Source organism: Corvus kubaryi, unplaced genomic scaffold, assembly GCF_017639235.1.
Source record: "Corvus kubaryi isolate FWS band 111438036 unplaced genomic scaffold, C.kubaryi_AGA036_p1.0 75, whole genome shotgun sequence".
Taxonomy (NCBI): Eukaryota; Metazoa; Chordata; class Aves; order Passeriformes; family Corvidae; genus Corvus; species Corvus kubaryi.
This window is the reverse complement of record NW_024582062.1, coordinates 807,828-950,425: the sequence shown is the minus strand read 5'-3', so window position 1 is coordinate 950,425 and position 142,598 is coordinate 807,828. Positions and strand designations below refer to the sequence as shown.

General features: G+C 41.7%; 7 protein-coding genes and 1 long non-coding RNA gene across 11 annotated transcripts in view; 1 reads left to right on the top strand and 7 right to left on the bottom strand.

The window, feature by feature from the left end:
- PRDM2 (PR/SET domain 2) overlaps positions 1-14,792 on the bottom strand; it is a 66,272-nt gene extending 51,480 nt beyond the window's left edge. The window contains exons 1-4 of the mRNA XM_042051312.1: positions 14,719-14,792; positions 7,619-7,692; positions 1,039-1,156; positions 672-775 (exon numbers count right to left, since the gene is read on the bottom strand). Of these exons, the coding sequence (XP_041907246.1) occupies positions 672-775; positions 1,039-1,156; positions 7,619-7,627 (231 nt within the window). The 5' untranslated portion in view covers positions 7,628-7,692; positions 14,719-14,792. The remainder of the gene's footprint in view (positions 1-671; positions 776-1,038; positions 1,157-7,618; positions 7,693-14,718) is intronic.
- Positions 14,793-23,747: 8,955 nt separating this feature from the next.
- PDPN (podoplanin) lies at positions 23,748-37,844 on the bottom strand. Of its 3 annotated transcripts, none has more exons than XM_042051393.1 (6): positions 37,496-37,844; positions 26,749-26,834; positions 26,218-26,311; positions 25,945-25,980; positions 25,479-25,580; positions 23,748-24,903 (listed from the first exon to the last, which is right to left on the bottom strand). In XM_042051393.1, exons 1-6 carry the CDS (start codon positions 37,563-37,565, stop codon positions 24,887-24,889), a joined length of 405 nt encoding a protein of 134 aa, XP_041907327.1. In that variant the 5' UTR covers positions 37,566-37,844; the 3' UTR covers positions 23,748-24,886. The 3 variants fall into 3 exon arrangements, with proteins under 3 accessions (XP_041907327.1, XP_041907326.1, XP_041907328.1); XM_042051392.1 differs by having other exon boundaries at positions 25,469-25,580; positions 37,496-37,842; XM_042051394.1 differs by having other exon boundaries at positions 25,475-25,580; positions 37,496-37,840.
- A 17,113-nt stretch (positions 37,845-54,957) lies between these two features.
- On the top strand, positions 54,958-69,850 carry LRRC38 (leucine rich repeat containing 38). Its single transcript, XM_042051391.1, has 2 exons — positions 54,958-55,751; positions 67,665-69,850. Exons 1-2 carry the CDS (start codon positions 55,001-55,003, stop codon positions 67,916-67,918), a joined length of 1,005 nt encoding a protein of 334 aa, XP_041907325.1. The 5' UTR covers positions 54,958-55,000; the 3' UTR covers positions 67,919-69,850.
- Positions 61,231-81,895, bottom strand: LOC121675726. Its single transcript, XR_006020202.1, has 2 exons — positions 81,776-81,895; positions 61,231-67,977 (listed from the first exon to the last, which is right to left on the bottom strand). It is a non-coding gene; the product is annotated as an uncharacterized LOC121675726 (long non-coding RNA).
- A 16,389-nt stretch (positions 81,896-98,284) lies between these two features.
- On the bottom strand, positions 98,285-103,224 carry LOC121675716 (arylacetamide deacetylase-like 4). The gene is made up of 4 exons (XM_042051378.1): positions 103,039-103,224; positions 100,677-100,893; positions 100,235-100,298; positions 98,285-99,455 (listed from the first exon to the last, which is right to left on the bottom strand). Exons 1-4 carry the CDS (start codon positions 103,213-103,215, stop codon positions 98,681-98,683), a joined length of 1,233 nt encoding a protein of 410 aa, XP_041907312.1. The 5' UTR covers positions 103,216-103,224; the 3' UTR covers positions 98,285-98,680.
- A 1,362-nt stretch (positions 103,225-104,586) lies between these two features.
- LOC121675714 (arylacetamide deacetylase-like 3) lies at positions 104,587-111,292 on the bottom strand. Of its 2 annotated transcripts, XM_042051377.1 has the most exons (5): positions 111,228-111,292; positions 111,014-111,092; positions 110,427-110,643; positions 106,576-106,639; positions 104,587-106,243 (listed from the first exon to the last, which is right to left on the bottom strand). In XM_042051377.1, exons 2-5 carry the CDS (start codon positions 111,032-111,034, stop codon positions 105,469-105,471), a joined length of 1,077 nt encoding a protein of 358 aa, XP_041907311.1. In that variant the 5' UTR covers positions 111,035-111,092; positions 111,228-111,292; the 3' UTR covers positions 104,587-105,468. The 2 variants fall into 2 exon arrangements, with proteins under 2 accessions (XP_041907311.1, XP_041907310.1); XM_042051376.1 differs by having other exon boundaries at positions 111,014-111,277.
- A 16,881-nt stretch (positions 111,293-128,173) lies between these two features.
- On the bottom strand, positions 128,174-135,578 carry LOC121675717 (arylacetamide deacetylase-like 4). Its single transcript, XM_042051379.1, has 4 exons — positions 135,298-135,578; positions 132,680-132,896; positions 131,687-131,750; positions 128,174-130,592 (listed from the first exon to the last, which is right to left on the bottom strand). Exons 1-4 carry the CDS (start codon positions 135,451-135,453, stop codon positions 129,818-129,820), a joined length of 1,212 nt encoding a protein of 403 aa, XP_041907313.1. The 5' UTR covers positions 135,454-135,578; the 3' UTR covers positions 128,174-129,817.
- A 4,240-nt stretch (positions 135,579-139,818) lies between these two features.
- The window catches only part of LOC121675685 (arylacetamide deacetylase-like 4), an 8,286-nt gene continuing 5,506 nt past the window's right edge, over positions 139,819-142,598 (bottom strand). Inside the window, exons 3-4 of the mRNA XM_042051319.1 lie at positions 141,575-141,638; positions 139,819-140,868 (exon numbers count right to left, since the gene is read on the bottom strand). Coding sequence (XP_041907253.1) covers positions 140,097-140,868; positions 141,575-141,638 — 836 coding nt within the window. The 3' untranslated portion in view covers positions 139,819-140,096. The remainder of the gene's footprint in view (positions 140,869-141,574; positions 141,639-142,598) is intronic.

Sequence of the window (142,598 nt, the reverse complement as noted above, 5' to 3'; positions counted from 1 at the left end):
CCTCGACTATTCACTTTGATAAAACCATGTGCTGTGTTTGTCTTCAGAAAGACTGAAGAAGTCTTTGGAAGTGGTGATGAACTGCCTTAAGGACACTGTAGATGGGATTCAGCTCCAGATTATGACATTTACACTTTGGAATCTACATAATATCCAAGGTCTCCTGACTACCAGTGGAGCTTCCAGAGCAGTTCAGCTGCCCAGACAACACTTGCTTCAAGGCAAGCCCAGCACAAGAAATACTGCAACACTTGAGAACTCTTAAAAAACTCCAAAAGCTGGTTTTCAAAGAGCAAAATGAGGAGTGATGTGGCTTCCTTAAGAGATTCCATATCCTCCTAATTTCATAAGCAGTTGACAGCACTCAGTTGCACTCAGGATTCAAGCCAACAAACCAAAGATCAGCAAAAAATTCTTAAGGACAGGTGTGATCCACACACAGCATATAAAAAATACAGCAATTTCAAACAATGCCAATAGTTTATAAAGCTTTGTAATTCAGAATGGTTGCTCCATCCAAATGTCTATAAATAACTGTTAGTAATGGCAGTAATAGATAGCAACTACCTTATATCAAGTCTATTTCTAAAATATCTGGAAAAAGTAAAAGCTAAAAACAAAATATTGACCTGGTGACAGGCCCATTTTTCCATTTACAGGCTGTTTCTTACCTCCCACATGTACACATTGCTCTTAACTTGAGATCTTTTTTTCTTGTCACCAACGAATGGTCCAAACTTCTTGCCTTTCAAAATTGACTTTGTTGCCCAGACACCTGAGGAGATATGTATCAGGAGTTAAAACTAACCTAAGTTATTTCAGGCAAATCTTCTACTCACAATTCGTATTTCTTAAGATTGTTACATGTGTCTCTCGGACTGGGGAGCTGTCCACTCTTCCCAAGAGGAATTATTTCAGACAAATACACCAGACATCATCTCTACCCAGCACAGGAGGGATCCATGCTTTCACAGCAACTCCAATTTATGTGAGCTACTGTAAAAATCTTCATTCTCTTTTCACAGCTGTAGCACTCACCAAGCCGAGTCTTGTCAACAGCAGATGGGAAGAGCCTCACGTCCTCAGGAAGGCCCCTAAGCACGTGCTCAGGAACATCATCCAAGGTCTCCACAGCAACAGGAGAGTCAGCTGTGTTCTACAAGTCAAAAAGCCAACCACCATTAACAGGCAAAAACAACTACACAGCAGGTGATCAACCCACACGAGCTTCAAAACCTTCTGACTTGCATCAAAGTAAAATTTCCAAACTGAGGATAATTCCACATATATTCATTAGCAATCATTTATTTCCCTTTTTCAAAGGATGACTTACAGGCATAGTCAGCCTAATCAGTCCCCCAAAATCGAACTAAAATAGTTTCTCATCTTGCCTTAAGTGACCAAGTACCCCTTGTGAGAAAGACTAAAAGGTACCTTCAGGAGAAAACCAGACCCAAAGTTCCAACAAGTGCATACAATTGAAAAACCCGGAAAGTTATTTGCTCTGCTGTTCAAAGTGAGAGTGTTGCAGTAAATTAACTACTCCAACGCAGACACTAGCACTTGCACTTGGGATACACCATCTATTCTACCACAGTGTAGCAGGATGCTCTGCCTGGAGTGGGGTAAGACAATGCCCTATTTGCAAAGCTATCAGTGATGAATGGAGGGGGGTGGAGTCATGCTGCTTTTGGTGTTTAATAATGCTAAAACCAGGCAGACTCATCAATCCCAAAATTAAACATCCTGAGGGTTAGGAGAAGATGTCGCAGAGCTGATAAAGTACCCGAGAAAGGAACAAACAAGTGATACTACTGATAACCTGCCTAAAGCCGCTGAGCTGGCACAGCTGCCTGGGGACACCTGACTGACAGTCCAGCACTTCATCCTAGAAAAGCCCAGGCCCGCTTCTGAACAGGGTCTTCTGACACACCCCTTCTTGCAGTGTGTGTGGAGATTCCTCCCTGGAGTGGTGACGCCCCCCGAAGGCATCTTTAAAGCTCATCCAGTGCCACCCCCTGCCATGGGCAGGGACACCTTCCGCTACCCCAGGGTGCTCCAAGCCCCGTCTAACCTGACCTTGGACACTGCCAGGGATGGGGCAACCACAGCTTCTCTGGGCACCCTGTGCCAGGGCCTCCCCACCCACACAGTCAAGGATTCCCTCCTGATAGCCAGTCTAAACCTACTCTCTGTCGGCGTGAAGCCATTCCCCCTTGTCTTGTCCCTACAGTTCTTGGTGATTAAAGTATGTGCATGTCAAGTTTACTGCTCTGCAACAAAGAGTATAAGCTAAAAGCAGCTTTTAAAGAGAACAAAGGGATTTAAATAGTTATTTCAGTATCATAAATGTTAGTCACATTTCCTACATCAAGCAACAGCTCAGAACTTTAGCCAGCAGCTTATAATTAATATAAGAAGTTTTAAGATATTTTTATATTAAAGTTTGATAGGCAATATAAAACTAATAAATTATTTACTGCCCAGTAAGTGATTAGTTCCATTTTAAGGAGCCTCCAAGGTTCAATCTTATTTTTATAGTACTGTTCATACTGTTACTACTCACACTTGTCATAAAACAACCTGCTCCCTATTACCTACTTACAATTAACAAAACACTATTTCTGATAGAAATTACCAAAATTTCAAAGTTACAAGAATGCAAAGTTTCCTATAAAATGTGTCTACATTCTGAAAGAACTGTGCTTGGTGAGAACTAAGCCTTTATTGAACCACATATCCTAAAAAAACTCCCTGCCCTCTAACATGGAGCTCTAATCATTCTGGTCAGGAACAAACACTGGTGGTAATGGCAGGAACAACTCTAATATTAAGGATGTTATAGTTGAGCTCTGAAACCATTTTTAGGAGAGGTTAAACCGAGAAATTTGTCCAAATAAACTCCGATTTTTTGGAAATTATTCTGGCTTCTACCTATAAAGCAGAGATACAATAGTAGTTTTCATATACTGACTAATACTCAGAGTATTTTCCAGTGAGTACTTTTGAAATATGCTGAATTTTGAATATACTGGAAATGTATTTTAAAATGCAGCTCAATATGCTATCAAATGGTTTTTATCTCTAAAGCAAAAGAGATAATGCTTCTCAGCCTTTGCTCCTCAGCACCCAGTCTTCGTCAGGGTGCTGCTATGGCAATGATTCACTACGTTCGAAAACCCAATTTGCTGAGTGGAGTTACAAGAACAAATCTGCCAGTTTTAACTGCAACAATGAGGAAAATGACAGAACTGGAGTGAGAGCAAGGTTATTCTAGTGCTGCCTTCATAAGCCTTAACAGCTGCACAGAGAGCTCCCGGAGAGCTATTTGTAGGGGAGAAAGACCCCCAAATTGGAAACTATGGAAGGGAGAGAATGCCAGAAATCCCTTCCCGTCCAAGAGTGAAGACACCAAGGAGAAATACTTATTCATTAGTTAGAATAGCTGAAGTCTATTCAAAGCAGAGCAAAGCTTTATTTTGCTCTTTCAACAACCCAAAAGGAAAAATACTGGTGAAAGCAGCCTGATTTTCAGACATCTGTTTGCCTTGAACTGATATGCATGAAGCCATGTCTCAGCTGAAAAAGAAACGTGCTCTTCTCAGCATATCAAAGAAACCTAAACATCTTTCCAGTACGTTACCCTAGGATTTCATCAGGGGAGAACCGAGCCTATTTTTCCCAGTGGTTTCTAACAAATTATATACAGACATAGAAGAGGGTGGCTGACAGCTCTCAGAATGGTGCACTTCCAGTTTGAAGCTAAAAGCAGGATGGTTTTTTTGGCTAGGTTTCATTTGGGGGTTTAGTTTCCTTGGAGAGTGTTGTTTTTGGTTTGGGGTTTTGATGAGCAGTTAAAAACCTCAACTGCTGATGAACAGTTAAAAATCTTAAGCCTGCAAATAATTTTTAACCTATCAAAGCTGAAAAGTGAGACTCAACTGATTCAGACAGAAGTGTACAGCACTGTGATATATCTTTGATTTTCCTGGTATATTTCTTAATAGTCACACCTCTTTTTAACCATAAATATCCCCAAACTGTTCTACCATTTAAGAAGTGTATTTGTATAGAGTAGTATACAACCACAACTTTACTGTGCACCTACCTGCATAAATCAGAGATTAGCAGGACATTCAGAGAACACTTAAGACCCATCCAACACTTGTCATATTAATGGATTTCATAAGTACTAGAAAACTGGATATGGCCTTTACACAACAATGCATTTCACACCTCAAATGAATGGTAATAAGTAATCAAATTCAAAACAGGAAAATAAACAATTTAGTTCAGTCAAATCAGTGCAATTTCTTTTTATTTGCAATTTAGATGTAGCTACTTGAAATTTTTTCCAGATCACAACTTGTCCCCAAGCAATGTCTGTCTACCAAAAAGAAATACTGTATTTCAATCACTTTTCTACCAAGACTTAACAATCACATTTAGATTTATTTTCCTGTTTATAAAATTCACCTCTTGATAAGGGTAGAGCACTTGTGCATGTCCTACAGCCAACTTTTGCATTTATCTGAAGCCTTAACACAGTACTTTTCACTCCCTCCAAGGCTGCAAGTTTGAATACAAAAACACCTAAAGCCTGTTTCACTTTCAAGCTTCTTACTCTGAAGTTAATCAGAAAATTACATTCTAGCATTTAAATCAGCTGGTATGAAGTGTCTTTAGAACAATGCCAAAGGATCCTATGAGGGCTGAAGTGGTGCCTTAACTGAAACTTTTCCTGTTTGCATCAAATCCAGAGTTCAGACACTCTGACAGTACCTTTTAACACATTAAGCAACTTTTTACACCACTTATGAACTAATTGCACTTATGAACCAACCACAGAATAGTCCATAATGTTACAAACAGGCAGAGTAGAAAAGGCACCTGCAACAAGTATTTAGAGGTGGTCAGAAATTGGAGCGAAAAGGAAAGAAACCATCCTGAACAGTGCAATGAATGACAGATAGCCAGTCGGTATCATATTAGGGTGGAAACAGCATTAGGAAAACCGGGAAGATAAAGGAAAGCATGCCACTGAAGAGGGAAGGAGGAGATGGCAGAGAAGTTAAAAGAGGTAGTTGAGGAAGAGTAGTTGTGCCAGCTAGCACAGGAAAGCAGAAAGGTCTCTCCTTGTCCAGGCACCTTACCTGGCTACCCCTCTTGGTGCCACAATTTCACACCATTTGTGTGCTTGAAAATTAAAGAGGTATTGGAAATATTTGAAATAATCATTGAAAAATTCAGAAGGAATGGGGGGAGGAAGTTTCAGTACAAGAGCAAGTGTCATTTGTTCCCGTACTCCTCAGCACGTTTTAAGTAACTGCTCATGCTGTTTTCCAGGTAGCAACCAAATTCCTTCTACTCTGTCTTAGTGCAGTCTGAAATGTAGTAAATGCTACCAATCAAACCCCATGTTTGCTTGGTGTTTTTAAAATAAATTATTCAGCTATTCTGACAAACTAATTTACATATTAGAGGAAGATCTCCTTTTAAAAGAGGACACATACTGCCTATCCTGAGACAGCAATCTTCCAAGAAACCCAAAACCATAAATTCCAACAACAGATGGGGTTTTTCTTAATCCTCCTTCTCCTTACAACAAGAAGGTCATATCAAAGTATTTATGAAAATGTTTTCCTTCACTACTTCAAGAGTTCTGTGGGATAAACCACAAAACTAACAGTCTTTTCACATAAACCGAATCAACACCAGAGCAGTTAGTTTCAGGGTCACCAAAGTCACACCAAAAGCAGAGACAAGCAGAATCAAAGAAATATGAGAACAAACCACTTGAAAGATGTTTGGCATCAGGCAAAAACATTTCTTATACAGACCTGGCACTACAACTTGTCAACAGTGAATGAAATGACAAGGGCACTGCAAGAAAAAACACCACAGGGTTGATGCTAAATACAAACTTAATACGAATGGCAGGCAAACAACTAAAAGCCGTATGGGCTCCATGTGCTTTGGAAGCCAAAGGTGAAAGCCAGAAACACCAAGGAGGACCCTAACCTGTTGTAAGAACTCCCAGAGGAAGGGTCATCTCACCCTTTAATTGTAAGATGACACACACCACAGCACAGCATAAATGAGATGATAGAGCAGTCATATATCCAGCACAGAAATCTGATTTAATTCTAGAAACAAATCAGCATGAAGGAACACAACAACAGACAGGCCATGACGGGACATGGACACACAAATGGGAACGAAACAGTCGATAACAATTACAGATTAGGATCTACAATTTTCAGAGTTTTAGTAGAATCCAAAGCTTATTGGAATGACTAATAAAGCAGGATTATTCCTCAAGCAGAGAGAGCCATAGGCTGCTGGCTTCATGCCACTGAGTGCATCAAAACAAATCATACAGGTGAAAAAATTTCAAGTCTCAACAAAAATTTTGAAGTAACAGTTAACCCTGCTCCCCAAAATAGACTATTAATGCTTAAAAGTGTGCTAATGCAAATGTCATTTCTATTTTATATATATAAATTATATTTGTCTATAGATATAAAACAAGTATATATTTTTACAATAAGTATTTCAACACTCTGATAGAGATTATATTTTGCTTTTTACCTTTTTAATATGTACAAACATATTGAAGAGTTTTTACTTTAAATCAGAGAAAAAAAGCAAGAGGAAACATCCCACCAACCCAATCCGTGCTGTAATTACTTATGCATATACTTCTATGACTTCACAGAAAACACACTTCAGCAAATGCTAACTGTATTCAGGCCTGCTGCTGATCAAATAAGGATAATAAAAGCACATGCTGGCTACAGGCACTGAAGTATACAAAGCATTTTATAAAACTCTGTATTGTGGTTGTTTCTGACTCACAAAGCTTCTGTTCATGGCTGACTTTTTCAGCAAAGTAAAAACGGCTTTCCTGCAGTGTGATACCCTATGATCACATGCCCATGCCAAAGGGGCTTGGTAAAACCAGCCAGAAAGAGAAGGACTTCTGAGAAAAATTTGAGGCAACACATACTTTTTCTATATCTCTAAGTAATACAGCTGTGTGACAGACAAACTGATGGACTACTTGGATAAACAAACGCAGAATAAAATGCTGATTAGAACAACACCCTCCAGTCAGGATACTCGTGACTCCATACAGCAAAGTGCTGCTCCACAAAGGAAACATGCTTTCCCAGTCTCTCCACTTGGTTCCAGGAGATTCCAGAAAAGTGTGAGATTTCCCAATCTATAAATTTGTGGCAGACTGTTTACTGCACATTTGAAAAAGGAAAGTGATTATAAAAAGATTTTTAAAAATGGAAGCCTTCAATTTTCACACCACTTTTATAAGGAACTGAATTATTACGTACAGCTTCAGGAGGAAATAGAATTTTCTGGAGAGGCGTTCTTAGAAGAGGTGCCAGGAGTAATAACTTATACACTGCTAAAGGGAATTCACAAAAACCTTGAATCCATGAAATAACAGACATCTCACAAGCATACACACTGTAGAATGGATGATTATGAAATCTAATGCAACTGAAGATTTTAAAGAACATTTTTTTAGTGGATGATTTACTTTTCTTATTAATAATTAACTGTTCTAAGTATTTTGATAAAGTCTTACATTTCTACTCACCTGATTCATTTTGAATTCCTGCTGTGTTCTGAAAAGATACACACAGCAAAGAAACTCCTTTGATTACATGAACCCTAAAAAGAAAAACAGACAATTGTAATATGTACCCGTGTACAAATTTACATTGAACTGAAAGTACACACAGAGCTGTAGTTTCTCTTTCTAAATCATCTGTAGAAAAGGAGCATTTTGCTTCAGAAAAAATCTGCTCCGAGCTACAGCTTTTTTATTACAGCTCAAATGTGTCTGAATAATCTCAAGATGGGTATCTAGCATTAATCTTTTTCCCACTTTAAACGATGATGTAACAGATGTGCTCAGGTAAGATTGTTCCATTTGTTTTTTATAGTAAGTTAGTTTGCTCAAGATTGAGTACTTTTAAGAACTTTAGAATTCAGATCTCTTTAGAATTTTATATCAAAGCATTATGGAAGGCCCTATGTGGTTTTCAAATTTAAAAAACGTACGTATTGAGTCTCTACTCTTCCATATTAGAAACAGGAAAATATTCCTTAAAATTGAGCTGTATTGAGGTATTTTATTACACTAATGCATTTTACATTCCTTTTTAATAGAAGCCTGAGATTTCAAAAGGTACCTGACAAAAATTCGTAGTTTGAGCAGGCATCAAATTTGGAAACTCACAACTTGAGGCAAAACTAATCAGAATGATGCCATATCTAAGGGTCAAGGACATCAACTCACTTCCTTTCTTTGTCAACACATACAAAACAGCCTTTTTTGCAAATTAGGCCAAAAGCACTTTTAGTCCCATGGTCATACAGAATTTTCAATAAATTAACGTCCCCATTTTTGGAAGTTAACTGGTCCCTCTTCACTTAAAGCACTTTATTCAAGTACTGCTATTTCTTCCCTGTCTTTAGTTGTCCTGCTGTAACAATGATCAACTGAACTTTTTTACTAAGTAATCTGCATAAGTACTAACATTTAATTTAAAATAAGTTCAAGTAAAAATCTACTCCAAATAAATGTCACATAATCCCTCACATCTTTGCACTGAAAGAATTCTTAATGCTGTGCAAAAGTGACAACACTGCCAAGCATCATTCAAATATTACACTGCTTAAGAAATCCATAAGAAAAGGAAAAATGTCCTTGGAAATGATATTTCTGTTGTATACAGCTCTTCCAGGATTAACTCCTTTTGTCCCGGTGTTTCCATACTACGTGAGCATTTAAACAAAGAGCTGCAACATCTGTATTTCAGTTCCAGTTTTGCAACTGATTCTGTGGGATTTAAAGTTTGCCAGCAGAGACCAGTTACGGGATAAGGAGCTCCATCTGAACAGCTTGTACACATCCAAAGAAAAGCCTTCCTTCTGGAATGCATTATTACTAACTTCCTAACTTATTTCAGTGTTGGAGTCAGTATAAACTTCTGTACTTGAGCTGAGGCCTGAACATCAGGGGAAAAACCCAGCACTCCTATTCATTGTTCATTGGGACAAAACCCACACAACATCGTTTTATAAATAAAATATTTTGTGCAGCAAGAGAGGCGTCAAATAATTTCCTAGTATGAAACCCAACTTATTTTTAGTATCAAATGTCTCATTTTTCTATACTGTTAGAATATTTTTATACAATTACTCACATAAAGTCAAGAAAAGCAAGAACCTTTTATGGACACAGGAGCACAGCCTGAGGAGCACCAGGCCATGGCACAAGTTTATGTTGTTATTATCTCCATCTGCCTATTTCTACCTTTTCTCCTCCCTCTCACAGAAGATCATAATTCCCTCAATACCACAGGCTTAGCTGTTTACATAATCACTTTTGATCACAAATCTGGAAAGAAATCTAGGAACCCAAGTGCAGGAATTGCCCATGTAACAGTGGTGAATGACAGTCCTCTGAAGCAGACACCTCATCTCCAACACTGCACACTTAGCCCAAAGCTCCAGATATACACAGACAATAAGGATTTAAAGGACTGTCTTACAGAAGCAAACATTGAACACCATCACTATCCACCACTAAATGTGTAGAATCTGAGACAAGTAAATATCAATAAAGTGACGGGCTGCAGAGTTAAAGGGAAGTTCTGTCAAGCTGAAAATTTCCTCTAAGCTGAACTTTCTTAGCCCAGTTATTAAATAAATCACTTTAAAAATGTGAAAAGCAGACAAAATCTTATTTTGTTTCATTTGAGCAGTAAAAATACACTTTTCTTCTTTTTCATATACTAATACAAAATTATTTTGCTTAGAATTAATAGTTAACAAAGAATTTTCAAAACAAAAATAATGATATTTTTACAAATTTTGTAAATATTTTATTCAACTTTTATACAACTGGTTGTATCCAAGCCTCTCAATGGTATTTTTTACAAGATGACAACAAATCTTAATATACTGATGTAGTTAAACATCCACACAAGACAGTTTAGGCAGATTCCTAACAGACTGTACTATTCTATATTCTTTCAACTACCAATTACCAGTGGAATCACTTGAGCATAAAACAGAATTAGGGGAGAAATTAAATTTGTAGTAAACCAAAAGGTTCAACAAGTATTTTTAAAGCTATTAATTTAAAATACACACTTCATATTAAAATTTTATACCTGCAGTTCTGCATTTTTTTCCTTCTTCCACATCACTTACTTTGTTAACAGTGAACTCAACTATGTGGAAAGCAAGATTAATTGTACTGTAAAATAAATAAAATTAATACTATACACAGTCTTGTGTACAGCCACTAGTTTTCTTTCTACCAAAATGAAACATTGTAAGAACGGAAGCATCTGTAACAGTAAACTTGGGGTTTAACTTTTGGTACACAAAGTTCAACAAACTCAAGAAATTATTAAGTGAATTCTACAACTGCTGCCCAAACATTAGTTCCCAGCACAATCACTGAGTACCAACAAGGTCTTTACTCTTGTCACTGCAAGCAGGAACAAGCTCTGGCTCCGTACACTAACGAATTCCCAGGTACACACAGTCAGGTCCTGTATGCAGGATTTCCCAGGAAAGCCCCGAAGAAAACCATGCTGCTCTGATGTGTCACCAGGGGAATCTGTCATCTATTAAAGGCACAATGATGGCCCCATTAAATCAGTTTTAAAGTTAGCAACTTTAAAGTCCACAACTGCATCAGTACTTTGAAAAAGTCACTCAGCAGCTCCATCAAATACAGGTAACAAGTATTTTCACCCAACCTTTCCTCCAAACTCAACAGCAATATAAACTATTAAAGACCTGAGTATTGTTAATAACATCTACCACAGTGAACTTCAGCCATTCACTGAAATCCCTAAGAATAATAAAGGTTCTATCCCAAAAGTGAAGCATGCACACCAGCAACCCAAATTTTCAAAATTAATTCTAAGAAAACATTGCCAAGTCATATTGATTTTAAACTACTACTTACTTCTATATCTCGTGAGTACAAAAATACTACACACTTACTCAAGACATTAAACCATCTGGGAAACAAGTAAGAGAAAAGATGCAGTAGATCATCTTATCTTAGAGCTTCAGAAAAACTTATTTTTCTGAAAGGCTCAGTTTTAGGCAACAAATTATATTTATTCAGGTAAGAATATACAAGACATTTGTATTTAAGGAAACACTGTGGTCTCTAAAACAAAATGCTTAAAGCAAAAAGTATTTTGACGTTATTTCTGAATCTGTGCTTCAGAATTTTAAATATTCCATTAGAAAACCTATAACTTCTTAGGAATAAAGTCTGCAAACAAAAGCAAGTAATTTTATTCAAAACCAGCACTGCAGATTATCCCTTTCCGACTCAATCAGACTGAAACAGACTAGTCAGCATTCCTAGATTTTACTAAGTAGACTATCTTCTGATTTTATAAGCTAGATTTATCATTGCTGTATGTGGGGGTTTTTTAAATCCCAGAATCAAAGAGCATTTTGAAAGAGAATGCTGCTTCCAATTCAGAGAAAAGAAAAACCAGGCATGAGAGTATCAATCCTATTTTGGAAGCTGAAAATGGGACATGCATTACGTCACTGCTCCAGTAAAAACATGTTCATTAGAGAACCAGGAACAACTTGAAAGTCTCCATGGCCTGTTTTCCTAATGACCGGGGTTCAGGCTGGGATATCACACAGCTCTTGGCTTTGTTTTAGTTTCTAGCTGCAGCACATGACCATTTTTTAAACATCAGGACATCTATATGTTTTCAATTCAATATTGAAATACTCTCATCCATGAATTTTCCATGCATTCGGTGAAACAAAGCTTGCCAATTTAAAAAAATAAAGTTTTTAAAGATTAAAATATGCATGTGACAGGGCACCCTGTTTCTATTGACAGGCACTTAAATGCAAAGACATTTTCAGCTACCCAAGGCTGCCTGAATAAGACCAGAGAAAAAAAGGGCAGACAATGATTTTCTAAACACTAAAATCTATTACCTATTGTCCAATAGGAAAAAAGGCTTTGCTTACTGCCACGTAGCCAAATAAGCTGTTATACCCCAGGAAGGTTTATTCAGGTAACCATGAAAATAAGCCAAGAAATTACCAACACAACACAAACCCCAAGTTTCTTAATCAAACATCAACTAGTCAAGAGAAGTCAACAGAAAATAACAAGTCTCTAACAAATGCAAATATGCAGAAACACCTTTCCAGTCTTCAGATATGAGTGCACTTTAATTTGACTCGCAAATGCAGTAAAACCCAATGAAAATTTTCTCAGGTAAGTACTCTGCTGATTTACTACTATGTGAAAAAGCCGATTTCAGTCATTTCCTTTTACAACACAGGACTCATCCTCCCACTTTTGACTACAGCATGTTTTATACAGAGGCAGAGAAGAAATATTTTTCAGCTTATTCTCAGTGGAGAAGAAATACATTGGTAAAAGAAATTATGTCATTTGGGGGGTTAAGTATCAAGATCATATCTGCCCTTTCCATGTTAACAAGTTCAACAGCAAAGATATTGCAGTACTTTAAACAGGTTTGCCTTGTCTAAACCACTCCGAACTTCTGTTTTCAACAGAGAGACATGCAGTAAGCACCATCTCCCTTTAACACACTTCATATTACTTATTTACCCCTAAGGATCAAGGCTTTTATGTGTAAAAGTGAAATGGGGATATCACTGCATTACAGGATGGACTTCCAGAGCCATTTCAGTTTTTACAGAAAAAGATGTTCTCCTTTACTTCCCGTCCATTCTCAAGAAAATTTTCAATAGTGAAAAATGGATGTGTTATACAAATGCACAGAAGTACTGGAACATTCTTCCCCACCTTCCATGCTGCGCTGGTAGAAAGCTGTTCTTTGGATTCCCATAAAACAAGCAACAACTCAGGAATCTCCAAACACCGTACTTATCATGGCATTTCTAGCAAAGATACTGTATTCAAAGTAATGATTTGCCCTTCAGTTAACATAACTAGGGTTTCACCGTAAGTGCCACATTTTTATGGTCTATGCCATGGACTGTGGAGGCACTGCTGTCCCAGAAAATCCTGGGACCCATATCTTTGAAAACCAACAGGTACCTCCACATGGTTCTCACTGCTGTCTCTGCAAGTCCAAAAGTGCTTTTGTTTCTTAAAAGTCACTCCCTCATCTATCAGTGATGCAGATCTCCATCTGAAGAGTGCCAATGCTCTCACTGATTCACCACCATGCTTTTCCACAGTTGGAAATCTCTCTCTACACCAAGGAAAGCAGCCCTGAATTCTTAACATGCTCATCATTTTTACTGAAATGTGGTAAGTGTCATAAGACAACAATATAGAATCATGGAATGCCTTGGGCTGGAAGAGACCTTAAAGCTCATCCAGCCCCACCCCCTGCCATGGGCAGGGATACCTTCCACTATCCCAGGTTGCTCCAAGCCACATCCAACCCACCTTGGACACTGCCAGGGCAGTCACAGCTTCTCTGGGCACCCTGTGCCAGGGCCTCCCCACCCTCATGGGGAAGAATTTCTTCCATGTATCTAACCTAAACTTCCCCTCTTTCAGTCTGAAACCATTACTTCTTGTCCTATCGCTACAGTTCCTGGTGAGGAACATAATAATTATATACCATGCTGCTGTACCTCTCCAGTTCCCCTAATCTATTTAGTATATTTGAATAAGCTGGAAAAGACTTTGCATCCAAATAACATGCTCAAAGTCCAGAGCACAGACTAGGAACAGCAAACTGGGGCAGCATCAGAAGCACAAGCAGCCCTGCTGTTCTCTAGAGCTGTCCACTGCTGCTCACTGAAATGTGAAATAAGAAGAGTAGTTCTCTTGCCACTGAATGATCATTTAACAGGTGCAGCTACACCACCTTATCTTCCCTCCTCAACAGCTGAAAACAACTTAAAGTTTTCTTTACTGCTTCGGAATGGAAATTCTACAGCTTCATATGAATTTGAAACCACTGGAAACTTCACTGAATACTTCAGCTACCTGCCCATGAGATGGTTATCAGCAATGCTCCACAGGCTGCTCCGGCTTCAAATAAAAAAATGCACTTAAGATACATCTCTTGAGCTGTTCTAAATGTCTTACATGAATTTTTTTCATCTCACCCCAAATGTTTTTCCCCCCACGCTACTACTGCACCACCATAAATTATTCTCCGACTTAGGAGAATAATTCATAGACGGACATTTGCAGTGAGGGAACCAATTCTGGAATTAATTTCTTCGAGCCCTGCTCACCCAGCTTGGCAGAAGGCGAGCCTTGGGGCCTGCGAAGTGCCAGAACTTCTGAAGACAGTTTGAAAGAGCAGAGTTCTCTCAGCATCGGGCTGGCAGCGGCCGGAGCCAGCCGACACTTCCGAGGCAGCGTTTTCAAGATAAAAAAATTGAAAAAGCCGCCCAGGGGATGGAGCATCATCTTCCAACCGGCCTCTCTCGCCATCCTCCGCCCTCGCTTCCCCTCCCCGAGGCGCTCCCGCGTCCCGCCGGGCACAGGTCCCGCACCTGCCGCCGCTACCCTCACGCCCCCGGCCGCCGCCTTCCCGCGGACCCCGGGGCGGTACCGCACCCGCAGCAGCCTCCGCGGGCCCCCTCCCTGCGCCGCCGGCTCTGCCCGGCGCCCGCTCGGCCCGTCCCGGCTGCGCCCGGCGGGTCCCGCCGCCCCCCGCTCACCCGGGCCCCGCTGGCGGCGTAGCAGCCTCAGCGCCGGCACCGTCCGGGCGCCATCTTGTCTCCAGCCTCGGAAGTGACGTTGGGGGGAGGCCGCGGGCAGGGCCCGCCGCGGGACCCCCGGAGCCCCTTCCTGCGTTTCATCGCCTTCGTCCTGCTCATCGCCTTCATCACCCTCATCCCGCTCATCGCCCCTATCCCCAACAGCCCCTTCCTGCCCTTCATCGCCCTCATCGTCCTCATCCCCAACAGCCCTTGCCTGCCCCGCATCATCTTCATCACCCTCATTCCCCTCATCCCCAACGGCCCCTTCCAGCCCTTCTTTGCCTTCATCCCCAACAGCCTCTTCCTCCCTTTCATTGCCTTGCAGCCCTTCATCACCTTCATCCCCAACAGCCCCTTTTGCCTTCATCCCCTACAATGGCTTCACCGCCAACATCTGCAACAGCCCCTTCATCGCCTTCGTTTCATTCATTCCCTTCACCCCTTTCCTTCCTTTCGTCACCTTCATCCCCTTACCCCTTTCACCCCCTTCATTGCCTTCATCCCCAACACTGCCTTCCCCCCATTCATCCCCTTCACTACCTTCATCCCTTTTCACCCCCTTCAGCCTCTTTACTCCCTTTATCCCCTCCACCCCCTCCATCCGCTGAGCCCCCCTCAGATCACACCACATGCCCCAGCCATCTCCATAACCCTCTCTGCCAGACAATCAACAGGTTCTCCAGGTTCTCTTTCCCATTGCTTTTTTTTTTAGTCTTTTTCATCTTTTGTAGTAAAGCCGCTCCGCAAGGTTCTCACCTGTGACTGAAAACAAACAAACAAACAAAGCCGATGAGGTGGCTGAGGGGAAATTATTTGGGTCCCTGAGGTGATGTGGGGACTGACCCTCACAGCCCTGAGGGGCCCAGGCTGTCTCTGGGTTGGGACCCATTTGTGCTGCTTATCAGTTGTACTGTTCCATCTAAACCAAGTTTTTCTCACTGCAATTTCTGAGCAAGTACCTGAGTGGAAAAAAACTTCCATAATCACCTCCTGGGAGATGTCTGTATTTGTACTGCAGGACATAACAGTGTCTCTGCCCTTATTTTCTCTCTCCCCTGAATGTTCTATGCATAATGCAGTAGAAGGTGTATTCCTCCCAGGCTAGGACTGGAATTGTTAAGAATTTGCCATTTTTCCAGAGGAAAATCCCCACCTAGGGGAATGGAAGACATTAATACAGTTACAGGTAAGAGTAAGTTCAGAAATGTTTTACATTTATTTGATTATTTACATCAATGAGTAACATTAAAACTGTCAGTAAGGCTGGACACAAAAAGTACTCATATAGCATCAGGACAGAGGAATCCTATTACATTCCATGAAGCTGGAAGGTTTCCTCAACAAGTAGCCAAGTAAATCACCTGTCTGTCCACTCTTATAAAAACGAAGTTTTTTAAGAACAATCCACCATATTTCCAAGACACATAGCTGCAAAAATAACCTTTCATACATCTGGAAGACACACACTGCCAGGGAATTTGAACACCTCTGCAGTGATGCTTAGCTTTGGCAAGCAACAGCAGACTGAAAAATAACAGGACACAGTGATTTTCCCACCTGGAATACTCAGGATGCATTTGTATTACACAATGTTGTGTAGGTACACCATAATCAGTTTTGAAACCTCTAATTTTAGTAGTAAGAAAAGCTCAAATATGTTTAAACTACTTTGACTTATTTGACTAATTCTAATTTAGCTGTATTAACATTTAATTTTATAATTAAGCTAGACTAGTTACACCTGTGTAAGTTTGGGGGTTATTTTAAGAAAACTCAAGGCTCCCATATAACATGTTAGAGCCCTTTATCTGTAACAGAAAAATTAAAAACATAGAACAAATTACATACCAAACTAGCTAGAATATGAACCTTTCTACCTTCAAGATTAAGTATAAGGTTTCCCAAAAGTAGAACAAATAACAGAAGTGATAACATTTCTCCACCTGTGTATACAAGTCATCCTTATTTTCCCCACATTTATACTGAGAATATCTACCATCTGGTGGTGTTCCAGGGGACCTGCACTTTCAATTTACACTTTCAGGTGGTCAGAGAAGCCTACAGATCTCGATTAAAGTTCTGAGCACTTAATTTTTTGTATTCTGAAAACATCGATATTACTGCTGTTGTGCTCTCTGAAATGATGAATAAGCTCTTCTGGTTACTTGGAGGTGTGTAAGCACACAGAAGAGACAAATACTAGCAAAAACGTTTTTGTAAATCTTGGGTGTCTGACTGAATATATTCAGGGTGACTGAAAAGGTGACTCATGGGTTAGAGAAAATCAATTTCTTGTGTGTGAAAATCTTAGTGAGCCGTGGCAGGAAAAAATATTTCTAGAAAAGATTTTTGTATGAGATGGTCTAAAGTAGCCTTGAAAGTAGGTGGACTCCAGTGATACCAGTATGGCCAGATCTTCTCTTGTTAAATGGGACAAGGTCTCTTTTATCATAACTTTCTGTGCTGTTCTGGTTTGTCCTTATAAACATAGAAGACAATGTGCTGCATGCTATGGCTCTGGGAAAGACTGAACTGCTCGGGTTACTGGTTATTAATAGCTCTGAATTTAAGCAATACTACAATATTTTTCTAGAAGTGTATTTTTGGAAAATAAAGAATCAACTGAACTGCTAAGCTATTTTGGGAAGTTGTGCTCAAAATGTACTGGAGAATGGGACTCTTAAGACTCAAGCATTAAATATTCCTGCTCCTTTCACTTCCTGCTGGTTTAGGTGAGCCCTTCTAACCTCAAGGTCCTTCACAGTCCTCATTTCTGCTTTCTACAGCCTGCATCAGTAGCAGGTTTTGTTACAGAAATCTAATTTTTCACAGCTTAAAGCAACTTCCAAGCTTTCACGACTCAGCTATCTCATGGTTTGGTTTTCACTCTTGTCTGTGTTGTCACTCAACTGTTACATTGTACAAAAATTCCTCACCTGCACAAGCGCTGCTTTTCCTACAGCTATGGAGTGCTCCCCTTTCAGGACCACTTCATGGAATTGATCATAGGTCATACCTAGTTAGTCTTAGATATTTGGGTTCTATATCCTGCTTTAGGGGGCTTTCCCACAATTCCCATTTGACCAACTTTAGCAAAAGGGTAACCAGGATATCTGATGGGGCAGGGGAAGGGTGTTAAGTCAGTTACATTGATTCATTCCCTCTTGATCACAGGTTGTGATCCCAAGAATTTTCCCCTTTTTTACACAAGAGATGACTCCTGTCCAAGACTGATCATTGCCCTCTCCAGAATGTGACAGCTGCTGAGATCTTCAGTCAAGCAGGTAAATTCTGTAGGATTTGATAGGATGGGTTGGATTGCACCTTAAGGATTACCTAGTTCTACCCCCCTGCCATGGGCAGGGACATCTTCCACTAGACCAGATTGCTCCAAGCCCCGTCCAACCTGGCCTTGAAAACACTTCCAGGGTTGGGGCAGTTGTACTAACACAGACTTAGTAGCCATTTCCTGAGTACTACTCACACTAACTGGCTACAATTCATCTGTATCAATTACACCAACAGCGGCACGGGGGTAAAGATAAAGTTCACTGAAATGTAAATTTGTCAATGACATTGGACAATCTCTCTACTCAAACTAGAGTAGTTGTTTTAGGACTGTCTCTATAAACTGATTCAAACACTACAGGATCGGGGGCAGAAAATTGATGACCATGAGTTTCTTAGCTGAATTAATCACTTAAACTTACTTAATCGAGAAATATTTATGTTGAGAGAATATGTTGGCAGTACTTCATGGAAGTAAAGCAGGTAAGAATTGTTTTCAACTCTTGATTTTGGTGCCTACTAATTGTATAGCGACAAGCTCAGAGGATAAAAATAGCACCAAGAATTAAGAAAGCATCTCGTTGTCTGCACTCCTGCTTCTTCCAACTTCCAGCAGCTGGATCAGCCAGAATGACTAAAGTGCCGTATAGATGGTACAAGCAAACTGTGAGTAACCAATATGTAGCTTTTGTTTTGTTGGAAGCATTTTAAAAATAAAACCAGGCTTGATGAGTAGGAGGCAATACATAATAATCTGAAGCTTTTCTGTTATGAACATGTTCATTTTTCCTGTAAAAATGCCATCAGTAATTCCCACCACTAGCTGGGGCTCAGGTACAGCTTACTGAGTGTGCAGTTATCATGCATCTGTATCAGTCTGCAGTGAGGAGTCTTTCTGCTTGTGCATTTCTTTACCCACTGGTTTTTGTCAGGTGTATGAAATCTGAAGTCATTCTTGTGGCTCTTGCTGACTTTTCTGCACGAAATGCAAGCATGGTTTACCTTCTCAATGATTCTGTTGCTACTTTCCCCTCAGTCAAGCATGCTTATTGTGTTAGTAAGTTAAGTATTAATCATGACAAAATGAGCTACAAGAATTCATTAGGAAAATTGTTTTCAAGGAGAAACTTCATAGTTATGAGTTAAACATTTCTTGACTTCAGCCTTTCCAGGTTTAAATGAACAGGTGGCAGGGTTTGCCTCCCTGTGAGAGGTGGTTAATAGTAATGTATGCTTTCATGATCTCATTAATATTTTGTCTATTACAAGGACACAGATCTTAATGCCAGGATTAGTTTCCTCAGGCTAAGTCCAGGTGTGGATCACAGAGAGAACTTCAAACAGCAACTTACACCAAATAAATTCTTTCACTACTTTATAACAGGCAGCCTTTGCTGCACTGTAAAAGTGAGCTGTGCTTTTTATATACAACTTGCCTTTTTAAGGGCTGGCTTTTAGGTCAAAATCTCTCCTACCACCTATATCTAAAGCTTTGTCTGAGTGATGAGAAGTGGAATTTTCTCAATTCGGTTTGTCTAAACAATTTGTATGGGTGTAGGCAGGAAAACAGCTCTGGCTGTCCTTATTTCTCAGTAAATTGCCTCAGTGCCTGATGTACAGAAAAGGACATTCCTTCAAGAAGGAAGTTAGAATGTACTACACAGTGCTCAGTTATTGCTGCTTATTCAACTCCTGTGGGGTTTATTCCTGTGGTGGATAGGAAATGAGGAAGAGCTGACATTCCTGTCTCTTTTCCCTTAAGCACACCTGCTGAACCTGCTAATTCCTTCCCTGTTTCCTGCATAGGATGAATCAAATGTCATGAGGCAAAATAACCACAGGACTCAAACGAATGTGTTATTTGAGGATAACATGGTTCATAAAGGCAGGAAATGGAGTTGCTTCCCAGCTCAAATGAGACATACATTACTGATTTCCTAAGACAAACATCAGTATGTTTAAAATTGACTTGTTAGAAAATGTTTGGTAATTCTGGAGGGAAGAAGGGAGTGTTTTAATAAGGATTTAGGTTCGCCCACTTCTAATCAATGACTTAACACAGTTGCTGGTCAGTATTTCCTTCACGCTATGACCAGTAATTGTAAGAAAATTTAGTTAAAGGGCTTGTGTAGTACAATGAAATCCATGTTCTTAGATAACTTCCAGTTCTGCACAGGAGAAAGAAGCCCCAGGGTTCTCTGAAGAGTAGGACAGATTCTTTCTACCATTTTCCCCTTCAAAACCCAGCTGCCACTGGACTTGTTCCATCAGTATCACTCTTACTGCTTTTCCTATTGGAAGATAAGGCTGTAACATTTTTAAGATTTTTTTTCCCCTGATGCAAGTTCATCTGAATATGTGGGTTAACATCTGAAGTAGCCCCGCAGGCTGGCAAGTCCATTGTTCGATTTTAGCTCAAGCTGGAAATGTGAATGAAAATTAAATTTTAGTGAAGACAAAGAGTTGCAGTTCTCTACTTTCCCTTCTGCTTCCATTTTCCTCTTTTTTTCTGGATGTCACTGTTTGGTTTTGGTTCTGAACTGTCAATAATCACTCATCCTTGCCAACTGCCTTCTGGAGACAGAACACAGCTTTGAAAATGCATGGAATGTACAGCACTCCTTGCCTGCTAAGACATTTGCCAGCTTAGCATTTACCGGAGTCTGCAAATCTGACTTCTCAAGCCTGGAAGAGCTGAACAAGCTCCATGATTGAATGGGGATCTTTGTATTGCAGCCCAACTGTTTGTTGCAGAGCAGGGGGAGCTGTGGGTTTGGTCTGATGCCTAAATCCACAAGGCCTGGACAAAGACACATGGCCAGTGTGATGCTCGGTTTATTTATCCATAAATACCTCCACGCTGCAGCTGTGAAAAGTGTACAAAGCATTAATTCAGCCTTCTCATTATGGCACCTGGTGTCAAGTTACAGATCCCCTGTTACCTTCTGCATCCGTCAGAAGTTGTCAAACAAAACCAAGTGCTGGGAATTTCAGTATGATTAATCCTTTAGCTTAAAAAAGCTGTCTGCAGAAGGATGGGTATGGCCAGTCTGATACTTCAGCTGGCGAAGTAGGTGAGTACCAATAGGTGTAACAATGTCTTCAGGCACAGTGCAGGCCAGATAAGACATAAGCTTTAGAGTGGTTCAGCAGCATCTACACTGCAGAACTTCAGCTGGTGGCAGAGGATTTAATTTTAGATTGCTCTTCATCAAAAGCAACCCAACCACACTTCTGACCTGAGTGGTCTTGGAGATTCAATAGGTTGCTTTTTTGCTCTGTATCCTTTGTTCCTAAGTTGTATTAAAGAATATTAAGGATGATGTTACCATAAAATATAATGGAACATCATTTTATTGGAACTAATACAAAGCTGTGACAGGACTAATGTTCTAATGTTTAAAGATTCCTGGGTTGGTGGCTTTTCTCTTATCTGTGTTACAACCTTTGGCAAGTCACTTCATCTGGTAGTACTTGGCATCCTCCTGTGAATGATGCATCAGTGCCTTTGAGTTTGAACTCTTTACAGAGGTGTTACTGTGCAGGGTGTCCTCACTTTTTAATAAAATAAGATGTGGTTAAATAGCAGCAATGGCATACTGCAGTAGTCCTAAAATAATAAGCCATTACTGCATGTTTTAATTGGTATTTAATTATAAATGAACACTTCTTAAATTTATAGGAGTAAGTCAATCTCCATAATTCTTCTGGTGCACACTTCATTATTGCTGGTTTTATTGAATTCAGTCTTCTGACATTTTCTGTTCTTACAGGAAAAACACGCCTTAAATGAGCTCTTGTAAGAATTGCTGTATTAATGGCCAGAACTATTATAAATATTGATGCATCGAGTCGCTGCTTTCATAGTTGCTACTGCTGTGTATCTTCCCCACAGACACAAATGCAAGGGGACAACTATGTTTATGATATTTTTTAGTGACATCTGGCATTCTCACAGGAAGCCTGGTGCCTGCTTGTCTGTTCGGAGGAGCCACATTCATGACTCAAAGCCAAGCTGCAAAAGGGAACATTATTGTTACTAACTCTAAAGGAATGAATATGATCAGGAGTGAGGGCTTTAACTTAAAAGCAAGTGTTGATTTATTGAGTGCTGTTCCCTGTGAATAAAAGTCAAGCTTGGCCAGCTGGGGAAAGTATGGAGCTGTTGTTTCCTCGTGTGTTCTCATGCATAGGAAGTCTCCTGACCTTGGGCCTTGGTTATACAAGCGTGTACCGATCACTCATTTCAGCTCACAGAAGGATTTGCCCTAGGACAATGTGTTGTTTGACTTCTCGCAAAGCAGAAAAGGTCCCATCTTCCACAGAAATTCTACCAAAAACCTGCATAGTTCAACACACCTTTGAGGTCCTGAACTAGTAATGGGAAGCTGGATAATGCACGGCAATGACAGCTCAGTCACAGAATACTGCAGTAGATTCATGTGAAATACAAACCTCTGTGTGTATTTTTAGTCTGCATTTCCAAAACATTTGTATAATGAAATTACAGATGAATTAAATTAAGGATTCAGTATCACATAGATACATAACAAATGTGCAAGATTTCCATGAATTTTCTGTAGTTTCTTGAGGTTTGCTTGAAGCTGACCAGAATGTTCTGCACTTGAGATTTCTAGGCAGCAAGGCGTATGAATCATCAGAATATTGAATGTATCAGTGGAGCAGCAGTTGCTGGATTTTCAAAATAGGAGATGTCTTCTGGTTCTTCAGAGTCCTTGCTTTCTTTAGCCATATACTGCGTATCCTGGACTCCAACTGCTAATTGGAAGGAAATTGTCTTCATGTTTTTGTAGGTTCAGATTTAGTGCAGCACAATATTTAGTACTGAGTCTCCAGTGCTGGAAGCCCCCTAAATGTTTCAGTGGAGCATGGGCAATTTGGTCAAGGGTTGATTTTTTTACCTAAGATTAAAAAAACTTGCTTTAAATTAGGGGGTAGACTATAAAGGCACAGTTAAGACTAGAAAAATTAAGTAGTTGTTACATGAAGTTAAAATGGCTTCTGGAGTAGGAACAAAGCACAGTGTCCTTGAGCAGAAGGCTGCCTGTTCAACTGTTCTGTCCCTGATCCAGGAAAACTCAGAACTGCCCAGAAGGTTTCTCTGCTATACATTTTTCAAATGGGGGGCTTGTTACTACTGGTGTCATAAGAAAGGTTTCTTCATTTTGGTATTTGCAAATTAGCGGTGACTGAGCTGATGCAGAAGAAACTGGTGACATCTGTGCTATTCCCTCCAACGGGTGAATAATTCATAATTCCATATGCCATGCATTTGAGCAGGCATCAGAGCACCTTATGGGGTAGTTCTCAGTACAGACAAGAAATCGTTAAATTGGAGCTAACAGAAATTAATGTTCTTTGGCTGTAAGAAGAAAAAACTGTAATTTTCCTGCTTTCATATGAATTTACACAAAGATAAAGCGTAAGCTTACTCCTTGGTCACAGACTGAGCATTTCATCGCATCTACTCCAGAACTAACTAAGGACTTCTGAATTAGTTTTCTCTCATATGTCTTGTTTTCAATTATAGTTTCACTTATCAGTGTCAAATGAGTTGGTTGTAGACATTGCACTGATAAGACACTGATAAGGAGCAAAATAAGTCAGGAAAATTGAAGAAAGTTTAAGACATTTTACTTTTTTTAAAAATAAAACCAAGAACAATTATTGTAAAATAATACAGTTTATATTATGATTTTTATTTCCGAAGCTTGTAGCGATATGATAGTTCAACACACATGAAAGAAACAGAAAAGCAAACACAGATAAGCTGACATTTAGCAAATGATGACCATATTGATTATCATGACTGAAGTGCCATAAAATTTAGGAAACCTGATGCACTGCAGCCACTTGACGTGCAAAGCCTTTGCCCTGAGCTCTGCACATTCAGGTCGTGCTGCACTAAATATGCCCCAGAAAAGCTGCAGGCTCCAAAGATGCATTATACCTCAGTGACACATTCTGACCTGGTGTTGCACATGTTGTCAAACAAATCTACTGTACAGTTAGAAAATGGGACAGGCATAAAGAAAAAAATGGTGTATGCTAATTAAAAAGCTTCTACACATCAGCTCTAAAGTGACCCATCAAAACTGGGTATTTTCCAAGCACCCCTTAATTCAGGATGTGTATTTCAATTCCTGCGTGTCTCCACAACAATGGAAGGCAGGAAATTCCTGATGCCATAGTCAGGCGAGCAAGCTTTCGCTTGGTAGGTCAGTTCCAGCCAGACCTACCATATTTTGCCACAAAATAACATTAAGTATCAAGAGCAGAAAATCTGTATCAGTAGTGGAAAGATTTTAGCTTAGAATACCCAGTATTTTCCTAATTTGTAAATAACTGGTTCTCTCTGAAGCTAATTCCTCCGTTTTGATACATCATGTGGTAGATGAACATGCCAGAAGCACTTAACCAGTCAAAAACACGGGGGTTTTTTTGTTTTAAAAGAATACATATCATGTAATGTGAAATAGTCTTTGGTAGCATTTAAAACCCAAGCATATAATACCTGCAAAATCACATTTCAGATGTACATCTCTTTGCTGCAGGGTTTTTTCTTACTGCAAAATCTTTTTCTTCTAGTAAACTTCTGGTTAGTAAAAAATCCTATGAAATGTTCCATACTCTGGGGAGGGGGGGGGGGGGGGGGGTGAGGGTGATCCTTAGAGTTGTGTGGTATCCCCATAGATCTGAAATTCTTTGACTATATTTTCCATGGATCATCTTCTCACACAAATATAGGAATAGTCTTTAGTTTGTGTAAAATAAGAAGCACTTGATTTTCTGGCATAGAATGGCATGGTTGCTTGTTTCAACTGTCTTTAGGGCCTGGAAAACAAAAAGTAGATATTCTATTGTTCATCATTACTTAAATGTAATGTTCTTTTTTCCTCCCTCTCTTTGTCTTTCCTAACACCTCTTTATTTCTTTTCTTAGTACCTATTTTGGTTTCTCCTGGTGCACAGTATCTGTTCAATTTTCTGGGGCTTTCTTATTCCTTCAGAGTTTGTAAAATCTGTTTAGAAGTGCGTGGCACCAAAAAATACGGTAGAGATCACTTCCCAATGTTCACATGTTATCCACTACTTCTGGAACTTAGTCCTGTAGTGCTTCCTAGTGAATTTTACCTCTGTGCACCAGAGTAATCCCAGCCCCAAGCACCTGATATTATAACAGCACATGCACACTATCTGGGAAATTCTTCTGAAGCACATGAGAGCATGCAGGCCCCACACCACACAGGCAGCTCTTGCTGGGTCTGTCTGAGGCCCTGTGTAACAGGAAAATAGCTTGTTTTATCAAAATAGGAACCTTAGAAATTTCCCAAGCGATTCCTGTGACCCTGCTCAGAAGAAGATGCTTGTCAAAAAACCCTGATGAGCAGTTTACTTACGAGTACCTGCCTGACATCTTCCTTGCAACAGCAATTATTATTCCTGCAAGGATTCCAACTGCAACAATGATTCCAATAATTATTCCAACCAGTGCAGTTGTTCCCAGACCACCTGAAAGAAGAAATTTGGAATGTTAGCATGTATCTCATGGAGACCATTGATAAGAGGCTACTGATAGACCTGATGCTGTTCTGCTGCATCCCACTCCTTGGGGAAATTTCTTACTATCTTGTGAATTCTGAAGTAGGTTTGGATGTTCAGCAGCCTGCAAACATGCCTTTGGCTGAAGGGCTCCGTATGGATGTTGGTATGGAGACAGCAATCAGGTGAACCAGGGAAGGCAGTTCAGGGAGCAGGCTGTGCCTCCTCCTGAACTTTTACTTAATGGCATGGGTACAGGAAGGGCTGCTGGAAGGGGAGTTGCCTGGCAGTTATGTTCCCCCTTGTCATGATAAGCAAATCTTCTGTTTAATACCTTCATCAGTTTTCTCTGGTTCCCCACTCCGTTCACCTGTAAAGCCAGAGAGACAATAATTACTCGCTCTGCTTTGTAACAGTGTTACATTCCAATTTGTAAGGCTATATCCAAGGAAAACTTTTATTGACTCTGTCACAATGGTTTGAAGTTGTTCTTTTGATAGGAAGTGAGCAAATGAAGTTTGAGAGAGTATTTGAGATTTCCAGATATTGTTTAGTAGATGGCAGTAGAACTTTGATATATGAAAACAGAAATGAAAGGGTTTTTTACCATCGACACTTTCTGTGTTAACTTCATAAGCAGTAGAATTTTCACTTTCCCCCTCCAGGACAAAGGCACTTTCCGTGGTCTTCAGGTGTCCAATCTGCAAGAGATTTGTTACATTGTGTAGTCTTGTGGGCAGTTACAAGAAGTGGGGGGAAAAGAGGGAAAAGAAAACCTGAGTACATTCAGTCTTCATGTATAAAGTAGCATTTAAATTTCTTAGTCTGTCAGGTGTGGATGCTTTTTTAGCTGTCACTGCTCAAGTTTGACATGTGTACAGCAACCAAAACAAACCAAGATAAGCTGATTTGTCTTCCCAGCTAGAGGCTTTCTACATCAGATCTCTTGGTAGGACTGCAAAAGGTGTAGGAGGCCGCAGAATTTTGCAGACCTGCCTTTTTTCATTGGTTTTTTAAAAGTAGTTTGTGAGTTTAGTTTCAGTGAAACTGCTTGGGAGATACTGAATTGGAAGAGGTGGGAGGTGGCAGGGAATAAGCAGGTAGCATAAAGGATCTTTTATTTAGCATATATACTCACCACTGTTGGAAATTCTTCAAATTCTGTGTCATTTCTGTCTCTGAAATCAATTGTTGCACTTTCTTCTCCTTCTAGAACTGAGCTTGCTAAATAAAATTTTAGAAAATGAGTCAGGATTTTACTTGGTAGTCACATGTTCTGGCTCCTCTGACAAATAAACTTTGTTAAACATGACCTCTGTGTAGTGTTCTCTCTCTCTGTCCCTGCCCACCTGGGAATGGGACATTTTTTTTTAATAAGTCTGAATTTTGTTATACTCTTGTCCAAAGCAGTAGGACAAAAAGCTTAAATACCCATCACTTAACTCTGGCACAACCTTGAAACATACTGGTTATTAACATTTTGTCCAAGAAATTATTTCCTTTTTTATTAAGAAAAGATTCCCCAAAGTGGATGTGATTATTCCAGATTTCAAGCTAAACATTAGCTTAAGTATTGGGATAGATTACTTCAAGCATCTTCCATTTTCTAAAATAATAAAAGCTTTCTCACATCTTTCAGCTCAGCCCCAGCTGCAACCTTTATTTTTAGAGCTGCCACCAATGCTTATGGGTGCAGCTATAGTTTGGAAATATTCCTACACAAAGTAGTCCTGAGGCTTTCCTAAAGTTGCAAACCTTAGTTGCCATCATTTGAATTTTTAGATAACAATGTAAGGCTTTTTTTTTTTTTTCTTTAATTCTAGACTCCTAGTTCATCTGTGCTCTTTGATAAAGTGGATCTTTAGATTTTTGCCCACACAGTGCTGTTAATTTACAAATACAGCAAGAATTCCTCAGTAGGGAAATGAGCTGGAACAAGGCAGAACAGGAGATATATGGCTGTGTGGAGATAACTGGCAGTACCAAGAATGTGCTGAAAACGTAAGTATTATTTAATTCAATTTCTTACTGATTCATAAACCTGTGACAGGCAGAGTGTGATGTTAATGTGGTGTGAGATCTCCTGGGAGTTTGTAATTCCTGGTGATTACAAAGCCAGGTGAGGCTGCTTGTCCTGCTGCTGCCTGGGGCATAAAGGTTCCGCTAATTCCAGAGACTAGTGCTGAAACTGAAGCAAAGAGCTGATAGTAGGTGTTGTTCTGAGCAAGTACTTAAGGCAAAAAAAGCACTAAAAACTTCTGAAAAAATCTTTCCTGGATTCAAGTTTTGCATGTAACTTCTATTTGTCAAAGCTATTTGCAGGAGTTCTTTTAAAAAATGAAAATTACTGTACCATTTGAATATCTTATGTATGAGAAATATTCACAACCTCTTTGTTTTATTAAATTGTAACACTGTTTCTACTAATTACACTTTTTATTTAGTGACCTAAAAACATTCTCATCTCCTCTGCATATGAAGTTAGGCAATTTCTAAATTGTTAGTTTGGTTCCAAATACTTTTTATGAAAAACTTTACTGCTTCTAAATGCACCCCACTTGTTTTATATATGATATAGAGACAAGTAAACAGCTTTTGTTCTGTGACTGAAATCAGAAAGGATGGGCATTTTGCTTGATATCAGTCAAAAATGAAAAAAAAGGATAGAATCTCTTTAGATCAGCTGTGCAGATATCATTTGGAAATTGTTTTTCTTTAGTCAGGAGTTCCATTTAACTTTTGTTCATTTTTACCTGCTCCTTTTAATGCAAAAATGTTATTTAAAATGAAAATGCCAATATTTAATTTTAAAATTGGTAAAAATATGTACTGGCAGCTTAAAGGAAATCTTTCATACAGAAGATGAATGATTTGGCATTGAGGAAAAAAAATCTGGTTTTGCTCTAAACTCTCATTTGAATTCTACTGGAAACTTGCAAATATTTTTCCTTTGTTCCCAAAACTGTTTTCTGAACCAAAATAGAAAATTTTTATCCATCCCCACCAATGTAAGACTGAGAGCTTTGTCCCTTTGCCAAGAGACCAAACACTGAACTAAACTTAGATTTCTAATTCCATGTTTACTGAAGTAAATAGAATTTTGTATTTCTGTATCCTTCTAAGCCTGAATACAGATACAGTTTCTATTTAGGAGCCAAAATGATCTACTCGTAGTACTTTAGGCAGTAGCAGATGAAGAAACTATATTCATGTTATGCCAACACGAGGCCAAATATAGTGACTAATTAAGCCAGTCAGTCTCCCAGAAATCACCTTATAATCCATGGAAAGACTAGAACAGGGTAAATCAGAGTTCCAAGTTAGATGGTAAAAGTAATGGTTTGGTCATTTTTGATTGAAATACTCCAGGTATTGTTGAAGTAGCATAAAGGGGCTGACTTTTTGTTGTATATTTAGACACTTTCTAAATGTTAGTGTGATTTAAGATATAGCACTACTTTATAATCCTTTTTTTTGCTTATAAAATAATATCTTAAAAATACAATATTGTGGTGTACAATCATGGCTATGTAAATGTTAAGGGTGAACAAAGAAATAGCAATAAAACTCAGCAGCACAAATGTGTATGAATCAGTTTACCTTGTAATCCCAGTCAGAACCGAAGAAACATCCCTTATTCACTAGTTGAAAATAAACACAGATGGAGAAAACCAATTACTAGAGGAAAATCCACCAGTAGAAGGTGAAATAAATTTTGTATGTTAACAACAAGCAGCTTATTGGGAGAAGCTGCTTATACTCCTGGCATGGCAGTGGCTTTTAGCCCTGAAAAGTTGCCTGATAGTGAAGGCAGGAAAGGAAAGTGTGTCACACAGCAAAGGTGTAAAGAATTAGTGAATGTCACAAAGAAAAATAAAATAAATATTCTTCTGTGTGTGATACTTGTTGCAGATCCTTAGCCAGGAGTGGCATGTAGAAAACCTATTTCAGTGCCTTTGCCCTCACAGTACCGTGCTTGACAAAAGGAGGTGGCCCAGATTAATCTTGCCTAATTTTAGGTTCTTAATAAAGGCACCTAAATAAAGTGTCTGCTTGCTCTTATCTTCTTTTATAGTCTGTAGGGAAAAATAAATACCTCTAGAAGATAATTCAGCACACCTGAGATTTGGGTCATCCTTGGTAGCACTGCCTTTTCTTAACTGCAAAGGGAAACTGGAATACATAGGCTCCCCTATGAACTGCCCAAAGCTCAGACTGACCTGATTTCTGTCAGTCTGAAGGTCTTGCCCGAGCCCTGTTCAAGCTGAGGTTCTGTATCTGATGCAGAATACTCCCTGGACTCTGTTTCCAGGTTCACTTTGGACAGACAGTGGAGGTGGCTGGGTGGCAGTTAAACAGACACTACCAAATTATTACCCAGAGAAAGACTGGGAGGCAATTTATTATCAGTGTTTCACATTTGTAGGAAGGAATACTGGATATTAGACAGCTCTTCATCAGAGAAAGTCATAATGAAGTTAAATATTGAAATTAAATTGGGAGACATTATTGGACTTTAAGCTTCTTTCGCTGTACCCAGTACAAGGCTCTGCACGACTGACATCAAAGGGAATATAAATGGGATTTAAGGGGTGTGTGCTTGTGTCATTTCTTGGTTTCATCTGATGTGGGCCAAATGTAGCAAAAGTCAGGGTTAAGTGGTGCTTCTGCATGTGTTCTTAATCTTATCTTAGAGGAGGCTGTAAATAAAAACATTGCCTCACTGTGCTGGGGCTGTCTCCAAGGAGCTTCCTCTGTTTGCAGCTATACGTTGCTGCAGATGTGAATTAATCATTGCATCCCGTCCTGCCAACGTTCCAGCTGGGAGCCTTTCAGTTCAAAGTCCCAGCTGCTCTCAGGCTGCAGCTTCTCACACCAGGACAAAATTCGATGTCTTTAAAAGTTTAATACCACTTTGAAAACCTCCCATGCTTAAGCATCCCATGACCCCCTTAGGGGAAGCTGAGCTCACTACTTCCATGCACAGAGTGACAGTTTACTAGAGAAACCTCTTAGGGCTGCTTTCAAAGCACAGTGGTTGTGTTGGAAAGGAGAGGGAGTTGTAAAACTGTTGTTCATTAGCATTTCTTTCAGGTATCTCCAAAACCAACAAAGATACTTCTGAAGATGAAAAATGTTGTAGGATGTTGTTTCTTTCCTCGCATAAACCTGAATAAACCCAAACACTAGTGGGTAAAGGGAGTTGTAAGCCTGTATTTTAGCTTAGTCCTTGAAATAGGAAGCCTGCAAAATAGAATGTTTCCATTTCTGATAAGAGACCAGGAGATAAAAATGGCAAACCTTACAGGATTCCCTCTAGCAAGAACTGCAATAATCCTTTGCTCATTGCCCTCTGCTTCTACTTGGGGAAAAAAAAAAGAAAAAAGAAAAAAAAAAAAAGAAAACCAGCTTCAGTTATTTATAACAGCTAAATATATTAGCTAGCAGAGAGTTTAGCAGGATGGGTCACTTGGGACATATCACTTTTCTGTTGGAGATGTAACTGAGCAAACATCTGGAGCTGACTGATGGTTTTCAGTATCTGCTTCCGGAATTGTTACAGACCAAGTGGTGTTGTTTGAAGGATTGTGTATGGATGTGTGTGTTGGCCATCCTGTTTTGACTGCATTTTATTCAGCATTTATGTCCTGATACAGGAATTCCCTTTCTGAGGAAGTATTCTTCACTCAGAGACCTTAATTTGATTGTGAGCAAACTTAGCCTTAGTCAGTATCTCATTATTGGAATTAGTTCGGTTGTAGTTCAGTGAAAACTTCTATTCATGGTGGTGGAGGTTTAACAAAAATGTGTGGTTTGCAAGGGATCTTCCTTTTAAATACAGCAGCTCTGTAAATTTCAGAAGCAATTTTGTCTGTTTTTTGGCTTCACCCTCAATTAAAGTGTATTCCAGAGTCATGTCCAAAACCTACAACATTAGCTTAATTTTGTCGGAAAATAGTTTTCCATTATTTTTACACTTTTGGATATTTTTTTAAAAGTATACAGGTGTCTCTTTTGTTGTGAAATTTTCAACACTGCCAAATCCAGTCCACAAATTTTTTTGTACTTTGAAAATGCAAGGGTTTGAAGAAAATAATACAGTGGATTCTGGGGTCTGAATTTTGCAATTTGAATCTTTGTACAGTTAAAATTTTCAGACTTTAGAAAAGCAGGGAAGTTTGTTAATGAGAACTGAAATTCTCATTTGTACCTCGGGCTCCTGCAAAATCATATCTGCAGTATCTAGAGAGCTCTGTGCCCTTGGCCCGTTTTGGGCCACAACACTGGCATTTTCTTTCTCTGCTAATTCTTTCTGGAAGCTGGAGTAATCTGTCATGCCATTAAAAATCCCCTGGCGTGTATTTAAGGGCCTAGACTGTTGTTCAGGAGAAAGTATGTACTGTCTAAATCCTGAAGTGCTTTCTGCAGTTTCTTTAGACAAAGAGTGACAGCTTTGCTTTATACAACAAAGGAAGCTGGATGACAGAATACCAGAAATTTTGGAAAGTATCTGCCAGTTGGAAAATGGTCGTGAAGCACAAGGAAGGATTTAGCTCAGCCTTATTTAGAGTATGACTGACATTGTTCAGGTATTCCATGTAGCTTGTGATGACAGTGCTTTGCTGATTTGTCAAAAACATTTCCTTTAGTCACCACACCCTGCTACAGATGGGTTTTATTGCTGGGCTGGCTTAGCCAAAGGAACAAAGCCAGAGTTTAAATCGACAGTGCCAAGTGGCAAAGAACCACTCGGCTGCTCCTCAAGTAAATCACATGTCTTCTGAACGTTACGATATTCTACTGACAGAAAATGTACTTTAACTGGGCAGCAACTGCTCTTAAGTGCTTGGTGTGTGTCATGACCCCCAGCCAGAGTCACGAAACAAAGCCAGGAGAGGAAAAGCTGGAAACTTCCTAAGCTTTGTCTTATGCATGGTAAAATCAGCCACAGAGCTGTGGGCATTAGGAAGGAAATTACAAACTCCATTACAGGATATTCCTTTAAAATATTCCTTGCAGAACTAGAGATGAGTATTCCGAATGTATGCTTTTAATAATGTTGCTGTGTCAACCTCTGCTTTCTTGTCTACTAAGTACACTTACCCCAGACTTGCTATCCCATGCATGTGGGATAAAATGACTTTTTAACTGAGATTTGCTGCCCCGTGACCCTGTTTCCCTGTTTGCAGTTTTACTAACAGTCTAATTGTTTCCTCTGAGCAGTGAGGGCTGGAAGAAAAAGGTTGGACTTGTGATCAAGGTGTAAATGTCTCTTGTATCTTGCTGTAAGTGGCAGAATCACAGAACCATCTTTCACTGCATGGCTGACTAGGAAGGAGAGTTGCAGCCAAGACAAGGAGAAAAGTACAAAACTTAGTGTAAGGGATCAGTAAATTGGACAGATGTGCAGTAGAAAGCAGACATCTGCATACAAGTACTGGGATAGGTAAATGCAACCGAAAGGAATTAAGAAACAACCTCTAATACAGTAATAAACTAATCTTTTCTCTAAATGACTTCCTTCCCTGAACTCTGAGACTACAGCCATGTGCCCTTTCACAGTTGCCTTGCTGTAGATTACTAACCCTTTGTATCTGCCAGCAGAACCCTTTGCAGGTTCCTCAACTCATTTGTTTGAAATACTCATGCCAGACACTGAGCTGGAAATTCTTAGGTGTTAATTCTGTTCACACAGTGATTTTTGGCTGCCTACTTTATGTTGCCATGCAGCAGGCAAGTTCCCTTCAAATGTGTTTAGTCTGACTTTTATATTCCACTGACAATAGGCTAGCTAATGTTTGGATGGGCTTCATAGTCATAAAACCATTGAAATATGGGTTTGGAGTTAAGTGTGTCCCCATTACAGATTTAGTAGTGTCTCAAGCTCTCCTAACAGAGTACATGCCTGGAAATGGTGATGGTGTCACAGCTGAATTGCGCCTTCACAAAGGATTATTCTGATGCAGTTTGTACTGGATGTTGTAGTGTTTGTAATCAACAACTACAAGGATGGAAAAAACATTAGGAAGTCATAAAGCAACATGAGAATGTGCTCAGCATCAGCTTCTATGTCCTTTGAGAGTTTTTGGACAAGCTTCTGAGATGGAGAGTTGGAAATCAATAGTACATTTGTCCCTTATTTTTCCTCATTTGTTTCTCTTTAGCACATCCTAGCATACCTATACTCCTAACCCCACATCTTTTTCTGAAATGCTGTTTAAAAAAATTGTACACTGCAGAGCTCTGAGCTTTGCTGTGGGATTAATCCCCATGGAGGGGATGGGCTGTGCACACACAAATCAGAGAGGCCCTTTGAGAAGATCTGGGAGGCTGCGAGTGGTAGGATCTGGCAGCGTTTGGGTTCCATCCTGTAGTCCCTGACCACATCCAGACAAAAAGCAAACAAACCAACAAAATAAACGTGCCACTGAGCCAGCCCATGTGCCCAAGCCGGCCCAGCAGCAGCAGCGGGCATTTCTGTGGTCCACGTGTGACTCACCTCAAGTGACACATGGAGAAACACCACACGGTCCTGTCAGAGCCTCACAGCCTGAAAACCTTCCTGCACTGCCTCATTATCTACCAAAATGCTCTCCAGGTTCTTTGCTGCTTTCTTTTTTTTGTTGTTGTTGCTTTTTTTTTTCAGATGATTTACAAGTCCGCAATCTGAGGTAAATGCATGAATTGAGTGGAAACTGATGAATTGCAGGAGCTGAGAATCTGGCCTCTCTGTTTCCAGTTTTAGTGTGCAGCCTGAGTTAATGAAAGGTCCTCTTGTAAGCCCTTAAATATCACTATTTTCTTTGTTTATGAAGTTACAGATTCAAAAACTAACTGTTGGGATACAGGTGTGCAAACCTCTCTGCTTGCCCAGCCAAGAAGAAAGTGAATTTTATTTGTTCTCTGCTGGTCTTCTGCAAAGACACTGCAAAACACAGTTACACTAACTTGCAGACCTACTAACTGAGATTCAGCAAGATGATTTTCTCCTTTCTGTGATAATTGTTTTGGGTATTGGACATGTAGAGTTATATTCATACCATGAAGAGGCATATATGGGACATGTGTAAGAGTACTCATCATTCTTCATGCAGGATGAAAGGTTGTGTGGTGTTTATTTAGTAGAAAACTGGTTCCCTTTTGAGTCAAATGTGACTGTTCCATCTGCTTGTAGATTTTTTTTACAACCAGCAGTTACAGAATCTGATTTTCAAAAGACTTTAGAGTTGTCTGATTTTATTGTTTAGTTTTGCCACTGAAATAGTGACAGAGTTTGGGTAAATCAGGACTCTTTTGAAACAATCTTTTCTCGTGATTTTGTCAATTCTCTTTATTATGGTTTTGAAAAACAGAAAACTTTTTTCTTTCATAGCTGACTGTAAACGTCAACTTCCTTTCTTAACATATAGACACTTTTTATCTGAATTATCCTGTCCGTTTTTTTACTTTCAGTCCAAACCGAATGTAATGTGACCTAGTATAAACCTGACTTGCATAAGGAGATATAATCTAATATTTGCCTCTAGGTAAGATCAGGCACATGGACAGTTGATACAGCTCAAGTGGCATGTGGTATCTTGTTAAACAATCATGTTAATTTTTGTTCATGTTATGTGACAGCCAACAGAGTAATCTCCTTCCGTTCAATGATACAGCACCATGGGAAAGGTTTGGAATCAAGAAATGCATTGCCTCTCCAAAGCACTGGTTTGTATGCTTGTTCAGGCCAACTTCCATCTCAACTCTTTTGGTCTGATTCTGTGTGTGAAGATTTGCCTAGGTTTTGACATGCTGAACAAGATCAGCAGGGCAAAAATGTATCTGCTAATCATACAAAAATAAAAATAAAACCAATAATAATAATAATAGTAGTAGTAATAATAATAATAATCCTTTCAAAAATTGGAAGTATGCTTCCTGATGGAAACAAAGCTGCTTTTCTTGATTTGGTCTCAATTCATAAACTGGAGTGCCCAACCATAAGAAAAGGGAAGCTGCAGGTTTCTTTATGGACTTTTCCAGGTTAAGAGGTATCAGAAGGAGACCTTTTTCCTCTAAAACCTTCAGGCCACACTGTGCTCCCCAGAGGTTTGGGTATCTGGATAAACCCACTCCACCAAGTGCTGTACAAGTCAAGCCTTCTCCCATCTCCCTGTCAGCCAGCAGAGATTGCTGAAGGTGGCATTGTCATTTCATGTCTGTTTTAACTTGTCATTGCTGATGGTTATCAGTAAACAGCAGCGATACACACTAAATACTCCAGACTGACTTATTTTATAACTGGAGTCCGTTTTCCTGATGTATCCTTTGGAAGTTGTCCTAAATGACTGGCTCCATGTGAAGAAAAAGTCATAAACCCTAAACAGACACAGAAAGCCTTAATATTGTAAACCACATTCTTGATGCAGCTCTGGAGTTCAGTGCAAACTGTACAGGTAAGAAAGCAGAGGTAGGATTTTGCAAGCAGGAAATCTATTTTTTATGGCTAGTAGGGTTTCAGCCTGATCATTGCTGGACTCCTCTCAGAGTTGAGAGCATATACACTTAAGAACTCCCCAAAAGCCTGAAGATGAAGTCTTTCTACCTGTAATTCTGGTATCTTAGATTGCTTAAGGTAATTCTATAAAATAATGATGGTTTTGCCTCATTTCTGATGTCTTTAAACTTTGGTACATTTAATATTGATGCTTTTTAAGGATAAGGTGGCTGGGTGAGCCTAGAAAACAACTTTTGTGATTTGCCTAGTATCTGTTGATTTTAGTTTTTCTGTGAAATTTTGAAGCATAACTCCAAACTTTCAGCCTCATATTCTGACATACAGAACACTGTTAGAAGTTTCAAGTCAATGTCCACGCATAGTGTATATCCACATAGCTGCATTCTTTCCAGCAGGATGATACTGATTGTTATCAGGCCAAAATCAGGTAGGTTTTTTTTTGTTTGGGTCCCCATATCTAAGCCTGATGAGTAGATCTATGCTTTGGAAGACCAGTGGGCTGAGTTTTAAGTCACTGTATTCAGAGCACTGGTACTTGAAACTGCTACGCTGCTACTTGGAACACATTCCATGGCAATGGCAGCTGTAAACCACATTGCCTCATGGCCAATTCATTCACCATGAGTCAAATACTGCTCAGAAAGACTGAGTTTCAAAGTGGCATTCCTGGAATCAAGTAATGGCCAGGGTAATTCTGATTTACTGTTAACAAATCAGACTCTCCTCCTTTAGCTGTAAAAGGACTTAAACTTCTATTTTACCTAAAAGTGTATATTGGATCTTTCTTATAAAATTAAAAATAAATAACTTTCCAGATTAAACTTTTTGGTACATAACACTTCTCAAATCTGTCTTTGGCAATAATTGCCCCTGGTTTAGTTTCCCTCATTGTCTATATTGCTTATGGCTAAGTTAGGCTTAGCAAAGCCTGGCATAAGGCTCAAATTGGGAGCGTCTGTAATGCCTCTAAGCACAGAAGTTAAACTCCTGACTGAAAAGATTTACAAGTTACTTTCATAGAGTTATACCCCTAAGTGTCAGTTAAACTAAATTATTGCTTGCAGAGTCCGCTGTGTGTGTTCCAGTGAGACTGAAGCCATTTCCAAGGGCTGTGGAGGGAGTGCCTTCCCTGCCTGCCCATATCCCTCTCCCTCCCTTACAGACACACAGAAAATTCTTTCCTAATACAGTCTAACTCAGCCCATCGAAAACTTTTACTGTGTTTCTTTCCAGATCACAGCTGTAGTAGATGCCCAGTTGCAGCTTAAGAATTTCAAAAGAAGTTTTACAAACAGGACAGAGTAGCTATGTAGCCTATGAGAGAGCACAGAAACTGTTAAATTACAGGAAATGACTGGAAATAATTGTAACCAAACTTTCTCCTTACCTTCTTGAGCAAGTGCTACAAAAGACACGCTCCCGAGGACGAAGATGAAGAATGGAACTTTAACAAACATCTTTGATCTGCTTACAGAGTCACTTTCCAATCCTGAAACCAGACGGATCCAAATTCTGATTAATTTTTTTAGAGGTAGTGGAGAATTGAGATGATAAAAAGAAATCACTGCAAAAAATACTTTGGTATTCCAAATATTCCTTTAGCTGCTCTAGTGAAAAGAGCAAAGTTTTCTCAGATGATAACTGAACAGTTAAAGAAAACTGAGTGGAGTCAGAATTATTTTCTTTAGCCAAGGGGTGGGAGCAGCCTAAGGTGGTCCTCAACGAGCAGCCAGGCCCGCCCTCCCCACGCTGTTTGGTCAGGACCAAAATTATGATCTCAGCTCAGGTTTAAAGTTACAGGAGCTGTTGTAGCTTTCAGAAGACTTTTATTTAGCAAAGGGGGAAAAGGAATTTAGGCAAAGCGAGTTGTTCCCTCCCTTCTGCAAACTGCCTTTAAAAAATCGTTAAGAAACAACACTAAGGACAGTTTTCTTGTTATTTCCAGCAGTGAACTGAAGGCTTTTTTATTTCAAAGTGAGCCCCCATTTTTACCTAAGCAAGTATGGTACTGAATGTGCATTTAGGGATACTGAAATAGTTCTAAGGACAGGCTATTTAATTCTTCAGTAAATACTGTCTGAATTTTCCTGTGTCTCTCAGCTTGTGTCCTCAAGTGACATCCTGGCTGTGCTCAACTGCTTCTCTCTGCCTACAGGCTCACTGGCCTTGGAGAGCTGATACCACCCTTCAGAGAGAGGATTTTTCCTTTTCAAGTGCAATATTAGGAGTGCAGCCCCTATGATGTTCAAGACTCAATACTTTTTCCTTGTCTGTGTTTCTGGGCACCAGCTTTGCAGAGCAGGAGTGTGAGGTTGGATACCACCATGTGTAAGAGACACTTCTGCTCACCAAGAATGGTTGTGAGACACGAACTGGGGCTGAGCAGGACTTGGGGAGCAATGGCTTATATCAATCCTTTTCTGAATCTTGCCTCATCTTGGGCAAGCGATAATCTACTGATTTACATCTATTTAAGAGTGTAGTGAGTTTTAACCAGGGCTCATGTATGAACTAAGTGTCCCAGTGACAGAGCTGAGTGAGGGAATGTGGAACCTTCTCCCTCAGCTTCTGCAGTGCCAGGACATCAGGCTCCAGCACAGCAGCAGCATAGATTTACTTCCTTTCTGCCCACAGTTGTAGAATAACCTCTGCCAGAGGAGCGGAGCAGACTTGTGGCAGAGGTTTTGTCTTTTTCTAAATATACACACACACACAACCCCCCCCACAACCAAACAAAAAAAGAAACCCCTAAACCAGGGCTGGATTGTTTTGCTCAGGGAATGTGAGTCAGAGCGGTCATTAAAGACCCCACAACACTTGGTGGTACAAAGGCCCAAAGCAAGTCTAAACATAAGCAGTGATGTAAAAAGGGCTGCAGATGGGTAATGCAGCACCTCCATAGGGATTTTCTTTCCTTCTGGAAGTGATAGGTGCCAAAGGAATTTGTTAGCTATCAATTATGGTGCTATAATTGTGTCCTTTGTGATGAAAAGGAATGTAGGATGAGAACAGTTGGTGCCAATGCAAAGAAACAACAGGCAGTGTTGGCTGATGGTCTTCAGGGAAACAGCAAAATAAATATTGCCATGTACTAACTTTCAGCATCTTAAAATCTGGGATTAATTATTTCTTCATAACTCTGCTTGAAATTTATTTAAAAGAATGTTTGTTTATTGGGGAAACGTTCCTCATAGGAAACTGAAGCTTGCTAGGGGTGTATGGCAGTTTTAATGGAACTTATTTTGAAAGATTGAAACAAATACTTTTTTACCTTATCAGGATGGAATGTTTGGAATTCCGTATGTATCTTCAGAACAAAAAATTAATGCAGTACAGTATGAAAGACAAACCGGAACAGACAGTGACTTTTAAATGTTAACAAATTCTCAACAGGAGCAAAAAGGGGTTTTTAGAATTTCATTCAATTTTCAAAAGTATTCAGAAGACCTTTTACTTCTATGATTATTCATATAAACAAATTTGTGTCATGTTTCGGAATAAGTCTTTCTAAAGGAGAAGCTTTTTGCTGAACTAAATAAATTCTCCCTTTAAACTGTGCTATATTCTGGGTATAGTGTTGAGGCACTTGAGCTTTCAGGAACTGGAGATATCCAGGTTCCAGTGGCTACTCCAACACTTTTTAACACTTTTATTATTCTTCCCAATATGGAATAGTTTCTTCTATACCAGCATATTTCTCCTGCTCAAGCCTGTTCCTGAAAGGAAAACTCCTTAGAGAAATTTTTTGAACTATGAAGAACTTAATAAAATCAGCTTCTGTCACGGTATCATGGTGTAACAAAGGGCAAGAAATGTGCCCACAGATGCAAAATAAGTTAGAGCAAAAGCTAGAAATGTTTTAGTAATTGTCATCTTGGGATGGAATTGTTCCTGAAGGACAGCAGGGGCAGGAACTCGCCTTCATGGGGACACCATGTTGCTGTGTAAGGAGATTAAGGCTGGGAGATACTGCTGAGCCCTCTGATTGAAAACATCAACAAAATTCTTTCAGAGGAGCCAATATACCCTTGGGAGAGGGGCTGGATCCAGGGAGATGAGGGAGCAGTTTTCCCTGAACTGTATCAAATTAGGGGGGTTTAATGAAACGGTGGTTCACTGGTTTGTAATTCTGTTAAGCCAATAGGTTCTGCGACCACAAAGGAGTTATTCACAGGTTCTGATTTAACAATTCATCTGCATTTAAAGTGGCACTTAGTCCTGTGCCTGTGTCAGAACAGGAGTGAGCACATAGCTGTGTGTCTGTGCTGCCTGACAGTGGATCTGCACACGTGCTCGAATGCTGTCATGAAATGTGTGTTAGGTCTACGCAGGGATGTTGTAACTTGGTCTGGGCGTGTTATGGCAATTCCCACAAATTGCCAGGATATGAGTGCATGGGTCACTCTTTCTTTTTTTTTTCCAGGCAGGTCTGTGTTTTTAATCCCCGTGGTTTAGGGGAGGAGGTGGAAAGGGTCTTGAGTACACACAGCACTTATGTTTTCATTTCATAATCCGTTCTTTCCGTCTCATTGTATCAGTGGTTTGCAGAGTCTTGTGAGAGGCTTAGACTGCCTCTGGTTCAGTGAGAGCAAGGAATGAACCAGAGCTGGGGGAGTAGAGAAGTGGTGACTGTATCCTGCAACGCGTTCTGCCTCACGGGCAAAGCTGTGTGGGAGGATGTTTTCCCCTGACTCAGTCAGTGTTGCTGTATGAACCCAGAGGTTGAACTCAATCAGAGATTTCCCCCATCATAAAAGGGCTTTGACTTCATGTAAATAACCCGTAAGATGGGAACATGATCATCCACACTCGGTTTAATGTCCACCACGTAGACCAAAGTTACACACAAGGATGAATTCTCTCTAAACACACACTAGGAAGGGCACACAAATGTCTCGTCTCTCTACAGAGGAATATCCCAGTTACTCCTCTACAGTCCCACAAATCTCACAAGCAGGCAGGGGTTGTAGCATGGGGACACATTTGAATGTCCTGGCTTCTGCATGACTTATTACAGAATTTTTCATGAATGTGCAGCTCCATGTGCTGCTAAAATTCTATTTCCGTGGAACCATCTCATCCATCATCACCAGACAAGTGAAATCCTAGCTTACAACATCTCCAATCCATAGAAAGTAAACTCATATTTTCCATTCCTACTCTTTCAGTAAAAATACTTGAAAAGTGTAAATTAAGCATTCCATTTGATGACATCCTTTACAAATGTGCTCTGTAACTCAAAAAAATACTGTCTCTTTCTGTAGCCAAATTTCCTGTTTCTGTACCCTGGGGGCAGCTGTGGGCCCTGCAATATTTGGTCAGAAGCATAAAAGCTGTTTTCTGCAATCTTTATTAATTTTCAAGCCATTTCCTGTTTTCCTTTTGCAGCCAAACCCACCCCTTTTGGCAGGTACTGAAATACAGAAACACCCAATTCAGTCTGAAGAAAAGCTCAATTACTTGAAAGAGGAGGACTCCCCAGATGATAGCTCCAATTTTTGTTATCTGCTTTCCATAAGGCAACTTTGCTTTCCTGTGAGGTGATCTTCCAGCAGGTTGTGCTGTGTGGGATTGCAGACGGCTTTTGCAGAACTACAGATCCTTGCCTTCAGGAATGGCTTTTACCTTCTCTTGTTCCCAAATTGTTAGACATCAAATCCTGTCACTGATTTGTGCAGTTCTTAAAGCTGTGTCAATTGGTCGTAGGTTTTGGGTTTGAGTCACTGTGGGTTTAGTTTCTGATTTCTGGAATGCAAGAGATGAGAACACCTAGTAGCCTCTAGCTGCTAAAATGGCAATCCTGACATTTTTCATTGGGCAGGTGTCAGGGAATGGGAGAACTGGAAGGTGCTGCTTTCACCCTGTCTGTGTTTCAGGCAGCCTTTCCTGACTGACAGGGAGACCACTTGTGAAGTCAGACTTGTTAATAAAAGAACAAAATGTAAAATGTGTCCTATAGGAAGGGATTGGCCTCAGTATTGACAAACTCAAATATGCGTATTGTGCAGCTTTTTTAAGATAAGCAGCTGTAAATCAAAGCCTGTTCCTTGACCATCTGTGCTCCTGACAGTATAATAAATGCACAGAGCTGTGAGCAGCCCAAGCTGTCAGATGTGGAGAAGACAGATTGTGAATGAGAAAATTGCAACAATGCTTGAGGTTGGAGTCCTTAAGCTAGAATAGTAATGATATTTGTCAGTCAGTTTTAGAGATGGGGCTGCATTTTCAGCTGATATAAATAAGTTTCACCAAAATCAATATATACCAGTGTTCACAAACCAGCCCTCCAATCTATGGGGCATAAAGGCAACCAAAAATATTTTAGGATCTGAGAAATGGGCAACACTGAGTCTGTGCCTCCAGGCTGTACAGGAGGCTGATGGAAAGAGAGAAATTCTGAGGCAGCTAGGTGCCATCCTAGCCAGGAAATATAGATGTATTGAATTGACTCTCAGAATAAATGTCTTTGAAGAGAAAGAAGCAAGTCTCCACACTTTAAATAGTTTCATTTGAGATTTATGGGCAGATGTTCTTCGTACAAGTTGCTGTTCTCCATGATGGCATTTTAGTCAGTCCTGAAAAGAACCAATTATGATGTGCTGGGAGAGGGAAAGGGCACAGAGGGCTGCACAGTAGTTTTATGTAGAGCAAGTTGATCTATGTAAAATGTCAAGATTTCTGTATGATATTTCAAAGTCTGTCATCTGATGTTGACGTTTCGAAGTTGAAAGCGGATTTTGCTCATATTTTAAGGTTTTTCATTAGAAGCAGATGAATTTGGGCTGTTTAACACAAAAACCTGAATTATATTTTTTATTTAAGGTAACACCATTGCCCACCTGAAGCAAAACACAGGTGTCAGGGGAGTAGGAGGCATTTGGTAGATAGTCTGCAGTGCCTTTCTTGAGAGGGTATGAGTGCTGGTTGTTTATAAGGACCGTGGAGCAGAGCTTTCAGCTGCTTCCTCAATGAGGCTCTCTCCAGGTACAGAGAAATTCTCAGGGGACACAGTTCTGGAAACATGAGTTTCATGGAGCTCAACAGGTTAAGAGCTGATTGTAGGGAGTGGACATGTTCCTCAGGACACCCCGGAGCTGGGATTTCTGTCAGTGAGTACTTTACCCAGAAAAAGTCTTCTCAAAGTCTGCCAGCAGCTGTCTCTACGTGACATACAATGGAGTGACTCAGAGTTAAATATGGAATGCCCACTCTTTACTACTTTTAAACCTGACACTGACCACCATGTATTTAACAAAAAATTATAAGGTTGATGCAGGTTTTCTTAGGTCAGGAGTGTTTTTTAACTAGAACAGTTATATAAGGAAAGCAACACAGCAATGGAGCCAGAAGGGAGAAAAACACACAGACTGTGTACTCCATCTCATTTATTGCAGAATGGTCCTATGAGTTTGCTAATATTTTCAGAGGCTTTCACTGCTTTGATAGTGAGCTTATACAGATAAAGCAAATGCCTGTCAGTATGAATTTACATGCCCTAATTTCTTTAAATACACATTGTCATAGTGTGCTGGAAATTCAGCAAGAGATGTTGAAATCCTGACAAGGGGACTGAGATCACACCTGCTGGGAATTTCAGCAGAACCTGGGACAGTCCCTGGACTATTTGAAGCCATGCCGTGTCCTAACAGCCAGCCAGGAGCTGTCTGGGCACCTTCAAGGTGTGGCAGGACTTGCCTGGCTTTACAGGGAGAGGGACTAAGGCACACACTGCATAAGGGCACAGCCAGTTCTTCATTAAATGACTAATTGTCTCTTTGAATGAACTCGTGAGTCCTTGAGAAGAAATGAAATGCACATGGATGAATAAATGACAAATACTACCGGCATGAAGTTCCATGAAAAAACTCCCATTTCAACTCTGATTTTAGGGAGGAATCACGTATAAAACAATGTGATTTCTTTCCCTTTCTGTGTACAAAGCATGTTCTCAAGAATAAGCAGCTTCCTGGAGGAAGTGCACAAATGAACAAAGGCTGGTGGAAAGAATAGTTGTGTTTCAAATGGCGGAGGGAAGGGAGAGACAGAAAAGCAGGTCCATGTGGGGATGAAGACGCAGGAATGTGGGGAAGGAGCAAATGCAGAGTGGTGTTTTCCAGTGGCCCTTCCTGACTGTAACTAGGATTTATCTGCAAACTGTAAGTGAATAAACAAAATTCCACAGTACCTGCGGCCACGAGAGGGAGTAAGATGTTCACAGGTCCTGGCTGGGATGAAATTCCCTCAGTGCAGGGCTGGATTCCACCGCTTCCCTAATCCCAGTGAGGAATTTGAGCCGAGAAATATGCTCCAGACAAGTAAGGTTTGAGCTGCAATTTTTTTGCCACATCTTCAAGCAGCAGCATTGTTTTCCACCCCAGCTACGTGTCCAGATGGGGATGGAAATGCATGGTTTGGTAAGAGAAACAAGGCAGAGTGATCTCAGCAGAGAAACCAGGAGCTGTCTCAAGCGACAGTCATTGTGACCCCAACTCACCTTCTGACTGGCAACCACATCAACAGGGAGCAGCAATCCGGGGAATTTTATTAAGGAGCAAAGCACACCACTGAAAATGAATCCGAGCATTGAAATCAGGGCAGAGATCATGGATGTTTCAGCAATTTTGCAAAGTCTGGATTCATTCACATATTATTGCACTGACGTGTCGCTGAATCATGTACTGCAATCTCTTAAAATGAAATTCTATACCAGTGAGTTTTACAAAGGATCTCAGCTGCCACTGCAAATGCTTTGTCTAGGAGAAATACTAGACTAAGAGCATGGCTTTACAAACATTTCTGCCAAATGTTTATAATATTGCACTGTTTTCCTGAAAAATAAAGCGAATAAGTGTCATAGCAAGGGGAACAAGAATAACAGAGGACACCAAAAAATTTAATGAATTTTCATCATGGTTAAAACAATGACCAGATTCAGAGTTTGATTTTTCTCTGGACTGCACTATAAGTCATTTATGTCTGGATAAAATGAAATGATGACTTGAGAATGGGTAGTGCCAGTCTGTGAGCAGAAAGTGGACCTCGAGGAATACGATTAAAAGGAGTTCACAAAGACAGACTTTATCTTTGCATCACTCAAACCACTGCCTGGGATCACTTTGTGTGACAGCAGCTTGTCAGTCCGGGGAGACAAGGCAAGGCAGTTTAAATGCAGGATTTTCCTATCTAAGGGGTAAGTTAATTCATGCTTTAAATTAGGGAATGAATGTTTTATGCTTTGCTCTGTATTTGCAAGATCTGTCTTGCATAAACTAATCCTGGGACACAAAGGAGAAGGAGATAGCTTCACTCTTGGAGGCCTGCTCAGCACTTTAATAGCCCCAAGCCATCTACACACGTCTTCAGATCAAGGCACTATTGTGTTGTTAAAAAATAAATATTTAAAAGCCAGGGCCTTTTAACATGGAAATGCTGAAAGCTTTTGCAGTGAATATCATTTAACTTTAAAGCTCCACCCTGTTGCTGCTTCGAGTTATTTCCATATGAAATGGTGGGGAAACTGAGGTGCTGAGCACTCTGGTGACTTTCCCAACCTTATACAGTAGATAGGAGTGGAAATAAGTATTGCAGATTCTCTCTTCAGTGCCAACACTGTCTCTATTCTGTAAATCAATTCATTAAATATAAGCAGTGAATTAAGAGGGTTTTTCTTTATTGGAATGTTAATAATATCTTGCTTTCACTGCAGGAAACTGAATTAGAGGACCGTGATTCATGGATTTGTAGGCGTAGGCAGCTGTACACCAAGTACAAAGGGTATTAACAATTTTAATCGCCTGCGAGCACTACAGATAATTCAGCATCTTTCATAGCAAACAAGATCACTCCTAAAATGAGGGACTTAGATCTAAATATCTTGTATAATGGCCCATAAGTCTGAGAGCAGTTTTACTCCTTCCCCTGTTTAACAAAGGGGAAACCGAGTCCCCCAGGTATTACACTCTAAGTGTAAGTTAAACTCTGGCTTTGAGTGGATTTTTTTACCTCAGAATGTGTATCCACGGAGTTTGATTTGTACTTCATTAATGTATAGAACATTTATGTTGCATAAAGCTATGTGCACATAAGTCTTCCCAAGAGCTGACCAGAAATTCTTAGCTCACTGGTGCCCCTGCCTCCTCCTGCTTTGGCCCCTGTCACTGCAGGGAATAATGATGTGCCACAGGACCAGAGAGGGCTTTGAAAAGGAACAATAAGGTGTCTGGTCTGAGTGATACCCGGTGCCACCTTATCGGTGACAATATTGCAGTAAACTGGATTTTCTGAAAAGTGACAAGTCTAAAAACAAACTAAAAATCATTAGGGCTTTCTTGAATATTTGCATTAACTAATCCTTTATTGGATGAATTTTTTTTAGCATCACAAGTGACTGATTCATCTTACTCAAAAACCGGACATTAAACACTTCTTATTGGGACAATTTTTAACTCTGTTCCTCTGACCATCCCATGGAATAGCATGTAATACCTGATGGGGATAGTAGCCAGAGGAAAGTTGCTCTTCTGGATAATAGGTGACTTCTTATGTCATTTTGGTGAAAGGAAAGGTCCTACCTTTAGGGACCCAAGAATAACAATACAACTAAAAGTAATTTTTAATTTTATTTTTTTACTGAATGTATTTTGTTAGACATTTTTGGTTTTTCTATTTTTAGTCTGCAGCCATTCCACAATCCCTAAAAACATCTTTTTGCTTGTAGCACTGCCTGAGAAAATGGAGAGTGCATTCCACATGTTACCACGTGGACGATATTTTTACCATATTCCTTTTTTGTGCCATTAACTTCCTGAAAAATTTACAAGAGCCTGAAGCAAACTTACTTTTTCTTCTATGTTCCCTTCAAATTTGAGATTTAAGAGACTTCACTTATTCCTTTCTTGTGAGATGGATTTTTTTTTGATGCTACTAAAGAAAAAAAGAAAATTATGTAGGACCATCTCAGGTTGTGATGCCTGAGAACAACAATGCACAGTGCCCATCAACTTCACTAACATTCCCCAGGGAGGAAATTCTGTCTTTTGCCTTCTTTTGGTGATACTCAGCTTTAGTATCTTTGAAATGAGGCAGACCCCAGAATGGTAGGAGACAGTATAAGCAGACATATGAAGGAGTTTATCCAGACATTAACTACAGCCATAAAACAGGCACAGGGCACTGTGGGACAGCTCCTGGGTGCTAAGGCACCTCTACCTCCCCATACCAAGGGTCCTGCTGAAGTTCCAGTATTTAAACTACTATGTGTCACTGTAGTACCACCACACAGGCTGAAAAATCCTCTGTCAGAGCACCTCGCACCACTCCAAGTGGGACTACAATAACATTCAGGAGGTTATTTTTATATCACCAAGTACCAGAGAAGTCCCCCCAGTCTGTTGCCAGTGAGGTGAGTGGTTTCTGAGGCAATTATGAAAGCTACTCATGGTAATAATTAGCATTAGTTACCAACATGTTTGTGAAAAGCAGCTCCAGAGGCAGCATGGTGGGGCTCCACACAGCTCCTTCAGGCATTGCTGCTCTCGCTGATGAGATTCCACCTGACATCTCACCCAGCTTATTAACAGGGCGAGTGAGATGTCAGAAGGCATCAAGTCAAAGTCTGCTGCATTCCCCGAGGGACACTCAACTTCTGCACAGCCAGAGAAACTTTTAAGAGGATAGAAAGATCTTTTTAGAGTGAAGATAAGTGAACAACCAGGATCATCTGCCGTGAACAGGACTGTGGATGCCTCAGTTATATATATGGTAACTATAACGAGTTTTTGTCATCTTGAAGACCTTTTTTTTGCATACAGTAAAGTGCAGGGGGCGTTTTCAACATTTACTTTATACTTCAAAGGTAGAAACAAGTCCTTTGCACCAGGGGATTTCATCCCATTGGTTCAAGGATCTCTGTCATCGTTTCCTTTGGGCTTGTTCTTCATGTAGTATAAAAGAACATGGGAGTTCTTGACTTTAGAGTGGGAATTTGATTTATTTCATGTAGGATTAAAAAGGATGACAGATCTGCCCACAGAAAGAGCTCTGAAGTTCAAGTGCAAGGGCCCATGGCCACATACACACAAATACACGTTTGCACACTCTCATCCTGTCACTTTACTTCCATTTGAATAGGGTGCCAAATCTCGTGTTCCTCATCTTGCCTCAAGTCCTAATCTACTGTTGGTTGTCCCTTTGTATTCCTGAGTGATCTATGGTTCCAGTGCAAAGATGGATGCATTTTTGTGCAGCAATTATTTTGCAGAAATCCAGTTGTCCAGAATTAACCTGTAAAGTATGGAGATGTGCACTTTTGGGAATGGTGCACATAATTTAATGAGTGTGAGATGCACTTTAAAGGGCAGTTTTCAATCCTATTTCGAAAGTAGTCTGATCTTTTAAGAACTTAATTATATTTTTCATTAAGTATTTTTATGGTAAAGAGCATCAGAGAAGGGTGAAATTATTATTTCCATTATTTCTGCCTCTCAGCTGATGCTTGGAATTCTCACTGACACAAACATGCTTTCTCTGTATTTAAATCCATGGAGTTTAGGCAGCACCAATCAATAAGGGAGAAGGGAAGGAAGTACTAATGACTGTCTTGGGCTTATTTTCTCTGCATTACAAAAAAGATTTAGAAGATCCAGCCTGTTTTTCAACTCCTGTTATGAATGGCTTATACCACATATAAGTTAAATAAATACAGCCACAGCAGACATTTCACAGAATGTCTTTGTGAAATTCCCTTATTAAAGCAGACTGAGGAGTCACTAAAAGACCTTGACCTCCAATTAAATCCATGCCTTTGTAAATAGGACTTTTCTTGCTGGGTGTATGTTTGGTGTTAATTTGCATAAAATCCTCTCAAGTGCACCATCCACTTTGGTCTAAAATTTAGCCCATCAATGTTACAGTGTTAATTAAAAAAATAATTTGAGCTCCTTTTTGGTTTGTTTTGCAGTTCTTTTAGTTGTTGAGGGGTTTGTTTGGGGGTTTTTTGGGTTTTGCAGTTTTTTACAGTCTCTGGTGTATCATACAGACCTCATGATCTGGAGCGGCTTTATACTCAGACAATGTTCATGTGGCATTTTTATAAACATTATTTGTCAACTGCTTTAATTGCTGTAAATCCATTTGCTGTTCCTTAGAACAGAGCGAACTCCCCTAGAAAGGTTTTCTAGGTGGCACAGAAGACAAATTAAAACTACACACTTCCTCCTGAAAGAATACAAACTTGGTTTGCAGACGTTTCAAAATAATTTCTGTTCTTCCTTCCTAACAGCAAAGGAGAACTTGCCTCCTTTCCACTGGGACTTTCTCCTTTGTGATGCTCTGCCCTATGCTCAGCTTCTGAGTGCTCTGGTGGGTGTTCAGCAGTTGTTCCCTCCAGAAGGGCTGGAGAGAAGGATCAGGAGGAAGGCAATTCCCGAGGGTTATGAGTTTCTTGTCTTTTGAAGCAAATAGACCATGTTTATGATGGCAATCATGGGTTAAATATCCAGTCTATTAAACTTTGCATCAGAGCTGGGTTAAGTTTTGTGGTGTCTTGAGGTGTTGAGAATTTGCTCAAACTTCCTTCTCTCTTCAGCTTCACTGCTTGAAAAAGGTGCAGGTTGAAACAAGTTTCAGATATGAACATTGTGTTCAGCTCCAGCTGCTGCTTTAAAGCCACTGACTTTCATAAATTTTCCTCAACAAATCCTGTGTTGGATTTCTTATGTAAATTTTATTATAGACATTCCTGAGCTTTTAGAAAATCTTGGATCTCTGATGTCCATGAGGTTTTTCAGATCTTGACAGACCCACTGGTAAATCTGACCAAATGAATATGACCTCAGAGGTCTTTTCCAACCTAGATTATTCTGTGATTCTGTGATTTGAGAGGAATCCTGATGTCACCTTTCCTTTCATTACATACATCAGTAGCGTTGGGTAAATGTGAGCATATCTCTGTCAGCATCTTCGGAGGACTTTTAGTTGCCTTTAATTTGCTTAAAGCTCTGGTAATTGTGGACCAGTGCATGAACTATACAGAGGGCAAGCAGCTGGATACAAACTCATTTCTGAGGGAAAAAGGAAATATAATTCACACTCTTCCATCTCTCGTGACTGCATTTAGTGACTGTAAATGCTCTGCGATAAGGGAGTGACCACGTCTGTGTGAGCCACGCTGTCTGGGGCAGATGATGGAAGTCTTTTGATCGGTTTAGGCTGGTCTCATTTGGCTGCTGAACTGCAGTGTCTAAAGTTTTCAGATTCAATCATTGCTGCTGCTATGTTGATTAATTTTGATGCAATTTCCCTCCCAGTGGCACAGCAACAGCAGCAGGAGCAGAGAAGGACTGGGCAGGTGTAACACAAAGCTTCAGCTCACAGTTTCTATCATCTCATAAATTTTAAGACTTTTGCTTTTTTGGTTCTTTTTATATGTAAGATCAGAGGGGAAACAGCCCAGAGTTACTCCTAGGCTGCATTCATAAAACTGCCCAGTCAGAGCAGGCGAAATTTTTTCTCAAAATTAAAAAAAAACAACATTAAAGACAAAATGGCAAAGACATGAATAAAAATGGGATTTCTGTTCAGAGATGCTGCTTAGCAATTGGTTTCAGAGCTTGCTGAATTGATTAACAATGCTGTTGGTCACTCAGGCTCAAGCAGTGGTGCCCAGGACACCTTGTGATGTCTGATAATGAGGAAAACCCTTTGTCATCATTCTGTGCACCTGGTACTGCAGCCTGGCCATGACATGTGCCTTAACTCAATGAAGCATAAGCCTGGAATAATAACTTCCTTCATGGAAAAATATGCTCAATTAGCTGCTCAAAAATGTGCATGAGGATGGACAGTTTTCAGTCTGAGTCTCTTGTAAGGAAGGATTTACTGGCTGAGAACCGAATCCTTCACGTGTGTCTGCACGGTCATTGCTCTTTCTTTTCAACTCCTTTACTCGAATTATTTGGGGAAGTTTTGAGAACTTTTAAGGGGAGTGCTGGAAGTTTCCAAGGGAAAGATGGAAACTCTGTCAGAAGCAAATGTTTCTCCTCTTAGTTTCTTACTGCTTGACATGATACAGTACTGTATCACTGCGAGCACACTCAGGATCCAGGACCAGTGTGGCTTGTCACTGCCTTTTATTTTCAAGGTTTCCCCTGGTAATATCCTGAATAAAAGATTAAAAAATGGAAATCCATATCATTGTTTTTAGTCCAAAGCCTGCCTACTGTTGTGCTTATCCAACTTCTGCTACTGGGAGGTGTGGAGAGAAATTGGTTTTCCTTCTTTGTTCTCCACAGAAGGATTTGAAACAAAATCCTCTACAGTTAGAACTGGAACTGGAATTGTTACCCTGATTTACCAGCATGTTGTTCAAACCCATCCTGTCCTATTAGGGGAGCCTGGAAGGCAGAATCACAGATAAATCAGCTGACAGCCAAAATTCAATCAATGTGGGATCCCACCTGTGTGGAAGAAGAATATTTGGGTTTTTTGTTGGATATCAATTTCTAATTGGGAAGTTTGTGCTTTTTCAAACCTGTATGAACTTAAATCTAGTACTGGAAGTACAAAAAAAAAAGGTGGAATAGCTGTGGGCCTTTGCTTGGGAGTACTGAAGAAGCGCAGATTATAAAAAACCTTTATTTCTGAGACTACTCACTGGAGCAATTTTGACTTTTACCACAGTGTCAGTTGAAGCACATAAGAGCACCACCTGATCTTTGTATTTTATTTTCTTATACAGTCTGATTGGGGTTTCTTTAATAGAAAGAGGAAGAAGGGAACCTGACAGGCAAACTGTAGAAATATGGTAAAACTTGCTAACAGTTCACCAGAAGAGAGCAGAGCAGCTGTGGCTGCCCAGTGTCCGAGGGCACAAGAGGGTGCTGTGTACTCAGCACATCACAGCCAAACCCCCAGGTTACTGTCACTGACTGATGCAAATACACGATTTTAAAAAGTAAAGCTTTAATATTTTTTAGATAGAAAGCTTTGCCTTCTTCCTGCCAGCCAAAACTGCACAAAATGTTTGGCAAGTGAATGAAGCTTCAAAAAGATTCAAGAGAATTTCTGTGCTGTGAGGGAAACAGCTGAGAAACAGAAATAAACAGAAGCTAAAAAAGACAAAATTAGACAGGAAATGTTACACAGAGAAAGATGGGTCAGGAAGAAAGTCTGTGACATCAAAGACAGCATAGAAAGGCATCAGCCCATGGCAGGCACTGCAGCTGGGCTTGTGCAGCAGAAGATCAGAGCTGTCACACGTCGGCAGAGAAATTCTGTTTCCCTGGGTGCTGTGGGAGCAGGGCTGATGCTTTACAAACCTATGGGATACCTATCCCAAAATATCCAGAGCCTGATAGTAATCCCTCATCTCCTGCCAACCCCTTCACAAAGATCTCAGCCGGGAGAGCTCCACATGCTCTGTGCAGACATTGCCAACTGCAAACGAGTGTGCAGAATACGCTGTGAGGGCGTGGCTGCGTACAGGGGTAGCAGGTAAGGGATACAGGTGAGCAGCTGAGCAAAAGGAAGGTCTATTCTGTACAGAAAGGAGTGGTAGTTTTAGCAAGGGCTGGTGGAATTCTTAGGGAAGCTGAGTCCTCTTCCTACCCCTGCCACTAACATGTTCTTGGAACTTTCACAAATTATGCCTTATTGTCTGTAGTCTCCCATCTGTGAAGGCTGAGGCATCTTGGAAATGAAAATGTCACATCCTGATTCTGTGCACTTGATAGAAAAAGGGGAGTCTGCAGAGGAGGAACCACAGAGACCCTTAAATCCTGTGAACAAATACCTGCTCTTAATAGAAAGCTGAATCTCTCAGTATAAAATTACATTGCTAAAGATACCAAATCAGTTCTATTTTCCTGTGTTAGAAACATCTTTATCTCTGACCTAAAGCCTTAGTTAAGTTAGGGGCAGAAAACCAGTAGATTGCAGCAGGAGCAATTGTTTGTAGGATACAGCCTTAAGAGTTTAAAAAGCATCAGTTCTGCATGAGAAATACCAGTTGCAGTTACTTGTTGATGCCAGTTCAATGAATCCTGACCACAAGAGTTATTTTGCATGTTTGGGTTTTTCTAATTGGAGGTAGCCTGTCAACTGCCACTTCCTCTGTAATTTAAAGGTAAATATTTTAAATAATCACCTCAGGAATTTATTTGGGCTTTGCCCTGGTGATTTATAGAGGCAGCTGGGCCCATTTCTTTCTGGGTGGTGTTTTCAAAGTAATTTAAGACATGAAAGGCACCTGGAGCAGGATGTGACTTTATGGGAGAGGTCTAGAGGCTGTCTCAAGGTGGTTTAGCTAAAAGACCTATGAATTAGAAACAAGGTGTGTTGCAAAATGTGAGAGAGGTGCTCAAAGGTATAAACTTTGGCATGTTCATTTCCCAAGAGCAGTGCAGAGAAATGCTGAGGTTGGAAGGGACTTCTGGATATCAGCTCGTCCAGTCCCCTGCTCAAGCAGCATCAGAGCAAGTTTGCCCAGTGCTGTCCCCAGTTGGGTTTTGTGGTGATATTCAACCTTTCTGGGAAGCCTGGCCACCGTCAGAGTAAGAGAAGTGTTTCCTTGTGTTCAGATGGTTTTCAATCTGTGCCCATCTCATCTTTTTCTGTCAGTGGTGCTATTGAGAAGAGTGTGGCTCCCTCTTTGTTCCCTCCCAGCAGTTCAGTGTTTCTAGGTATGTACTAAAGGGGAGGTGAGTGACACTACTTTCACTGTTTGAGTTCAGGCACAGGCATCTTGGAAGAAAGGCTGTCTTAGAAGGAAATTTTTGTCCCCTGTTCTGGATGAAAGATACTCTGAATTCAGTTATGAAATACGACCTTAAATCAAGATTTCTGGCCTCTCTCTGATCTAAGAATGAGCTTGCCAAAGGTGTTTGTGCTCTTCTCATCAGGATACACACACTCAAATACCATCTGTCTCTAGAAAAATCTTCCATCACAGCCCATTGGTGTGACCCCAGTTCTCCAGTCCCATTGTCTGCTTACACACCCGGCACAAAGAGGGAGGGATGGAGTTAAAAGTTAAGTGTGTAGCTGGCTGAGGACTTGCCTTTGCAGGTGTGGGTTTGAGGATGTCAGGAAAACACAGATGCCTTGTTGCAAAATAATTTCTGCTGTCCCACAGGAGACAGGCAGGTTGACTGTCAAATATTTCAACCCCCTTAAAATGAAGAAAACCGGTTCAGTTTTAACCAGCTAAAGATTTGATCCACATTTTGCACTTTTATGTGGCCCAACAGACATTACTGGTGCTGTAGTAGAAAGTAGGTTTTAGGGTCATTAAAACAGGAAGGAAAAGCCCCTCATTTTGGAGACTATATTCCTTGTTGCTGCTGTAGGTTATTCTTCTTGGTTAAAAGATACTGAGTCATATTTAGACAGTGTGAACAAGCTTGCTCTAACAGCTGAAGAATCCAGAAACAGCACAAAGCAGCGTTCCTTCTCTTTGGGCTCCCTGCTTCTCCTCCCTGTTTTACAAATAAAAGGGAAAACTGTCCTTAGCAGGCATGCAGGACACTGCTTGACACTCGCTTGCATTTCCATAGCTGTTGGTCACCTTGATGGAGGGTCCTGCTAAGAAACACACTAAGTGATCCCATCAGGGATTTTTACCTGAAGGGCTTTTTAAGCAGAAGCTGTTGCTGTCAGAGTCACAGGATCAGGTGTGATTTCCCCTTTGCTGGAATATACAGCAAATATTCAAACAGGCTCTGGGCTTTTTTTAGCTCACAAAAGCAAGGGAGTCCTTTGAAAGATCCTCCTTGTACCCAATCATCTCTTTCCTCACCCTGTACAGCATCATAATATTCTGACAGTGTAAATCCTCACATTTGCCTCCCTCCCTCTCTCCTCCCTCCCCCTCCAGACTGCTGCTATCGGATCTGTGATGATACGTGATCTCCTGGATACAATCACACACACACACACAAGTACCAGGCACTCCTGCTCAGCTGAGCAAAATGTCTTTCTCCTAGAAGTGGTGCTCATCACAGCCTTCAGATCCTTGACGATGTTGCCATGCTTTCCTTCCTGCCTCCTGCCTTTTGCTGGCTTTGCCTGCCTGCTTTTCCTGCCCGGGGGTCATCTTTGCCCTGCTGTCTGTAGCTGTATGGACTACCACACCATAGACTGCCGGGATCAAGGACTCCCAAGTGTTCCTAATCCCTTTCCATTGGATGTACGGAAACTTCTTATAGCTGATAACAACATTCAGGCGATACCAGCTGACTTCTTTATATTTTATGGAGATCTAGTCTATTTGGACTTCAGGAATAACTCCCTCACCTCTTTAGAAGAGGGCACTTTTAGCAGTTCTACCAAACTGGTGTATTTAGACTTAAGCTACAATAATTTAACACAGCTAGATGCTGGGATATTCAAATCAGCAGAGAAACTGATAAAATTGAGCCTTGGAAACAATAACCTGGTGGATGTGGATGAGGCTGCTTTTGAGAACCTGGACCAGCTCCAAGTGTTAGAATTGAATGACAATAATTTACAGAGCCTAAACGTGGCAGCCCTGGAAGCGCTGCCCTCCCTGCGGACCATCCGCTTGGAGGGCAACCCTTGGGTCTGTGACTGTGACTTTGCCAATCTTTTCAGCTGGATACAGGACAATGCATCCAAGCTCCAGAAAGGTAAAGCTCTGTGGCTCTCAGTGCAGTCTTTGTGTCTGTGTGTGGCTGGGAGGGCAGGAGGGTTCCTGCTCCCATTGTCTGTGTGCTGCCTGCAGTATGCTCAGGCTGTAATTGCATGCTTTCAACAAACAAGCCCATTAAATCCATGTTGGCTCCTTTTAGCAGCAGGTCCTCCTCCCAGTTAAGAAATAAAATTTAAAAATTAACCCCTAATAATTTTGATTTACAGACTAAACTTACATAGGCAATGAAAGAGCCTTTTCAAATTCATTCAGCCCAGAGCTGGTTCTCTTCCAGACTTCATTTTCTCTCTGGTAAATATGTTTTCTACAGTAAGCCCTTTCAGCAGCTAAATATTCTGTGCCAGCTCCTTAGGAAAACTGATTTTCCTCTCATTTTGCTGCTCAGTTATAAAGCTGCTATAAAGGAGTTAAAGCCCCATTTTGTGCAACTGTGATTTTCAGCCCATTCCTGGAAGTATTCTGTTGTGATGCGCTGTGTTTCAAACACTTCAGTATCTCGATTTTGGCTCTTTTCATTAAAATAGCGCTGCTTCCAACATGAGAAATAAATTGAAGTGGCTTTGGAACCCCCCAAAATGTAAGACATATAAGCCTGGTATTTGAGCCAGTAATTTTGAGAAAGGCACAGGGGGGCAAAATAAAAGTGTTAAGACTGCCATGTCTAGGGAATCCAGACTCTTGCTCCACATGTCCCACCAGACCCCAAAGCCTCTCTTAATCCAGCTTTAGCAGGAGATCATCTCACAGTTCATGTCTCCCAACAAGCACCAGGGCATAAAGTCCTGCCACTGAGCAGCACCAGCTGCTCCCAAAGGCAGATTGCTGGGAGCAGGGAAACTTTGGGAGGGCCCCAGAGGGGACACCTTCCACTGTCCCAGGGTGCTCCAAGCCCCATCCAACCTGGCCTTGGACACTTCCAGGGATGGGGCAGCCACAGCTTCTCTGGACACCCTGTGCCAGGGCCTCCCCACCCTCACAGGGAAGGATTTTTTCTTCATATCCAATCTAAACCTACTCCCTGTCAGTTTGAAGCTGTTCTCCTGTGTCCTGTCACTCTAGGTTCAGACTCTGCAGTCAGTTATTCATGTTCTTCCCATGCTTGTGACCTTGGGTAGCATCTTTCTAATACACTCATCTATGTTGCCCTGAACATTCTTAGCTGTAAGTGAGGTGTTTTAAGGAAGAAGTTATTTGAGGGAAAAGTGTTGGGTTTTTTCCTCTCTGTCTCAGTGAAATTTTGATCTTAATTCTTTCTAAACCAAACTGGGCCTATTATCCCACCTTTCCTGATGCCTTAGCTAAAGTTTGCTCAGTTTGAATCAAGTATTTGCCTGTTTCTAATGCTGAACATCAGTTCACACAGCAATTCACTTTCCCCAGGCTTTTACTGAACTTCCAGGTTGTTCCCCTTGATCCTGACTAAGTCTGTTCAGTCTGAGTCTGTCCTACCTCTTTCTCTGCTGCACCCTTGGTGTTTTAAAGTGTATCTAAACTCATGTCTGGAAATCTCAAGTGACTGAGCTTTCCCATAGCACTGCCAGAGTTTCCCAGTGTCTTCCAAGTTCAGAGATGCTTTCCCACAGAGTTTTCTCTCATCCATAGGTGTGTTTTGGCCAAATAGCTGAACAATTACTATCTTATCCAGATCTTCCAAACTTTAACTAAGACTTGATTTGGGAAGACAAAGAGGGAAGGAGCAAATATTCAAGTAGTTTATCTGATCAGAGCTGTCCTGCAAGGATTTGGATTTGTTCCCTGGAACGAATCCCCTGCTCTCTTTGCACCCAGCCATGCCAGTGAGAGATGTGCATGGATGCAGAAAAGCATCAGGGCTTCTTGTGAGATGCTGCCCCAAAAACAGTCACTGTCTCCTTTAATAAAGCACCAAAACATTCTTCACGAAGGTGAGTGCAAAACTAACCCCAAAAAGGAAAGACCGTCCCAATGACTTTTTGAAATACATGGCCACAGCTGCGTGCCTTGCAAAACAACTTTTGGAAAGTCAGAGTTAAACTATTAGAATTATGATTTGATTGCATTTTACGCCCAGTTTCCAGTTTTTAATGATGTCACAACATGATACCCATTAGGAACTGATTAAATTAGTGTTACTTGTCTGGTTATACTTATCGAAGGCCACGCTTCCCTAGCCTTTCCTGGGAAGAGTGGGAAGGGCAACTCACTAAACGCTGAGCATTCAGGCTCCCTGGCTCCTCCTGATAGTGCTGTAAGGCTGGAGACGAAGGATTCTTGCAGCAAACACACCAGGAAAAGTAGGGTAGCAGGCTTTCTGTCTGGAAATACAGGAGGAAAGATAGGGATGCATTTCCAGAGCCCAAGAAAAGATCTTGGCTGCTTCTGCTTTGGAATTCTGCAGCAGCTCAAGGGTTTGTGTTGCATGGCCTGTACACATGGCCAGGAGAAGGATGTTTGCAGACAGATTTAGGGTCTGGGCGTTCATTTAGATTCCTCACTTTGAATGACACCTAAAGTAGTTGAATGTTCCCATCTGAGGGAAGTTCCTCAGTAACTGAACCATTCACTAAGCCCAGCCACTGCTCCACCTCTCACTGCAGCACTGCAGGGAACTCGTCAGCCCAAGTTGCCCTTGGCTTTTGCAAAAGAAATACCAAGTGGATTTAAAAAGGGGAGTTTTGTCACTGTGAACTGAAATCTCAAGAATTGATCCTGAAGCTCTGTCCCTCTGTAATTAAGGTCTCTGGAGGACTCAGTGATCTAACAAAAGCCATACTTCAACTCATTAGTTTTGCAGGAGCCAGGTCCATTTTCCTCCTGGCATGATACCAGAAATAGCTTGTAAAGTTCTAACTTCTGCTGACCTGCCTGCCCAGCTGGCTGGAAAGGCTCTGCCTAGCTGAGCTGCTTCTGCTCATCCAATTGTCGCTTCACACAAACAGCTGGGATTTCAATAATTTTACAGATTTCAGCATTTATTCATCTCACCTAAATTTTAAGTAAAGGCTTAATTGGCTTTAGTTGAATACCCTTATCAGATGATACCCTCATCCTGGCAGATTTGCAGGCAGACATTAAAAAACTGCACTAAAAGTTTTGTGATTGAACCTAGCACTTTAAAACAGCAAACACTTTTTCTTACCATAAAGAGATATTAAAACCAGCATTTTCATCATACTGCAAAACAAAACTACAATTTTCCCCTCTGACTTGGTTAGTAATTGATTAAAAACAAATTAGTGAGAGTAGTGCAAAGTAGGCAAAGGAACTGTGAAGATCAGTGGGATGGTGGTAAGTGGAAAAAATAGAAGAGTTCTTTTTCCTGGAGAAGACAAAGTGTTTGCTGTGGGTCACAATGGTTAAGTACAACACTTGAAAGATTTTCTGTAGAAGGATGTTTGGTTATGTAGGCATTTGTTGCATCTGAATGGCACATGGTGGCAAATGATACATATTAAAGCCTTCCCATCAGGAGGAGTATGGCTATCAAGAATATGGGATTATCTTTTTGGAAATAGAAAAGTTGCTGTAAGATCTTTATCCCTACAAAGGGAGCTATGAAAACTTTCATGGAAGGTTTTACTCCATGGGGCCATGAAAACTCATAGAACAAATAAATACCTTGAAAGAACCAATGCCTAAGTTGGTCTACAAAAATACACTCAGCGATTTCTCGTATTGGCCAGGCTTCCTTCTGCTTTCAGAGCTTGTCGTTCCTCGCATTTATCTTGGCTAAAAATGCACTTTTCTTTCTTTGCCTCATCTCTTAACCTAGTTCTTTTAGTAATACTATTTGAAACTCAGTGCTCAGCCAGCCAAAGACTGTCACTGGTGCAAATGACTACAGAACAGATTCCATTTCAGTGTTTAAATACAAAGGGCTTTGATGGAATAATTTTTTGCTGAAACATCTTGTTTAAAATTAGTGCAAAAGACATTTCTTGAATCTCTCTGAGGTTCCCATCAGGATGAAGGGACTGGATTCAGATAAATGCCTGTAACAAAGCAATACAAGTAATCTCCAATGGCCACATTGAAGGGTTTTGTTGACATCCCTGTTGCTGATTTTTATTTTCTGTGCACATGCTTTGGGCAGCTGGGCCTGTGACCTTGTTTGCTAATGACTAATGCATTTTTAACATCACTTTTAATTAGAGCTTAAGTATTCCTTGGAGTGTGACTGTAGTGTCTCCTTTCTGTCATCTTGCCCTCGTTTTGCTTTTCACTTCTTTTCTTCCCTTTATCTTTGGGAAGTTGTATACAGTTTCTGGGATTATTTAAATTATTTGTTTCATTATTTAAGTTCCCCATTACCCATTGCAAGAATTAAAAATTTTGCTGCTCTCTACAAAAACAGTATTAGAAAGACTTTTAGCAAAGGTTTAGACTGAGCATTTTTATGGATAGCCTGTGTACATTTGTATTTCCAGGAAGATTTAAAAACTCATTCAGAAGTGGCCAGAGACAGAATTCTGAATAGATTTGGGCTGTGATAAATAAAATAGATATTCTGAATGTCTGAAATTGAAGTAGCCAAAGTTGAGGTGAGGATTGGTGCTCAGGGCTCATTTGGTCAACTGTTGCTCCTCTTTGGAAAGTTGTGGGCAGTGGCTACACATTTTTAAGATATTCCAAGAGGGTTTCAGTGTCAGTACTGACACAGATGCTGTTTAGCTACTTGAAATGCTTCTGTAGTTTTTAAGACCTCTTCAGTATGGATGGACAGGTAAATTCTGGAAAAGGGGCATATTTCCAGGTAAAGCCTCTCAGTGAAAAAGAGCAGGGCAGAAGGATGGCAGTGAGAGGAGGCAGGAAAAAAACCAAGAGCAGGTGACAGTGAGGCTGTAAGCAGGAAACTCAGACTGAATTCAGTCCTAAAAGAGAGATTCAGAAGTGAATCAGTGTAGTGAGAATCATAAAATATAATCATTTAGGTTGGAAAAGATCCCCAAGGTCATTGAGTCCAACCTGTGACCGATCCCCACCTTGTCCCCAGCCCAGAGCACTGAGTGCTATGTCCAGTCCTTCCTTGGACACCTCCAGGAATGGGGACTCCAACACCTCCCTGGGCATCTCCTTCCAGTGCCTGACCACTCTTTCCATGAAGAAATTCCTGCTGATGTCCAACCTGAGCCTCCCCTGCCACAGCTTGGGGCTGTTTACTCTTGTCCTGTCCCCTGGGAGCAGAGCTTGACCCCTCCCTTGGCTGCCCCCTCCTGTCAGGGAGGTGTGCAGAGCCAAAAGGTCCCCCCAGAGCCTCCTTTTCTCCAGTTGAGCCCCCCCTCGGCTCCCTCAGCTGCCCCTCACAGGAGTTGCCCTCTAAACCCTTCTAGACCCAGAAGAATGGAATGATTTTTCTAAGCCTGTTAAGAAATTTCATTCCATGAAGTAACCATCTCTTGCTTCTTGGCTCTTTCTGTGATCCCATTCCAAGCTGAGATCTATTGCATAACTTATTCTATAAATTAAACAATCTCTCCTTTCACTAGTCCAGGCCTTTACTGGATTTACAGAAAATATTAAATACTGTCTTTAAAACAAAGCATCATAATGACACGAGAGGACAGGTTTTGTTTAACATTTGAACCAACGGCCAGAGAAGAAACGGAGCGTTTTACAAGTCCTCTTGACTTATCAGTCTTTATTAGCACTTATTTGTTCATCTGCTGTGGAGAGAAGGCTCCTTAGCTTCATATACCAATATAGAACCTGAGCGAGCTGCAGCTAGAAAGGACAGGCTGTTCTGTCCATTGCAACCATCAGCTCTCCCCCAGTATCATGCACATGCTTCCACATCACCAGGACAGAACAGAAGATCTGAAGGAATTAAAAGCCCTAAGACATTTCACACATTCAGCAGCTTTTATCCCGCTCAAGCAGAAGCTCCTCACAGAAATTGTATTCCTTAACAAGCGCATCAAATCTGTTTCTATATATACATATATAAATATATAATTTGATCTCCCAGACATTTTCAGTAAAATGATCTGACTGCCACTGGCTTTTCACTCTGTTTCTTCCATCCTAAGGTTATTTGGAGTACTTCCATCTTTCACAGATTTAAAGATGTGAGGACAACATTTGCAGATGTGAATACCTGATGTTGAACTTTATATTTAGGCATTGAGACAAACTGCTAAGTACCCTCTGAAGTTGTTCTGCAAATCTTTAGGACACTTGGCCCTAAAAGTTTTATTTAAGGACCTAAATCTAGGCTTCAAGTTTTTTAAGCCTTACTGTTCTGATTGCTCGAGGCTATTTTCAGTGAAATCTCATCTCACTTCAGAGGCAGTGCCTCTCTCACTGCTTATTAATACATTTAATACATTTGTGACAGTGTTTAAGGAGACTAAGGCAAACCATAGCTGGGAGCAAAATACCACACAAGAAACAACATGCCACATTTAAACATTTCAAATCTGTGTCAACTACATTCACCAACATGAGGAAACAGCTAAATTCCACCCAAAAGGGCAAATACCAAATTTACTCTAAAAAAAGGCCTATTGTAGTGCTCTTACATGTACTGTATCCATAGTAATGAACATGTGTGCATGTAGCCCATTTAAACATTTATGGTTTCAGATATTTCTGTGGATGTATTTCCTATACATCCTAGTGCACGTTCCAGTGTGTGTTTGCATTATCTCATCCTGCTGCCTATTGCTGAACAGTAGGAAACTACTTCTCCTGGTACCTGCTTTTTGTGAACTCCAAAAGACCCCAACAGAATTGAGGCTTCTTTTTCTTCTTTTTGTTTTTCTCCTGTTTTCTTGTTTTGTTTTGTTTTGTAATTCAGCATCCAAAATTATAGATCTCTGTCTGCTAACAGACAGACCATAACATTGAAGTGATAATGAATTCCAGAAGTTCTCCAATAAGAGGTGTATTTAGCAGAGGGATTAGAAATAAGCAGAGACAGAAAGGCACAAGGAGTCCTTCAAAACAAAGTCAAGTGGACCTGGGGAAAGTGATGCCTCTTGATGCTTGTCTTTAGCTAGGGGAGTATAAACCAAAGCTCACAGAGCAGTAGGGCATCAGTCAATACATCCAGGGAAAACCCACTGCACAGCCAGGAGCAGGCAATGTCAGTGCACTCAGTGGTTTAAAAATTCCTCATCACAAGAACCTGTGAGAAATGTGGTTGGATTATGGCTACAAAGTCCCAGCAGGGTTCAGATGAAACAGGGCCTCTGGGCTTTTGTGGGGTTTTTGAGATGGTGAGATCCATCCAGTTATAACTTTGGGGCATTACAGCATTGTTGGTCTGTTTTCAGTAATTTACAAGGAAATTATTCATTATTTGCATGCAGACTGTTTTTGGGCTGCTTCCATTTTTAGGAGGTTCAGTTTTACAGGATTTAAAGGATTTCAGCCTGGGCATAGTCCTGTACAGAAACAAACTCAGAGTGGTTTTTAGGATCTAGCAGCCCAATTGCCTGTGATTTATTGGAAGGGTTTAAGTGCTGTACTTGGTGGAGTTGTACTCCTCTAATATAAGGCGTTCAAAGTCATATTGTTCTGAAACCTATTTGAGAATTTAATTCTTTTTAAAAACCCACCTTCCCTTTTAGCATTGTGGTTCTGGAATTCCAACATTTTCACACTTCCCATGTTACTTAGACAATCTCTTCCTCAGGGTATAGACCTGTATTTTCATCCTTTTTTTTTTCCAGTGTTGAGACAAGCCCGTGTAGAATCCAGCACCTGTCCCTTGCCTGGCACTTCAAAGCAATCAGTACCAGTGCAATACATCTGCTCCTTCTGATGACATAGCAGAAGGATACAGGGTGTGTGACATTGTCCTTTGGACAGCTGGAGTCATTACAGATAATGGGATGGCCCTGACCAAAATAACCCAAGCTGTGTATTTATAGCACACTCCCACTTGTTATTTCATTTACAATTTTGTTTGGTATGAAGAAGCAACTCCTTGAATAGGTTGTGGGCGCAATGAGGTAGATATATATAACTGTCATCAAAGGCTCTCTTGCTGCAGCCAAGCACTAAATAGCAAGCTGCTTTGAGATGCCCTTGACAACAACCAGGCTGGTCTTTTAAAAGAATAAATTCTACAGAATAAATAAATAAATAATTGAAAAATACAGAGCCCCCCGAAAAAACAATAAAAGCTATTACCATTCAAGTAAAAGTGTGTGAAAGCAGAGCTGAAGGGAAATGGCATCTCCTGTCCTCCAGAGGTTGTGTGTGGGGACAGGGATTTGCTTGAGCCAGTCTAGATGCAACAGAATCACACAGAGGAAAAAATCTACACTCTATAATTAATACTGATCACTTTCTAGAAGTCATTTGTTATTTCATTGTTCATTCAGAGGGTGTATAATGCCCTGGAATTACTTCCTGCCCAAGCAAAGAGCAAAGATGGATCTATTCCTGGACACCAATGCAACAGGACAGGTGGGGTACAGACCGTCAATTCTCTGCACTGTCATGTCATAAGAACAACCTGCTTGTAAATAATGTAAAGCCAAGGCCATGTTTCTATGGAGGGAAGCAGATGAAATGGGTTTGTCCATTTGCCATCTTTAGCAGATGTGTGTGACCTGCAGGTGATGATATTTTCAGGTGAACAGTTGGAAGCTCTGGTGCAACAACCACTGCATCAGCTTTGGGAGGAGAAATTCCTTGTGCCACCAGAGATAGAACTGCTGGTCTTACTGCTGTTCCAACTGAACAGTCTGTTCCAAATTCTCTTTGGAATCCAAAGAAAAGCTTCTGTTTGGCTGTATTGGGTTTTTCAACAGTGTCATGACCGAGCAAAAAGAAACATCCACCCAACAGGACGGAATGATCAGCGTTTCTTTCCTTCAGTCACTGCCACGTGCTTCCACCGAGCTCTGCAGTCTTCCCAGGCTGCTTCCAGCACAGCTTTAGGAGACTGCCCTGTGAGTGGATAGCAGAGTTCAGCTCACTCCTGTCTTTTGGAAAAGGTGGTGCACACACAGCACAGCTGAAGGTACAGCTGGGAGCGAGCGAGGCCCCTGCACTGGCCCCTGGTCTGTGGTGCTGTATTTCCTCTACTAGCATCTGTTATTCCCAACAACTAAGAATTCTCTAAAAACTTGAGGCCACACAAGCCTGTTGGCTTGTCACAGAATAAAGCAAGTAGCAAATTCCCATTTAATCTATTTGGTTTGAGAGCATGACCTAGATTCCAGTACCCATGGCTACATGGAGAGGAGCGTCTTTATTTCCCCTTATTGTATAATGAGTCTCAAAATCCTTACAGTACACTGATTCTCATAACAAGAAATACCCTCTAAGTGCCTTGGTGTGTTGCAGATCCTCTGCTGTTTGCATTCTGTGTGTTGTGATGTAAAGTGAAAGCATCAGGGAAATAGGAATAGAGCTCACAGGCTCAGCTTTGATCCATGGCAGAACTGCTGTTGGGAAGGAAGGAGCGAGCTCCTCTCCATGTCTGGGATCCTGGGCAAATGCTGCCATGGTAAGTTAGCTCTAAAGCCAAGGGCTGCAGTATGTAGAACTGCTCAAGACAAGAGTTTTCTTTTGGAGTCTTCTTTGCTCTCTTTTTTGTTCAATATATTCTTTTTCTACTTCCTTCCTTATGAAGGTCAGATCTGATATTCCATCCTATCACTCCAGCACAGAGGTATTTTAAATGCTGGCAGTTGAGAATTTCTTTTGCAGTTGGATAGAAATTTTAAAAACTAGAGTTGCTTATGGTCACCTGTGCCCTCTTTCTTTTGAGGAGCTTGAGTCAGCTGCTCTGAAAACAGCAATTCTCAGGAGGTCTCAGCCTCTGTTAGAGTGATTTCTTTTACAGAAACACAGTTGTACAGAAACTTTTGTGCTTGCTACAAGTGAAATGGAATTTGTGTCAGTGCCGTATTCACTTGGTGCAGGTTTTCCTGCCAAAATGCTGCAGTGATGTTTTCCTATTAGCAAGGATTTCCTCTTCAAATGAATTTGCAATATGTTACACTCATGCAACTGCTTTGATTACTGTCAGGATTATATTTATTTACTGAAAATATCTTTGCTTTTTAAAATCTGATGAAAAAGACACAGGTCTTGAAATTCCAGCCTATGGCTTTTGCCTCCTCCCTCATTTCTCATGGTTTTGAACACAGAAGGATATCCATCTGTCCCCCATTTTGCTTACTCTGATTGATGCCTAGAGCTGCTACTTCCAAGTCCTACTGAAATGAAAATATTATTTGGTGGCCAGCTCTCAGTTCTTTCAGTAGGCAGGTTTGCAGAAGGAGCTCAGTCAGAGGCCGCAGAGGACAGGTTTGTACCTCCTCAGCCTCTGCGTGCCCAAGTGCTCCGGGGTATCAGCTCGTGCACAAGACGTGATACAAATATTGCAGGGTCAGATTTCCAGAAGTCTCAGAGGATGTTTGAAACCATGTAGCTGCTTTCCCTTCCAGGTCAGTTCTGATGACAGAAAGTTTCACAGATCTCCAGAGGCAGCTGTGCTTGTTCACCATCTGCTGTGCACTCTGGGCTCAGGAAAACCAGCACGGCTTTGGGCAGCAGATTGCCTGCAGGAACCAGTGAGCCTTGGGCAGGCTGACTGCTGACACTGCTGGGGCAGCTCTCAGGATCTTCTCAGTCAGAAAAGCATGAGAAAGAGGAAGGCAACAGAACTTTAGGCAAACACAACAGATACAGGACAGCTTTTAGGGATCAAAATTTAATACAAAACTCATTGCAAGGTCAAGTAGGTCAGGGTGATAATTGGTTCCACTCCTTCTCAAATCAATACAACAGCTGGGCTGGGCTGGATCCAGACAATCAGTCAGGGCAGCACCATTAACTCGAGGAGCCCGGGTTTAATGGTAAAACATCGCATGCCACAGCTATCCAGCCACAGGAAAAACGGGATTCACAGTTGCAGAGGGAATCTTACTCCTTGTTTAAAGTGAAATCATGGTCCTATGGCAGAGCTGTACGATGGAAATGCCATGAGCTCTGTGTGCACACAGCAAGGCAGAGCCCACACCAGGGAGAACATCCAGGGATCATCAGTAGAGTGAAAGTGGATCAAGTAATTCAGCAGCAGTTCTCGTATCATTGACACACAATTCTTACATTTCCCCTTTACATTCATGTCCTTAATAGTGAGACAAAAGCTGCCTTGCCAGCAGCTCTACAGACTTAATTCACTTAGTATTGGTTCCATTCTAGCCCTGGTAAAACCCTCTCCTGATGCTCCCCCGTGGTGAATGAAGAGGCAGCTGGGCATATGCAGTGAACCGTGTGCTTTTACCATCCAGCATCCAACTGTATTCTCACCAGTTCATAAATCTGGGGGTTTTTGCTTTCACTACAAAGAACCCAGCTCTAGGCATTCTCCAGTAATGCAGGGGGGAACAATATCTGTCAGTTTGCATGGCATCAGGACAGCCAGAGAGAAAAGGTGGAAACAGGTCACAGGCAAACAAGCATCCATTAAGCCCAAACTGTTGTTTGACCAGAAAAAAAAAAAAAAAATCCGTAGTTTTGGAACGACATTGAAAGTAATGTAGAAGGGTGTGGAAGGAACTTCAGTATCCCTCTTACCCTGTTTTGGAGTCAGAGTTTGTGTTCAGATGGAGTAGTTGGGAGTTGCTTTCAGGTCTCCAGGTTTAGATGCATCCAGGGTTCAACACTGACTTTTTTAAATCTTCCAAATCATGGTCCTAGATCACACCTGATCCCTGGAAGACTGAAGGTAAAATAACTTAATTTCCAGGATCTGCTCAAAGGGGTTATGTAAAGGCTTCTGGATAGTGACAAGTGTTGTTCCATTTTTCCCTGAATATTGTACAATTTTCTAAACCTGGAATTAACCCTAAAACAATTCTTCAGCCATTCAATCTCTGACCCAGACCAACAGAAGAATTCATCAATATTCTGCTGATTTGTTTCCCTTTCCACTTCCTTGCAGGTCTCCATGAAATCCAGTGTTCCCTGCCTGTGGAGAACAGAAGGATCTTTCTGAATGAGTTATCTGAGGTCAGCTTTAGTGAATGCAAATTCAGTTTGTCATTGACAGATCTTTTTATCATCATCTTCTCTGGAGTCGCCGTGTCCATCGCTGCAATTCTCTCCAGCTTCTTCCTGGCCACCCTGGTGCACTGCTTCCAAAGGTGTGCTCCCAGCAAGGACGACGATGATGATGAAGACGACAGTGAGGACTGAACTTAGTTGATATCCTTAAGTTTCCTTGGTTTGTCAGTTACCAGATCATCAGGCAAAGTCTATGAGGAAAACAAATAGAGTAAAAGCTTTAAATGTGACATAAACTCACAATGTGTAAGGATCCCTTCTAGCCACTGATGGTCACAGGCAGGAATGGCAGATCTGAGACTGTCACCTCTGCTTGCACATGTACCCTGGTGCAATCAGACCAGGTTGATTTCCATGGTCCTTAATCAAACACTGCATTTAAACTTGAAGATTGAAGGAAAAAGGAGGGAAAAGCCACAAAAAGCTCCAGTGTTTTAAAAGATGGGTTTCCAGATTGTCTTGATGAGATGCAGATTCTTATAAGTGCTTGAAGCTTGTTCTAAATACACTTTGAAAAGGACTGGATGAATGGAGATGTTTCAGCTGGAAAATACAGAAGCAATTTAAAATAGTGTTCTTCCTAGACCTAAGTACTGGGAGATTCTATTAAAACTCACATAAATTTGTAAGTAGCGAAATGCAATTAAAATGATTCCTAGAATTATAGAAAGCGTGAGAAGAAGGTTGGCATTTTCCCCCTACAAAAGTTCTCCCAAAGCATTCATCCTGCATTTAATGACAGCAATTGCAGGCACCATTCAAAAAAAAAAAAAAAAAAAAAAAAAAAAATTCTGTAAGTGAATATGATTCTGGGTCTGAGTCATCCACTGCAGATGCCTGGCAAGTCTTTAAGTCTTTGGTCATGGCACAGATCCTAAATATAACATCCTTTTGCATTTTTAGATGCAGAGAAGTAAAGGATTTCCCTCCCCATAATGCTCAGCATCAGTAACTGTTGCAGCATCCAGTCCATTTAGCTATTTTAAAGCACTAAGGGCTATATTCTGCTCCTGGTTATACTGGAATAACCCGACTGAGATGAACACCATGATCCAAATTGGCAACTGTATAAACAAGAGTGAAATCTGGCCCAACATATTTCTGACTGTATTTTAGATTTGTCAAAACTTGAGCTCTTCTATATGACAGTAGATATTTTTGTTAAAATTTAAAAAGACATTTATTACAAGAGATTTTTGGAATAGTGCTGGACAGCTTTTTAGGATAAGTATATTTTTAAAATATTTGTAATGGAAATATTTTTTTAAAGCTCTGTGTATTTAAATTATTATTTAGACTAGCTGTGAGGGCTTAAAGTCATGAACAACACAGTAATAAGCAAGCTAAGGACTGTATGCTATTATAAATAGAGCTGATAAAAAGTAGCATTTGTTTAACTACTGTAAATGCTATTATTTATTTAAAAAGCACTCTTTGGTTAAAATACTGCCTTGCTCAGTAGGAGGGAATCACCCTGGGTGATCAGGGGTGACAGGGTCCAGCAGACACGTTCCATCAGCACTCCTGGTGATCCCCACCCAACAGAGATCAGCTGGAAGACCTCCAGCAAACCACTGTCTGTCCGTGCCTCAGTCCCAGTACCTCTAACGTGACCACCACACCGTTTATCCCTTTCAAGTGCTTTGGGGTTGCAGGGGGAGGGCTCTGCCCCGGGGCTGTTCCTCAGGATCAGCCCTGTCCGGCTGTCCCGGGGTGCAGTCGGGCTGGGCTGAGCCCGGGCCAGTCGGGCTGCAGTGGCAGCTCTGGAGTTGCTCCCTTGGCTGACAGGGCTTGCACTGGGTCTGCACCACGCTGAGGTCACAACCAGGAGGAGAGTGTTTATTTCTGCTCTCTGGACAGCTTATTCAATGCACTTATTGCTTCCATTGTTAGGATTATTACTTCAGAAAACACACTGAGACAGAGTTAAGTAGGACAGTGAGAGGCTGTTGTGTATCAATACTGTCTTATTCTATTCCGATTCCTTCAAGAAAAATGAAATGACATGATTTTCACTGTGTAGTGCCATGATTATAAACAACACAAATATATTTATTATTTCAACCTGGGGGTTGATGTTTATTTGTATGTGGGAATGAAAAAGGACAAAAACTCTGCCTGATTCACCTTTTATAAGGGAGGTTTTGTGGGGTGGTTGGAAACACATGTGGCCCAGTGCAGTTCCTGAGGCACCTCCCTTTCCCACAAATATGGATTCATTATCAACAGTTTTATATTTAGAGGTGTGCAAAGTGTTCAGTCATGGAATAGGAAACTGGGTCACACTTATTATGTACTCAAAACTTGCAACCCTCTAGCAAAATGATCTGTCCTACCAAACTTCCCAGGGAGTCACCAGAGGATGTTTCAGCAAACATCTGCCCTGCCCCTGGTAATGAATTGATGGCTTTGTGCCACTGTCCTGGAAGGCTTGGTAATTTTGCAGAGGTCACATATCAAACCCAACTATTTTGACTGGGTTTTGCCCTCACTTGCAGGTTCACCCTACTGCGGTGCCTCAGAAGGAAGATGTAGATTTGTTTATAGTTTGTAACTTTTTATTCAACCCAACACAAAGCCCTGAAAGCCCTGGTTCTCTCTGGAATGTAGCAGCCTCAGAACAGCGAGGAGCACACCAAGCTGACACCCACATAGCACAGCACAAGCTGGAGAGCGAGGCTTGGGAAAGCTTTATATTGGGAAGCTGCTATTCTGGATACTGCATCACACCGAAGTGATTTTGCAATGTAGGGGTTTTTCTGGATCAGAAACTTTAATGATATTCCAAAATTCTATTTTTCCCTATAAGTAATGTAAATTTCAGAACTATTGAACACCTCCAGTTAGTAATATTGATTCATTGTCAGCACCAGCAGTTGCCAACTATTAATACTGATTTTTCATAATTCTAATTGCTAGTAAGTGAGACAGAACTTGGATTTAGTTCTAACTGGGATTTTTCTAATTTTACGGAATCTTGAGAGCAAACCACTCTCCTGTTGGAATATTGCCAGAGCTAGTGATTGCCATAATGATCCCCTGCAAAAATTGAAAGCCAATTTCATCATCACTAGAGAGTGGCCTGTGGGCTGCATTACTATTGCAGTTCTAGCTGCACAAAGGTATAATACAGAGCTAATACCCTCTCCAGGTTTTTGGACATGGGGAGTGTTCCTGTGCAGGGATGTTTCTGTGGCTGGGATGTAGTGAGCCTGCACTCCCTGCTCGGGCTGCAGTGACCCACATTAGGATCAGAGAAGTTACTGTGGTGTCAAGTTAGAGCTGAATTTAGCTTCCCTTTGCTCCAGCAGCACTGCCCGTAGGTGATTAGAAACGTACTGTGCAAAGCTCTTCATTTACAATTTCCCTTCTAAAATAGCTTCACTTTCGTGCTGCTCTCTTTCACTGTCAGAACCGAGCAGACATTTTACCTGCTTCAAGGGGAAGGAAAGATGCTCTGTGTGACCCAAATAAACTGTTGCAGGCTCCAGGAGCCAGGAAGCAGCTGCCACACTGCCTGCAGATATGTCTCCTTGATGAAATGCTGGAGCTTGGTATGTGTGAGGATCCAAAAACTGTGCAAAAAAACAAATCTGCATGATGTCATTGAGACAGTCTGACTTTTAGAAGTGTGCACATGGGTTTTAAAAAACTGTAATCCACAAAACATTAAAATAAAGATCACCTGAAGCAACTGTCCAAACGCAGCATTTCATCCCCAGTGAGCCACCATCGTTCTGAGGCAGCTCCTGCTCTGGCTCTTGCTCAGACATGGACATTAATGGGTCAGGTTTTACAGAGGCATAAAATGCACTGGGATACCTCAAAGGGTGGAAGCTCCTTCCTCTGGAAGCTTCTACAGAGGACCACACTGCTTGCCTACCTCAGATAAGGAGTTGAGAGTGACCCATTATACACTGACAGTTAAAATTCAGCTTGGCATACTGAAAAATGACAAAAACTGGGCTTGTCTTTCAGCTGTGGGAAGAGCTGTGTGCACTCACCTGTGCAGGCAGAGAAGGTGTGTGACAACACTGGAGATTGCTGTAACTGTCCCCCCAGTAGAGCCCCAGAGGAGGAGCAGCAGCTGGGGGGACCTGAGCTGGGCCCTGTCCTTCATCCCCAACCAAGGTCCCTCTGTGCTGGCTGCAGACCCAGGGCAGCAGCTCTGTGCAGGACCTTCCACTGACCCAGTACTTGCTGCCAACCTGCTCCGTGAGTAAATCACTTTATTTCCAGGGCTGGCACATCCAAGTTCAGCTCACATCTCCCAAAATAAAGGAGCAGGGCTTTCATAGTGTCCAAATCCAACCATGCCTCTGAGAGGACAATGTTCAATCACCTGTGGTTTAACCTGTTTCACTGACCTCCCATGGCACTGGGATGCTTGACTGTGGAGGAAAGCCCTTGTAATTCATCATGGTGAAGGTGATGTTGGAATGCTGAATCCTTGTGTAGTCTTTCCAAGAAGAAACCAGAAATAATACACCAGGAAATTAAATTTCTTGGAGAATAAGATCTGCCAAGGGTTCTGAGAGCCAGGCAGCCTGTGACACACACGAGCCACCAGAACCATTTATTATTTCATGTCCTCCCTGTCACCATTGTAGCAATAGAGCCTTGACATAGAACTGTAGAAAACTATGGAGGAACCACAAATATTATTAATGACAACTGATGCTTTGTCACAAAAATACCTGGTTTTGTAATCAGATTTGTGCTCTCACATTGACATCATCTTCCCTTTTATGTCTTGGTTTCTGTATCTTCATATCACAACTGTATCTAAAACAACAGAGTCCCAGTTTGGTGCTTCCTCTAAGCAGTGCAGCAACACAAATCACCACAGCAACAATCAAACCAGGAAAACCACAGGTCCAACTATCTATCCAAGCACCCAGCTACCACTGTAAAGAGTTAGTAGGAAAAAAAACCTATTGAATTTTGAGCTGACAGAGAGAGCAACAGCAGCCCCTCTGTCACAGAGCAGGACTTGAATTATGCTGTGTCTCCCCAGTTCCCAGCAGCTCTCACACCCCACCCAGAGCTCCCTGACGCCATGTGGAGTTGTGTAACTCTGGATCAACAGCACATAATGTGCTTTTTTGGGGCTTGTCAAAAACCCTACCAGTAAATACTTCAGAGCAGGCTTCTACTGTTTATTTTGTGGCATGTAAAAGCTTGCAGGGAGGTGGGCAGCAAGTAAGGAGTGAACCTTACTCAGCTTGGGCCAGAGTTGTTCAGCAGAGCCAAGTTTGCTTTGAAGCTGCTTTGTTTTCATCTCAGAGCTGCTTTTTTACCAGTTTCTGTGAGCAGTGGTGAGCTCTGAAGGTCACACCCAGGTACGTGGTACTACCGAGAAACTCCCTGGGCTGATTCTGCCCTCTGATTATTACCCATGGTTGATACTCTGGGCTGGCAGTGATGAGATTGAAAAAAAGAGCACCAAAGCAATTAAAAGGGACTTAAGGGCACTGGGTTGAGTGGGGCTCTGCTCAGTCCCTTCGGTGGCAGAGACAAGTGATGAAAGGAACAGGAGAGCCCACATCATCAACAAGTGGCTCAAGGTTTGCCATCGGAAGAATTTTAGGTTCTTTGATCACAGGGCATCTTTTACCGCACCTGGCCTGCTGGAGCCAGACGGGTTCCATCTCTCTGTTAAGGGCAAAAGGATTTTAGCCCATGAATTGGTGGGACTCATTGAGAGGGCTTTAAACTAGATTTGAAGGGGGAAGAGGATGCAACCAGGCTCTCCAGAAGCAAGCCCAGGGCTGGTGAGCCAGAGTCAGGGTGAAGTCAGCAGCCCAGCTGAAGTGCATGTACACTAACGCACGCAGCACGGGTAACAAACGAGGAGCTGGAGGCCGTGGTACAGCAGCAGAGCTGTGCCGTAGTCGCCATCACGGAAATGTGGTGGGATGGCTCGCGTGACCGGAGTGCTGCAGGGGATGGCTACAAGCTCTTCAGGAGAGACAGGAGAGGGAGAAGAGGTGGAGAGGTGGCCCTTTATATTAGGGAGGCTTTTGATGCCATGGAAATTGAAACTAATGACGATGAAGTTGAATGCCTCTGGGTAAGGACTAAGGGGAAGGCCAACAAGGCTGACATCCTGCTGGGAGTCTGTTATTGACCACCCAGCCAGGAAGAAGAGGTGGACAACTTATTCTACAAGCAGCTGGAGGACGTTTCAGGATCACCAGCCCTTATTCTTGTAGGTGACTTTAACCTACCTGACATCTGCTGGGAACTTAACACAGCAGAGAGGAGGCAGTCCAGGAGGTTCTTAGAGTGTGTGGAGGACAACTTCTTGTCACAGCTGGTGAGTGAGCCCCTCAGGGGAGGGACTGTGCCAGATCTGCTGTTTGCAAACAGAGAAGGGCTGGTGGGAGATGCGGTGGTTGGAGGCCGTCTGGGGCAGAGTGATCATGAAATTACAGAGTTTTCAATATTTGGTGAAACAAGGAGGGGCATCAATAAAACTTTCACACTGGACTTCCAGAGGGCAGACTTTGGCCTATTCAGGAGACTGTTTGAAGAATTCTTTGGGAAGCAGCCCTTGAAAACAAAGGAGTCCAGCAAAGGTGGGCAAAACAGAGATCTTGAGGGCACAGGAACGGACTGTCCCTGTGTGCCAAAAGATGAGTCAACGAGGCAAATGTCCAGCCTGCATGGGCAAGGAGCTGATGAAGGAACTGAGGAATAAAAAGAGGATGTATCATCTTTGGAAGGAGGGTCAGGTATCTCAGGAAGTATTTAAGGGGGTTGTTAGGGCACATAGGAAAAAAATTAGAGAGGCCAAAGCTCAGTTAGAACTTAATTTGGCAACTTTTGTGAAGGATAATAAAAAAGTTTTTACAAATATATTAATGGCAGAAGGAAGGGTAAGAACAACCTCGGTTCTCTACTGGATGCAGGAGGGAATTTAGTGACTGCAGATGGGGAGAAGGCGGAGGTGTTCAATGCCTTCTTTGCCTTGGTCTTTAGTGGAAAGACGGTTTGTCCTCAGGACAACTGAATTCCTGGGCTGGTAGATGGTGTCAGGGAGCAGGATGGTCCCCTGTCATCCAGAAGGAAGCAGTCAGAGAACTGCTGAGCCGGTTGGATGTTCATAAATCTATGGGACCGGATGGGATCCATGCCAGGGTGATGAGGGAGTTGGCAGATGAGCTTGTGAAGCCGCTCTCCATCATTTACCAACAGTCCTGGCTCACTGGTGAGGTTCCAGCTGACTGGAAGCTGGCCAATGTGACAGCAGGGAGTCACACAAGAAGGGTAGGAAGGAGGATCTTGGGAATTACAGGCCAGTCAGTCTGACCTCGGTACCTGACAAGATAATGGGACAGTTTATTTTGAGCGCCATCACACAGCACCTACAGGATGGCCGGGGGATCAGACCCAGCCAGTGTGGGTTTAGGAGAGGTAGGTCGTGTTTGACCAACCTGATCTCCTTTTATGACCAGGTGACCCACCTGGTAGACGCAGGAAGGGCTGTGGATGTTGTCTGTTTGGACTTCAGCAAGGCCTTTGACACTATCTCCCACAGTGAACTGGAAAAGCTGCAGCCCACAGCTTGGACAGGAGCACTCTTTGCTGGGCCAAGAACTGGCTGCATGGCTGGGCCCGGAGAGTGCTGGTGAACGGTGCTGCATCCAGCTGGCGGCCAGTCACCAGTGGTGTCCCTCAGGGGTCTGTGCTGGAGCCAGTTCTGTTCAATATTTTACTGACGACATGGATGAGGGTATTGAGTCTACCATCAGTAAATTTGCAGATGACACCAAGCTGGGAGCGTGTGTCCATCTGCTGTAAGGTAGGAGGGCTCTACAGAGAGACCTGGAACAGTTGGATGGATGGGCAGAGTCCAATAAGATGAAGTTTAATAAGTCCAAGGGCTGAGTTCTGCATTTTGGCCACAATAACCCCCTGCAACGTTATAGGCTGGGGGCAGAGTGGCTGGACAGTGGCCAGGCAGAAAGGGACCTGGGGGTACTGGTTGACAGCCAACAGAACACAAGCCAGCTGTGCCCTGGTGGCCAGGAAGGCCAATGGCACCTGGCCTGGATCAGGAATAGCGCGGCCAGCAGGACCAGGGAAGTCATTCTTCCCCTGTACTCAGCACTGGTGAGGCCACACCTTGAGTGCTGTGTCCAGTTCTGGGCCCCTTGGTTCAGGAAGGATGTTGAGATGCTCAAACGTGTCCAGAGGAGGAAGACAAGGCTGGTGAAGGGCTTGGAACACAAGCCCTGTGAGGAACGGCTGAGGGAGCTGGGGTTGTTGAGCCTGGAGAAAAGAGGACTCAGAGGTGACCTTATCACTCTCTACAACTCCCTGAAAGGTGGTTGTAGTCAGGTTGGGGGATTGGTCTCTTTTTCCAGGCAACCACTGACAAGAGGACACAGCCTTTTACACTGCCAAGGGAAATTTAGGCTGTTACAAAAAGGTTTTTTACTGAAAGAGTGATAAAGTTCTGGAATCATCTGCCCAGGAAGGTGGTGGAGTCACGGTCCCTGGACGTGGTTCAAAGATTGGATACGGCACTCAGTGCTGCAGCAGCCAGTGAGCCTGTGGTACAAAAGACAAAGAGAGACCACTGGTGAGACAGTCCCCAGTACCAAAGATTCCTCGCTAGGTTCGGGTGAACAGAAGAGGCTTCCCCCAGAATGCTCTGCCCTGCTATGTTAATGTACCCCAGTTCTGCTTCCCTGGTTGGCCCATTGGCCTCTCCCCCCCTTGTTACCTTATATGTTCCTGCCCTAGAAGGTTCTCCACTCCAGGTTCCTCCCATTGGCCCTCACCCCATTGCCACTCCCTCAGAGCTTCCTATTGGCTCCCATACCCTAGTCCCGCCTGTGTACCACCCCCATGCCCTCAGATCATTGGTCCCTGATGCTCCCTCTTCTCCCATATAAAACCCTGGACCCTCCATTCCTCTTTGTCTTCGTCCCTGGAACCCTTCATGAGTGTGGCTGCATTAAACTCCTCCCATGGAACTCCATACAAGGACCCTTCCCGGTTCTTTATCATTGACCCATATGGAGCTATCCGTGCGTGTGTGCGTGCACGTGTGTGTGGTGGTCCTGCCAAGTGGCTTCGCTTTGGAGACGCTTTTAGGAAGGTCGCGGCACCTCATGCTCCAGCACCGACCAGCCGCAGTGGACGGTACGGGAAAAGTGCCATGGCTTAGTTGAGGTGGTGTTAGAGCATGGGTTGGACTCAGTGATCTTGAAGGTCTCTTCTAACCTGGTGATTCAGTGATTCTCTGATTCTGTATTGTCTATTTCCAGCAGAAATTCATGTCAAGTGAATTTTCAAAGTTTAGTGCTCCCAACCAAAGCACCATTTGCCTGTTCAAAAGCTTTCATTTGAACATGAAATGTGAGATGTCACTTAGAAGGTTGTACAAAAATCTCTTATCAGCTCAGAAATTGTTAAGTCAAAAAAGTCCATCCAGACAATAGTGCTGGCAGGTTCTGCTTCAACCCTTCCAGAGTGTGAGGTCATTCTTCGAAGCTGACTTACTATCACTGGAATATCAGTGATTAGGTTTGGACTCCTCCTTTTTCTTCTCCTGGTCATACTTCTCACCAACTGGCATCACTCCTTAGCCTCTGAAAATCTGGCTTCAAATGTGAATTTGGATCAAGGGAGGAAATGACCAGAACATGACCTTGAGGTCACTTTGGTCAGTTCGGCAAATGCATCGAGATGCCCTTTTTATGTCTATGAACTGTACACATGAAGATGGGAAAACACTTCTCTGAGCTCCAAAAGATTCCATATAAGCACAGCATTTGATGGCTTTAAAAACACAGGGGCAACCAGAAGGATGAGAGAGATGCATGGTAGATATCATTAAAAAGGAAAATGAGGCATAATTAGATTGACTTGTATTTTCATAGAAGAACATTATTTTTCGGTTCCTTTGTTGAGTACTTAACCTTAATTTCCACGTGGTGATGATAAAATCTACAGATTGGCAGGGGACTGTGGAGTATTAGCTATTGTGAGTTTAGACTTGCAGTATCCTAACCAATAACCTGCAACATCTGCCTGTCCAAAATAATTCAGTTGTCTTATGACTGTATTATTTAAAAACAAAACAACCACTAAAACAAGCAAACAAAAAACCCCAAAACCAAACCCCCCTAGTTTGCATCTTTACCAGAAAAAGGAGTGTTCTGTGAGTAGTTTCACTGGTTTCTTCCTATGGCAATTCCTAAATGTCATTATATTTACTGACCTCGGGAGTTTGGTAAAAAGTGACAGGAGAGAGTTATAGAAAAACTTACCTGGTATTTCTTTCCAACTTGAGGTAGGAAATTCTCAAAGTCTAATTCTAAATTATGTTTCCGAGAGTGGTATCATGTTGTGAGTGCAAATTGTTCTCATCTTAAAAAAAACCACATCATCTTTAAAACAAAAATTTGAAGAAAAAGATGCTTTAGGGATTTTTCAGTCCAGAATGGCTTTTTTTAACAATCAAATTAAAATAAACCCCACAATGTAGGGTTTTAAATGAAAGCAGAAAGTGTTCGAACCATAAATTCATTAATATTACACTGTATGGCAGGGAAGTGACTACAGACCTAATATTTAATTTATATTATTCCTTGAGGGAACGGAAGTCATTAGGCTGAGAAGTTGGTATTGTTTTTGAGGAAAGTATCCCATGCAGGCTGATTCCTTCAGGTTTGGGGTATGGGATGCAGATTATCCACCACAGAGCACTGAGGGGTTTCTGAGACTGTGAGTGCATCAAAGTAGGCAACTGCTTTCTGTTTGACCTGAGTGTGTTGTGACAAAAGAAGTTGCAGTTGGCTTCAATCCTGATTTCAGTGTTAAGTGATTTTGGATCCCATCCAGTAGAATGGTGCAGCTCCATCCTCTTCACTGCTATGATACCCTGGTTTACCTGGTGAGGAAACTGCCTGGGCACTGGGAACTCTGCAGTCATGGGGGTGGGGACATTTATTCTCCACATTCTCATACAGAAAGAAGGAAAATAACTCTTGTGTGGGCCCTTTGTCCTGGTGATCTGAGTGCATGGGAGTTACCTGGGTTTGTGGTGTCTGCACTGGGGGGTGAATCCTAATATTATTTAGGGTGATAGGCAGCATTATTTGGAGATTGCAGAGGCCATACAGCTTTTCCAGCTGTGTTCTGGATCCAGGGCTCTGCTCTGTGAAAGAATCTGAACCACTCCCCAAAACTCGACTGCAGCCCTTGTGCTGAAGTCACACAGAAGGTGTCACTGTCTGGTAATCACTGTCCATCGCTGGCCTAGTTTGCTGATGGATTTATAATGAACATCTTTAACCTCAGCCTAGCCCAGCCATCTGCTCTGGGAAGCAAGCTGGCACTTCAAAGCCATTTTCTGCTTCAAGGTGTCTCCTTGTAGTCCTACAAAACAAACAGTGAGTCATCTCCTCCCACCAGGCTACAGCAGGATTGTAACCCAGCTCTGTGAGGAAAGTCCCTCATGCTGCTGGCTCCAGAGCTGTGTGTGACTGAGCACAGGCACCAAACTTGAGCATTTTTGCTTCCCAGCTGAATCATAGAGGGATGCCACACAGATCTCTGGAGGGATGTGAAAAGGGTGAAGACTCTGGCCCATACCTACAGGCAACAGGGAAAACCCAGCACTCATCCAACCTCCCCGTTGCAGTTCCTGATGAAATTCTCTCCCGATGAAATTCTCTCCCTGCCTTTTCTGTGTCTCCATCATGATCATAAATTCCTGAGACTTCATTCTTAAACTTTCATGGCAACTGTCCATTTTTCTATTTAACAGGATGGCTCAGAAAGGGAAAGTGTCAGTAAGGGCACTCACTTCATTAATGGAAATCGTTTTTGGGTTATGAAATTGCTCTCCACCTGCCTTCTGTTAGCAAAAAGGAGTCTTCGTCAAGTCTGCCTTCTATTGCAGCACTAGAAAATTAGGGACATCCAATCTTAAATGGAAAAGTTTAAGCAGCTTTGTCTCATAAAGTGACGTCTAAGACTTGTCTGTCTTTTATTCCATGTTCTTTACTAGATGATCCCCCTTGCTGCCACCTTCAAACCAAGCGATTTAAAATGGATCGGATATTAAAGCTTTAAGATCAAGTTTTTAAATAAATGAAATGCTATCAGAACTGTAATAGCAACAGCTGCTGTGTCTGCCAGCTGGACTGTAGATTAATCACTCCATCAAATCCCACTTCCCACAGTCCTGCACTTGTTTCTCTGCCTTCTGCCCTCTCACCAAATCCCCAGCACAGACCCGATAGAGGGATGCTCCCCGTGGGTCACAGCCGGCTCTGCCGGAGCCGTGCAGGGAGGGATCTCTCCCTCTGGGCTGCCAGCACAGCACGGACCCTGCACTGAGCCTGCTTTGCCTGGAATGTGCTTCCTGAAGGCCCAAAAGCAGGAAGGAACAAGAGCTCAGGCTTTAACCTCTGTAGAAGCTTTTGTCTCCTGCCTGCAGCCGCGAGTAGGAAGGAGCTGTCTCTGTCCTTCCCAGCTCCCCAGCGGGTCTGTGGGAGCCTGGTTTTGTAGGTGCTGGGAAAGGACTCAGAAGGCAGAGATCCTGTCTGCTGAGCTGCTGCTTGTCTTCAGAAAAAAGAACTTCTGTATCACTATAGATTGAATATGAACTATGTCAAATGTAGTTCATGAATGATGTCACCTTGCAGAAGAAGAACTTGTCCCCTGCTCACTCTTCATTCAGCACTATGGTTCAAAGCACTGCCAGATACCAGCCAGTTCACCAGTGAAACAAATTATTTCCAACTGAGTCATCTCAGAAGACAACTTGTGGTTTCAAAATGTCACATTTCTCTCTGACCTTAGCTTTACGTAAAGTTTACCAAAAGAGTTCGATACGATTTCCTTTTACATGAAATTGAATTTTTTGGCTGACCAAGGTTTATGTGTCTCTCTTTTGGTTAAAAGAGCCATTAGAAGAAAATTATTTTTAGTGAAACTGAAAAGACCATTTCTCTGATCTGTGCATCAGCTGCCCAATGAAGAATTGATGATTTATTTAGGTCTGTGCTCTCACTGCCAGCAGTGCAAGTAACACAGTGAGCAGCCACGGATACGGCAGTTAACCTCTCTATTGTGTGTTTAACCATCTGTAAAATGGATATGATACTACTTACCTGCCTGACACAGCTGGACAGAGGCTTAATTTTTAATCAAGCTCTGTTAAAACACTTTGAGCTCATTGTATAAAATATGCACCAAGAAGCAAAATAGTTTTATTAGGGTATTAGGGCTTTTATAGCTTATATTATGTTCCAAGAGTCATATACAGTGAACTATACCAGTGTTCTAGAAATAACATAAAAAAGGAAAGAAAGTATCAAGAAGCAAAAGAGATGTACTGGGATGGACTTTGTGACAGTCTAGGTTTCCTTCGTCCCTATTAATTATACATGTGGAGTAACTTGTTAATGCATTTCTAAAGACATGTTGACACAGGCTCAGCCCTCTCTCCTGACCACAGGCTTTTGAATTAATTTAACCAGGAGTAGAAGAACTGGACAATGTAGTTGAAGGCATTTCTATAAGAACCAAAGTGGACCAGAGGGAACACAACAGATTTCCTGGGTCTGAGAGAGGCAGTAATGAAACACCTGCGTGGGAGCTGGGTATGAATAATTTCTGTACAGGGCCCTGGCATTACATTTCAGGCTGATTGTCCATAGAATATGACCAGGTATTATTCTCCATGTTATTTCTCCACCCCCTATGCCCTCCAACACTTACAAAAATAGTGATAACAAACCTAAATTTTACTAATAAAGTCCTTAAGTCCTTCAGAAGTTAAGTTAATGCTAAAATATAACTGTTTATATTTAACAGCCAATGGAAATGGAAACCAACAATTAATTATATTTCAACAGATTGCCTAATAAATGCTACAGTATTTAAACCTTCCCTAATATTTTTAAGCAAATTTGACACTCTGTGTGCAGGAACAACCCCCCCAAAATTACTAGTAATTACCTGTAATTACTGTTCATTTCTGCAGCAGCGGAGGGGCAGTGTCTGACGTGCAGTTCTGCTCTGGGAAGTGACTGCAACCGTAGTTTTAGGAGGTTTCCTTATCACAGAATCATGGAGTGATTTGGGTTGGGAGGGACCTTACAGCTCATCTCATCCCACCCCCTTCCACTATCCCAGGTTGCTCCAAGCCCCATCCAGCCTGGCCTTGGACATTTCCAGGGCAATAGGGTGGCTTCCTCTCTGTGCCATCTCAGAACCTCAAACCACACCTGTGCTCTTTCCAAAACAAGGGGGAACAGCCTGGAACTTCCAGGGACCGAACTGTGATGATTTTTCAGTCTGTAAATAAATAAGGTAATAAAAATCACACACCACAATGTGCTGTGAAGCTATTCCAGGAGATACAATCATTAGCTCACAATATCTTTATTGTCTCTTTTTCAGACTCACTTAGGAAATTAAAACTTTTCAGATAAAAGCCTGGAGAGGTTTAAATTAAACAAAAAGTGTTACTCATTACTGGACAAGACATCCACACTGTCAAAACTATGACATTAATTTGATCATTTTAAATTGCTGATTCATTCACAGGGAAGTCCCCCCCGAAGCATCGGTGTCTCGGACAATTTAAAAAATCAATTCTTAAAACAACCAAAAGACTTAAGCAAACACTTGCTAAAGTAAGGACACATTCTGAGTGTGCAGCTGGAGACATCCTGAGGAACGGGACATGGATGTGCTGAGCACTGCTGCCTGGAAAATGCTGAAAACTGGAGGCACCCAAACACCTTCAGTATGTTTAAAGATCCTAAGTTTAGCATTACGTCTTGACCTGAAGGCCAAATCTCATGTACAATATGAGTTCCTGTGGAGAAAAGTTTTTAAAAACATAACCAGAGACATTATAGCCATTACCAATATAATGGCTTTGGATTGTGGATTTTTCCTCTTCCTCTCCCTCCCCCATGCTGTGCAGAAATATCTTGAGCTGCTATGAGGATTAAAGCTTTATCCATCAAGATATATCCTCTTCAGGCCCAATGCATCTAATCCAGACCCCAAGCAATCCTGCAGTTTTAAGCTGGTACTTTATGCTTATTGCTAGAATTTAAGGAATGACCAGACTAATATTTTTTCTCTCTTTAATCAATAAAAATTGACTTCTGGACAATCTTGGAGATCAATCACATCAGTAAGGGACACTTGTCACTGTAAAAATTCACTCATGTTCCCATCATTCAAGTTGCTTTGCTCAATCTAAGCTACAAGATGTTTCTTTTTTAACATGATTGGCACAACCACGGGAATGACTGAAAGGTTTGCTGAATGTGTGACTTTACAGGAGAAAGCTTTGAGAAGAGCACAGTTTCAGCCGTGTGAGTACAGGTGGGAACCCCTTTTAAACGATGTTACCCACTGCTTCTTTAAATAAAGGTCTGCTTGGGAATTCCAAATCTCTAATACTTTTAACAGGAAAAGATTGGGAAACTACTTACAAAAACATTTGTGAAACAGCAAAAAGCAAGGATGGAAATATATTTAAAAAACCTGAATATTCAGTCAAGATCTGCTAACAGCCTGTGGGCATTGGGAAAAATGCCTTTCTTGTGGTGTTGGAAATCAGTAGTTGCCACATTCTGTAGAATGAGAGACAACGGGAGCAGTTTTTCAGAGATCTCAGGCAAACTGGAAAAAAAATGCAACTACTTTACCCAGCCAACAGTACCGATGTATAAGGAGGTACCCACCCCACAGACAGGAGCTCTCTGCTCCCCTCTTCAGCCAGAGGCTGTACTGGACTTTAAGGAGTTAATGTTCTCTTCCTCTTCCCTTTTTTTCTCTCTTCCTCTCTCGCTGACTGACTCCAGCACTGGCTCTCATCTGAAGGGCACAGATACTTGGTGAGGTTCACATGATACCACTGACAGCAGCATGAGAAGCTTATTTCTGACAGTGTGGCAAATTACTATTATGAAATCCCAGTACATTTGATTGCAGAGTGACTTTCAGAGGGGATCACACTCAGCAAGGTTACGAAGGGCTCAGTGTTTACTGCAGTAATGCTGACTTACTGGAAAAGAATATCAAGAGCTCTTTAAATAAAAAAGCTTGGGAGATTCCCAATTCAGAAAACGTTTGGCTGAGTATATCCAACCAGGCATTATGTTTCTCTAAAATGAAAGGGAAAAAATGATCAGCAGGGATTCTTAGGTTGGTTTTTTTTCCTCTTTGATGAATGACTCAGTGAAATGTGTTTGCTAGAGGTTCACTCAAAAGGGATCATGAACTTGAGGTTGTCCTTCCCCTCCAGCAAATCTCCCTTCAGAAGGTTCCAGGTGCTCTGACTCTCCTGAGCTGCCTCCCCGTTCCAGCCAAAGGTCAGGATCTCTCTACAGTGCCCAGGTTAAAACAACAACAAGATTCAAACAAAAAATCAAGACAAAAGCAGAAGTGGGAGGAGAAACCAGCAGCCTCTGGGCTCAGAAAGTCTGGAATTTGCCAATAAAAGAAGCGTATCTGCAAAACAGAAAATAGCACTGACCCACCCTCTGAATTATCATCAGCACCCAAGGGAGTGTTACGACATGGAGATAAACTGTCCCTGCCCCAAATACCTTCCTTTTAAACTTGCTTGTGGGACGACTCAAGCAGCAAAATCAAAAAGAGCAGGCATAAACAGCCCCCAGTTAACAGCAGGAATTTTATTACATCTGCGGGCAGCAAGGTATTTTCACAGTGAAATTAGTCCTTATTCCATTATCTACTAAATAAATATGATTATTACTTCGTTTTTCTAGACTTTGATAATAAAAGTATTGGTTTTGATAACACAGGTAGAGCTCTGATTCATTCTCTTGATTTTATTAATTATAATACCAGTAGCTGCCTTTGCTCGAGCAAACACTGCAGATAAAATTAGGTGTGTGGCAAATTCAGATTTCTCTCTTTCTCTTCCTCCCTTCTTCCTCCCTAATTGAGAAACAACTTCAATATTGGTTGGAAAACATCTGCTTGCTGTAAGTGTGGGTACAAAATCCAAAAGCCCCTGAAGTTTAGGCAGAAGCCCTTTGGTTTGTATGAGGTTTTTGAACAGCAAAGAAGTAAAAAAGCCCCCAAACACCTGCAATTTCCTCATCCTAGCACATTTTTAATTTAGGGCAGAACATGTCAATCAGTAGATCAATATAAAAAAGATTCCCTTTCCTAATTATCTCAATTTTCTTGGCCAAGTAGAGCATTCACATGATATTTATTTTGGGATACACACACAAAACAATCTCATCTGCTGGCTGGAACGTGACTGTTCCAGTCTCCTTTGGGTACTTTTCCCAGATGAACTAGGGAACTGATCCCTTAGTTTAAGTGGAGACTTGCAGGTTTTTCTGTATTCTGCCTCCCCTGTGATATGAATATATTTGGGTGATAATGAAAATGGCTGCCACAAGTAGGTGGCCAGAGCCTGTCACAGTTTAAGCTGCCTGACCAAATGTCGGGGGGTGGATGTGGAGCATCCACAGCTGTCTTTCTATAAAGGCTACTTTTTCAAGGCACATGTTCCTGGAATTGGTTTCCCAGGTGGCAGAAGTGTTCAAATAACCTCTGCAAACACGGACTTTGCACTTTGCTCTAAGGCCCAAAGGCGATTGTCTCTGAAATCAAACTCCTGACGGCAGAAGCCTTGGTGTAAGTGAATTGATAGTTACTGCCTTTCCCTATCTGTGAAAGGGGAAGAAATGACAAATTGGGGATCTTTTTGCATCTCTAGCAGATTTGGATAAATGAGACTTTTACTTCTCTGGGGTGAGCTTTGGAGGGAGAGGTGCTGATGCTGAAGTGGGAAATGCTGCTCTGCTGGATGGGAGCTGGCAGGGTGAGCACTGTTCCTATCTACAGCACCCAGACATGAGGCTGTGGGAGCTGTGAACCAGCCTGGGGGCACAGAAACCCTCCGATTGCAGCTGCCCAGCCTGTAGCCCATGCTGCAAAACCCACCAAAAGGGTTGAACTCTGTGCTCTGTAGCAGGGAATTGACCCCTTGATTTAGTAAGTGGAGATTTGCAGGGGTTTTTTGTAAAAAACTCCTTTAAAGTCATGGTATTCCTAATGCTGAGCTCATATCAGTGACCTGTCTGTAGAGCCACCCTTGTCCCCCTCGCTGCCAGCACACGCTTTTGGGGATATTTAAAACATGGTTGGTATCTTTTGGTAAAACATCTCATGATTATTTACAGACAGGAGGAGAAGAGGGCACAGGGAGCATCCAGCTTTCAACCAGGGGCCTCTTCCTCTGAAACCAAAGGAAAAACACCGGGTGGAGCTACACAGAGATCTGCCACCAAAATCACTGCTGACAGGTCTTGGTTTCGAGGTAGGGATGGGAGAACTGGGCAGAGTGGGATTTAATCTACGTAGAAAAAGTGGGGTCATAGGGGAGAGTGCTCCCCAAAACTTTGAAGCACAAGTGGAGAAGTGAATACAAGAAAAGAGGGACTTCTTGGGAATCATCATGGTCTAAAAATAGAATTATTTTTATCCGCAAGAGTTCCAGTTCTAAGAACTCTTGTGGTAACAGCCTGACCGTAAATCTTACACAGCCAGTTGAAAGATTTCCACTGTTTTCAATTTACTTTGGACCATATTGTATGTAATTCATCTCATGATGTAGAATTCCTAATTTTCCTCTGGAAATATAGTCCAGGTCCCTGCTCCGTTATAGATATTATGATGCCGTTTCCAGCAGAGTGTAAAGACAGTGACAAATGCTGGTTTCAGAGGAAATCTTTGCTCAGGTATTTCAGCTTAGTCATACCCTGGCTGATCCTAGAGTAAATCTGCATGTCAATATTTATCTTATATAGGCCATCTGCTGTACTCCTGACACAGGAATTCCAAAGGATATGGGAAAATAAAGAGAGATTTTCTGCAGAATTCTAAAAAAAGGACAACAGTAATTATCAACAGTGGGTCTCCTTAAAATAGGCCTGGAAGTTTGCTATGACTCAATGTGTTTTAAGGAAAGAAAAACATTATTTTAACGATGAAGCCAGCAAATTCTACCCTTTAGATTCCACAGCAGTAATCTCTGTAAAACCCATGATTTAAAAGCTGTTATTTCTCGCCATCTGAAGCTAAATACACTTTTTTATTCTAACAAATCTGAATAAAATTAGAGCACTCTGCATAAATTCTCCCTGCCTCTGCGCCTGCTGTCTTAGCTCGAGGCAGAAGCAGATGCCTGCGATTTCTAAGACTGTCAAACCAGCACCATAAGCCAAAGTTACGTTCACCTTAAAAAACCACGAAATTTATTCCAGCTTGGTAACAAGCTGGTCTACTATTTCAGGGTTTTGGTGCCAGTGTTCTGCTTTTTAAAGGCCATCTAAAACCTCACAGGCATTTTTGACATTTTCCCATTAACAGGGTTGATATTTGGGGGATTGAGAGTGCTTTGTGTTCAAATTTAAACTTTTAACACCTAAGATCTGTCACTGGTTCACTGGAAGATGCTATTTTGATTTTCCTCATTATCACTTCTTTAAAAAAAAGGAAAAAAAATAACACATTGCTCATTTAATATTAATTGGAACATATTTTTCCCTGTAGCAGTTTGCTGATTATGAATTTCAATGCCACAGAGATGGCATTGCAAATAGTGCCTATAAATAGAAAATAAGCATTTTCTGTGAAATGCCCAGCCAGAGCAAAGGCTCATTAATCAGGGAATAGGTACAGCCCAAGAGCCCAGCCTGACTGCTCATGGAAACACAGGATGACAGAGCTGTCTGAATGATCAACCACAGCACTTTGGTCTGTGTACAGGGAGAAAGTTTAGTCAAGTGTTTAAAATATGGAAATAAGAGTGAAAATGCCTGTGTTGTTTCTCCTGCTGACTGGCTGCAGGCACATCCCCTCCCTGTGATTCAATCACTGACAAAGGGCCACCTTCCACATGAAAACTGCAGGCAGCATTTCTCAGATATAGCAAAAACTGTAAAAAAATTGCATCATGGAGTGTGAAAGGTGAAAGTGGTCAGTGTGTAAATCACAGGGATTTGTGTGACAAATTGAACAGTTCATGTTAAAACCTGGCAGGTCATTTTGGGCTGGCTGCATCCATGGGTTGTCTTCAACATATCCTGTAGTGAGAGCATTGAGTATGGCCAGAAGAAAATTATTCACGGAGGAGAGAAAGTCCTCCTGCTCCCTTGTCTGTCAGCCACGGACCAGCGAACATTGGGTGGTGCTACACAGAGATCAGCCACCAAAATCTAATGAGGACAGCTCTTGGTTTCCAGGTTGAGACTGGCTAATTGGGCAGGGTGTGATTTAATCTGTAAAGAAAAGGGCTGCTTTTGTCCTGGTTGCATAAAATCAAGCCTAGTTTACTTTTGACCCTGCTTGGACCTCATTTCTACTCTTAATAAGAATAGTAACAATGGCACCTTTCACTCCCAGGGATTTCAGAACATTGGAAAAGCTGCATCCTCTGAGCAGGGATGTGGAAGGATTTGAAGGAACATGAAGAAATTCCTTCTCCTTAAGAGGGGGACTTATTTCCCTGACATCAGAGGGGGCTCTGGCCCACTGGGACCTTTGCAGAGCCTAAGCTGAGCCTTGGTGCCCAACCATGGTCAGGGGGATACCAGCCATGGGCCAGGGGCAGCTCCCCATCAGCACTGTCAGAGTCCAGGGATCAGGAGCACTAAACCAGATCCAATTCTGCCACCTGCTGCTCCCCTCCACGCCTACAGCGCCCGTATGGTCACTCGGGACCCAGCCCTGGTCTGCTCTAACCTGGCTGGGATTTTACTGAGGTTGTGTTACTGGGGGGGTTGTTGTATTTAAGCCTGAAAAAAACCCCAAGAGTCTCAGTTAAGTGCTTTGCTTTCAACATTTGTATTAACAGCAGGAATGCAGACTGTCCCTGCAGCATGTAGTGATAAAGGTGATGAAGAACGTCCATGCCTGCCTTACAAAAACAAACCCTGGGATTGTGCTAAGTACATATTTTAGAGGAAAATTACTAATAATACAAAGGAGGGAGACTGGGCTGTTCAGTGAGAGAGAGCACTGACGTGGCTAAAGGTTATGACTGCCATAACTAAAGGTGCTTTCAAAGCTCAAGCGTTTGAGGAAACAGAAGAGAAATGCAGGTTTGCCTGTACAAACCAGTGGGGGTTCCCAGCATCCCTCTAGATATCTCCAAGTGAGAAGTTTAAATTAGAAAGCTGACTCCATGGGCAGTTATCAGCAACTAGCATGTGCAAATCCATGGCTTCTGTATCACTAGGAATTCAAAATTGCTTTATTTTTAACTCTGAATATCCAAGACTTTATCCTTATGTGCTGCTAGGCTGAGGCACTCAAGCCGCTGAGGCACTCGAGCAGCTGAGGCAGTGCCTGGCCCTTAAGGCTCTTCTCCATGAGCACTTTCCATTGGATGTGAGTGTTCCCTACCTTGAGGTGAGCTGGGAGGACAAGGCTCTCACCTTCCATGGCAGCAGAAGTTGCAAGTGCTGATATCAAGGATGTTCAGGTTGCCACAGGAGACTGGAGTTCTTTGGGACTTAAGGGAGACTGTGGCTTATTCCTCCATAGACACTTAACTTCCTCTCAGGCCAACCACTGTCAAGGACAAGGACTCCCATCAGGCCAGTGATCACTTTATATACAGTGCTAACTAAATTTAGTGCTAAATCTGCTGTGAAAAATTACAGCTTGTAATATTTACCTGACCAGGAGTCCAGACCCTCCTGTCCAAATACACAGTTCCTTAAATTAGACACAAAATGTGTCGTGAGACAGCAGTCTAAATTACCTATTTACAGCACTGGAGCAGGAAAGTACATATTTATACAGCTAGTCCTGAGTTCTTATTTTAAAGAAGTGGACTGGCTTGTTCAGGGTGTTTTTTAAAATGCTGATGGAATATTGAAGAGCTGGGAGGTTTGAGAGCTCTCCGGGCCAGGGCCTCTCTGTGTGTTTACGGCAAGTTCTGCTCAATAAACCCAGCTTCCACCTCAAAACTGGGAGCAGTATTTCTGGGATCTATTTCTTGGATTCAGTCCTCAGGGGTTCTTGCAATTGAAAGAATGAGATTATGTGACAATAAAGAGCAACTCCCTCTAAAATGACTGTGCCCAGGGATTTTTCCCTTCTTAACAAACATTATTGCTCCCAAACAACTACTTTTGTATTTATGTAACAATTTCCTTATGGGTCATTGTTGAATAGAACTTGGGTCCTTCTCTACCCAGAGCCATTGTCCCCATCACTGCAACTACAAAATTATGTCCATTATACCCTGTCAGGGCAGTTTTTATCTGCACCAACAAGCTTATGAGTTACATCACAATTACATATAAAAAAATGTAATTCCATTCTGCAGCACTTCTTCAGTATTCCAAACTTATTCCTTTGTGAAGTCAATTTCCCTCAAACAGCCTTTTGAACTTGTGTAAGTTTTAAATCATAAGAAAGAAAGAAAAAAGGAAAAAAACTGAGGGAATGTCTTCATCAGAGTCTGCTCATAGCACAAACCAGGTTCAGGATGTGCTGGTACAATTTTGTTGCTTTCAGCTGCTCTTGGAGATAAGTGGCTCCTTTGAAATATGACTATGAAGTATAAATTAGTAAGATGTTTCTGCAAAGAACGTGTCATGTTTGGGGAAGTTTATACAATCTTTGTTCAGGTGGGTAAGCAGGGCCTTACTCTGTTTAATGGTTACCTTGGTCTTGCTGCCATCTGTGGATGTGGTCCTCTGTGCCCCTGTCCAGAGCTGGGTGATGCAGCTCTTGCTTCAGGTATTTGCTGTTTGATGAAATCCCTCATGGGAGCTGCAGGTCCTGCTGATGGGTGATGGTATTCCTATGAGGAAAGCCACACTGTCTAGAATAGAAGGACCAAATATGAATTCTTTTGAAAAGCTATTGAATGAATTTTTCCCCTGAAGTGTTTCAACCTCTCATGGCAGTGAGATTGTCATCGCAGGGGTGTGGCAAGTGAAATCTGCTTGGCCTTATGGGGGGAACAAAAGAGTATCGATGGCATGGTTTTAAGATGGTGCCTTTGAAGAGCTGATCAGCTCAGTGCAACAAACAGTACAAAAATTTTTGAAAGGCCTAATTACTAATGACAATTTGATGCTTTGTCACCAATATGAAAAATAAATATTTAAATACACAAGCTTTGTGAGGAATGTGTGCCTCGTGTAAGTGCCATCAGAGAAAGCTTTTTCATATTCCTGTGGATGAAGGATGAGTCTGAATCCCAGTCCCAAAGGCATCAGAGCAGTGGGACTGCAGGTTTGGAGGACAGGACTCGGCAGCCTTTGTGTCCCATCAGGCAGAGCTCAAACTCAGACCAATGAGGCTGTTTTACCAGTTAACTGACTTGGAGAGCTCTTTTTAAGCACCTTCCAAGGAATATTTGTAATTCTGGAGGAGGTCTGGGAACATGGGAACAACCCCTTGTCAAGAGCCCATTTCTCTTCTCCCCAGAACGCTGCCATTTAGTCCCTGTGACCACCCTCACTCCTTGGGCATCCACAGTTCCCAACTGCTGCAGCCCTTGCCAGCCACAATCAGTGCTCCTGACAGAGCCCCAGCCCCTACTGAGGAGCTCAGTCCAAATAATCTGTTGTCTTATTTACACAGCTCATCCAGGCTGACACTCGTCTCCTTCAAGGCAAGAAATATGCTGGCTTTGAGAGTTGTGCATCAATTCCAGCCACCAAGCTGCCTTTTTAATGTCACATTCAAACACAAGGCTGATTTCCTGCAGTCAAGACAGTGTGGGACATTTTCATAGCAGAGAGTTGTATCCAAACATCTATTTGCTCCATGAAAAATTGAAGAGCCAGGTGCACTCTTGCTTTTGAGACACAAGTGACCACAAGGCCCTGAGACTAAAAAAGATTTCTCAAAAAACTCTTGGATAAATCTGACACATCCTCAAAATGTCACCCTTTTCATATTATAATGATTCTCAGGAGCTGTGTTTGTTGTATGTTAACAAATTAATTACAACATCAGAGTGGGCCAGAATAAACACAACCATTTACTTGTCTTGGAGAAACATATTTAAATATATTTAGGTTCCAAACTTGATCCCTATTTCAGAGGTCTCCAAGTTCAAGAGGTTTTATCACTAGGTCGATGTGTCAAATTGTCTCTTTTCTTTATAAGGCTATGCTATTTTCTTCATTAATATCTTCCTGAAAAATGAACATATGACAGTATAGCCCAGCATTTCTGCTGTACATTTTCATGACTTGGCTGAATTTTTTGTTTCCTAATAAATGAATTTCTGAGTTATTGCAGACTTGCAATGATGAAATTTCAGATTTTCTCACCTCTTTTCTGTGGCAGCTGTAAATATCTTCATTCTTTCAGATTTACGTATTCTTGAAGCACAGGCAAAATAACCTCTGTTTCAGTGGGTTTATTGTGAATAAAAGTCCTTGTAATTTCTGAAGATTAGAGTGAGTTGGCAAATGTTGTGTTAGACACAACAAGGGTATCTATTATTTAGGGAACTTCCAGCACAGCATTATTGTCACTGATTAAACAGCACTGTTTCCCTCAGCAAGAATTAGTGTCTCTAAGCTATGGGTATAGGAATCTTTCAGTTTTATCTTCCATTCCTACCTCAGCTGACTTCTGCCAAATGCAGTGCAGAACTTGGGAACAATCATGTCTGTGCTTGCCTCTGCCTATGGGCACAAACCAGGCCCAGAACCTGGGATTGTGACCCATTCACAATGGTCAGAAAGGAAATATAAATGAGATAACCTTGGTGTAGCCGTGTGTTTGCAGCATTGCTTTCAGCTGCGGCTCAGAGGGTTCGGGGGGTTTTGTCTGGAATAACTTAGGTCAGCTACATTTTGTAGGAAAAAGAGAAGGGGAAAACCTTAATTATCAGAGCTATTCTTTCTGAAATTTTGTCGTGTGGAATATTTGAGATAAGGACACATTCAGGTTTTGTTTCAGGCTGGTTGGTGTTCAGTTCCATCACCTCTGAGCTCAGGCCTGGACTCATTCTGTCAGGAGTTCAGCTGGAGCTGGGCTCGCCACAAAGCTGGCTGGGCACCTGTGAGGAAGATCTAAATTTCCAGGTGAAAACAGCTGATCAGCTAAGCAGACCAAAGGAGATATTTCACTGCTATATATTTTGATGTTTGATTGGGTATCACCAGTCCCATCTGACCTGTCTGGTGGAGCTGTGCACCTTCCTGTTTCAGAAGCTCTCCACCAGAACACATTTCACCAGGTTACCCCGAGCTCCCCTGGGTGTTGTGGTTATATATTTAATGGTAAATGGCTCAATAAAAACAGATCAGACTTGTGGCTGGGGAACTCTCAGATTTTGGAATTAATGTTTTCATACAAGTTTCATAGGTGATTCTTGTGCATCTCAGTAATTCCCTGTATATTGAGCCCGTCATTTCTTTCCATAGATGAGCTTTGCTTTTAAAAGCACAGTAGATGATAAACATAAATGTTTCATTTCTTATAAATATTTAATAATTATGAATAATTGAAGAGCGGATTTTTAAGCAAACTGATTAGAGTTGTGTGAAATTAAGGCTACCCTTGTATAATTTTCTAAGCTGTATTCTAGATATTATCTGGGCTCTGTTGTGCTATAGAGGTGCATGCCTGATTAGTACTGTCATAAAAAATATTAGCAGATGGGAGCAAACAGAAAAATAGACTTTTAACAGCTATATTGGCAATAAAATTTATATGGAGGACTTCCTTGTGGATACAGAAATTTCTGTATCCAGCAGTTTTCATTCCATTGTAATCCATTCTTTATGGGTTATTTTAGAGATTTGTTTTTCAAGAGAATGTGTTTAATAGCACAGCACTAATAGCTGACTGTGATTCAGTGACTTTCACCTATTTTGCTTTCAATTTCTTCTAATTGCCTTTGATCTCCCCGGGGCTTTGAAGCCTAAAAAAACCCATATAATGCTTATCTAATTACCAGGGCTCTTGCATCTCTGAAAGATTTCATTAAGGACGCTGCTTTCTGGTTCCTGCACTCAGCTGAGAGGCTCTGTTCCCAGATGGTTTTGGGTGTCTCACAGAGCCACAGTCCCTTTGCCAATAGGTGCCACTGTTGCTCTGCACGTCTGAGTCGTCAATGTCCTTCACTTGAAACCCAACCTTGAAAACGCAAATCTAAATCACAGTGACTACAATGTTGCAGAGGTAAAACTCCATCCAGACCCTGGCCAGAGGCTTGTCCATGCCAAGACTAAGGTATATGCTTTATCTTGTTCCTAAAAATAATTATAATATTGCTAATCTTGAGCAAAAATGATGAATTGCACTGAATTAATTCCAGATATATTGAATGTAAGCCTTTAACTTGCTGCAGGTTTATTGTTGAGCCTCAGACCAAGAGCAGCTGAGCTCTGCAGATCTCTGCTCTGGGCCAAATGTAATTTAAATGCAGAAGTTGCACATTGGAGCAATAAGAATTTGGACTTGTACCAGCACTTCTTACATAGGAGCAAAGTCCCAGGGTGGCCTATCCCATGGTGGAAAGGTCCCCCAGAGCTATTTCTTCCAGGTTTGCCCTCTGGTAATGCAAGGTCAGCTAATGTAGTTTGCTTTGCAGCTTATCTGCCTCTAAGTGCTGTTCCCTATGTAAAGCCAAGGGTAATCAAGGTCTGCCTGCTTCCTGCACGGGGACTAACCTTGCTTCACCTTGTCCTTGCATGTGCAGCTGTTTCCTATGTTTACTTTATTCTTGGATGTTTCAGACATACTATGGAATAACACAAGGTTCTTTTCTGCTCTTTCTTCAAAGAAACATGCAGCAAGCTGTGTAAAAATAAAAAACCAGAGGGCAAAGCAATTAAGAGTTTTATGTTTTTTCAAGTTCCATCCCACTTGTTTTGTGTTTTGGCTTGGTTGTTTTTTTTACTGCAACTATCTATTGACTAAAAACCAAGAGATGAAAAATTTGGTTTCAGTGATTTAATATCTTCTGAAATAGTCCTGGCCACCTGCAGGTCAGGATGTAACCCAGCAACTTGTTCTAACTGGTCTAAAGCCCTGTGCCTGTATAACCTAATTCTCATTCCTTCTGCATGGAGCAGCTCCCACAAACAACAAGCTATATTAAGTAGTACTTAAGATCACCCTAAGCAGTTTACACAGGGGCATCTCCAGTTTCTCTGGCTCTCACCAGTTGCCCCATGGTTTGCAGATATTCTGCCCCTCTTGGAAGTCCAGGATTCTACCGATATTTTGGGGAAGATATCCCTGGTCGGGAGGTCATGAGTTTTAGGTGGTTGTGTCAGCTGACAAGTAGCAAAAGCAGAAATTGTTGGGCTTTCACAGGAAATGGGGCAGACACCAGACATCACTCAACTTCTTTCTAGTGCAGCTTTTCATCAGGTCTTCGAGGTGGCCGTAGAGAGTGGGTTATGCTGAGACAAGATTAAATGTTAGAAAGGATGTAATGAAATTTTTGGTCCAGGTGTTTTCACTCCACAGTTGTCATAGGGAATGTTTGTACTATTTTGACAGCAGATTAAGGACAAAATGGATCTTTTTGTTCCCAGGACATGTGTGTCTACTGCATCTGTCAGTATCTAACAGTGCTTTTCTCTTCTAGCCAGAGTGTAATGTTATAAATCAGGAGTCCTGATTCTTCAGAACCTCTATGGTAGGTATTTAAAAAGTTAGCACAGGTGTACCTTCTACTTAAAAATTCAGAAAGATAATAATACTCCATGAATTCTCCCGCTAGTTGTATCCCACAGCTCTCCTTGTTTTCAACTGATATTAGATAGGGGAGAGAGATCTGTTCATTGACACTCTCCTTCATTGCTCCCTTTGGTGAATAGGGATTGTCATATGAATAACATTTCCACTTCATTAATCCAAAAAATAAGGTACTGATTGGGTAAGAAAGTAGCCAAAAGTTACCACAAGATCCATTTCCAGAATGTAAACAGAAGGAGGTTCCTGTCTCTAAATCTATATATTGACAGTGTGCCATGTTCAATTTCATTGAATTAAAAATGCCAAGAACTACCAAGAATGGAGAAATCTGATTGCTGAGGAATCCAGGCCAACTTGCACTCCATCTGCAGAGGGGAGGCAGCACACATTGTAGCCGTGTCCACTGCAGTTCTCAGTGTACTCTGACACTAAATTTTGGTTTCTTGCTTCCTTGTGATGGATGAAAAGTGCTGCAGTGGCAGGCCCTGAAATGAGATGCACATGCTACTGTTGTGCACAGCATTCAGATGGCTTAGTGTGCTTTTGAGTCAGACTGTAGTGCCACTGATATCACACACCTTTGTCAGTCTTTGTGTTACTTATAAATTAATCTCTGAAAATAAGGGCATTTGCATTTCAAATAAATTTCCACTTAACTTAAGCAACTGCATCTGTATGTCATGAGATCTGATCAGTCTGATTTCAACATTTGCATCATGGATTTGCAGACACATTTAAGAAGGCTGAAAATGAAAAGCTGATTGCCTTGTGCTGCCTAAGGGTTTTGTGCAGCAGCATTGTATATCCAACCTTCCAGCTGCCTGTCTACAGAGAATGACAACAATACTTGGGGGTGCAGAGGCATCTCGGTGGAAGGGATGTTCTAGCAGATAATGTTTGTGGGAAAAGTATTGTAAAAGATCTGGGCCTTATTTAAGTGCAGTTTGTTTATATGAATTGGAGGTGTGCTGATTAAAATAATCCTATTTTACCAGCAAGCTGCTATTAGAGCCCAGAGAATGCCCTGAAGACACAATACCCAGTCCCAGGTGGGAGTAACACACTGGTTTTCTTCATGTGCCCTGGTCGCCCCCAAGGCATAGACTGGGAAACATCCAGGGAGTCCCAAGCAGCGTGTGCTGGTTGCCTGTCTCGGGAAGGATTCCCACTGGAATCCAACCTACAGGGGAGCTCTGGGGTCTGTGCACAGCCATAGAGCTGCAGTGCCTTCCTTTACATATACAGATGTTTAAGGATATATAAAACAGGATTTATTAGTACAGATCATCACTGCCTGGAATGCTGGCACACACAGCCCCACACTGGAATTTTCTGCTCCTTACCTCAAATTTCCCCATCGTGGTTCTCCTTAGTGTCTGATCTGTGAGCTGGGAAGCAGATGAAGCTGTTCTGTATGAGATGCTGCTGAGTTTATAAATGTGAGAGATATACAACACTCAGCATTGCTGAGGCAGCCCAGTAATCACAGCAGCTCTGTCCCAGTGCTCCTTTCTTAATCTACACAAGTGCTTTTATTGGGGAGGAAGTCTGGTCTATGTTCTTTGTCTCAGCTGGTAAAGTCAACTGGTAAAATCAGCCAGTGTAAAATTTTAGATTGGTTCCTTAGTGCAAATAAAAGATACTGCATAGCACTTGAATTGAAATTGAAAAATTATCTGTGGTTTGGTTAATTTAGTTAAATATCTTCACCTGCCATGGGAACTAGCATCTGAAAAGCATGAATGAACCATTTTCCCCCCTTTGTTCTATTTCTGCTGCAGCAGACTGCAACACGGTCTGGCATTTGGTTCCAGGAAAAAAAATCTAAAGGAAGCAATTCTAGCAGTCAGGAGGACCTGCTTGAACAGCTCTAATATTGAACCTAACTGGCATGTTTTGACAAAGTTAAAAGTCTAATGACAAAATTTTGCTGAGCTTTTAAGCAGGGCATGAAATCTATCGAGCAGCTCTGCTAGCAAAGATGCTCGTGTTTCTACAAGCAAATGAGACCAATATCCAGACTATTAAAGATCCTCTGATACAAGTCATAATAAGTATTAAATTCTGAAAGGATTAGCGGTCTCTCTTGCATGATGTTGGTGTATGTTATTGTCTATATTGCTATACAGCTGTGTGTAAATGGTACAGCAGCCTCAAGTGACTGCTGTAAGTGCCATTTTTAATTGGCCAATGTTATATACAGTGTGAACCACTCAGTGCAACCTGTGCTCCAGCATTGCTTCTGCCCTAGCTTAAGGAGAGGAAGGGCAGGTCATAAACAGAATGAATTAATACAGGCCAAGAAAGATGCTTATTCTTCTCCCTTTTATTACTCTCATGAGCTGAGGCTGGACTCCAGCTGACAGCTACAGCCCTGTACTACCCCGACAGCACAGGTTCTGACCTGCTCTGTTCCTGCCCTGACCTTCCTCATCTTCCCCTTCCTTCTCTCCTGATCTTTCCCTTTTCTACAACCAGTTTCCAATGAGAGCTGTAGTAGAGTATTTGGGTCCAATTTTCCACAAATCTTACCCATCTTTTTGTGATGCAATCATATTTGTTTGTCTCACCAGCACTCCCCTCCCTGGCTGATGGAACTGTCTTTCAAGTTATGTGAGTGAAACATTACCCAGTAGTCCATTGCTAAAGCTGGGGCAGGAAGGGGCTCCAGTCCTGCCTGTGTGCTGAGAAACATGGGTGATGTTGGAACTGCTTGGCCATGGAACCATGTTTGTTGTGCCCACAGTGACAGTGACCACATTCGAGGCTGCATCATATTTATTTATTGTCAACCAAAACAGTGGCTCACAACCCACTAAAGTCAGCTGGGTTTTATTCTCATACCACACACACCTGCTAACACACAGTTTCTCTTCATACAGATATATTTTAAACAACTGGAACAAACCAGGATGTCCATTCGAAGAACTGCTCTTTACTGACAGAGTTAAAGATAAGGGCTTGCAGCATGGTACAAGCTTGTATAAGGTTTGTATATTCCATGTTCCAACTAACAGCTGGAATGAGGTTCTGATGAGCCTTGTTTATCATTGTTAATGGCTGCCACTGCTTGACTACCCATAACCTGATATTAAATATCCTAAAAAGATATTTTCCTAGGTTGAGGCATGAAGAGACTTGTGGAATCTACGAAGTTTACTATAAGCTTTTTAGGAAGTTAACAACGCTGTCCAGTCCCCTTTTCCCAGATGGAAATGAGAAGCCACAATAATCATATAGGCTTATGATTCCATGGAATCCATCCTCGAGGTGGTACCAGGTCACTCGAACCCCGTTGTCCTCCAGCCTCTTCTTGTACAACAAGCCATCGTCCCTCAGCACATCATACTCGCAGGTCAGGATGAAAGATTCTGGCAGCTGGTGAACAACAGAGTCTTCAGCCAACAGTGGGCACAGCATGGGCTCACAGAATCTCTTCACTGTCTCATAAACTTCAGCTATAAAATCAGTGGGCCCAAGTGGCTTCACACCTCTGACCTTAAATTCCTCAGGGATGTTGTCTGGACTCACCCACTTCCTATACTTCAGCCTCAGGTCTGGAGGAATATGAGAGCCCTCCAAGACCTCTTGCATGTGCAGTGCATCCCCATTGAGGTACAGCAAAGCAAAGAAAGCAGCACGTTCCCGGAATAACAGAGGGACTCCCCGATTTTGTTGATAAGATGGCAAATTGAAGTCCAGCGCCTGAAGGCCTGGATAGATCAGGATCTGAGCACGGAGTTTGGGGAAGTCTGACCTGCCTGCCAGGGTCTGGCTCACAGCAGCTGCCAGGTTGCCCCCAGCACTGTCCCCGCAGACAATGACCCGGGCAGGATCCACGCCGTAGTGCTCCAGGTGCTGCAGGAAGTGCTGGGTGGCGTTCAGACAGTCTTCGTATGCAGCGGGGTATTTGTGCTCAGGGGCTAAACGGTACCTGGGACACAGAGACAAGTGTAAGAGAAGGAAATAGTTTTAAATGTACTGCTAAAGTCCTGGTTCCTGCAACCAGCAATACCCTGATTTCTGCAGAATTTTCTTTTTCTCCACAGTATTATCATCAATAAACCGTGAGTAGGTGGTGCAGATTATTTTGTTATTATATCATCTATTTATGATGTCTCTTAGGTGTTTAACAACACAGGAGTACTCAGATGCCAACTCTATGTAGGTTTTACTGACAATCATTTCGTTACTTTCTGCTTCAGCTTTTCATGGGTTGGACACAAATGATTAATGAGTTGGACACAAATGACAATACTTCTGGTTTATGTCTTTGTTACGTAAAGCTATGTTATATATCCTCATAATCTGAACCATTATGCCAGTATTTTGATAACGTATTAGCTTGTCATTCACACTGTGCTTCCCTAAGCATCAAGCAGGCTTTCCTTCAATAAGTGTTAAGGAGATCATATAGCTTACTATCTGTTTACAATCAGTTTTGAGTTTGGAATTTGAAAATATTGATTCAAAACTTCATTTTCCAACTAGATATGCCAATGTATAATTTGTGATGTAATTAGACAGTGAAAACAGCCCAAGTGAGTCTTCAGTGGCTCCAAACAACAGCAGAATGAATTTGTAAATCCCACGCTTGAGAAGTCCCACAGAGACATTTCTCTGAGGAAGATTGTTGCTATGACTGGGGAGACAGGAGGTGATATTTACACTATAGGAAATAATCTCTCAAAATCAGCATGAGGAAAGACTCACCCCACAGATACAACCACAGATTCACTTTCTCTGGCGATAAAGCGGCACAGATTTTCGTGGGTCTCTGAAAGAGATTTGGTGGGGTTTGGGTTTGGGTTGGGGTGTTTTCTCTCCAGAGGTGTTTTCTATTGGAGAAGTCAAAGAATTGCAAGAAGAAAATATTCTGTACTTTGCTCTGCTGCTTCCTACACAGCTCCTCAGTCCTTTTGTATCTCCTCATCTTCCTATTTCATTATTTTTTCCCCTTATATCATTGTCCTGTAAGAAAAATCACGTGATCCACAGCAGATGCCTTCTTCCGACAGCAAGAATTACAAGATTGAAGCTGTGGTTATACTCAAAGTTTGCAACTGCTACAGATCAAGAAACAACCGACTTTACTATTTATGAAGTATGTATTTCTTTAACTAAACTATAATATTTTTTCTGCTAGATATCTTACCAAGACTTCCGAATACCCATCCTCCTCCATGAAAAAACATAACTCCTCTCCTTTGGCTGGCAGATGGAGCCTTAGGCTGGTAAATCCTTACAGGCACTTTCTCAAACCACAGATCCTTGATGAAGAGCTTCGCGTCCGCCCCCAGAGTCTTTCTTCCTTGCATGTACCGTACAAAATTCACCTGAGTGCAGATGCCAATGTTTTCCAAAATCTTTCCCTGTTCAAAGGCAAAGAGAACAGAGATCTCACTCAAGAGATCCTGTATTTTCCAAAGGAAACGAACTGTGTGGACAGTAAACTCACGGTGCCTAAGTCATGTATTTTTAGGGCAGTAATGAACTAAGAGAGTAGTTGTACAGGTGTAGGAGACAACTGAACAAGTAACAGCAGCATCAGGAGAGGTCATGAGAGAGCTACCTGAACCAAAGAATGGAACCCCAAACAATGCAACATTAACAGACTGGTGAAAGGTGAAATAGATCTCTCTGCTTCCTCAGCGGGTCCTTTACCTAACATGGAAAGCAAATTTGGTTTTCACTGGTTATTCTATCCTTGCCCCCCAGAAGATGTGGAAACATAGTGAAAGACGGGTCTTTCTGGTGCCGATTTTCGTGGTACAGACACTTGCCCAAAGTAGAGTTGACTAATTTAAGAATATATTTGATAATAGCTTTTTGATCCGTCTCTTAAGTCTCACTGATGTGTGCCATGCACTGACAAGAAAATCCTGAAGTATTTAGTAGGGATGAACTTCTGTTCATTCTCTATGCCATAGGGATATTCATGCCAGGCATCAGAAAATGAATACAAATCAGAGCTAGTGCTCCAACATAGCTTTGCGTAAATAAAAAAAAGGTGTACCCCCTGTTTTGAAATGCATTGTTCAGCCATGCCAACCAGTACTTCGGTCCTTAGGAACATTTGGATCAAGTTCATAGTACTCAGGATTCTGTTCTGAATATTTCTTATTAGACAGCCAGATTTGCATGGATAGTCAGTAGTGCCATGACTCTCAATGTAGGCCTTTTTTTTCAGTGATTCCAGCTATTTATAATATTCTTTGTGCCTGATCTTGAGGAAAGATTTCTTGCAGAAACTAAGACTTTTTACAATATACTGATTTTAATTGGTTACAGAAACTAGTCTTAGTGTCTCCAATTGCATACACGCATGATAAAATGATTTATTCTTTTGTATTTGCTATTTTCCAAGCAGGAATGGAACAATACCAAGAATATCTTAACTTTTACATTCAACTTGTTTTTCTTTCACCCTGTGTTGTTTACATTGCAGCATACAATGCTGGTTTATGGTGGGCAGTGGATTGATAATACAAAGACAACTGGCTTTTCCAGCTGCTTAAGTGATGTAATCTCAGTTTCTAATTATAACTTCTGTGCAGCCAACGCATGAGAATATATATTTAGAATTCTTTACTATGGTCAACTATAATCTAGAATATTTCTGACAGAGAATTTTTTTCTCTTAGTTTTCCTTTTTAAATTTTAAATAGTTTGTCTCTCTTTGCAGGTATTCCATTAAATTAATTTATTAAATATATGCACAACCTCTGTTATCTCCAGTCTGATGTCATGTCTCATCAGAGCATCTCTACAGCTATCGTTACGTAGAAATACCTGTGATTCAGTGAGCTCCTCCGTCAGCAGAGCTCACCAGATGCTGAGTGCTGCTCTTGGAGACTGATTACCTTCCCACGCTTTTACAGACTGCTTCACCTGGAGAAGCTGGGCTGGCTAGAGCCCCTCATTCCCATCAGAGAATCCTGCTTAGTTGCTGCAGGAGTTACATAAATGTGCTTTGGGCAGAAGAATGCCTTCAGCTCCTCTTGGGCAATGTTACCTAATTTTGTCACTTATGTGACAGAAACTGTCCCTTCCCAAAGCCAGTTCTGAAATGTTCAGCTTCTCACTTTATATTCAAAATAAATACAGAACTTGTCATCCCCACAACCAAGAAAAACTTGGCCCAGAGACATCTGGTATAGTCTGAACCCAGAATGGAAATATAAATGATCCAAAATGAATAAACATAATTAATCAAATCATTACTAGGTCAGCTCAAGTCAGGGCAGAAGCACAGTCAGACTTTGACACACTTGTGTTAAAGCAGCAATAGGTACTGCCTAAGATAGAGCTGGGCAGTACTGGGGTAGAGCAGTGCAGTGTTAAAAGTCTGGCAAAGTTTCTTTAGCAACACTCAGCTAAATAAAACATGCAGCATGACAGCAATGCCCTGCTCTCGTCTCTGGAACATAATTCCATGCAGGCTTCTAGCATTGTACTAAGTTTAAAATCTACAGGTTCACTGTTCTTCCCCCAGAAATCACACCAGGTTCACTTACCACCACAGCTGTGCATATTAAAATTATATGAATGATTCGGAGCTTTGCAGGCTGGTTCACTCCAGGAGGAATTTCTGAGTTGGAAAAATCAAAATTAATTGCCCCCATGACCAACAATATAAATCCAGCAAGAAAACCAGCTAAGAATAACACCAGCACTGTGAGTACAACTGCCATTTTGCTGAACTGTAGTGATCTGAGATGTCTTTGATTTGATATATTTGGCTTGTTACTTCCTGATTCTTTGTTCATCTTCCTGTTCTTTGTTTGCTCCAGTAAAAATCTCTCTCCTCCCTTTTACAAATACATTAGCAAGTATCTTTCCCTCTCCCACTTTCTTTCCCCCACATTCCCATTATCTCAAAAAAGATAAGTTGGTCAAAGTCCTTGATTTGTTAACAGATCCATGCCAGAGGCATTTTGGAATTTTTGCATGAAACCAGTGCTTAGCTGGGAGAAGAGTGTTATGAATGAACTGCATTAGTATTAAATTAGTTGGAGGTGGAAAATAGACAGAGGGCATTTGTGTGCTTTTAGTTTGTGGCATTATAAAACACCCATCTGAAGAGTTTCCTCAGGAGTGGGAACCTGCATGTGATGATTGTCACTCAAAAGGGCCAAAGGGATTGTCACCAGTGCTCTTTGGAAAGTAGCACTTAGAAAATTCTGTCATTACCCAAATCTCAGTTCTTTTTAGTATTTATGTTTTCTTCTAACAGAAGAAAATGCTTTTAAAAAGCCACAGGAGGCTGACTTTAGATTCACGATCAGGTGACCTTGTTGCAGGTAACCTTCAGTAACTCTGTGTGCACCAAGTACAGCTTAAAATGACTTAAGATAACCAGTGATTAAAGAGTTTCAAATAAAACTGCTTTATCTTGTTCTTGCTGAGGAGTAGGATTGTGCTAATGTGTACTTTAAATGATGCAGATTAATTAATTGGGAATCTAAGTTTGCAACTCTTCAAACAACTAGAATGTCAGAACATTTAAATTGTAAATTCACAGGGAAAGGAAATAGGTAAAAATCTAACATTATTAGGTAGCAATGTGGGGGTGGTTTTTTGTTTTGTTTTGTTTTTTGTTTAGTGGTTTTTTTTGTTGTTGTAAAGTCAAATTATAAGTGATGGGGGGAGAGTACCATGTCATTTTAGTTAGAAAACTTTATAAAAAATTAATTTCATACTGTTTTTCTAGTGAGAAGTTGAGTGTTTTTAATAGGGCACATGGTCATCGTAAAATATTCTGAAGTAGAAGGAAATCTTGTTTTAAAAATCTGCAAAAGCCCAGATTTGGAAAATCCACCAGCAAAAAACACCATCCAGCAGTGTTTGTGGACTTTCAGTTTGTATTGTGTTTTCACAGTTACGTGGTCATGTCCACTTGTTTGGTAGGTTAATTACTGAGCACAGCACAGATGTGACCAGGTAGAATTAGCAAGATTGTGGTCTTTGCCTGCCTGAGTTGTGTTGTTCCTTTCACCACAGGGGGTTCAGTTTGGTTTATCCATCAGTAAGTGTTTAGCAAATGTAACTCTCACTCTTAGAAGTATTTGCAGTGCTAGTTTTTATTTTTTGTTGTTGAAAGCATTACAGGATCACCATAGCATTACAGTGATAATATAGATAAAATTGTGCTTCTCTGCCTTCTTTACATGATTTTCAGAACTTTTTCAACACAGCAGAACAGGTAGCCTTGAGCATAAGATAACCTTGAAAGAAAACAAGGGCTACAGAAAAGTCTCACCTCTGCAGTTCTCTAACATCCCCACACTCACCAACGTTCAGGGATTCCAGTTTGAGAGTGAAGTTCCAAAATTAAACATCATTTCTCAGATCCCAAACAAAATCAAACCCATGCTAGTTCCAGTTTAGGATTTCCACTCCAGACAGGAGCCTTCCTTTTGACTTTTCTATTTCTGGAGCTGTGTAGTCTTTGTACAGACTAACCCTAGAAATTAAATTCATGGCTGCAATTTCAGTGTCTGTTGTAAGACTTCATAGAAGCTGAGTTCTCCATCTGATACCATCAGCACCTCCTGTCTGTCTCAAGGGCCAAAGCAGACCTTGGTTGTTGTCTTCAGCATTTCTGGGCTGTTGAAGAATCTTCATGGATATTCTTGTCTCTTGCCTTCAGTGGGTGCCAGCCATGCAAAGATACTGGAATTGCTATAGTTTCAGTGAAACAGGATGTGCTAGATCCTTGCCTTTGCATCTAGTTCTTATTGGTGTGTTTTTACAAGAATATTTTCTAGAATGGTAGCACTTTAAATAATCTTAACATTTGTTTGAGAGTCACTATGAAGCAGAAATCAGAAACCACATAATGCAGTCAAAATCCGAACCATAAATCAAAAATGTTTACATTCCTTGCCAAGTATAAATTCATCAATGATACAGCATGACTTGCATCTTTCTTCTGAAAAATACTTCTATAAACTGTTTATATAATTCACAATACTATCCATTATCTTATTTCCAGATAAAAAGGAAAAAATCCCATAGCCAAAAAAGGCTAAAATTCCATGGAAGCCATTCTCGCTATGATACCAGGTCACTTGAACACCATTGTCCTCTAGTCTCTTCTTGTATAACAGACCATCATCCCTCAACACATCAAACTCACAGGTCACAATGTAGGACTCAGGGAGCTGGCAAATAATGGAATCTTCAGCTAAAAGTGGAGAAAATGTTATTCCTAAAATTTCTTTGACAGCTTCATGGACTTCAGGTTTATATGATGCGGGTTTCGGTGGTATGTAGCCTCTAATCTTAAATTCATCAGGAATAAGGTCAGCACTTACCCAGTTTTTATATTTTTGTCTCATACTCTCAGGAACATGGCAGTTTTGTAAAACATTTTTCCATACTGTGGGTTTTCTGTTAAGGTAACGAAAACAGAAGTAGATAACCATCTTCTGGGACAACAGGGGGACGGAAGCGTTCTGCTGATAGGAGGGCAAATGGAAATCCAGCCCCTGGAGTCCTGGGTAAAGTAGGACCTGAGCACGTACTTTTGGCAGATCTCTGTCATTGAGAAGTATTTGGCAAATAACTGTAGCAAAATTAGCTCCACAGCTGTCACCACTAATGATGATGAGACCAGGATCCACATGATACTCTTCTAAATTCCTCATGAAGTATAAGGTGGCATTGAGACAGTCAAAATATTGCCCTGGGTAGGGGTGTTCAGGAGCCAGACGGTACCTGAAATGTCAAATACTGTGCTTATTGTCAGTGGAGTTATAAACATTCAATTTGTGTTGTTTGCAGTTGCTGTGGTAGTTATATAGAGTTTATTTTCTTTATTTTAAAGATTATATTTGGGTTTAAATAGTGTAGATTGGAAAGCCAAACTAGTGATGCTACAGCTATTTTAGAATACTTTGCCTATAAGCACATTTCTAAATTAAATGAAAGGTTGAAGTGAAAAATAGGTATACAATCTAAAATAGTAAATATTTTCAGCATATTTTTCATAAGAGTTTCAACTGAGAGCTGTATTCCCATAAACACTTTTATGGAAAAATAGCACTTACCCAACAGATACAACCACTGAGTTGCATTTTTTGGCCATATAGCGGCATACTCTTTCAAAGGCTCCTAAAGAGAAAGTTTATCAGAAATGATGATTTGAAAATCAAATATCCTTTTGAAATTAAAATACAGATCCCTGAACATACACTGTGTGGAAGGCCCTGCAACATGAGACCGATAGGGACCTCGTGTTATAGAATGTGGTCTTTACACATTAACACATTTTCTGTTGGTCAGTGGCTCTCAGGGCATCACACAAGCATGTAAGGATGGTGATACCAAGGAAACCCAGAAATCTGTCTGGGTTGGTCTCGCATCTCACCTGGTGGTCAACAAAAGGTGTCTAAGGAGAGTGTAAGATGGGGACAAGCAGGAATTAGGAGCATACAGGAATTTGAGTTCAGGGTGGTCCTTTGAGACAGAAGCTGTCTTTATACCTAATGCCCTTGATTAGTATTTCTTCTGTGAATTAACCAAACCACTTCTTAAGCCCATGATTTTAACCTTAACCATAACAGCTTTGTGCAGGGAGGAGTTCTCTCACTTCCTTACAAAGAGTAATTTCTGGTTCCTCCTTTTGTACCTGGCATTCACTGGTTCCACATGGTGACATTGACTCTGGTACTGTAAGAAATGGTGGATAAATCCTTCCCTGTTTAACTTCTCTTGCTTCTCATGATTTTGTAGTCACCTGGTGTATCTGTCTTTATGCATCTTTTGCAGCCTGAAGAGTCATAGTCCATTCACATATTCTCTGCATAGAGATACTTTTCTTACCTAGGCAGCCTCTCCAAGTATTTCCAGTACTGCTCTATCCTTTTTGAGCAGTGGGAACCAGAACTATAAGCACTACACTATATTTAGATACACCATGGATTTATTACAGTGGCATAAAGAAGTTTCCTGTTTTGTCTTTCCTTTCCTACTAATAGTTGCTAGCATTTTATTTGCTTTTTGACTGCTACTGTGCAGTATGTCAGCATTTTCAGGCAACTTCCTACCATAATTCCAAGACCTCCTTCCTGCAAGATCTTCTTCCTGCTTCTGCTTGGAGTCCATTGCTTCATTTATAACGTCATTTATAACTTCATTTATAATGCTCTGTTCATCTGTTTGACTTCTCTACATGCCATTTCACCTGTCATTTTATTGTCTGATCCTCTGCTGTCATAAAGACATTCTGCAGTTTTTCAGCCATCCATTTATGACCCTCAGCGGACTTAATACCACATCAGCTTGCACCATCTTTTGTGTGTTTGAATAAATTGATTAGCACTGGCCCCAGCACAGATCACCTTATGGGAATCTCACAGGACCTTCCCATAACCCATATTTTTTCTGTTTTTCAATCAGCGTTTATCCAAATGAAAGACCTTCCCTCTTATGTCATGGGTGTGTAGCCTCTTTAAGAGACTCTTCTGGAAATCAAAGTGGGTTTTAGCAACTCAGTCTTCTTTATTCATGTATTTCCTGACTTAAAAAGCTTGAAGTGATCAAACTGGTAAAGAGTGCGTTTAGATTAGATATTAGGAAGAAATTCTTCCCTGTGAGCATTGTGGGGCCCTGGCAGGATGACAAGATGTCCAGAGAAGCTGTGGCTGCCCCATCTCTGGAAATGTCCAAGGCCAGGTAGGACAGGGCTTGGAGCAACCTGAGATAGCAGAAGGTGTCCCTGCCCATGGTGGGGACTTGTAATGAGAATGAGACTTAAGGTCCCTTCCCACCCAAACTATTCAATGTTTCTGGGATTTGTGAAGCATGATAGTCATTTGAGGAATAAGTGATAGTTATCTGCCCACTGATTCTCTTCATTGTAGCATCTGCTAATTTGCTGGTTGCAGACTTCAGCCTTCCTAGGCTGGAGATTCCCCAAGTCCTTCTGAAAGCCTGTCATCATGTTGATTGCTTTCCTGTTATCAAACGCCAAAAGGAATTGAAGCCAAAAGTCAGGTCCCACTCTCTGTGTACAGGTATGGCTGTTACATCAAGCCATGCCATGTAAACAGGGACTCACTGTGCAACTTGTGGTGTGGTTTTTTCTTCCAGTGAGAGGAATTCACCTGTCACTTAGATCACAGTGTCATCCCTGGAGTCCTCACAGCCACCCAGACTAGCTGTATGTTGGGGTTTTAGTTTAGTCTTAGGTTTTCCTGTTAAAGGAATTTTCTCCCATATGCATGTTGCTAGGGGACAAATAGCTGTACTTAAGAAAGACAAAAAGGGGAGTGGGGCGGGCCTGGCTACTCCTTTGTCTACACCTGGGTGTGGGGGCAGTTCGCTCTGAGCGTCCGGAGAGAGAAGCTGCAGAGAAAGGAGCTGCTGCTTTCTTCTTTTTGGCCGTTCTTTCTTCCTGCTGGAAGCAACGCCGGGACCCCAAAAGCCGCTTTCCCTGCCCTGCTGGAGACCGGGCTGTGGCTGCCCTGCCCTGCTGCTGCTTCGAGCTTTTCGCTACGCTGTAGCCCTGCTCGCCCTGCCTGCCTGGGCCTCCGTGGGGTTCTCCCATCTGGATACATCTCGTCTGCCACCCGGGATTTGCGTTCGTCCCTGCCGTTCCAGCCTGCTGTTCCCGAGAGTCCGGGATCGGCTGCCCAGGGGTTTGTGAAGCCTTTGTTCCATCCCTTCCCGGGATCCCAGGCCACCAGTGCCGCGGGTTTCCCGAGCTCGCTCCGGAGCGCCCCCTGCAGCCGCGGGGGAACCATCACACCTGCCCTGCTCACCGGGAGCCGCCAGCGCCCCTGCCGGCTGCGAGCGGAACTGCACCCGAGGGGAAAGGGCCTGACAGCCGAGAAGGCTGGCACTGGATTTGTGATTGTTTGCTGTTACTGCCATAGTTGTTGTTGTTCTGTTTGACTGGTTATATACATATACATATATATATATATAGTAAAGAACTGTTATTCCTATTTCCCACATCTTTGCCTAAAGGCCCTTGATTTCAAAATATAATAACTTGGAGGGAAAAGGGGTTATATCTGCCACTTCAAGGGGGGCCTCTGCCTTCCTTAGCAGACACCTGTCTTTCAAAACCGAGACACTGTAGATGTGAGCCTGACACTGCACCCAGACTCCCGTGCTCTGAGTACAGCAGAGTAAGTTATTTGTGCCCCAGTGCAGAGGGGAACCTGTGGCACAGGATCCTGCATGGTTCCTGCATGGGGCTGAAGGATGCCAGGAAACTGAAGTCTGCCCAGTATAGTGCAAACCTACACTTTGAAACAGTAAAGGATTCAAACCCCTCAAACTGCCCTGCCTGACCCCTGGAATGAAGTCCATATTTCCATGTTAGGGGCCTTGGCTTGCAGAGAAGGCACTCGGAGCTTCGGCTGCTCAGAAGGAGATCCAGAGCAGTCAGGAGGCAGAGTTCCCAGTTGCTGAGACAAGGGTTGTCTCCCTTTCTGAAAAAGAAATCAAGTATCCTGTTCCATGTCATCACAAGAATCAAACTTCCCCAAATTGCTCCTTCGTTATTTGTATTTTCCTTCATTTGGATTCCTTGAATGGGAATTTATTTACAGATTTTTTTTTTTTTAATGTATTCTTTAAATTCTTCCTGGGACCCATTTTATATCTTTCATGTAAGATAGAGTAGTCTTAGTAGAGCAGAGTCCCTCACTGAGAGCTGAGAGCAGGGTGAGGGATTTCTGGATCACAGGTCTCTAGCCCAAAGGAAGCAGAGATGTGACTCCCTTTAACACAAGATTATTCATTCCACAAATACTTTCTAGTTAGCGCTGCGATTGCCAAGACTGGTGACACTGGGAAGGACAGGGCAGACATTGACTGACACATGCCTGAAGGCAAAAATGTAAAGACTTGGATTTGACTTGAAAAATAAAACTTGCCCATTGCTTACTAATGCTCCCAAATGTGCCGGCACCTCCGTGAAAATACAGAATTCCTCTTCTTTTGCCAGTAGGTGGGCTTTTGGGTTGATAAATCCTCAATGGTACCTCATATACTGTGAGATCTTTGATAAGCAGTTTGTAATCTCTCCATGGGGGTATCCCATCGAGTGCTACTCGCAGTATGGTTAAATCATTGCAGATCCCCAGCTTCTCCAAAATCTTTCCCTGTTGAAAAGAAAGAATTTGGAAGAAGAGGAGTAATGTTGGCTTGTTCCTGAACAGACAGCATTATTCTATGTACATGCAGTTCACTATGTACAGGATACATCTAGATATTTGTTTTAAATTCTCAAGTGAAACAGTTTCCCAGCATAAAGTGGCTGCAGTTTGAAGAATCTAAAGAAGCTTTTAAGATTAGTCATATCAATTTTATGTTAATTTAACCTGTTTTGCGTTCATATATATCAATGCTTACAGGTTTCAGGAGTGTGAATTGCTTTGTTCTTTTTTTTATTCCCTTAAGCCATTATCCGCCAGCTCCCAAATATCCTACCCAAGGAAAAGTAAAATCCCCAGGTTAAGAAATTTAACTTACTGTGACCATGGTTGTAATCATCAAAGAGTGGAAAAAACGAAGCTTTAGAGGTTGCTCAATTCCAGGTGGCAGTTCTGAGTTGAAAAAACCGTATAATACAACCCCCAAAAACAATGCTGGTATTAAAACAGGAGAAATAAAAAACATTCCTATAATTGCTAAAGTCGTAAAAACACATGCCATTTCACTTCAGTGGGAGTGAATGCTATAATACCAGTGCTGTGTTAAGCGTTGTTTTCAAGTGCATCTGAGGAGTCTTCACGGGAGAATGAGTGCTCAGTTCATATGCAGAAATTAAATGTTTATTAATGTTGCAATGCAATGTAATGCAATTTTCTCCACCCTTCTTTTGACAATGACATTATTGGCAACACATCTTTATGCTTTCTTGGTACCCTTTACAAAAGGTGGGATTCAAAGTATACAGAATTGATTGATACTATGAACTCTTTGCTAGCAAGGAGAAATTATTATTCAGAGGGGGCCTGATTTGTAGATGGTCTTTTTTGGTTTGTAGTGGATTCATTTTGGATGGACATTCCTGTTGCAGTGTTAAATTTTAGTGACATGGAGCTACTTGCATTTGTCATCAAGGTATATATACACTTCTCTGAGAAGAAAAATACTCAAATCAAAATACTCTTGTTTGTAGGAGAATGCACTAACATATTCATGCTTTAATTTTGCTTTAAATAAGAGCATATTTGCTCAGTGTTTAAAATTAGTGCAAGCCTTAATGTACATGAAGGTCTCTCCAGACACATGGGGGTGTGTTTGTAGATTCAAGCCACTGTTGTTTCTGCTGAAAGCTTTTTACTGATTAACCCTCAGTGTTTCATATTCACTGTTATTCTTGTTTGCAGTTCAATGTAGAGGCATTATGAATACATGTGTATTGGTGAAGGATGGTAACAGTTGGTGGCAGTTGTTTGGTGAAGCAATTTTTCTGGTTTGTGTTCTTCTTACTTAGAATTATGTTTTCTACACGATTTAAAATTTACAGGTCCCAAACCTTTTTTGTGCCTTGGCTTTTAAAGTGGAATTCCCATCTGAAAACTGAATTAGTCCTTAGTTTCATTAGCATATTATTTAAATCAAAGCAACACTCACAGCTGATTTGCACAACATTGGCTTGAGAAGGTAAGAACATGTGGGATGAAGCAATGTTGTAAATTTATGCCAAGGTTTATGAAATAGGGAGGTCATCAGAGCCTTTTCTGTGCTGAGATTGGCTGATTTGGAGCCTTTCCGTTCCACAGGGCACAGATTAAGGATATAGGTAGTTAAAATTTTAGACTGTAGAGTATTGAAGCCAAACCCAGATGCCCGTGGCCAGTGCTCAGCCTGTCCTAAGCTCATCAGATGTTCTCCACAGCGGTCTGCAGTGCAATTGAGGCAGCCCAGTGGTGCTTGTGGTTATTTGCTTTAGAAATGGTTTCTCTGTAGTGTGATATTACAGCACAGCCTGCAGGGGTTTGGATTTGTTTTGCCATATATTCCTGTAAGAACAGCACAGTTTTACTGTTTATTTCTGATGTCTGTGTCATCAGTCCAAATATCCTGAAATAAATTCCCACATGGAGATCAGCTTTGAATATTGTATTTCAGCATTGTTGATGATTTCTTATATTTGAATCCTCAGAGGAAGCAATTTCTGTGCTTTCAAAAGAATCTTTAATCAAGAATAAAAAATTCCTACTTGAGTGGCAGTAAATGAAACTTTTAAAGGTGACCAAAGGCAATTAAACACCTGCTGTTTATATGATCAGATTATGAAAGCCTTATACCAAAGAGCACGTGTCTGTCTGCTGTTAGCTCTTGCTGACACCATTTTGACACAAGACTTCTTCTCCTATTCAGTGAGTCAATAATTAATCAGCTTTAATCAAAACCAAAACACCTCACACATGCCACCTCTGTTTTGAAACCTTGATGAATCTGATAGAGTGGAAGGAAGATTGCTTTACTGTCTTTTTATTTAAAAATAAATTTACAAAGGGACAGTTTGGGGTTTTTGTTGGTTTGCTTTTTGATGTTATGCCCTGGCAGTTGTCTATAAAATCTGTTGTACACTCATGACAATCTGAACAAAAATCTTTCATTTCCGCATTACAGCCTTTCTGTTGTTAAAGAAATGTTGGTGAAGTAATGTTTCAAAATAATACCTTAATGTTTTACTCTTAATCTCTTAATATGTTACTCTTAGAGCATTCTCTGCATGTGGACTTAGAGCATGTTCTACCTCTGTGCTGTTTGCACCTCAGTCCTCCTTGTCCTGTTAACACAATGTCCATGTTTTTCCAGAATCAAGCAAATCCCATGGTCTGAGAGCTGCTTGATCCTTCTGAGGATGCTTATATTGACAACTGTGTGATGATGCTTGGTGCCTTATATTCCATATATTTCAGCTATTTCCAGTCTGGCCAGCTATTCCTGTACCCACAGGATGGGTAGGAATATCTATGGTCACTGTCTGGTTCTCAAGTTGTTACAAAACAGTCAGTAAAGTTTTCAGTGGGTTTTTTTTTCCCAGTTGTTTTCGAGGTGCTAAATTGTCAAAAGAATCTTTTATTTCCTTTCAATCCACTGCATGAAGTGAGTACCTTGTATCTTTGCAAACACAAAGGCTTCTTCTCTTTCTGGCAGTAGAGACGTAGTTCTTTAAATGGTGGGTGTTTGATGTGTTTTGCTATAGCCATATTTTTATTTTTCAGCAAACTCGTCCTCAAACCCCAGCTTCCACAAAGTCTTTACCTATTGATGAGAACAGCCTTGCACTAAGTAAAGGCTGATGAGATTCCACTAAACCAGAGAAAATGAACACAGTCTGGAGTTTGACATTGTAATGAGAATTATGGATCTCATGTGGTTCTTTATTGTTATAAAACAGCTACTCGGAGATCACAAATTGATGCTTTATTCATTGAACTTGATGTTGCTGGAGTTTAATGTTAATGAAGCACTTGATGAGTACAGAATCAAAAATAGTTGGGTAAATTCTTCCCATTTTCTCATCAGCAAGCCTCCCTTTATGCATTCTAAAATTCATTCTCTTCTTGATTTTTTGGCATATTTCTAATAGTTATAGTAATGATGGGAAGGGGAAGTACAATAACAATACCTATCTAAGGAAATGTGGTATTTGCAGGTTTTCACGAGACTCAGTCTTGTGGGTTTTCTAAAGCTTCTGTAGCTGTGGAATCCCACATAGCTTCGTAGGCTGAGAATGTGTAAAACTCATCAACTTCCCCTTAATTATTAGCAGAAGAGGCAGGAGCTGAGAAACCCAACACTACGCAAGGCAGGAGGGTCAGGGGAGTTGGTGCTAATGAATTCTGTGACTGTCATGAGTTACTGGTTTTCCTGTGAAGTCTTTCTCTAAAACATTGCAACACATTTCACTTGTGATTGCAGGCTGTTGCCACCACAGTTAACCTGGAGTCAGTTGACTATTGCAGAGCTACTCTGTGTAACACAAGAAATCCTACGATGAGTAACTAAAGCGTGGTAAAGTAGTCAGCTGTGATGAGAGGTATCGACTCCAGCAGGTATAGTCAGGAAACAGAAAACAGGAAAAAATAATGTATTCCAAAGAAAATTTAAACCCAGAAATAATAGCTTCTGGTTGAGTTCTTTAGTTTTTTAATGTTCATTTCAAAATGAAACACTCTGGTAAATATAATTTGCCTTGCTTTTTAAAATTATTCTTATTTTCTCTAGGTAATTTAGCAGAACAATTAGAATCTGTAGAGTAATTTAACTGACTTTGTTTTTACCAAGTGGAGCGTGGGAGGAACTTGCCATCCTTCACATTTCTTCATTTTATGTTAACAACTGATTGAAAGCATCTCAGAGCTCTTCATATCTGTAAGCCTGAGTCTTCTGATCTGTGAGATGGATTTAATATGCCCTTCACAGTGACAGTAAGAAGCTTTGAGAAATTACACCTCAGTACACGCTCTACCATACTGGTTTTTAAAGGTGCTGTGTATTTGCTTCATCTACTTCTGCATTTAGGCTGCCTCCTACCTACCTTTCAGTGTCCTCCCTTTTTGTTATCTCCATCTCCCCACCCAAATAAGTAGCCACTTCCTGTATGTTTTGCTCTTACGACAGAAAGCCACCTCCATTTAGTCTGCCATAAATCTTTATTTTAGCCTTTCCTTTCTTCCTCTTCTTCTTTGAAGTCTTTCCCTTCCAAATGACTCCTAGGCTAAGCAGCTGCTAACAAATTCTGGAGTAAAAAGCTGTACTGTACTAAAAAGAAAAAAAAGACAGATGTTATGTATTAGCATTCAGTGATGGCAATTAAGATCTTGTGTTGTGCAGTTCAGGGCAGGTACATTTTTGAAATGCTTATTCAACTGGAGGATTTTGTTAAGTAGCATTTGAAAATGTGGGTGGATTGTTGGGTGTCTGTGTCTCTGCTGCTGTGCAGTTCTGTTCCTCAGAGTGAATGAATTCTGCTCCATACATACGGATTCCAAAAAGCTGCTCTGGAACATCCACATGGGATTTCATGGCAGGTCATCACACCAAAATGAATCTTACTGAATCAGAAGTTGCTTGAATGTAAATATAACAACTGCAACTGCCAGGTTTTTCTGAATCTCAGTACTCCAAACATTCAGGTTAGCAGTGTCTTCACTCTGACAGGAATCAGCAAACATAGTGAATAACTGAGACAAGGAAGACGGCAATAAAAACAGCCAGAGTTTGCAGGATTGCCCCTGAGCAGTACAGAGAATGGGCATCATAGGCAGAGAATAGTGTTAAGTGCTTTTAAATAAATAATATTATTTATAAATAATAGAGCTAGTAAATTTGGAATGTTTCCTAATTGCTTATTTATTTTAAAAACGCTATGGTATGTGAGTTGTAACTAGAGTGGTACAAAGAGGTGATGTGAAGACAGCAAAGGAGAGGATAATTGAAGTTATAAACTTCTGTAATACACCACTTCAAACTTGATTGGTCAGAACAGGTAATCTAAAGTTGTTATGTCTTAAAAAGTGCTCTGTTATTAAACAGACAGCTTCAAGCTATGAAGGCATAAGAACAGGTTCAGTAAAATATTGAAATCAAACCACAGTTTGACCTTTGGTAATGTGTTTCAGGTACTCACATTGTGTGCCCAGAGCAGAGATGTTTGCCAGGTTATTACAGACTCAGCTGGTGCTGACATCTGGTGATGGAATGATGCAGGGCAGTTTCCTTTCCCTTCCTTCATTTCCTTCAACTTCTTCCTGTCACACAGAGCTGTTCTAAGAGTCTCAAGCCCTCCCAGCTGCACTGGTCTTCCCAGCATCTCACTAGTTTTCAGGTTTTGACTGTGTTCCAATCCGCCCCTAGAGCCTTTTATTTGTGCTATGGTGCCCTTGGATCAAAGTGTAGAGACCAGCTAAAGAAATGTGGCTCTTGCCCTCATTCTCTGGGGTTAATACGTCAGGATGGACCAGCCTTGTCCACATCTGTTGAGCTTTTGACGGGGTACCCTTCCTTCTCGGACCAGGGTAAAAGAGCAGAGGAGGCTGCTGTTCTGCTAAGTTCTTTATTCCATAGTCTCACAGTTTTCTTGAAGGCAGAGTTCAAAGGGGGTTACATGATAAAGGCAAGCAGAAACAGCAGGCAAAACACAGCTTCTTCTGTATGTTCTATATGCTCCATATACTCTATACTCTATATACTATACACTATATGCTCTATTTTCTAGACTTAATACTCTGTATTTTTTCTTACAGAAGTGTGGATTATATTTGTTAACTGACCAATAAGATTAACACACTATTCTAGTTTTTCTTTTCTTAACCTATCCTGGTCTAATTCTAACAGTCGTAAGCCTTACACCAGTGTTACATTGGTGTTACACAGATTTGCGTATACAGTTTCTATCAGTTCTTATTGTTTGTATGAACACTCCATCTAAAAAATGTGAACAGTGTAATTCTATCTATATTTTGTCTAAAGTAAAGAATTCTGTGGAAAGGTAACACTGCTGCAGTAAGAACTGTGTTTAAGGTCTCTGCTACAGCTTTTTAATGTTTAAGGCACTTAGCATATATTTCTACTAAAGTTAAAAATCTATATTTCTGTATCACTTTGGTGTGGTTTCATGTATCTCAGCTTGTCCAAAGGTTTTAATTCAACCCCTGTGTTTTGGCTTCCCTCCAGGCCTGAGTCCCGAGGATCCTTCACTCCAACACACACCCTATCCTGCCTGGGGGGCAGCCTGGGGAGCGCTGTTGCTTCACTCAGGGTGCAAACTCTTGAGGGACTTATCATCTCAGGCACCTCACCTTCTCTTGTGGAAGGAACTAGTTGTTTTTGTCAAGATGGGAAGGAACTGCCCCAGCTAAGGAAACTTGTTTTCCTAAGTTCTTCATAGGCAAAAACTCCAATAACCCAGGAGCTCTCTGGGTTAAAAAAAAAAAAATCTCTAGTATCTTCGTCATATTATCTTTGGGGTGTAATACCCATGAGACGTTTGACAGCTGTCAGCCTTTGTGTTAGTCTGACTTGTTGTGCATTTTAGTGTCAGGAATGTACTGCTCTATCACTTTATGGACAAATTGCCACTGATGTCACTTCAGCATTTGTGGCACAGGTTGCCCATATGGAAAACAGGCAGCATTCGACAGTGTCAATGGAAGTGTGTGCCTAGAAATCAGGAGAACACTGGAGATTTTCTGGGCTTTTTGCTTATTCACATTGTATTCATTCAGAGATGCCATATGGAAGATCCCTATAAAATTTCCCCTTTTTCCTGACTACTATGTGAGCGTAAGTAAATGTAATTCATATTGTTCTGGCAGGCTTTCTTTGCTCATATGCTGAATGTAAATCACAGCTGTGCAGAGCATTGCAGCAAAGTCCTTCCCTTGGTTGTAGGGTGTCTTCTGTTGCATCGTCTTACATTAACTGTCTGCAGGATCCTTGCTTTTGATTATAGTTTAAATGAGCCAGTGGGGGGCAGAAAACACATACAGTAATATCAGATACAGTGAGTATTGTTTGTAAATGATAGAGCTAGCAATTTCCCTGACAAGAATGGTGGTAATTTTAGTGAGGATAGTGTTCCAAGTGTTAATTTAAGCAAAGACCGTCAGAAGTTTTGACTGCCAGTAAAACTGCATCCTTGCTCTGCTTTTGTTTCTATATGGAAATGCATCCTGCCTCCAAGTAGAACTTACTGAAGAATTTAAGACAATAGAGTCTGTGACATGATAAATTATTTTAATTCAGGATAAAAGATTATAACAAGAACCAGCAGAATTACACTGTTCTACAGTGTCTTGGTTTGAAAGTTAAGTGTCTGCTAAGGAAAGCAGGAGCCTCCCTTGGAATGGAAAATATGACCCCCTTTCTTCCGAATTATTGTAACTTTGAAATTAAGGGGCTTAATCAGGCAAAGATATGAAAAAAGGAACAACAGTTCTTTACTAGGATGTATAACAAGGCAAGTAACAACAACAACAGCAGCAGCAACAAACAGAACCAGAGACCCAGTGACAGCCTCCTCTTGGCCGAGGCGCTTTCCCCTCGGTGCAGTTCCACTCACGGCCGGCAGAGGGCGCTGTGGCGCGAGCTCGGGGACCACGCGGCCCTGGAGGCCGGGCTGAATGGTGACGATGGGCTGCAGCAGTGTTATAAATAAAATATGTAATTCATGCTATTATGTATAAAACTGGAATGTAATCAGACCCTACAGAGACCGAGTTTCAAAATCCCTGCACCAGCCTGGTTGAGAGGAAAAATTTCACAACACTAAAAGTATTTCTTTCACAATAAGTGAGGATTCCACCTAGGTGGGGTTGGATCTTATCACAACTGCCCAGGAACCAGAGATGGCCCATCCATCACCAGAAATAGCCCACTCATCACCCGGGATGGACAATTCATCAGACCCAGGAAAGGCTTTGTGCGGCCCAACTCCGGGACAAAAAAACTTCATGAATACGAGAAGAATAGAATTAATTCGGACTCTTCCCAAAAACTGTATAAGAAGGGACCAGACAAAGCAGCAGTCGTGAACTTGGGAGGTCTGATGCGGTAGAGATCAGATCTATGTGTGTTCACCCAGCTCCGACCCCAGGCTTGGAGCTGCTTTTCTCGATCGTGGCTTTTGAAACCGATATTTCGGTCGCATAATAAATTTTTATAAATTTTGATTGAGCAATTTTGTTTATATTAGTTTGGTGACCCCGACGTGATACGATTTGGGGTACCCCTTTTTCGGTCAGGAGGCGCCCCGCTAATTTTTCTAGCGGCCTGGCTGGACAGGGGATCCCGCGGACCAATCGTATCAACGAACCTAATTTAAAGTAGCACCTCGATCGAGAAAAAGAAATAAAACGAGCTCTCAGGGAACTTGGGGGGGACCCAGGGTGGGATCCCCGGAGCCGTGGCAGGGTAATTCACTCATAAAAATCTACGTGCACGAAGAATCCACGCAGGAAAACGGACCGTAAGTATTGCGTGGTTGAGTGAGGGCGACCGAGCGTGTGTGTGAGACGTGATATTGTCACGAAGCGAGTGTGGACCCCAAGATCGCAGTTCCTCTCTCCCGCGAGGGAAGAGGTTGGTCACGGGGGAAGCGAAAGAAAAACCTAATTTTTTTCCACATGTCAAGCCCGAATAAATCGAAAAATTCGGGGGATCGGTCGCGGACGGCTAGGGGGAAGGGTACGTCCTTTATCGAGTTCAAGGACTGGTAAGCCCCCTAGTCTCGGACATATTTAGTCCAAGTAAAAGTCAGAACTTCGAGAGCAGTTACCGGAGGAAAACCCCCAGACCGGTCCTCTGCGAGGGCTACTATACCGGTAACATATTAAATACAAATTCGAAACGGTACCGAATTCAGGAACTTAGAGGACTCTGCGCAAAGTCCAGGTAAGAAGTAATTTTTTATTTTTTTCTCTTTAAGATGGAACAGAAAAAGAGTAAAATCCCAAGAAAACCCCAAGAAAAATCAGGGGGTGGGAAGGAACAAGGGATACCTGAAATCCCGAGAGATAGTCCCTAAGCTGGATACTAGAACATTGGGGGGACTGTCCCGAAAGGAGAAATAAACCCAAGGAAAGGAGAAAAAGGCAAACAAGAAAGAGAGGGGTTGAGCCCCCTTGGAAGCATTGCCCCCCCCCCAGCCCCGAGCCCAGGCTCCTGTTGCGCCGCCGCTCCCGGAGCCCGAGGTCCCGCCTGTGCCGGCTCTCAGGCACCACCCACGGCTCCACCGCTTGTCCCAGCGGCGGCGGCTCCACCGGTAGTCCCGCTGTTCCCACCGCCCCCTCCAGCCCCTGCGGGTCCGGCGGCAGACCAGCATCCCTTTATGGCCTCCCGCCCGTGCCCCGGCCCCGGTGGTGGCCCCGGTCCCGGCTCCGGCCCCGGTCCTGATGTCCGCGGCCGTTCCACCGGCCCCTGCCCCCGCTGCGTTTGCTGACACAGCTCCATTGAACCCGGCTGCAGCCCCGCACAGGGTTCAGCAGCAGCACGGAGTCCTGCTGCTGTGGCTGCTGTGGACCCGTGCAGAAGGTCCACGCCGGGCTCTGGTGTCCATCAGAGGAGCTTGTCCCCTTGCCAGTTCCAGCGGCACTTTCCGCTTATCCCCCCCCTCTCCTAGAAGAATCAGCCCCAGAGAGGATTCCCCCCGCCTCCCCCCCCCCCCCCCCCGCTGCCTGCACCGTTCCCCTGGCAACGAACGCTTCTGCCGTTTCTCTTAAAGGAGAAGCAAACACCAAAGTTGGAGTAGATCTCAAATATTTAGCACACAGGAAGAAAAAGGGGTTGATTCATGGGAGAAGGATGAAAGATGAGAAAATCTTTCAGGAAATCTAGTACTGTCAGAGGCTTCTCAATTTAAGGTCCAGGAAGCCCTTGATAAAATTAAAAGTCGGACCCCTAAAGAAGAACTAATTTTTTTGTAGATTCGGGAGCTGAACAAACCACCGTTCAGCGACTGCCGAGCGGATGTACAACAAGCAAAGATACCCCGACGGTGGTCGGAGAAAAAGGGGAATCTTTTAAGGTCCCGGTTATTAAAAATGTAGAGTTCAAATCTGAAACCAGGACGTGCCTAGGGAATGTTTTGTTGAGTGAAGAGGCGAACTACAGTTTGTTAGGAAGAGATTTGATGGTGGCTTTGGAGGTAAGCTTGATTGTTCAGGAGTCACAGTTTGTAGTGAGCTTATACAAACTAACCATAGAAGATAAAGACAAGGTGAATCCGAAAGTCGAGTATACCAAAGGAGAGGCAGGCAGAATAGAAATGACACCCATTCGTATCGAGATTAAAAGGCCAGAAGATCTGATTAAGGGTTAAACAATATCCTCTGTTGCAGTGGGGATCCTGCAACATACATATATCAAACCAGGAGTCCTGTGGAAAGGAAATATATACGGACAGACAGATTCTTGCTAGCTGTTTCAGAAAGATGTTTATTTCTCCAGCCGCATGGCCGGAGCTCTGCCCAGGAACTGTTCCAGTCACCGGACCAAGGGTCCTTCTGCCCGCGCAGGGAACACAAACCAACCAATGGGAACGAGGCTGAGCAGGGGCAGGGAATCCCCGTGTCTGTGCCCTCAGGGCCCCTCTGCCAGGGCTACACGGCAGGGGAGGGACCCCAACACCTCACCCGTTTTATTTTAATAAAAGGAGAATGAAAACAACTGGATAAACATAACAAGAACAGTTTCAAAACAAAACAAGCCACCCTCCTGAGTCTTTAAATGTCCAATCAGATTCTGTGGAACATCTTAGGGCTGACAGAAGGGAGACAGAACTCTCTGAGCATGCTTTGTGGGGAAACTGAGGCAGGAGAGGGTTTAACTTCTTCCCTCCCCCTTTTCATCCCCCACTCAGCATTGGAAAGGGATTTTTGGGGAAACAATTGGCAAAAGCATGGTTTTGTGAGGGAAACCATGGATGAAAAAACGGATTGGGAATACACTGGGGGTAATAGGACATAGGGTAAAAGGGAAAGGTGGGATTAGGAAAGGGAGACTGTAGGGGGGACTTACAATAGAGATACTGTCTAACATGACTACGGTTTTTTGCATATATACTGCCTTTTACAGAAACACCATCAGGCCCAGTGACCTGTGATGCTTGTAACCCTTTTCTACCTCGTATAATTTTGAATTCCACGACTTCTCCATCTCCCAAGCTTGGGATGCATTTTTCAGGGTTATTCTTTTTAATAGCAGTTCTATGCACGAATATGTCTTGCTGGTTGTCACACCTTGTTATAAAACCATAATTTTGCTTAACATTATACCATTTTACTATCCCTAAGATCTTAGGTACTACGATCTTTTCCTTTTTTCGAGTGGCTGCTGTTTTCTGTCTCGCTGCGTCTTTGCTCTCTCTTTCGGTCGCTCCCGTGTTGGAATTGTCGGGGCTGCTGGTGCCCGCGCGCTCTTCCCGGGGTCGCGTTCGGGGCTGTGTGGGCCGGGCCGGGCCGCGCCGCTCAGTTCTCCATGCGTCGCCTCCTCTGCCCTCAGCTTCGCTGCCGCTGCCGGGCGCTGTACCCACATCTCGGCCGGGCCCCCGAGCGATGACCCCCCCGTGCCCTGCTCCAGCGCGCGTCTCGGCTGGGCGCGGCTCCGCTCCACCGCCACCGCCGCCAGCCGCTGCCCGCGCGCCGCCCCTCTCGGTCGGGCGTTCACGGGGCTCGCTCCACCACACGCTGCACGCGGCCGTGCGGGCACCACCGGGTCCCGCCGCTCCCGCCGTGCCTCGCTCCGCCACCGACACTGCGGCTCGCGTGGCTCCGCCCGCGCGCGGGAACTGCCTCGCTGCTGCTCACAGAGCGCTCAGTGCACGTGGCCTGGGCCGCACGGTCCCTGCGCCAGGCTTCCCTTTGCCAGGACTTCCTTTGCCAGCTTTCCCAATGCCAGCTGACATTGCTCAACAGTCTCGGTAACTAAATAATATTCATGAAAATATTCTTCCATCGGCATATATTTTGACTCCAGTATTAACTGTGTCCAAACGGTTTTCCAAAAGCCCTTGGTAATAATTAAATCCCAAGAAACATAGAAAAAGTTCTTAAACAACCATGCCAGGAAGTGTTTCAGTTCTTTTTGAGCTTGAATCAAGCTAAAATTTACAAATCGTTGTTCAAGAATCATTTTAAGTTTAAGATAAATGTCCATATGCGGCTCTGAGAGCCAAGAGTCTTCCCACGGTCCCTCCATAGTTTAGATATGGAATAGCAAAGCAAAACCAAGAAGAGGAATCCAAAGTTTCCAGGGTTTACTCACACAAATCAGTCGCTTAGGGATCGGGGATCGTTCTGCTCTCAATTCTCCACCATTTGTTGCAGTGGGGATCCTGCAACACGCATATATCAAACCAGGAGTCCCGTGGAAAAGAAATATATATGGACAGACAGATTCTTGATAGCTGTTTCAGAGATGTTTATTTCTCCAGCCGCATGGCCGGAGCTCTGCCGAGGAACTGTTCCAGTCACCGGACCAAGGGTCCTTCTGCCCGCACAGGGAACACAAACCAACCAATGGGAATGAGGCTGAGCAGGGGCAGGGAAACCCCGTCTCTGTGCCCTCAGGGCCCCTCTCCCAGGGCTACACGGCAGGGGAGGGACCCCAACAATCCTCTTCCTATAGAAGGGAGAAAGAGACTAAAGCAAGTAATAGCTGGGGCGCTGTTCCCCACGGTCCCTAATCCGTGCACTTTGCTGGGTGGCACCCCACCTCAGATACCTGGTGTGGTGTGGTAGACTTGAGAGGTGCCTTTTGGACTTGTACTCTGGCAGAGGAGAGCTGGGATTGTTTCACTTTTTGGTGGGGGGATCTGGGAACCTGCTGGGGGCAGCGGCTTGGGTGAGCCTCCTTGCCTCAGGGGTTTGTGGACTCACCGAGCTTATTTGGTCAGGCTCTTGAGCAATTGCTCAGCCGGTTTTGTTCGGGGAGCCAGGCTGCCTCCGTGCCTGAATGGCTTGCTGGTGGCTGGACCAGCAGAAAGGCATGTGAGAAAAGCCACTATAAGGTTGTTAAATTTCTTAGGAGACAAGGGGTTAAAAGTCTCCAAATCAAAACCCCAGTTCACTGATCCCGAGGTAGAATACCTGGGACATTGGCTAACAAAAAAAAAAAAAAAAAAAAAAAAAAAAAAAAAGGGGGGGGAACTATTTTTACACACTCCAAGTATGCATTTGGTGTGATACACACTTTTGGGAAAATTTGGGAAGAAAGAGGGCTAATTAACACCAGAGGGAGAGGATTAATCCATGGGGAAATAATAAAACAGATCCTGGAAGCTGTCAGGGAGCCAGAGGTGATTTCAATAGTGCATACAGGAATGCAGTTCCAGACCCGAGGAGCTGATAAAGAGGCGAAGACGAAACATTATTAAAGGTAAGTACCCCAGAGGTCGAGCAAGGAGAACCCAAAGAATACCCCCCACGACCTCCCCCAAAAAAGGAGATTGAAGACTACCTAAAAATAGGAGCAAAACAAGAAGAAGGTAAGTGGAGGTTACCAGATGGGAGGGAGCTACTGTCAAAGGAATATAGTAGAAAAAAATTCTAAAAAGACTGCACCAGCAAACTCATTGGGGGGCAAGGGCCCTAGCAAATCAATTTTTAAAATTTTTCGGATGGAAGGGTATTTATGAATTAGCAAAGCAGGAGGTACAGGGGTGCATGATATGCCAGAGGATAAACCGGGCTAACTCCCGGCAGGCAGTACTTTTGAAAGGATCTAAATAGATTTTACTGAGCTTCCTAAAGTCGGAAGATATAAAAATTTTTTGGTATTAGTTGATAAACTAACCCACTGGGTGGAGGCTTTCCCTACCTCAAGGGCAACAGCCCAGACAGTTTCAAAGATATTATTGGAAGAAATTATACCCCGATATGGTATAATAGACTACATAGATTCGGATCAAGGAACACATTTCACCTCAAAAATTATTAAGCAATTGGCTGAAGCTCTGAGAATTCAATGGGAGTATCACACTCCTTAGCACCCTCAGAGTTCGGATCAAGTTGAAAAAAAAAAAAAAAAAGACACTAAAAGCTCAATTATCTAAATTAATGCTGGAAACAAAAATGACATGGGTAAAATGTCTCCCCTTAGCCTTGTTAAATATCAGAACTATGCTGCACTCAGAGACAAGGCTGTCACCTTTCAGAATGTTATACGGGATGCAAGTAGGACACCCCGGGATAGAGAATGGACAAATACAACCATAGCTATTAGAAATTAACAGGAATCTACAGAGATTGAGAAGGCATGGACTGACGCAGCGGTTCAGACAGCAGAGAGAGGCTGGACACACGCTTCTCAGTGAAGAAAACAGGACTTCAAGAAGAGACGCCTGAGTGGAGGATCACTTCTGCCCCAGAGGACTTAAAGATAAAAAAAAAAAACTGCGCCGGCCCGGCAAATGACTGGGAGAGCCCAGATAAGTTGTATCGTAATTGCTTGTACATGTTACCCGTTTGTCTCTTTTGAGTGCGAATATTGTCATGAGGTTTGGGTCACTCATTGCCAAAGGGGCTATAGACTCAGAGACTTGTGTACAAAGTGTTTAGAAGAAGAACAAAACTTGACTAGCCATGTTTTACAGCTTGCTACAAATTTGAGTATAATATAATTGGATTCTTTAAAGTAGTATCACCTATACAAAAATGAAGTAAGGAGAAAATTGGACTCTGGCACAGATTCTGACTGTCGAGTGTCACAGGTTTTAAATAAAGTACCCTGTGGGACTGACACAGTTAAACTCTCTAGGTGGGGTGTGTACAAAAGGCAGTATGCAGCTCGATCTGGCCACAGGATCCCAGGACAATATCCCTGCTGCCGAGAAGATCCTTCACCTCGCCGCTGGTAGCAACTCAGTGGGCGTAGGCACAGGCAGAGGGATGCATCTGTGGAGATTCCTGATGGTTCTGAGCCTAGCCATATGCCAGACAGCTAACCTACAGCCGGATAGCTGGTCCTACACTGAGGGGGAAAACCTCACCGAGAGGTGTAAGCTGTGTCTGCCAAGCCTCTTAAAGGAACAGGGTACATATCAAGCCCCAGAGGTCTGTGAAATCAGAAAGAAAGGCAAGACCTGTCATATAAACGGCACTCGATTCCAAATATGTAAAACAAATGGGGTAATTTTGTGCTACCCCCAAGTTGCAAGCTTTAAGCATGGGCAGTCAAGGGCACCTCCTATTAAAAGTAGACACCACCTTAATAGATATAAAAGAGAAGCCACACAAAAACCTATTCCAACTTGCAACCAATGTAATCAGACTGTTGGGATAGGAGGAAAAATGAAACCCATTTTTGTGGCCTACTTTCAGGTTAACAATCTGTGCTATGATACCTCTACATTAAACATGTGTATTATAAATGGAAAAACCTACTAGGTGGGGCAAAATTTAAAATATCAAGGTAAACTAACCCTGAGCAATGAACCTGTTATACTAGACCACCTTGAAGAAAATGATGACAGGGCATGCTTGCAATATGCTAACATCTTTTGCTTTTCTAAGAACAAGGATGGCATGGACCCAGAAAGCACTATGAAACAGGTAGCATTAGAGCTCAAGAGACAAGAATCAGAAATAAGAAAAAAGAGAATAGAACAAGAGAGACTATTAGCATTAAGCAAACAATACGACCTACTAGAAAAGCTGTATAATAATTGGGAATGGCCAACCCCTAACACTAACTTGTTCACAGACTTAATGCAAGAAATCACTACTGAGTTAGGTTTATCCAACTGTTGGATATGTGGGGGGCTGAAATCAGCAAAAAAAATGGCCTTGGAAGGGTGAAGGCTTAGCTCCAGAACAACTTCTAAAAAGAGATAGAAATCAGTTCTCAATGACTACACAGAGGCCTGAAGGTTAGATTCTAGACCAACGAGTAATAGGAATAATTTGCATCAGCAGGGAAAAAAGTGAATATACTGAGGTTGTGAGATACACCCCATGTATATCCACCCTAGCAATATATATATATATTCAAATAACAGAAGTAAAATCTGGCAACCAGAACCCCCTGCAAGATATTGGAGTCAAAAAAAAAAAAAAGAAAAGCAAATTGTGATTGGAATAGTCGAGTCAACCTTTTGCTGGTACAAGCAATCTGGAGCTAACCCTTACCAATCCTTAGAAGACTTAAAAGAATATTGGAGAGACCATCAGGGACCTCGCAGCTGTAATCAAAAAGGTGGCACATGTTCCAGTCCAAAAATGGAATTCCATCTTACAAGCATCTTGGTGAAAACAATTATTTGATGGTACATGGTGGAAGAAAGCAGCATTTTTCATACTTTGTTCAGCAGCCGGGGTGACATTCATACCCTGCATGATACCATGTTTTATTAGATTAATACACTCAGTAGTACAAGGTATGCAAATAGCTGTGATGCCCATGGACCCGAGACTAGCTGCCGAGGTTGTGATAAAGTTTGAAAAGCAGATAAAGGAGAAAAAGCTAGAGTTACAAGTAAAACTAAATAGCTATGACTAAAAAGAATTCTTTTGTTTCAATATTCATACCTTTATATTTGTAGTAAATATTTGATGATAGTATTTCTATTTTTTTGTAGTAACAAAAAGTAGCACGAATTAATGTTTCCATATAAAAAAGGGGGGGGGGGGGAATTGTTATAAATAAAATATGTAATTCATGCTATTATGTATAAAACTGGAATGTAATCAGACCCTACAGAGACCGAGTTTCAAAATCCCTGCACCAGCCTGGCTGAGAGAAAAATTTCACAACACTAGAAGTATTTCTTTCACAATAAGTGAGGATTCCACCTAGGTGGGGTTAGATCTTATCACAACTGTTCCAGGAACCAGAGATGGCCCATCCATCACCAGAAATAGCCCACTCATCACCCGGGATAGACAATTCATCAGACCCAGGAAAGGCTTTGTGCGGCCCAACTCCGGGACAAAAAAACTTCATGAATACGAGAAGAATAGAATTAATTCGGACTCTTCCCAAAAACTGTATAAGAAGGGACCAGACAAAGCAGCAGTCGTGAACTTGGGAGGTCTGATGCGGTAGAGATCAGATCTATGCGTGTTCACCCAGCTCCGACCCCGGGCTCGGAGCTGCTTTTCTTGATCCCCGGGCTCGGAGCTGCTTTTCTTGATCGTGGCTTTTGAAACCGATATTTAGGTCGCATAATAAATGTCATTTCTTTATTAATTTTGATTGAGCAATTTTGTTTATATTAGCAGGAACCTTGGAGCAGCAGCTGGAGTGGCAGGGCAGGCTCGCCCAGGGTAGCAAGCAAGAGGTGGCAGAAACTTTGCAGTTGTAGCTGGAACCGCGGGGTGTCCCGGCAGGGCAGGGGTGCAGAGCTACAGTGTAGGGGAAAACCAGGAGCAGTGGCAGAAAAACGGTGGGGGCTGGGCAGCAGTAGCCCGGCTCTTGAACACGGCAGAGAGAGACGGCCTGGGAGGGGAAAGAGGCTCAGGGATCCTGGGCTTTCCCCTGAGGCACCCTAGCAGATGTTGAAGGGTCCTTTGTTTGGTGAGGTAGGATGTTAATAAGGCCCCAGTGCAACAGCCACTCTTACAGCAGAGCTCCACTCATGGTAGAAGACAGCAGAATAGAGAACCATGCAGTGGTGGTGAATTCTTCCAAGGAGGAGCTAGCAACTGCCCCAGCCCCTTTTTTCCCAGCCCAATTCTCGAGGTATCTCTGCCCCTGTGAGAGAAACCCTCAGATAAGGAGTGCAGGAGGCCGAATGCCCTCCTCCCCTGAGCTTGGCAAGTTCTTTTGTCTTTCTTAAGTATCCGGGCGTTATTGTCCCCTAGCAACACAAAGCGGAGAAAATTCCCTGAGAGAAAGAAAGAAAAGTAAGAACCCTAAACCGCAACATACAGTTATACATTCACCTCAGAATGGTGTCATTAAAACATTTATACTGACATTTCTGGCAGTACTTAAGTTCATTTCTGAGAAAAGAGCTTTACACTTTTGTTATGCCATTTTATTTTGTATTGGTTTACTTGATCGTTCATCTCTTGTTGTAAATAGTTTAAGACTAACCCGAACTTTGATTTTTTTTTTTTTCCTCAGTCTCCTTTCTCTGTGATGGCACTTGACACTGTCCCGCAAAGGAAGAGTCCTTCCTGCCTCAGGCAGTGCAGGCCTACCCTTTGTAAAGGAACCGATATTACTTTATATTCCCATATATCTATTATCTATATATAAAATGTATATGCATGATTTTTTAAATAGATGTTGTTTTCCTTAACCAATACTTGTTATAGTATCTGTAGTTCCAGGCCTGCCCTTTCCCTCTCTTCCTCTCCTTTTCTTCCCCTTCTGTAATTTCTGTCTATGTTCACATTTTTCCTGCTACATTCAGTTCTCTTTAAGGTTGTCTCAAATTCAGCTCTCACCAGATACAGGCTTTCCTAAGTCATTGACCATACTCTTTATACACTGACCCTGTAGATTCACACCCTGTTACCTACCCCAGGCTGTTTTCAAACGTGGTTTGTGTTCTAATAGTACCAGAACTTTACTGAACCAGACCACATTGCAGACCCCTTGCTATAAGGATGAGATCTTTAATGGCTACAAGAGAAAATTAAAGAGGTGGTAGAAGAAAGAAATGTAAATTCACCTGATTTTGCCTCTCCTAAGAGAAAATTAAGCAAAGGCCATCATGCAATCAACTTACTGGGTAAAAAGAAGGCAGATGCAGTGCAGAAATTTAAGGTGATGATTTAAGAAAAGGAAAATGGAGGATTTTTAAGAAGAACTTTGTAAGTAAAAAGAGATAGGAATCAGGAAAAGAAAGCAAGAAATAGAATTTTAAATCAGTCTTAGAAAATTTACTATCTTTTCCAGGCCTTTAGTTCCAGAGCGGAATCCTACCACCCTGCCAAAAAGCGCGAAGAACACTGTTCCATGGAATCCCTCTTGCAGATGGCACCAGGTCACTTTTATACCGTGGTCCTCTAATCGTTTCTTGTACAGCAGTCCATCATCTCTAAGCACATCAAATTCACAGGTCAAAATGAAAGTCTCGGGGAGCCGAGCAATAACACTGTCTTCAGCCAACAGTGGTGAAAAAACAGGGTCAAACATGGACTTGACCACTTCACAGATTTGTTTTGAGGGTGGATATATTGGACTTGGTTTGAAACCTCTTGTTTTAAACTCCAGAGGAATGTAGTCAGGACTCACCCATTTCTGATATTTCAGTCTCCGATCTTCTGAAACATGACAACCTTTAAATAATTCTTCGAGGCACAAGTCTTCATTAACATACTTCAAGCCAAGAACAAGGGTTCGTTCCTTTAGCAAAATGGGGACTTTCTCGTTCTGCTGATAAGAAGGCAAATTGAAGTCCACACACTGGAGAAAAGGATATATTAGGATTTGTGCTCTCAGCTTTGGGAGATCTCTTCTGTTCACCAGTGCTTGGGCAACAGCAGCAGTGAGTGTCCCTCCACTGCTGTCTCCACAGACGACAATGCGGGAAGGGTCAACTCCATGGTCTTGTGCAGTCCTCAGAAAGTGGATGGCAGCAGTGAGACAGTCCTCAAACTGGGCTGGGAAAGGGTGCTCAGGAGCTAAACGATACCTAAATAGGGGTGAAAGTATTTTAGCACAGTCATTTCTAGTGAATGGGCCCAGTGGAATCTTGTAGTTCATTTATTTCTCTCAAAAGACAGGAAAATACTCTGAGATTATAATTGCAGTAACATAATTGATCCAAATTAGTGCTTTTGATGTATTATTTGCTACTGTTAATGTTTGGGAGAGTCAGTATGCTGTTCTTCCTTTGCAAAATACTTCTTTACATATCTTGTAAGTGACTGAAAGCACCTGAGAGTTGGTTTAGAATTAGCTGGCAAGGCAGGTGTGACAATCAGTTATCACTAATTCCAGTTAGAAAATGAAGTGAACATTTAACAACAAATTGTTAGAGAATATCAGCATAGAAAATTGATAATGAAAATCTGAAAGGTTTTCAGTGTTCTGGAAGCTGAATTCTTTAAGCAGAATCAATGAGTTACTGGTTCTTCAAGTATTTTACGATGTAAATAGCAGTTAGTGCAATTGTAATCAACTCCTTAGACACCAACTCTTTTCCTGAACTTTTTGTTTCTTTTAAAAAAGCATTACAACTCATCAGAGAAATATTTTTAATGGTCATCTGAGGCTGACTGCAAGTTAGATGTGTATTTCCTGCCTCCACTTCTTCATGGAAATGCATCATGCCTCCAAGTAAAACTTACTGAAGAATTTAAGACAATAGAGTCAAGTGTATAGATTTGGAGGGTGGATATATCACACTTGGTTTGTAACCTCTTGTTTTAAACTCATGAGGTTCTTATATTTTTCAGAACTTCTAAAATGAGTATTTGGGGGTATGGGCAACTGTGCTTTCAAGAGAAACAGTTACACTTCAGGCTTTCAGCCTAAGGTGGTTTGAATATGGCTCTAGAAAACAAAAACATCCTCACGTCTTAGTGGTAGCTACAAATTATAAAATTACTGTAATGGATTTCATTTGGAAATAAGCAATTGGAGATTAGTTGACTATTTCCTCCCAAGATGAATTACTGCTGGCAAAAGGCACGGGACCATTAAATATAGGTACTTTACAAGGAGCTTGGCTGCAGTAAAGGCTTGCAAACCCAGGGTCAGAGTGTCTGGGCTGGCTCCACTTACCCAACACACACCACCACTGAATTGGTCTTCCTGCAGAAATAGCGGCATGTTCTTTCATAGGCCCCTGTAAAACAAAATAGTTCAATGGAATTATAACTTGCTTTAAAAATAAATTGAATGAAAATACTCTGAAATTCTTATCTCTGTTGCATGGCTAATGCAATATGTATAGCATGTGGCATGGGCTGATCTGGGCATTGCTCACCATTTCCTTACACCTGTAAGAATCTTCCAGCCTGTAGGAAACCCAGAATTTAAACCAATGCATGGTTTTGGTCCCCTCCTTGAAAAGTTATAGCCTAAAAGTTATAGCACCACTGCTGCCACTTCTGAAGTGGTTTTGAAGGGGAGAAGTTGTTTACAAAAAACAACAAAAAACCTGCTAAATCCAGTACAAGAATTTTTCTTGTGCATGAGGCATCATCTGACCTCTTTCCAATTCAAATTCCAAAATGTGTTTTGTCGTTGTTTTTCCATTGTAAAGACACACAGCACAATACACATATACAAGCTTGTACACACGTGTGAACAAAAATTGGGTGCTTTAAATAAGAAATAAAATGCTAATGAGATTTTCAACTTTCCTCATAAGCATGAGGAGGAAGGAAGAAAACAGGTATTAAAAATGATCAGAGAATATTCTAGATACATAGCCTATGTAAAGACAATTTAACATGATGCATACTGCATGTAAATAAATTGATTCTGCTGTCCTGAAATTATTTTTTTTTTTATTTGTAATGCTTAATCTACTAACTCTTCTCATAATTTAAGATATATTGTATCAGGTCAGAAACTCTGTGGTGTGTGTTTGTGGAGTCTCCCTCACTGGGAATATTCCGGAGCTCTCTGGACACAATCCTGTGCCCTGTGCTCTGGGATGGCCCTGCTGGAGCAGGGAGGTGGGACCAGATGACCTGCTGTGGTCCCTTCCAGCCTGACCCTTTCTGGATGCTGTGTGTAGCTATAGCTCGTATTGTTTATATTACTTACGGATACTTCCCAACCAGCCAACTCCTCCATGGAAATAAAGGATTCCCCGTCTTTGGCTATTGTTTGATGTTTTTGGCTGGTAAATTCTCACTTTAACCCTTTCAAACCTTAAGTCTTTGATAAGAAGACGTTTATCTTTAAATGGTGGTATTGTCTCCATTATAATCCTGAGGAGATGGACCTCTGAGATGATACCTACTTTGTCCAAAAATGTTGCCTGGTGATAAAAGAAACCACAAATTAGTGCAAATTTCTATCTAATCTGGAGATTGATAATGAAAAAAATTTAAAACTCCATGGCCAATTCAGTAGGAAAACAATCAAACTCCTAATAGTAGATAAAAGGTGTCAAATACTTCACCTGGTCAGTTGTTTCAGTGCCTGAACAAAATAAGGAGAGAGTAGTTACAGTATTTTAAACTTCAGCTTTGGATGAAGAAATGTATCCAATACTTTTGTTTCCCAAACTCACACTGCTTTTAAACTTGCAGAAAAAAAAATCCATAGCATCTGCCACAGCTGTCCTCCTGACCAAGAATAGCTTTGAACCCTGGCTTGATCTTCTCACAGCTCACTGATTCTTACTTAAACACTTGGGCTAAGGTTCTTATGTCACTCTGTGCTTGTCTACTCCATCACATCCACATGGCTTTAAGCTGTTTCACTTGTACCCTAGTCTAGTCTATTCCTGCTCAAGGTGAAAAACATGAGGCAGTATCACTGTATTTCCACTATATTGGATTCAATTTTGCACTACTTCCGCAGCAGACTTCTCTAATGAGTAATGTAATTTGTTGTGCTGCCATTATTCATGGATATGCATTTCAAGGAGAATTGTACATACAAAGGATCTTAAAAACCTGCCCTTGTGGCTTTCACCTCATATTTCACAGACCTCATGTAGCTCAGCAACATGGTCCTGTTAAATTTGGTGTAGGTATCCTGTTTTAGGCCATCTGAAGAGCTGATCCCATACACAGGAAGGATTGTCTTGTGGCAAAGTTTTAGTCTCATACCAATTCTTTCTACAGAACTCCTGGTCTGTGTCAGTGGGAAAATAGCTTTACTTCTTTATTCTTCAGTTTCTCTCTGGTACTTTCTTTCCTCACACTAATACTTTTGTAACAGTAAAGGTTAAGCCTGCATTTAGCCATATTTGTATGGAACATGAAGATCATCTTTGTCTTGAAATTACTAAAAGGAGTCCTAGGAGACCTTACCAAACACCGTGTTTGGTCTTGCCTTTTATCCCAGCTGAAGACTGGAAATACTAGTAAATTTTAATTTTCCATGCAGTTTTGACATCATGGATATCAGCCCTTGAAAGGATTTGGCATAAGTAATTTGCCTAACGGCCACAGCAAGAGTTACTACATGACTTACACTCTACTTGCATTTAAACTTTGGTTTAACCCTCCATTAATGTCCTTATCTCTCTGCTCCTTTCAGGTGGTGTGGAACTGTGCTTGTGCTTGGCCTCTCCCTGGCCAGCAGAAAGGATACAAAATTGTATGATCAGAAGTAAAAACTACGTAGATCACCAGTAAATTTCTAAATTCTGCAGTTTCACTTTTAACAAATGAATCACACAAAGATAAAACTTTGATGGATAAAGAGTAATCACAGTGTTTAGAAAATGTGGATGTTTATACACTGTATAATACTTGTAAGAAAACTAACTTTGACTTCAATTACTATCCTATTTTATTGGTTTGCTATCAAAGCAGTGTTGAGGCCTGGGTGTGGCACCAGAGAGTGGTGAGTCACCTTCTTGGGAGCTCACTGACTTCAAAGAAAACTTATTAAGCAATGGGTCAGGAAAAGAAAGGAAGAATTAACAACATTAGAACATAGAATTGAAGTGAAATGTAATGCACAACCCAGAGAGACGGAACAGTTTTTTTTCACAAGTTAAACAACTAAAAGAAGCTTGGTTTAGGTATCAGAGAAGGGTTTTTAAAATGACAGGGGCAGCAGTTAATTCAGGACAGGATGATTGATGAAACAGAAAGCCAAGTGCGTGTCATGTTTTAGTTTTGAAAAGAAACAAGGATGAAAAGGGAGGAACGATCAAAAATGTGTCAAAAACAATGACACAGAAAGTCGCTTTAGGTATTATGTGTACTGTCTCAAATAAGAAAGTTGTTTAGGTAAATTGAAAGGCAAATGAGGATGAATGTGGTAGCTCTCTTCAGATCACTCAGGAGGAGAGTGACAGGTTGTAGGAGAGAGCTGAGATCACAGACATCATTTAGCTGCTCACTCTGTAAGCAAGCACAGTGTTATACGGAGTAGAAATTCCACATACACAGGACAAGTTACCTTCTAAGCATTCCAGCACTGCCTTGAGGCAACACGAATGAAAAGCTAAAACACAGGCTGTCAGAAAAAACTGGGAATTGCACAGTATGCCCGATTTTATTTTTCAAAAATACTGCCTTTGGTGCTGGATAGCAAACAGGGGAGTCTGTTATACCCAGCCCAGCTGAAGGAATCTGCTTACATCACCTAATCAGTCCAGTTGCATATTTGCAATTTATTTAAACATTGATTCTAATAAACATCACTCTAACAGAAACAGAATTAAAAACTCAAGCCTTTAATTAAGTTTTACTTACCAGACCAAGCCCAAAATTAATGCAGTAATGAAGAGCATAAAGCTTTTGACGCTCACTGATTCCATGAGGAATTTCTGCTTTGGGGTGTTCATAATAGAAAGCAATTGCCACAATGCCAGTCAAAACAGTGAGAAAAATGGCCAGGAGAAGTTCCATCTTGCTGTGCTGGTAGGAACCCGAGAAGGAACCAGCTGTGGTCTCCTCCCCCTTTTTCAGACTTCAGGATTTCTAAGGTAAAGGCACAGGATTAGCTGTTCCCGTCATACGTAGCTCATAATCCAGCTTTTAAAAATGCTAATAGGAAGATGAGAACATGTGGTAACCCCACCATACAATTAGACAGTAACAACTAATTGCGGGAGAGGCTTGCATAAGTGGTTTTCACATTTCCAGGGAGCAAGGCCGTGCCCATCGCAACAGAACCGTGACTTGATGGATCATTGTAGTGTCAGCTTATGAGAAGAAAAAAACTTGTTCTGTCTCTCCCTGGTTTTGATTACAGGCAAGTCTTTATTATTTGTGAGTTCCTGCGCAGCATTTCTTGGTAATCATGTTCTGAGCAACTCAAGATTCTTGCTTTATTCTGACTCCATGCCTTACTTTTTCAGACTTTTATTGAAATCAAGGCTCTGTGTCACAAGCACGTTTCATCACCTGTGATGGCAGATTTTAGATGCTGCTGTGCCATGGCACCTCTGGGTCCAGTGGAGCCAGAGGCAGCTGGCCTGAGAGGTGTTCTTGTCTCATCCTCCTCAGTGGCTCTCTCTTTTCCTGCACCAGCTGCTGTATTTGGTCGGGTTTTCTTTGGTTTTTTATCTGCCTCTTGGTTGTACCTGGCAGTGCTGCAGTCTCTGTCCTCCCAGGAAGATATTATGTACAGATGTCATTCCGGGTAGAAATATTATTCCAACTGATGAAAACTAGACTTGGACTTCATGGTTTCAGGGCTGGTAGCACTGACTAGACATCAGCAGCCCGCTCTTTTCTGTGGTGAGCTTTAGGATCTTCCTCTGGAGCTAACATAATTTTCCATACACAAATCATCAGTGATAAGGTTTAACCTGAAGCAAAAAAAAACCTGTAAAGCACAGGTGACATGTGATGTCACCTTTGGGAACAGTGTGTTTTTAGCAGTCTGCTCAGACTGTGAAGGCAGCAGATTCTTGTTCTGAAAAATCGCAGTGTGGGTAAAATATGTGTGTAAAATTTTTTCTTAAATAATAATAAGGGATGAGCTGACCTTGAATTGTATAATAAAATGAAACTAAAGACAGAGAATCCCAGGGCTTTAGCATGCATAGCCTATGACCTGCATAGGAAACGGCTCAGGCTTGATACCTGACTTCAGAAACTGTTTAGAAGAAACAGGATGGAACTTCATTTTTGAGTCTGGTGATACACTTTCTGAGAAGCAGCTTGATTCCATGTTCTGCCTTTCTCTGCCCAAACTGTTTCTTCATTTTGTCCAACAACTCTTTGTGGCTTTTCATTTTCCAATGTCCTCATGCCTCTCCCTCCCTTGCCAGAAGGTTATTCACATGCTAAGTGTAAAATCAGATTCCTTTTTGTTTATCCTTCTTTGTGGTATTTGATGCCCATCTCGATAAGGGATGTTGGTGAAAGGTACATTGCCTGGCAATTGGGGCACTCTTGGGAAATAGCAGTGGTGAATTCAAACCCATCAGGATGGAGATGCACAAGAGGGTTCAGCTTTCTTATAGCTCAGACAAGAGCATTGGGAAATACTGTTGCACAAAACACAACTGCAACTCCCTTCCTCAGCGTTTATTAGTGGAAGTATTTAATTGGCATTTGCTAAACGCTGCTGTCCCAGGGGGTGAGATGTGGTCTAAGTACACTTATCAGATTTGGCCCCTCTGGGGATCTAAGAAGGCTCTTGACACCTGTGACAGATCCTTTGTACTGCAGTTCTTACCACCTATTGTTCTTCTGTGTTGTAAATGTTTTTGGCGCCAATTCACCAACAGCTGGTAGGTCTTGGACTCTTTTGGGCACGTTGACAAGGTTCAGACATCACAACACCCCAGGGGATCCACACAAAGACTGGATGTGCTGGAAGCTGTCAAAGAAACAAACTAGTTGGTTTCTGAAGTAATAACGTGGTTTTTTCCTTTGGGCGTGGCAGGTACAGAGTAGTACTTAATGCTTTGTAAATTTAGTCTCAGCAATTGACATATTTGAGGACCAGGATGGAGAAAACCATTCCCTAAACAATCTTTCAAATAAATGCTTTCTCTAGCTTCTGATCATTTTTTAACCTTGTCTCTGCTCCTGTGAGATAGATCAGAGGATAGACCAGGCCCATTTTCTACTACACCAGGGAGTCCCTTTCTTACTAATTTCCGGTGAAAAGCTAAATGTTAGAGCCTGAAATCTTGTCATTCCTTGTTCTTTTTCTGTTGTGTGGGACATGCAAGGGGAGAGACTGAGCCAGGTGTAACAGATGTAAAGCATTCCCTGCCTCTGGATTGTGGTGTGATTAGCTTTCAACAGGAACTCACTGTGAATGGAAGCATGTACTGGGATACTGGTAAACATTCCAGAGAAAGTGCTTCGTGACCCAAGAAGCTCCTTTTGGGTTCTGCAGAGCTTGAGAGCCATCTGGTGCTGGAAGCCTGAACTTGGACTGGAGCTGGGCTTGTCAGTCCTCACTCTCTGGCTGCATAATTCCTTGTGGAATGACATTGGTGTCCATAATTCTGTAGGTGTCATTATGTTTCATACTTGAATTTTTATTTAATTTGTACTTGAAAATTCCACGCTTTGGAAACCATAAGAATGTCTTCAAACCTTCTATCTTAGCAATGCAAGACACATAGCAGATCTGTAATTCGAATTAAAGGACAGGAAGTTCCGTGGACACAGTTAGATCTTGTGATTTCGTAAAGTTTAGAAAATCTGTGAGTCATGACTAAACTAAAGGAATACATTATTTCAGCACTTGCTGTTCTCTGCTTACCCATCTGCACTCAATGGTTATAACCCGTGATTAAAATGTGTGTTTAAGAGAACAAATAATGCTGCTGACATATTATAAAGCTAAATTTGTTATTATCTGTAGTAAATTAAAGACCAGTGGATAAAGGGCCATGGAAAAATGTATCAGGAGTAGATCAGTGTCAAGTTTGGACATTGGCCCATAAATGAGGCATAACTCCAGAGACCGATAAAGGAGAGAAAACAAGTATTGGGTTGCTGAGCTGACAAGTATCATGCGGTGTGTAAAATAGCATGAGATTGTCTGTGACCATCTCATAACTTACAGAGTGCAAGGTGGAATTGTACAGACCTCCTTAGTTCTGGCACTTGCCAGCCTTCTCCAACTGCTCCAATGTTATTCAACTTCTTGCAAGGCTTTTATAGTAGATACAGATTCTGCTGGCCCAGCTTCAGCTAGCAGCATGTGAGCTGGTAACCCAACCTTTATCTTCGTAACCAAGGCAAATCCTGAAGTCCTCAAAGAGTGGAGCATTTGGAACTATCACATTATTTACCCCAGAAGAATTTCTTTGCTTGAAGAGCAAATTGCTATGTCTGCAACAGGAAAAATGAAACAAACTCTCTGTTGTGTTAACAGAGAATGAAGAAATATAATTTCATTTTGCTGAGGGGGACTGGAGAACGTGAACCCTCACGTAGTGACTTGTTGCTGCAGAGATGTGAACCGGTTCACCTGTCACCAGCATTCATTAGCATGGCGACAGAGCATTCAGCCCACCATCTTCTTCCTACTCACAGTTTGTCTCTTTCCAAAGTTGTGTGTGCAGGGATATTACAAAGGCAAGGTGGTTGCACAACAGTTAAACATTTTACAATCCCTAGGCATTGCATGCCCAGCTATTTTGCTATGCAGTGGCAATTATCTTGGCATCTGAGTTTAGCAAAGGTGGATCTCTCCTAATAAGCAATGTAACAATTACAGCAATACAGCAATTGAGCTAGGATTTTTCTTTGGCTTTGGATATTCACTGAAATTATTTTGGCAGTTTCCATGCTGTTTATATCCTTTCTCCCCAATAGCCAGGTAAGCAAGTTGATTATTTCTCTGATTACAGTAGGGCAAAACCCCTTATGTTTCTGTCTTCCTTGAATACAACCAAGTGCTGCTCAGAAAGGAACTTTCTAGAATATAATTTAGAGGACACTCAATTACTTTTGAGCAGTTCTCCCTCACTGCATCTCTGTTGCAGTCTCAGGTACCTCCTGATACCCATCTCATGCAGCATGTGAGCTGTACCAACCTATCTGTCCTCCATTTCCCTGTAAAATCAGGTTTGTAAGTACACCTAATTCCTTCCTTCAGATTTTACACATAAATTCAAAGCTATTGGTTGTCTGCACACACACTATGATGGTGACTACTACTCACCCCTGAAGTAGGGAAGGAATCTCCGGTCTCGAGAGGTATTGCCATGCTGATTTTGGGGGCACTAGGTGGGCATGTGTGTGTACATGGCTAATTACTCACATGCTGCATGGGTTTTTTATCCACACATTTAGAATGTTTTTTGTTATGGTGAGTTTTTATTCTTTGATGTATGAAGAGAACAAAAATTCTTACAATGCAAGAAGAGAACAGCAAAGCAAGCTTACAAAAAACCCCTAAACATCATGCTCCTAAGTAATAGCAAGTAAGAATCAGAATTCAGCAGACTATGCTAATGTCGTAAGTTCTTGCCTTGATTCTAATGGACGAATAGCTAGTAAATAGTTAATTGAATCATTTAATTGAATCATACTCTTTCTAAATACCAGTGCACTGTATGCAAGAAAATTATTTAATAGCCTTTTATAAAGTCTACAGCGTGGTTCACTATTGTACTTGATGATGGGAAAGAGAAAATACCATATCCATAAAATCCCAGTGCACTGTGAAAGCCTTTTTCCACGTGGTGCCAGGTCACATGTACATTGTTGTCCTCTAAGCGTTTCTTGTACAACAGCCCTTCATCCCTGAGCACATCGTGCTCACAGGTGACAATACAGGTGTCAGGGAGGGTACAAACAACAGCATCCTCTGCCAGCAGCGGGGAGAACCAGGGCTCAAACAGTTCTTGCACTTCTTCATGGACTTGAGGTAAAAACAAAGTGGGGAGTGGTGGTTTATGGCCCAGTTTAAATACGTCTGGGATAAGATCTGGATTTATCCATTTCCTATATTTCAAATTTATACTCTCAGGAACATGAGAACCAGCCAAAATTGGTTCCTTCAGAGAGCAATCCTTATTCAGGTATTTGAGAATAAAATGGACTGTGCGCTCCCGGGACAGGAAGGCAACAGCAGCATTTTTCTGGTAAGATGGCAGATTGAAGTTCAGTGCTTGGAGAAATGGATAGATCAGCACCTGGGCACAGATCTTTGTGATGTCTGTCCTATGCCCTAGTTCTTGGCAAACACTGGCAGTATATGTGCCCCCTACGCTGTCCCCACAAACAATAATCCGAGCGGGATCCACCCCGTAGGTCTCTGCAGTCTTCAGGAAGTGCACGGCAGCAGTGAGACATTCCAGAGTTTGGGCTGGATACTTGTGCTCAGGTGCTAAATGATACCTGAGAGGTAGAAAAGGCAGCTGGTGTTACACATTGCTGAGTGTCTCATCTGAAATACATCCCATGCAGTTGCAAAAACTCCCACAAACCAATATTAATTATATCACTAATTACATCTAGTTTAAAGTTTTACATGCTGAAGCAAACCAGAACAACTTTCCCTCCATTTCCTTCTCAAAACCAATTCCTCCCAATTTAGTCCCTTAATAATAAACTTTTTCATGGAAGAATTTGTTGATGGAAGAATTTGTTGGAAATTAAGATTTCTTTATACCATCACCTCTTTTCCATAATCAAAACATCTTTAAAAGGAAGCAGTGGTCCATGCTGGTTTTAAAAAATACTAAATTTTAGACTCGCTATTTACTCTTTAATATCATCCCAGATGATTTTAAATATTCCCCTCAAATATTAAAATCTGCTATTTGGCTTATAATTTCTTATTACCAAACAAAGGTAATGGTTTCTGTGGTGATAGTGATGTACAATGAACAAACCTGTAACTCTAACCCTGGATCAGGTATTTCCACTGCCATTCCATGGCACATGCTTGCTCCCACATAGCAGCAGTGTGGGGAAGACAGCACTAGAGCTCAGTTTCTTTTCTTATATTCAAAGAAATGTAAGTTCAGGGGTGTGGGGGAAGCAGGGGGAAAGCCGCAGAATTCTCTAATTCTGGGATTAGCACTGCTTGTATCTCACTTACCCAACAGACACAACCACTGAATCAGATTTTCTGGCTATGTACCGGCATATTCTTTCATAACTTCCTGAAGAACAAATGTTTTTGATGTAATTAACATCTTAGAAAACTTCAGTCTGTGGATACAAAAATGCTGTTAGCAAGGAATTTTCCTGCTTCTTCTAAACCGTGGGATACTTTTCTCTCTCACAGAAGATATTTGCAGAGTTTATAAATCATGAACACCTGTGACCTTGCTGAGCTTTGTTTCTAGTACAGTAGAAAAATATTTTGACAATGGATATTTTAGGATTTTAGTCAATCACCCCCAAGGGGTGGCTGGTCCTTTGTCCAATTAGACTATGAAGAAAAAAGTCTATAGAAGAGTTTGTAAAATAATTAAATAAATCAGTCTTGCTGCACAATTCCTGCTGTTGGATTTCTCTCCTCCTCCCTACGGCTGCAGGATACGGTGATATTTACTACAGTAATATCAGTCAGTATTGTCCCTTTTATTTTTATGACATATTACCATGATTGCTTGTGGGCCCCTTGCCTATTTAGTGAGTACCCAAATTTTCTTTAGGATAGAAATAATCAAGACTTTTGGTCATCAGGACTTACTGTGTAGTTCATACATCTAGAGAGATCATTAGTCTGTGTGGAAAATAAGGAATTATTGTGATTATTACTATTAGAGAATGGGCAGTGGTTTTAAACTGAGAGAGGATGTGGATGCTAAAAGGCTGGCAGAGAAATTTTCTAGCTTTCTACAGCCGCCTGTGAAAGTCTCCTTTCTCACGCAAACTAGCTGGGAAACAGTTTGAGATTCTGTAAACTATTTCACAGGTGCAGGCTGTTTGTGTCTTTGTTTTCCACACTGGGAAAATATTTTGAAAATGGGTGTCAGAGCATTCCGCCAATCACTCTGAGAGGCGGATGGTCAAGCAACCAATAGTGTTATGCCAGCCTTGCGAACAAAGCTATATAAGCTGATTTATATAATTAAATAGAGCCACTTTGGGCCACTTAACCTGAAACTAGACTT

Excerpts from the sequence above, each read along its gene's own strand:
- PDPN (XM_042051393.1), bottom strand. The coding sequence starts at position 37,565 with ATGTTTGTTAAAGTTCCATTCTTCATCTTCGTCCTCGGGAGCGTGTCT. Across the intron at positions 26,835-37,495 it reads TGTAGCACTTGCTCAAGAAG|CAAGCTCAGTTCTAGAAGGA; the intron begins GTAAGGAGAAAG and ends AATTTTATTTAG. Across the intron at positions 25,981-26,217 it reads TAACACAGAAAGTGTCGATG|GTGAACGGAGTGGGGAACCA; the intron begins GTAAAAAACCCT and ends CTGGCTTTACAG.
- LRRC38 (XM_042051391.1), top strand. The coding sequence starts at position 55,001 with ATGATACGTGATCTCCTGGATACAATCACACACACACACACAAGTACC. Across the intron at positions 55,752-67,664 it reads TGCATCCAAGCTCCAGAAAG|GTCTCCATGAAATCCAGTGT; the intron begins GTAAAGCTCTGT and ends ACTTCCTTGCAG.
- LOC121675716 (XM_042051378.1), bottom strand. The coding sequence starts at position 103,215 with ATGGCAGTTGTACTCACAGTGCTGGTGTTATTCTTAGCTGGTTTTCTT. Across the intron at positions 100,299-100,676 it reads ATGGGTATTCGGAAGTCTTG|AGACCCACGAAAATCTGTGC; the intron begins GTAAGATATCTA and ends AATCTCTTTCAG. Across the intron at positions 99,456-100,234 it reads TCTGTGGTTGTATCTGTGGG|GTACCGTTTAGCCCCTGAGC; the intron begins GTGAGTCTTTCC and ends TCTGTGTCCCAG.
- LOC121675714 (XM_042051376.1), bottom strand. The coding sequence starts at position 111,196 with ATGGCATGTGTTTTTACGACTTTAGCAATTATAGGAATGTTTTTTATT. Across the intron at positions 110,644-111,013 it reads TGATTACAACCATGGTCACA|GGAAAGATTTTGGAGAAGCT; the intron begins GTAAGTTAAATT and ends TCTTTTCAACAG. Across the intron at positions 106,640-110,426 it reads CGGCACATTTGGGAGCATTA|GAGCCTTTGAAAGAGTATGC; the intron begins GTAAGCAATGGG and ends CTTTCTCTTTAG.
- LOC121675717 (XM_042051379.1), bottom strand. The coding sequence starts at position 135,453 with ATGGAACTTCTCCTGGCCATTTTTCTCACTGTTTTGACTGGCATTGTG. Across the intron at positions 131,751-132,679 it reads TGGCTGGTTGGGAAGTATCC|GGGCCTATGAAAGAACATGC; the intron begins GTAAGTAATATA and ends TTTGTTTTACAG. Across the intron at positions 130,593-131,686 it reads TCAGTGGTGGTGTGTGTTGG|GTATCGTTTAGCTCCTGAGC; the intron begins GTAAGTGGAGCC and ends ACCCCTATTTAG.